This window comes from Pseudochaenichthys georgianus, chromosome 12 (genome assembly GCF_902827115.2).
Source record: "Pseudochaenichthys georgianus chromosome 12, fPseGeo1.2, whole genome shotgun sequence".
In the NCBI taxonomy this organism is placed as follows: Eukaryota; Metazoa; Chordata; class Actinopteri; order Perciformes; family Channichthyidae; genus Pseudochaenichthys; species Pseudochaenichthys georgianus.
Genome location: NC_047514.1, coordinates 3,238,559 through 3,365,394, shown reverse-complemented (window position 1 = coordinate 3,365,394; position 126,836 = coordinate 3,238,559). Strand labels below are relative to the sequence as shown.

General features: G+C 40.9%; 1 protein-coding gene across 1 annotated transcript; it reads left to right on the top strand.

Annotated features, from left to right (window-relative positions):
• Positions 1–76,230: 76,230 nt before the first annotated feature.
• Positions 76,231–122,978, top strand: LOC117456516 (scavenger receptor cysteine-rich type 1 protein M130-like). The gene is made up of 6 exons (XM_071205077.1): positions 76,231–76,244; positions 77,070–77,173; positions 77,818–78,138; positions 80,964–81,242; positions 81,356–81,652; positions 122,827–122,978. The coding sequence occupies exons 1-6, from the start codon at positions 76,231–76,233 to the stop codon at positions 122,976–122,978; spliced, it is 1,167 nt and encodes a 388-aa protein (XP_071061178.1).
• The last annotated feature ends 3,858 nt before the right edge of the window (positions 122,979–126,836 follow it).

The window sequence follows — 126,836 nt, the reverse complement described above, 5'->3', positions numbered from 1 at the left end:
ACATATAACGCTGGAAAAAACGGCACTTGCCTACAGAAGATTACGTTTGTTATTATAACTTACTCAATATGATTGTAGAGGATACAAAATACTAATAAATAGGAGAATAAATACTTGTGTTATCGCCTAGGGCGTGGCTTTACAGCCTTCACACAGATCGCCATTACGGCAGTATGTCTGAACATGTTAGCAAATGCCTGATAATTCAAATGACAAAGCAAAGACTGCAGAGCGTACAAAATAAAATGCTACAAAAATATATAAACACCTAACCGATTACTATTTGGGTTTGAGGCGACATTGATACGGCAAAGCTACATGCTACAAGCTAGAGATAGCTTTATCAGGAAAAACACCGCTAAATAAAAACGTACAGCTTCAAAATTGGATGTGTCCTCACTGGCCTGGTCCCGGATGGTTGGTATTGATCCCGGGTTTAGCATTAGTTTGGAGGCATATCCGTGTTGGACTTGAGAGAAGTTAATAAACATGTCCGTGGTAAAATGTTTGGAACACACAAACAGAAATCTTCCGTGGTCTTCTTGCACATGTCCCTTGTAAATGAAGTCTAGCCACAGATTCATTTCTTTTTCCACTGATGGCATTGCATGCAGTCCCCTGTCCCGAGTCTTGCAGCAACAGCACAACGTTTAACTGGCTTAGACATCCTGGCAAGAGCAGGCAAAAACACAGATGTGACTGGGGTGTTGATTATTTAGCCTGCCGATAGCCTATATGCGAATGAGAGGTTTGGCAATGCACGTGGCCGTGGCTCATTCCCCTGATAGGTGGAGAGTTGACCAATAAGCGGAGCACTTCTTTGTGACGTAGAAAAGTATTGGAATCTGGATCCGTTTTTTTCAGATCCGTTGCAGCCCCTTTTTTTAGAGATTTGGCGAAGGAGGAAAATAGAGAGGGTTGTGTTTTCTGACACTTGGTGAGTTCCCTGGAACACCGGGGACACATATTCATGTATAAAAGACGTACAAAGGTGCATTTTGCATGATAGGTCCCCTTTAAGCATGTTTTAAAATGTAAAAATACTTACATATTTACAACCATACATCCTTGCCAACACTTTTCTTAATTTCTTTCATTTTTTGTAAAGCACTTTGAATTGCCTTGTGTTGAAAAGTGCTATATAGATAAACTTGCCTTGACTTGCCTTGCCTTCAGATGAGGAGTGTGTTGTCTACCAAAATTGGTGACTAGAAGACGTTTCAGATGTGCAGCTGGCATCTTTATATTTCTCTATGTTGCTTGTTAGCTTGTAGTGGCTGACAGCATTAGTAGTTGTAAAACATGTGGTGTGGAGTGGCGCAGTGGGCTGTGCGTTTGATCATCAGATCAAGGGGGCGTTGGGGAACTCCAGTTCGAAACCCGCTCCTGCCGCCGCTGCGTCTGTAAAGCCGTTGTGAGGGATGTGCACAGACATTTGGAGGGGCTATTGCTCTAAACTGGACAAACTTGTTTTTAATGTAAAAGGTTCAAAAACACAACACTGTCATTGCACTTTTATGTCCAACTGCTAAATTCGTCATTCAGGCACATTTTTGGTTTTGCGGTCCATATCTCATTAAAATATCTAATGTTAGTAACTATTAAAGAAAAAATGGGGACAATCAAGTTTTAATGTAGTTTGACCATTGTAACATGCTGTGCAGACATTCTGATAAAAATAGGGCTTCTAACTAATTAGCCTACCTTAAATAAACTCTCTAATTAATGAAAGTTCAATACGCATTATTCTTATTCTTATCATTCTTTATGAGCGCAGAAATGGTAAGGAATCGAATTACTTATTTATTTAGTATTCCATAACTTAATAACAGATGGTCAAACTAAAGCGGTAGAGACATGGCAGAAATCCTACAATAAAGCGGGACAGTGAAGTGTTCTCCGTGAGAGGGCGATCAAGAAAAGAGAGAGAGCGGCCCTGTGGAAGGAGTTTACGGAGCAGATGAAAAGACACAGAAGCACAATAACAAGTATATTTGTTGCGAGACGCTACAATACTAATTGTGGGCTTATCATGTTGATTCGGCCACAATAGAACAAAAAAAAAAACTCGCTCTCTCCAGAGGGGCAGGTCAGACAAAAATGGCAAACAGACTGTTGCCGGGGCAACAATAGCCCGTATACCTGTGCACGTCCCTGGTCCTTGGGCAAGACACTTCACCCGAATTTTCTCCTGTGGATATTGCCCACAGTATATGACCATTACATGTATGTGCTTTGAGAGTCATTGGAAAAGCGCTATAATAAATATAAGGATTATTATTATTATGTATCTGATACGATGTAACCGTTTTAAGCAACATACATCTGCAATCGTTTAAAATAAAAGGGAAACTTAGGTTGCAAAATTCAGACACATGGCATGTTTTTGGAAGTTGTAATTGGCTTGTTACAAAATGAAGGCCAAAGTTTGCCTAATATTACTTTTTGTTGAACAACATAATGTTTCTTTTGACCACATCTTACGACAAAAGTGTTTATGCTATTTCTAAATGCCAAGACTCAAAGGCAAAGTGGAAATCTTTTGGTCCATCTAGTTTCAATGCAATGATCGTATAAATAGAGATAACGGGGTGCAATAAAGTATCCTAAAAGGACTTAATTGTGTTCCATAACCTTGTCGAGTATTGATGGATGCGATTGTGTGATGTTAAAGTGAGTTTGAATTGCCTAAAGTGGGTGTGATCTTTGGATTCCCCTTTGCTGAAAGTAATAAAAAAGGTCAGATATTTGACACAATCTAAGAAATTCTGATAAGCATTTTATTAAAGGCCTGCAACAAGTGTCATGGTTCAGAAGCATATTGAATAGAGAAATATCAGTTGGTGTACCCTTTGATGATTTTCTCCCGACAGGTGAAATGTATAGAATAGATGATACATACAAGAACAATTGTACTCTGGAGAGATTAAGTTGATTCACAAGGACTAGAAAAACATGATGAAGAAGCTGTTTGTGTCTGTCAGTCTGACTGTGGACCTGCTTTAGAGGTGAAAGAGAGTCACTAGAGGGTCTTGTTTTCTTTCTTTTTCCAGCTCAGAATGTCAGGTACTCCATTAATGAGAAAAACGTGGATGTCAGAGCCTGAACTCATGGGCACTCTCTGCTGTCCGTCTCCAAGGAAACAATTAAGACTCTCTCTTCATGGACAACCAAAGCCTTCGCTTTCAGCATGCAGGAAATATCCACTCTCTGTAGAAAATCATCTATTAGAGGTGTTTCCGAGAATCAGAGTTTGACATTTGGCAAAGCACAATTAACAAGTTCACTACAAGTTCATGCTTTCCAAATGGGTTTTTCGAATCCCATGAGGAAAATGTTGCACTAAAAATTACTGTGATTTTGCATTTAGCTAAAATGTTAATCTGGCAAATGTTCTGGAAGTCTTGTTCATTTTCTTTGACAATTTTAGGGGACTGACAGTTTAAGCACCTAAAGGCTTCAGTGGACATGAAAGGATCAACGACTATTTTAGAAAATGTCAGTTTCTTTAATTGGAGTCAAATTGTTCATTGAAAATAAAAAAGTCCCTGAGAGAAGTTAACTACCATCCCAGGGCCATGTCAGCATAACATGTCGGTGATGATAAAAAAGTACGATTTTTGTTTCTACCTGAATTCCCCGCAAAAAGGGCAGCCAAGGATTGTGGTTATTGTTGTATTAAGATCCATCTTCGGACCAAAAATGATAAAGCGTTTGTTGAGTCAAGTCAACGTTTTTTTTGCTCATTGATTGACACTTTAGTTATGTTTAGAAGCTGCAAGCCGCAACTGTTTTCTACGTTGTACATTTGTGTATTGTAGTGCCAGGAAAAGGGAGTCGGAGGCGGTGTATTAAGAACAGAGTTCCAATCTTTATTAGCCATTAATAACAGAGAGGTTATCACATCAACTGCTCTGCTTGACGAGCTAGCAGGAATGGAAGCAAATGCTACAGGTGTTCCCACTAAAGGGTCCGTGTGGCAACACAATACGAGAGGTGAATTATGTCCAATAACGTGTCACCACACAAGCCCCCCCAGAATTCACGTGTAAACAAAATCCATATTGCGGGAAGGAATAATCCGCCGGTCCCCACGAGACCTGCGCACCGGAGTCGGTACCAGACCCGGCGGCAGACATACGGCTCTGGGCGGGCATTTGATTTACCAGGGCGGGCCCACCCCGAAACTTACATTTCCCGGGAAATCTGAATTGTCAACGGGGGTCTTACACACACACACAGCCTTATTTTTCTCAGCTGCAGCTCCGCGGATTTCTCAGCCTGAGACAGTGGGACAGGGTAGATAGATATAGGCTACATCTATTGGTTGGTTTTGTGGCACATTTGTAATGCTGTGCCAACTTGGGCAAGCACGCAGGCAAACTTGAGGAGCGCACACAGGGTGGAGAGGTGGGGTGAGGTTGAGCGATGGAGAGAAAGGAAGAGAGAGAGATTGAGCGAGGCAGAGAGCATGTGCAGCGGTTTAGAGCAGGAGTTTGTGAGAAAGCCGTCTTGAGAGTCAATTTCTCTTCAAAATATAATTGATTGCCAGCCTCCCTTGTCCCTGGCTGGCTTGCTAGCTCGTTGGTAACGTAACTGATATCTTCTAATGTGCCTGCATCTGGCGCTGAGTTGCCATATTCCTTTCATGAACCACTTCCTGATATCCATTGTTGCAGATAAATATAAATGATAATAGCCAAACTAACCTAACAAGAGTAAACTGACAGGCTGCTGTGCCGCATCTCACTCAAAAACCCACACGACTCAACCCAGCGAAAAACCAGTCTCGCGCACAGCCTTTCATTCAGAATTTCATAGCAAAATAAAAAAAGATATTAAACTAATCTTTCAACATAATTTAAAACAAAAATAAATATTAGGACAAAGCCCTACAAATAACAACAATAAACATAATAATAAAACAATTAAAATGTTGTATTCAGCTCTGATTAAAATAGCGGGCCCAAATCCTGGATGGGCGGGCCCAATTCCTGGATGGGCGGGCCCGGCCCCCCGCCTATGACGCCGGGTCTGGTCGGTACAGCGACCTCCGCCCGTGCGGCGCCTGCCAGAGGAGGGACTGGAACAACAGGTCCACACTCCCTGACAGGAATCAAAGCCGGGGGTCGGCCCCGTCTCAGCGGCCGAGCCAGCACCACCGGCCGGTCCACGTCCAAGTGAGCAGCCTTCACCCGTCAACCGAGACGTGCTCAGCCTTACCGCCCATGTCGACCACCAGGTGTTTTTCACCGTGTTCCAAAACCCGGAAAGGTCCATCGTAAGGGGGCTGCAGGGGGCCTCTGTGTGCGTCGTGACGAATGAAGACGTGCCCAGCCGAGCGTAGCTCCGCGGGAACTTGAGACCCTGGCGCACCGTGCTGAGTAGTCGGGACTGGAGCGAAAGCCTCCGCCATGTCACGCAGTTAAAAACTCGCTGGGCCGTGGCAGACCAGGGAGCTGATGCATTTGGGAGGAAATCCCTCGGAACTATCAGCGGCTGAGCGTAGACCATCTCTGCTGTAGAACACTGCAGATCTTCCTTAGGTGCGGTCAGGCCCAGCATCACCCAGGGCAGCTTGTCGACCCAGTTACCGTCCGTAAGGCCGGCCTTGAGGGCCGGCCTTGAGGGCCGCCTTCATGGAGCGATGAAAGCGCTCGCAGAGGCCGTTAGCCTGAGGGTGGTAAGCGGTAGTCCTGTGCAGCTTAACCCCCAAACCGCCTGCCACAGCGTTCCAGAGCTCGGACGTGAACTGAGAGCCCCTGTCTGAGGAAATGTCTGACGGGGTGCCAAAACGACACACCCATGTTGCAATGAAGGCCCGGTTAACGTCTGCGGCTGATGTCGAAACGAGCGGAACCGCCTCCGGCCAATGGGTCGTTCTGTCCACCATGGTGAGGAGGTAGGAAAACCCCTGAGAGGAAGGCAACGGACCAACCAGGTCAATGTTGACGTGATCAAACCTCCTCTCAGGCACCAGGAAACGCTCCAACGGGGCCTTCGTGTGGCGGTGCACCTTAGCGAGTTGACAAGCCACGCACTCCCTGGCCCAAGTCCTTACGTCCCTTTTCAGTCCTTGCCAAACGAACTTCGCTGCTACCAAACGTACCGAAGGTTTAACGCCGGGGTGTGACAGGCCGTGCACAGCCTCGAATACAGGACGCCTCCAGCTGGCAGGGACGACAGGCCGCGCCAGGCCCGTAGAGACGTCACACAGGAGAGTAATGCCCGTGTCGCCGAACAACACGTCCTCCAAGCGCAGCCCGCGCCCTCCACCTTCAGAGCCTGGACGCCGGGATCTGTGACCTGGCCCGCCGCCATGCGAGTATAGTCCAGGCCCAACTGGACGGCACCGATGACGACCCTGGAGAGGCAATCAGCAACCAGGTTCGACATGCCAGCCACGTGCTTAATGTCCGTAGTGAACTCCGATATGTAGGACAGCTGCCGCTGCTGACGTGCCGACCAAGGCTCCGCCACTTTTGACATGGCGAAGGTGAGCAGCTTGTGGTCGAGAAACGCTGTAAATTCACGGCCTTCCAGCATGAAACGGAAGTGCCCTCCCCCCACTGCTCGTGCACTGCGCCGATCGCGTAGTCCAACGCGTCCGTGGTGATGGAGATGGGAGCCGTAGATGATGGGTGTGCCAGCAAAGCCGCCTGAGCCAACGTGGTCTTGACCTCAGCAAAAGCGCCGTCCGCCTCTGCTGTCCAGTCGATCTCCTGGACGGGGGTCTTGCCTTTCAACGCTTCATACAGCGGCCACATGATGTGTGCGGCCCGGGCGATGAAACGGTGGTAGAAAGTCACCATCCCCAGATACTCACGGAGCGACCGGGCTGTGAGCGGGCGAGGAAAAGCCGCAACAGCCTCCACCTTCGCTGGCAGAGGTGTCGCACCGCCCTTGGTGACGCGGTGCCCCAGGAAATCGATGTCCGACACCCCGAACTGGCACTTTGCAGGATTGATGATTAATCCGTGTTCGTTGAGCCGTGTGAAAAGGGCTCGGAGGTGGGACAGGTGCTCCTGCACTGAAGCGCTGGCGACGAATATGTCGTCGAGGTAGACCAACACAAACGGCAGGTCCCGCAGCACCAAATCCATCAGGCGCTGGAACGTCTGAGCGGCATTCTTGAGTCCAAAAGGCATCCGCAGGAATTCAAAAAGTCCAAAAGGCGTTATCACTGCTGTCTTGGGAATGTCCAGGGGGTGCATGGGCACCTGGTGGTATCCACGCACCAGGTCCACCTTGGAAAACACCCCCGTACCGGCCAGATGCGCCGAAAAGTCCTGAATATGCGGCACCGGATAGCGGTCAGGCGTAGTGGCGTCGTTGAGTCGGCGGAACCCGCCGTTCGGTTTGGGAACGACGTGCAGGGGGGAAGCCCAAGGACTGTCGGAGTGGCGGACAATGCCCAGGCGCTCCATGGTTGCGAACTCCGCCCTCGCTACAGCCAGCGTAGAAGGGTTCAACCGCCGGGCCCTGGCGTAGACAGAAGGCCCCCCCGGTAGTGACGTGGTGTTCCACGCCATGCTTAGTGGTAAGCGCAACAGTCTGAGAAACGTGTCTGCCCCTGACAGCGAGCCTGACAGCCCGTCGTACGCTGCGCTGCCAAGTGTGCACACGAGGGAAGAAAACGTTAAGGCATCAACCAAACGCCTATTCTTAACGTCCACTAAGAGTCCATGAGCACACAAAAAATCCGCTCAGAGGAATGGAAAATAAATGTCCGTTGTCACGAAATCCCAGCTGAAACGCTGTCCTCCGATGCACAGACACATATGCCTCACGCCGTATGTGCGAATGGGACCGCCGTTAGCCGTCGTCAATCGCGGTCCGTGCCCCCCACGGGCGACGTCTTCACTCGACGCTGGAACTACGCTCCGTTGAGCGCCCGTGTCACACAGAAACAGGCTCCCCGAAACGCTGTCGCTGACGAAGAGGAGCCTGCACGTGCCACCGACACTCAGAGCCACTACTGAGCGCCGGCCCCTCCGTTTCCCGGGGGTTTGTAGCTGCACAGAGCGATGCATCTCTTCGCCCTTGTCCCGAAACGTGCATGGTAAACACACTCTCCGGCATCTCCACGCCGGCTCGCCACAGCTGTGTCCGGCCTCCGGCACTCTTTCTTGACTGCAGGTGGGCCGCTAAGCGTCACGGCTAACGTCTCTGCACCGGGCTGTTGTGTAGCCAGGAAAAAACGATCCGCTTCCTCAGCCAAAGCACGGGGCTCCGTGACAGGCGTGTTGGCCAGCGCCGTCTGTACCCGGGGAGGCAAGTGACGTAGGAAAATCTCCGTGAATAAAAACCGGGGATTTTGCCCCCCTAGCAGATTTAGCATTTTCTCCATTAGCTGGGATGGCTTGCTGTCTCCTCGGCCTTGAATGTCAAGTATCTGGCGGGCCCTCTCCTTAGCAGATAAGCTAAATGTCTTAAGGAGAAGGGCCTTAATTGCCTCATATTTGCCATGATGTGGGGGGGCTGCGATGAATCCCACCAACCTGGACGACGCAGAGCTGCCCAGCGCTGCTACCACATGGTAGTATTTCAGGTCCACGTCACGTGTTCCACGAACACATCGCGTTCACCCATGCTCGTTAATTTCCCGGAAACTTTCTCGGAAAAGTCAAGTGTAGTGCCAGGAAAAGGGAGTCAGAGGCGGTGTATTAAGAACAGAGTTCCAATCTTTATTAGCCATTAATAACAGAGAGGTTATCACATCAACTGCTCTGCTTGACGAGCTAGCAGGAATGGAAGCTAACGCTACAGGTGTTCCCACTAAAGGGTCCGTCTGGCAACACAATACGAGAGGTGAATTATGTCCAATAACGTGTCACCACAATATCCTATTTTCGCAAATTCTACACAGTATTTACCACTCTGCTTATGTGAATGCTCTGGTTAACACATGTATTCTTCTCAATTGTAACAGTACCATTATGTTGTTTTTCTTAAGCCCTTCTGAGGCTGCTTCAATCCACATTTTCTTTGTGCTATATAGTCTACTTTGGGGTTCAATTTCGCACACTTTTAAAAGCAAGTCAACTGTTTTTGTTGAAAGGCTGATATTTGAACCAAAATAGGATATTTACAATGATTTATTGGGAGAAATCAAGCAACTCAATGTCAAATCAGACATTCACGGACCCCATGTAGTCAAATGGAAAGACGATTTGTTTAATAATCACATTTAACTGCAACTGGGAGGATTCAACTGTAAGAATTGCAAATTAAATTGTAAGTGTGCTAGCATGCAAAAGATAGCATTTTGCCAGGTGCACGGTTGTGCCAAATACAATATGTCAGAGCAGCATGGCTGAAGACTCTTAGTCTAGTTCCCTGCTCTCTACCCTAGAGTCATATCCTCCTCACTGCTTCATTATAATCTGCAGGACTCTCCATGGTCACAATCGACCAGCTGTTCTTTAAAGAACTCTGTAGCCTGGAGAACGCTCTCTACCTCCCTTATATCGTTCCCAAACTCTCTCTCACAGACACACTTGTTTTATTTTCCTCACACATATGTTCATTTTGCACCATTGTGGGACCTGTCTCAAGGTTATCCTTTAACGACAGTTGTGTGTGAGGCTCAAAGTAGCTGTTGTATTGATTTAGACTGTGGGGCGAAGCTGTCAGTAGCCTTGAGTCCTGGTGAACAGCTCAGGGGCGCAAAGCTAAAAAGAGATAGAGAATTGTATTGTATACCGAGTTCAGTATTTATCCAGGTTTCTTCTGCATGCTCACACTTTATGGTCACAATACAGCTCTTAAATCAAGGTGTAAGGCTTTTATTAGTCACATAGCTACAGTGTAGTTACGATGATGAAAATCTTAGGTCTTTTTGATTAACTTTTACATAACTTAGACACATTTAAAATATATTAGGTGATATCTTTAGGAAATCAGGAATCACTAACTGGAAATTGCAAATGATTCATTATTTAAAGGGGACAATTGACTCATCTGTACACACACACGTTTTTTTTCCTCCACAGCACCTGTCTGGCTACTTAGTACTCCTTGTCTTACATCCCATTTAGATTAGAATATAAAATAAAGCAAAGAATGCTTTTTCTAGATATTAATATTTATTTAAGCACCTTTTTTGCTAGCCAAGCTAGCTAGTCGCACCTGGCCCTGGGTCCAAATAGTTTCCAGAAGTCAGTTTTGATTAAAGTGTGGTTTTCGCTAGCCAGAATTAGCATCATATCCCAATGAATAACACAGTCGATGGTAATTAAAGATGAACTATGCTAGCCAGGCTATCTGTGCTGTTTAATAGTAAATTAGTATGGTTTTTGATACCAAAAATAAGCATCCTAATGAAAATCACGGCTAAAGTTAATTCAAGTTGTAAAGTGTTGGGTTTTTTACAGTCAAATGTGCTGTTATGCACTTCGATGAATAGTGTCCTGTTATCATGGTCTGCTTAGTACCTATAGTCATTTTTCCTTTAAGCAATGTGATGAACAAGGGGTCGTTACTAAAAAAAAATGAAATATATTACATATTACTTTTTAAAAAAGCAATATATTACACTACTTTGTTATTCTCTACATAAAGTAACTCGTTACTTTTCTCGTTACTTTACTCGTTACTTTACTCGCAGGGCCGGCCCGCCCCTCCCTACAGGCAGATCACGCAGACTGCGGCGCACCTACAGTAAGCGCGCCACAGTTTTGCCTCTGCGAGACTCCACTTGCACCCCCAATTATTAAGGAAGACATAACACAAGTCTTTCTTTGTATATGCTCTAAAATAGCCTACCACAACAAGCTAACAGTCTGTGAAACGTCAAGACACTAATTAATGAAACCAGTCCAAGACGCATTATTCTTATCATTCTTTATGAGCGCAGTAACGGTAAGGTATCTAATTACTTATTTATTTAGTATTCCATAACAGAGATGGTCAAACTAAAGTGGTAGAGACATGGCAGAATTCCTACAATGAAGCGGGACATTGAACTGTTCACCCGTGAGAGGGTGATCAACAAAAGAGAGCGAGCGGCCCCGTTGAGGGAGTTTACAGATGAAAAGACTCATGTTTATGCAGCACTGCACGTGGAGATGTGGTCTCGCAGGTCGCGCAGATGACATAGGCCTACATGTATATAAACCTGCGGCGGAAACCCCTCTTGTCTGACAGTGAGTATGATTATTTTATAAAAGTAACGAAGTAACGCGTATCGGGGCAATGTTAGTAACTGTAGTGTGATTACTGAATTATAAAAGTAAAGCGTTACACTACTCCGTTACCGACAAAAGTAATATTATTACCACTCCCAACTCTGGTGATGAATGCTTTACCTTTATAGATCTGCCAACATCTGAATCACAGCAGCAGCTCAACACACCTCGCTCAGGACACAGATTGCTGTCTAACTGAATTTATTTGATGTAATCTCTGCTGATTCATGGGGAGAACCGTTTGCCAAGATGAAGCGCTGGACCAGAGCTTTTCAAATGTCCCCTAATAAATAAAGAGAGAAGACTGGAAAATGGCTCGGCTATATATCTTAACCTTTCAATTCATCCTTCACCACTGACTTTATCCGCATAATAATTTTACAAGTTTACATTTCCTTTAATCCTTCTTATGCAACACACTTTGCATCAATGTCAATGATGTTGACTACATAACTATAAAAATAATAATAATAACTATTGCCAGGGATCACAATGATTGGTGACTGTCACTTTAATGAGTAATAAAATAATGATACATGAGGTTGTGGGGAATGAAGTATTTTACTGCTTGAATTATATTACAACCAATACAACTGTTAGCAACATAAAGCAGCATGAACTAATTAGCAGTTTAATCAATTTTGTACATTGCTACACATCAATTATGTTTTTGCATGAAAGAGCACTGTAAGATAGAACAGTAAATGAAAAGGCAAGTTATAGCTTACATCCATGACTAACATTTATGCCTTAAACCTTGATCATTATATATATTTTTGTCCATACAAGTCATTGTTGCAGGTCATACTGTATGTCATTTTCGAATTTTCGAATTTCGAATTCTAATATCATATTTATGAATTAACATGTAATGACAGTATATTTTACCTTAAGGCAGTTGCATTTAAGTATTGTGTGAAGTACCTTCTCCACCTTCAACCCAGGAAAATAGGGCTCCTCCGAATAAATTGGGAAATCCTGGAATATCACTTTAGTATTAATGTTGTATGACAATGTTTACGTGTCTTAGCGGCCTCTGTTGTCCTATGCCCATCCATTTTAAAAATGTAAACCTATATGTGTATGTATTTTAACTTTCTGCTATCATCATCAACTACAGCGGTCACCAAATTCATCATGACTGAAACTTAAAGGATTAAAAACTTGAAGGCTGTCAATATTCTACTTAACCCTAACCCTGAAAATAAACAATGACCTGATGCCATTAGAAAGTATTGTGTGTGCATTCAAAGCCAAATATACAGTATCTTCTTCCTCTAGCTCCACTATTTTACCAAAACTCTTAAAAACATCTCAGTGGAAAACACACACTGTCCTGCTGGAGTGGACCGAATTTGTTTTAATCCACATTTGGAAATACTCCTAAACTAAATGCATAGTTAATTAAAATCAATATATGAATCGATCATGAAACAATCCATATTGCAGTTCTGCAAAGCCAGCAGTTGTACATATACATCTTTTAAAGAATAAGGTCCTGACTACTGGACTCTCACTATCCAGATGATCTTAGGAAAAAGTTATCTGCATCAAAATTAAAAAGTAAATGAGACGTGTCGCGTGATGTAATAAAAAGAGAAGAGATTCATCCCTACATTATGGATATTGTTTTTAGTATTTTCCCAGGGACCAGCATGTGGTGAGTGGATTCATGAGGATGTTTGCTCTCTCCGTCTCTCTGACTGTTGGGATGGCTTTTGTTAATCCCTACATCACAGTGGGATGTGAATGCGGCTGCGAGCGTCGGGAGAGGCAAAGCAAGTCTCCTGCTGTCTCTGAAATGAGAGATGCAAAAGTGATGTCGTCTCAAAATTAAAAGACAGAGTCGGTGCCTTAGCGGGAGCTGGATACTGTCAGCCCGTTAAACAAAGACAGCGGCGGATCAGTACATTTGTTATGATAAGCTTTGTGGATAACTACAGAGGGAGCAGGATGTACAGGGACGGATAACGGGACTATGGGCCCCTGGGCACAGACACGTGATGGGCCCCCAACACCCTTCCTACAAATCATGAGACACAGGGCCCTTCTCACTTCTTTTATTTTTTATTTCCTCGCTCCTCGGTCTCGGTCTCACCGGAAGTTGATTTGTCTGCGCCATCTTGAGTAGCGTCCCAATGGCCTTATTTCTGCCGGAGGAGGGAGGAGGGAGGAGGGAGGAGCGAGGAGCGAGGAGCTATAACCGAGGAACCACCAGACCATCCTTCGATGAAATCCTCAGACACTCGCCCCGCCCCCTTACTGTGTATCGCTCACTGATTGGACGATGCAGTGCATGCACTGATCTGATGCTTCTTGACTGGAGAGCAGTTTCCCAGCGGTGTGAAGAAAATACATGAACCTCACGGGAGTCACTCCTCAGTTTATACTATGTTTTGTTTCAATTCATGTATCATTTAGTTACAAATATGTGATATATATATCTGAACAACAAAGTGGTCAAAAATCATTTTATTCATTTATTGGAAACATTTTCATGATCGCTTTTTTCGTTTTACATTTTCATTTATTGTCATTTCCATTCAGTCAGTCATTAAGTGCTATTAAAATGTTAATGTGCTACATATCCACACAAACAAACAAAGTGTGCAATCCAATGAATGTTAATCTAACTGGGTTTTGATAGATAATATATCTCTTTTTCTTCTCTCAATTATTTTATTTCTATTGTGCACTCTAATCAATATTAATCTAACTATTGTTCGTTTATACATTTTAAGAATGGCGTTTATCTTTTTTGAGAATGAGTTCTTATTTTATTTTATTTATTTGGGTCTACAACAGATGATACAAATGTTTGTGTCAGTAAATGTGTACTAATAGAGGCGGGTGTGTGTGTAAATAACGGGGAAAGAGCTGGCTGCTGTCAGACGATCAGCTGTGCAGCGTCATCACAAACGGACGTCGCTTCACGTGAGGCTCCGGAGGAAAGGACGTCCCATTGCTCTTAAAACTCATTTCCCTGCTTCTCGTGGTTTCCCTGCGTCTCTCCATGCTTCCCTGGTGGGAGGGACTAGTCGCAGGGAAAAGACGCAAGTGAGGGACGCAAGGAATCCATTTAACCGAAGTGAGAAGGGCCCACAGACTCAAGGAGACATTGTTTCAGTCTCTTCGTGTCCATTTTTTTAATGTTTTTCGTCTCCTTGTGGTCCTATCATGTCTTTCTTTTTTTGTTTTGTGGACTTAATGTCTCTTTTTGCTGTTTTTTTGTCTCTTTATGGTTGTTCTGTGTCTCTTTCTTTTTTTTCTTTTTTCTTGCTTTGAAGACATTTGTATCGATTTTTGGTCAAATTCTGTCCCTTTTGTTGTTGTTTTGTTTCTCTTTTTGGTCTATTTTTGTATTTCTGCACATCTTTAGCCTCTTTATGGTCATATTCTATGTATGTCTTTGCGGTCTTTCCGTCCTTTTTTGTTCCTTTTGTCTCTCGCTTTTCTTGTTGTTGTTCATATTCTCTCTCATTTTGGTTGTTTCTTGTCTGCAACAAACAGAGGCTCTGGCCTAGGGGCCGGTTCCCAGTTGGCCCGTTCATTAATCCGTCCATCATGATGTCTCTGATGGAGGATGGAATCATTACTGGAGCGCTTTCAGAGATCTGGCCAAAGCACGTTATTTGGATATTCTGTGTATGTGCTGATGAATCTCTGCATGTGTGTGGGGAGGACTCACAGAGAGAAAACAGGCCTCGGTTAATTTCTGGTAATTTATTTTAATTAGCGAGCAGACAGGCGTACCTCCGATAGCAGATGGAGGAGTCTGAAGGCCCGACGTGGCGCGATTCACTCCAGTGACTCACCCGACTCCTCCGTCAACACCTCCCCGTCCTTCCTCTCTCCCATCAACCCGCGGGGTCATGAGGTCGCGTTCGGAGGAGCGACAGCGCGAAACATAAGACCCCGCCGTTATACTCGGACGAGGACTCCTCTATGATGTGACGATGTAATCAACCCCTGACAGATGCTCCGAAAAAGACAAACAGTAGGTTCTTAAATCTTCATTAGTCAACAGCAAATGAGGTTTGTTTTACACTGCAAAACACACACACACACACACACACACAAAACTGGCCGAGCGCATATCTATTACACCTCGACTGAGAAGCATGGTAATGGTGTCTATTGATTTCCTTTCTCTCCTCGACTAGTCAAGCATGCAGAGTTTGGATGCCGGGTAATGAAATTACCCCGACTCTGGAGGATGTCAGGAAAATGTTCCAGCTGGAGAGGGGGCCCCTCAGTGAGCGTGTGCAGTAAACACAGCACCTGTTTGCATCGCGTTGATTCACAGAGCTTCCTGCCTTAATCAACTCTTTTTTCCCCCCCTTTCCTTTCTCACAGTAATTCATTTATTATTCATCTCATCAGTGGCACTAAATGATGTAAATGACCTTCTGTGAACTGTATGGGAGTCCATTTGGACACTGTCAAACACCATTAGACATTCAGCGCCCGGCCACTCCAGAGGGTCAACTCTCTCGGCTCCACGCTGACAGATAAAGCGTGACGGGGCGTTGTGCTCATGGATGGATCCGGAAGCCCGTAGATACACAGGTGAGTGTGTGCGGCATGTGCTTTTAAACATTATTAAAGCTCCTCTAATGGGAAGATGAGGGCAGAAATGACGGAATAGCGTGAATCAGGATTAAACCCATGACACAACATGGTTTGGTGTCACATTGGAGTCAACAGGAAGTGTGTGTGTGTGTGTACTCTGTTCCCCCCTGAGCTCGCCGCTCAGTAACACAACGCCGCCTTTAATTAGCTCTGCGGTTATAATTGATTCAAATTCCCTGCAGTGCAATTATACGATTTCATAGACAGGCTCTCCCTTTTCTTTCTCTCCGTCTTCTGACTTTCTGCCTCGCTGCCTTTTCTTCCCCCCCCGCCCCCCCGCCATTTCTCTCTGTTTGATTTCAGCATTATTTCTTTATACCCAGACGGATTAGATGGTCAGGGGGAAACAGTGTAACGCTTCTGCTGGTCATGGTCTTAGTTCTTCCGCAGCATAACAAAGGTGAAAGGTCTTCTGTCTGTCTGTGTGTGTGTGTGTGTGTGTGTGTGTGTGTGTGTGTGTGTGTGTGTGTGTGTGTGTGTGTGTGTGTGTGTGTGTGTGTGTGTGTGTGTCGATCTGAGGCTTCATTACAGTAGGTCTTTCCCACATGCAATCACACCAAGTAAAGAAATATAAACTGCAAAACGGTTCGAGATAAATAAACAAAACAATTCCTTCCTTTAACAAATGCAAACTTTTCAAACAAACGTGGGCTTCATTCATCACATCATCATCCCTTAACAACAGCATATTTTGTTCACCAATGACTCTCATTTGAGAATCACAGGGCTCCAGAGAAAGATCACATTGTGAAAAATATATAATTCTAAACAAGTGGTTGGGAATTAAACAAAACTGTGTGATGTGGTTTAGGCAGCAAGACACCTTGGTTTAGGTGTAGTAAAATATGATCGAAAATGTAGGATGCTATTTCGCCGAGCTGTGTTTGACCTTCCACATTTATTTAACCTCTGTGTCACATATAAACTCCTTCACAACAGACACAACCTTGGCAGAGTCTCCTATTTGAATAAAAGCAAAGGAAAGAGCTTCTCTTCCATCTTCAATAAAAGACTATTGAGCACATTTATATACAATTCTGATAACAAAATTCCCAGTGGAGCAAACGGCACAGTAGGAAAAAAAGTGAAATAACCCAGCACGAGAAAGTTGCTTCATCGCCAGGTTTCTAGAATTACATACATTGTTTATATTATATATAAAGACACAGAGATGAATTACAGTTGGCACTTTTTATTCTGTCTTTCGGATATATATTTGTTTGCACAATTTGAGTAGTGAATAGGACAAATCTGAGCCTCTTTCACAATCCACTTGTGGTTTATACATGTTGTCATTCAAATGTGTATGAATGTATGGGTAGAATATGAAACAAAGAGGCCCTGGGCACAGACATGCAAAAGGTCCCACTCGCTCTCTAAGGAAGGAGCAACAGATATATACCTTATAGTGGTAGAAACCTCTTTCTGTAGTCATTTGTTTGTCTCTCTGTTTCTTTTTGTAGTGATTTGTGATAATTGTGTCTCATTGTAGTCATTTTATTTCATTTTATTGTCATTTTATGTCAGTTTATTATTTATTTATTTGATGTCTCCTTATTGTCATTTTACAGTCTCCTTATGCTCATTTGATGTCTCCTTATGGTCATTGTATGTCTACTTATTGGCCTTTTATGTTAGTTTATGCTCATTGTATGTCTCCTTATGGTCATTTTATGTCTCCTTATGGTCATTTTATGTCTCCTTATGGTACTTTGATGTCTCCTTATGGTCATTGTATGTCTACTTATTGGCCTTTTATGTTAGTTTATGCTCATTGTATGTCTCCTTATGGTCATTTTATGTCTCCTTATGGTCATTTTATGTCTCCTTATGGTACTTTGATGTCTCCTTATGGTCATTTTATGTCTCCTTATGGCCATTGTATGTCTCCTTATGGTACTTTGATGTCTCCTTATGGTCATTTTATGTCTACAGTACTTATTGTCATTTATGTCCCCTTATGGTCATTTCACATCACCTTATGGTACTTTGATGTCTCCTTATGGTCATTTTATGTCTCCTTATGGTCATTGTATGTCTACAGTACTTATGGTCATTGTATGTCTACTTATGGTCATTTCACGTCACCTTATGGTACTTTGATGTCTCCTTATGGTCATTGTATGTCTACTTATTGTCATTTTATGTTAGTTTATGCATTTGATGTCTCCTTATGGTCATTTTATGTCTACAGTACTTATTGTCATTTTATGTCTCCTTATGGTCATTGTATGTCTACAGTACTTATGGTCATTGTATGTCTACTTATGGTCATTTCACATCACCTTATGGTACTTTTATGTCTCCTTATTGTCATTTTATGTCTCCTTATGGTCATTTTATGTCTCCTTGTGGTCATTGTATGTCTACAGTACTTATGGTCATTGTATGTCTACTTATGGTCATTTCACATCTCCTTATGGTACTTTTATGTCTCCTTGTGGCCATTATATGTCTACAGTACTTATTGTCATTATATGTCTACAGTACTTATTGTCATTGTATGTCACCTTATTATCATTTATGTCCCCTTATGGTCATTTCACATCACCTTATTGTCATTTTATGTCTACTTATGGTAATTTTATGTTTCCTTATTGTCATTTTATTCCACTTTACGGTAATTTTATGTCCACAGTACTTATTATCATGTTATGTCACTTTATGGTCATTTTATGTCTCCTTATTGTCTCTTTGTTTTATGTTTTATGTGGTCATTTTCAGTCTCTTTCGTGTTGATACATGTCTCTTTAAGTGACTGTTTTAAGATCCACCGATGTATGAATGGAGTGTCACGGGAGTAGAAATACTGCGGTGTACATTAACTACAAACTGTCATCACAAATATAATACAAATCAACATGGCACTCTGGCTTCATCTATGCTGGTGCTAGCCTGTAAAGACCTTTTGTGTGTGTGTGTGTGTGTGTGTGTGTGTGTGTGTGTGTGTGTGTGTGTGTGTGTGTGTGTGTGTGTGTGTGTGTGTGTGTGTGTGTGTGTGTGTGTGTGTGTGTGTGTATGTGTGTGTGTTATCACGTGTGTCCGACAGCCACCTCAGCACGATCCTCCGAGGCGTGTGCACGTGCCCGCCTGGCATTATTGCGAGGGAAAAGGCCCGTGATGAGAAGCCATACCCTCCATTGAAATAACACTCGGGCAAATTACTCTTTGAACTTGACTACAGGCTTAAGAGCCTCATCACAGAGTCATTGCAGCCAGAATGGCAGAGTAGCAATAAAGCATCCTCACACGCCGAGACAGCTCATGAATAACAATGAGGGGAAGGACACTGTCAGGGTGACAGTCTTAAACAATGGGGAAGGGAAGGAAGTCTTTATGTGACTCCTTCATGTGTCTTCCCTGTTCCTGCACATGTACACAGATAATTAACAGAGGAGACACACTATTGGTTGAATATGCAAAGGTCAAAAGGTCAGGGTGAGTGTTACACTTGATCTTGAGGGCTTAAAGATCTTGGATTCTATGAGACATTTCAAAAACCAAGAGAATAAATTGTATTGAGAATCAATGATAACTTCTTTAATATTTTATGATATAGATTTGTTTTGCGGCCCAAGGTGACAGTGTCCTTTCCCCCCCGCATCTTTGATTTAAATTTCAATAAATTCAAATATTATTTTCTTTTTGATCAGCCCGGTGGAGTGTACTTATTTTAATCACATTCTGTGGACGTAAATCAGGCGCCACAAGGTGAACAGAGTCAAGACTTAAGGTTAGTGGATTGATTGAGGTGAGGCGTGTAGTGGTTGCGGTCAAGGCTATGGTCTGTCTCCGGGGATTTAATGTAACTCAATGCAAATTAAGTAAGAAAGTACTTTAAATTGCTATAATAGCAACACTTGGTTCATAAGCGTGACGAGACCTGTGTCGAAATAAGTGAACGAGAATCCAATCTTCCAAAAACTGGCCACAGAAAAATATGGTGCAAGATATTTTTTTACATTTTATTTTATATTTGTCCCCTACCTAAGAGTAGGCCATACTCAATTGTACTTTCAGAATTTGCTGAGGGCCGATTCAAAATGGGCCGCAGTTTGGACACCCCTGGTCCAAATCAACATTAAATACCATATACAGTATATGTGTCATATTTAATCTTTTCTATTTTGAAATACCAAGGAACGAAAGTCCAAACCCCATTAAAGAAACTCTCAGCATCACATCATCTGCTTGAGGATATAAATGGCAGAGATCACTGAGGCATGACCACGAAAACAGCTGAAATCCTTTGCAAACATCTTTGATAATTAATCATGACTTCAAGGAAATTAAAGTGGTCTCTTACAACTGACCGCTTCCCTTGAAAGTGCTTTTAACAGCCGTTTGGATCTGCTTCTCTACAACGCTCTCCTTTCATTCTCAGCCAGCATGCTTTGAGGCACTTGTTCAAAACAATCTTTTGATTTTCTACTCTAAATATTGTTTTTGTCCGCCCTCATTCATGAGGCCTGTAATTCTAAATACTTAGCTACTATTGAGCAAGAAGTCATGTGTTTTTTTTGAGGGGTGTTACAGTGTCTGAGAATGCATGCAGATGATAATGATAGATATGTATGTACAGTATGTGCCCCGGATGACCTTGATTTGGGTCAGACGTAGGGGGCGAATAATCTCTTTATCAATCTGCCTGCAGAAACACAGCTGGGCCAGCCGTTTCCCAGCATGCCTCAGTTCACATCTTTCTGGCCAAAACCAACTGATTCTGCACGTAGTCAGGAATAACTCAGGCACAGCTTGACATTTGGCATAGGGAGAAAATATATTGGATTTATAATTGAATTAGTGTGAGGAGAAAAAAAAAGTTTAGGGAACTATTTAGCTGAAACCTAATGAAAGCCTCCCTCCTCCCTGCTTTTCATTTGAAAAAATCATTACTTTATTAAACCTCGCTTCTGGACATCTTTGTGGTTTCACATGACTGAAATGTGGTGTAATCAAAATATAGGGTCAGATTATATTCATTCATCCTTCCTCCTTGACTTTTTAGGCCATTGCATCTGGGCTATTTTAATTTATTAGACTCCATTAAAGAAAGTGTATTTATATATATTTATCATTATACATATTTATTTAGATTCTTAACCCATGTGTTGTGTTCGAAAGCTGTTTCCGTTCATGGTGTCATCTCAGTCAAAAACACTAACTATCATCCAATAATGTTTTAACTACATCATCACTAACTTATTATGCATTCAGAACCTCACAATCCTGTTGTCATCTTATTATTTATGTCCCCAAAACACATCTTTTTAAGTAGAACATTGGATTAAATTCACTGATTATATTCCCTGTAGAGAAGACAGTGGATAATTATGTTATCTGACTGTAATAGACTAATATTAGATTACAATCCCCCCCCCCAAAAGGGTTAGTGCGTGTGTGCGTGCGTGCATCTATAGTTACGATACAAAAAACTAGAGGGTAGTTATTATTATAATTTTAACTTGAAACACAACATAAGGGTTGAGTTTGAATATTTCCTATTATTCCTGTAATTCAATATTTTCAAGGTTTACGGTATGGAATGTATGTTTCCCGGCGTTTTAAAGGTACATTTTCAGGGCAAAGGTATATAGTGCAAACAGCCCAACTTCTCTTAAAAGGTATTAAAATACTTTTTGTTTTGGTATTTCATGTGTCAGCAGATGTGTGGCCCTCTGGATGACCTGTAGCATTTCCTAACAGCTTCATTTAGTTCCAGGCATGGTGTCTGGCTGGGAGCCTTAACCTGGCTGGGCCCTTTGGAGCTGCCAAGCACCACAGCACCATCCTTATTATTCCCTTTTTGCTCTGACTGTGTAATTTGATCATGTTATTCATAACATTTCAGCTGATGCCTCTCCCTAGAGTTAGCGTGACATTGCTATCTGCAGAGGATAAATGCATTATAAGATGGCCATTGCTAGGAAATTGAGCATTAATATTTGCTCTTGATGTGATGTATATAAACAGACAGATTTGCAGGCTCTTGGCTCCACTATTGACAACCCAGGAGGGAAGCTGGCTGAATAGTTGGGGTTGATTTGAGAGACGGCAGATAGGATAATAATAATAACAATTCATGTTTGTGTTTTTATCTGCTGGGAAAGAAGCTCGCTGTTTCCCGTCTCGGTAGTTTGCTTCTAGGTGAGCCGGTTGGCAGATATCAGCGGGGTCCCAGCGGCACATCAGTCATCACATGGGGCTAATTTCACTCAGAAAACATGCAGATGCAGCCGGAGAGGGGAAATGCAGATGAAAGCGGCTGCAGAAGGACGGACCACTGGGACCCTGGAATACAGTCGCTCCTGGTTAAACTGATGCAGCCGTTTCCCTCAGAACAGCAAAACCTGCGAGGCGCTGAAAGCATTTTATTTTCTAAGGGGAGAATTCCTCTTTCAAGGCTTCCAATCTCTCTGTGAATCCATTCTAATGCAACAATAAAAGCCAAAATACATCCCACATACATAACAGACCTCCCTCGGGCTTCTGAGGAATAGAAATAGTTCAGTCCTTGGGGCCCACACACTACCGTTTATCGCTGTGATCTACATTTTCTATCCTGCACTGCCTCCTGCAATGAAGTCCCTTAAAAAGTGTTGAGTTGGCCTTGCAGAGAGAATAAAGCTGTTTGACGCTGAGGTCTTTGCTGGAGGGAAGTCAGTTTAAAGTGTGTTGGACTGCACAATAGCCCTGTGCTAACCTTTCATCTCTAAACATGAGTGAAAAGAAACATTGTGCTGTCAACAGGGATCCAACTTTGGATTTCTGGATGTATTTAGAGAGTTGAGAGCTTGCTTTGACTTGGAGCTGCAACAATGAGTTCCTAACTGTAATAGCCAATCAACAGAAAATGTACTGTCCTTCACTGCAAACATCGCTGCTACAAGCCGCTGCTGCAGATACACGCTTTACAACATCAGGAGGATGCGTCCCCAGCTGACCCAGAAAGGGACGCAGGTTCTGGTCCAGGCTCTCGTCACCTCACGCCTAGACTACTGCAACTCCCTCCTGGCTGGTCTACCTGCATGTCATCCGACCTCTGCAGCCCATCCAGAATGCAGCGGCTCGCCTGGTCTTCAACCTTCCTAAATTCTCCCACACCACGCCGCTCCACCGCTCCCTCCACTGGCTTCCGGTAACTTCTAGAATCCACTTCAAGACACTGGTACTTGCGTACCATGCTGCGAATGGATCTGGCCCTTCCTACATCCAGGACATGGTTAAACTGTACACCCCAGCATGTGCACTCCGCTCTGAATCAACCAAACGGCTCGCTGCACCCTCGCTGCGAGGGGGACCCAAGTTCCCATCAGCAAAAACACGTGGGTTTGCTATCCTGGCTCCAAAATGGTGGAATGAGCTCCTCATTGAAATCAGGACAGCAGAAAGCTTACACACCTTCCGGCGCAGACTGAAAACTCATCTCTTTCGACTCCACCTCGAGCGATAGAACTATTAACAAAGCACTTATATACTAATAAAGGACTGGCTTATCTAAAGCCAGTTGAGTAGCACTTGAAATGTTTTAGCTCGATGAAACCTTCTTCAAGTTTGTATCTTGTTGGTCGAACACACTTATTGTAAGTCGCTTTGGATAAAAGCGTCAGCTAAATGCAATGTAATGTAATGTAATGTACTTGCAACACTTTTGATGTTCGATTAATGGTTTCAGTATTAGAAATGTGCAGAATATGACAGTTTAATAGTGGAGGTATACACACATATTGATAGATGTCTTGTAATGCACTGTGGAGGAACCTGCGACCCAAGTTTTTCATTCATTGCATAACTACACCGTAGTTGTGTATATGATACGTCAATAAACCTTAGCAAATCTTGAAAGGGATGTTCAAAATAGTCATTATATACAGTCTTTAATTAACTATTAGTAGAGAATAACGAGAAATGAATATACTTTATAGGGATCCTATTAATATCTAATAATAAAAATAATAAAATTCAATAATGTGCTTTAACCACTAGGTGTCCCTTTCTATCAGCTGTGCACCGTTATGGTTTAAATACAGCCTATCTACCAATTGGATCAAATATAAAAGTCAGCCGAATTAATGTTGATGCTGCAAGGAGACGTATTGTGTGAAAAGAAATGTAAGATGTTAATTGCTGATATATTTAAGATCCACGTCACGCTTTCAGTTTTGGCGGCAGTTTTTCCTGTTTGTCTAGAAGTCTTCTCAGCAGGGCTCTATAAATAGAGAACTACGGCAGTTATGTCATAATGCAGCCGAACCGTGTATTACAATGCCGTTATGTGATGACTTTCAAAGAGAAAAGCAAGCAGACTCGGAATAAAGTATTATTTTATTTTTTTCCCAGCGTGCATTGCGGTTCCAATCAGCGAGCTGAGGATCTTGCCTATGTCTGTTTCCGGTATTGCTTATGACGGGTGTATTTTGTTGTACACACATTCCTTCACATTTACATTTTAATTTATATTAAAGTATTTCGTGAGGCCTTCTAAAATGTTTTTAAATATAACTACGGTTCTAGTTGAAGAGTTTGTAAATTAACATGAACCGAAGCTGTTGCCTGGCAACGCAATCACACAACGTCACGTCCGTTAATTCCACAAACACACACATGGATTAGCATCGATTTAATACATTAATGTAGCCTTTGTTTCTGCTAAAAGATGTGTCGACCAGCTGGGGCAACAAGAAAATCGGCGAAATCGAGTGTGACTATTAAAAAATAAATCATTATTATATTAACATTGACAATAACAACCGACCGTCGGGGTAGCATTTCCTTGGCATTTCCCAGTATTTCTCCACTGGTTGGGCCATGTTAACAATACCGTGTAACTGTCACGTTTGAAGGGACGAAATTGTGACATCTTCACGTCTCCCAGCATGGTAAATCGTCACATGTTCACGTCTTGCCGTGATACTGGGTTGGGTTTAAGCCTCTTGCAAACTAAGATTTGTTTCCCGCTGTGTTATGTTAAATGGAATATTGTTAAATTCACAATTAACTTGGTAGAATAAAACAATACATTTGAAAACATACTCTTAAGTTGTGGTTAAGCAGTTTTTATGGACAAAATAATCAATACAATCTTTAAATGAGGTTCAGATAAATTAACAATGAATTCCCATTTGGTTGTAGCCTTATTTTTGAACACCTCCGGCCTGTTCTGAATATTGCCGGTCCGACTGTTTCTCAGATATCAAAAGCCAAAGATCTCCCGTCTGACATAGATATAGGTAGCACTGGTAGATATAGGTAGCACTGGTAGGTTCATATCCTGTACAGAACATCACCTGCTGTGCAGACATTCATACTTTCTCATATTTTCCTTTGCTGGCCTTGGTTTAACCCTGTCTTTATTTCTCGAAAGTACCTCAAGAGGTAATTATATGTCCATAGATACATGCCGTGTAAAATATTAATTCTGCACTCCCACCATGTTGTCCAAAATCTTAAGAGAAAGAAAAACCCCAATAAAACTGCAGAGAGCCTTGCTTGTTTTTACAAAATGTAACAAAGTTCAGACCCCCATACAAGCCTAATAATATTTGTACAGTACTTGACTCCTTATCCTAACATAGTCTCATTAAATGTTATGATATTTTATCATACTGGTGGAGATGTCTGTGTTTGAATGTTATTTTACGGGTTGAGTTGCGAGATATTAGTTCAGCTAAGGTAAAAAGCTGTCACACTTTGTCCCTCTATCAACCCATGACAGCATTTTTGATTTGTGTGCAATAGCGTACCTGTGAATGTCAAAGATGATTGTTCTACCTGCTAGGAACCTAGTTGCCTGGAACACAATAACAATATATTTATTTTAATGAAAAATACATTTTCTAGTGTCCTCTGAAAACATCCCTTTTATATTTTCTTTCTGGCCCTGCAGTATTTCCATGAAACTTGATGGATGACAACACAACTTCCATGTTTTCTACACATTAAAAGTAAAAGCTAACCAATACAATGTTTGAACAATGCTTCTGGAAGTGTGGGTGTTGACATTTAAAATTAACGTTTGGCGTTGATAGAGGTATGGGCTCTGCGACTCTAAATCTAGTACTTGTACAAAATCTACCTTTGACTCGTAAACAAGTATCTTAAAATAAACAATTTGATAGAAAGTAGACCCATCACAGCCTCTGGGGCAAAAGGAATCAAATCATAAGGCAACGAGGGGCAAGCCGTTGAAAATACTGCTACTTTTGTTGTTGTTGATGTCGCAAATGTTTTATTATTATGGGTGTTAAAAAGTCTTCTTCCTAGGTCAATTCTGTCTGGGGACTTTTGATGGATATCACCTCTCTTGTTCCTGTCATTCTCTACTGCTTTGGTGATAAAGACAAAACTTTCAGAAAAACAGTGGGATGTTTTTTAGGGTTATGCTTGATTGACAGGTGTTACAATCATAAACAGTCAGCCATTGCATTTGCCACAGCTCCATCCATCAAACTTTCCTTCAATCTATTTTCTGCTGCTTATCGGTCTTGGTCATAATGTTAGAATGCTAAACAAAACAGCCCAGTCATCCTTCAGCTCGTCCTCCGGGACCTCAAGGTGTTCCCCGGACGTGTATAATAGCATCAGCGTTTTATTGGCTCTCGTCCCAGTTGGCCTGAAATGCCTCCAGAGAGAAAAATCCTTATTAGATGCCTGAACCTCTTCAGACTCGATGTAGCATGCAGGACTTCTTTCTGAGCTCCTGACCCTGTCCCTAAGGGTGAGACTGGAGGCCCTGTAAAGGAAGCTAATTTCAGTTGTTTGTAGTATCCTCATACGTTCTCTTACCTTTGGGTAATGAACTAAAGAATATCTACTGGTAAGGGGAGACCTTTGAGCTTCACCATGACGGTACTACTCATACACAAGACCCATAGATACTTAAACTGAATCTCTTGGTGTAGCCGCAGCTCAATTGTGTTGCAGAAATGCATATTCTCAGACTCAACTGACAGGCAATAAGGATCAATCAATCTTAATATTGTGTAAGCCAAATGCTACTGTATTTGTTAACTGTTCAGGATTGATCTGTATCACACACTTTGCAATGATCTATGCAAATCATCTTTCAGCAACATGTAAACAGGTCAGCCAACTAGTACAATGATGTTCTTTGATCACGCTCAGTAAATAGGATGTTTGTGAGCCAAGAAATACCCTTTGTTAACGATGTTGTGCAAGATGCCTCCTTTTTTTCTCTATCTAGTTGTTTGCCATTGTTTATAATTAGGTAAAATTGTCCTCTAATGTAACTAATAGTCTTTGTGAGATTTCATGATATCAGAGTCTTACTGATGAATGACCAAATGGTAACCAATTGGTCTGAAAAGTTAAGCCAATGTGGGACCTCATTGGTTTCAAAAGAAGTTGGATTGTATACAAGTGTATCAAGTCTCCTTACTTGATGTATGACCTCAGTAAAAACAATTCTACTGAGTTTATTTATCGTTAGTTGGTTTTCTCCAATACAGCACAATATTCATTTAGTAAATAATGGTCCTATTAAAGTAGTAAAATAACACAATAAACAGGGTATACTTGAGGGGTGGTTACCTTGTGATTGACAAGTCCCTACAACAGCATCACCACTATTGTTGTCCAGCGTTTTCAGTAAAGAGAGCTAGGCTCAAAAAACAAGATAATAATCGCAAGGGTTCAAAACCATGTTCCAAAAAATAAGCATTGATGTCACGGCAACTTTATCAAATGTTTTAATACATGCTGTATGACCTGCTGACAGTCACCTGATTTCGATATCCCAATTTAGGTCCTAATGACATGTTGATGACACAGGATGACAGTTGCCAAAACTGTCCAGTCAATGAGTCAGTAAGACATCTAAACAAGTCTCTATTTGTTTGTCAAAAGTGATGTGAACCAGACCAGAGCTAAAAGGCAACCTCATGTTTTTCTCATGATGGGTACAAAGATACAAAAGGAAGATCATGAGAGCCTGAAATACACCCCTTCTAACAGCCCCGAGCCTCTTTTTCAGGTCTCAGGCTCGAATATGACATTCCCAGAACAAATTACCAGTGTTGGGTGTAACGCGTTACAAAAGTAACGGAGTTACAGTAATATATTACTTTTTGCTGTAACGAAGTAATGTAAAGCATTACTAATGAAATGTGGGTAATATATTACCCGTTACAATGCTCAGTAACGCAGTTACAACACATTTTAACCCGAAATTAAATGGTGTGCGGGTAGATTAGTAAACCTGGTGTTTACTCTTCAGGCTTCGCGCCGGGATCTTCGGGGCAGTTGAATGTTATTCACCCTCTATTCAAAAAAGAGAACGGAGCGAAAAAGACTAACAACAAATTGTGTCAGGTGCGCGTGACCTGCTCTGCTGCGCGTGCATCATTTCCAAAGTGCTTCCACAGCAGTGACACACATCTGTGTATACGAAAATGGTTAAAGCAACCATCACTAAACGCCAGCAACACTGCATCTACTGCAGACCGTAGCAACAGGTCAGATGGGGACATCACGTTACCCTCCGCTGTGGACACTAGCTTACTCCCGCCTGACTCGCCGCCCTCAACCCCGGAGCAGCACTCTTCGTTGCCCGAAACTACGCCGCCCCTCTGCGGCCCGCAGGTGCCAGGATACCACGGCAAACCAGAGCCTGCCCAGGTATATCTAAACAAGTACCCGCCTGTACAGTGGGGTTAGGCGGTCATTTTGCAGCTCGTGGTATACAAATAGACAAGGGCTAGAATATGTGAAAATAGTGCCATATTCTGCCATGCCTGTAGAAATGTTGGGTCAAAAATAATGCATACAATAGCACAGATGCCTTCACCACGAATGGCTACCAAAATATCTCATATCCCAAGCTTCTCAACAAGCTAATGTTGCAGCTGAAATGATCTCCAGGTCACAAATTCAACCTCACATGATGATGAGATACCAGTTTTCAAGGACAGTAAATGTTCTCTTCCCAGAGTATATGATGGGACCAAAGTGATGATTTAGTAGGCTACATGGTTTTAATAATACTTTTGCTTTTCAATGTTTGCCATTTCAAACCATGAGCTAGTTCAAATAATATTTGCCTTGATTTACAATATGTTCTCATTTGTTTTATCAGCACAGTTTTGAAGCTTTGGTGCTTTTCTTTGCCACAGTCCACTTTGGACTATATGAGATATTTCAAGATTGCACTTTTAACTCACTTGAAATGTTCTCACTTGCTTGGTTTCAAAACATAACAAATGCCATAATCTGTTCATTGGGACCATCAATGCTATTTTTCATTGCTGTTGCCGGCCACTATTGCTCATGTAAACCTACTACTGCTGCGCCCCCTGTAACCTCAGAGGCACCCTGAGTCATTTTGTTCTGGAACCGGGCCTGTATATGCTAAACACACTACAGAGCCCATTCCGTGTCCTGTTAGTGTTTACTTCCTGTCTGCCTTCTTCTGGTGATTTATCTGATGTCCAGCGCACCGTCTTTTAACCTCTTTTCCTTTCTCTTTCTTGATCCTCCTTAGCAACCTTCATTATAGTCCTTGACAGTGGTCTGTACTGTGTTAACAACATGTCACATGTTAAGAGTTTACAATCAGAATCGAGTATTCAACTAACCCGTGTAATACAAGTTGTTAGTAGCCTAAGGGCCTACACAGTTGTTATGCTATACCACATTGCCCTTCATTGGATGTATAATGAGCTGCACTAAACTACATTTTAGCATTTAAAATACCTAGCCATTCTTTTGCGGTTATTTTGGTGAAAGTAACTAGAAAAGTAACTAAAGTAGTGTAACTCATTACATTTCAGAGACAGTAATTTTGTAATGTAACTTATTACTTTCAAAAGAGAGTAATAAGTTATATGTAATATATTACATTTTGGAAGCAACTTGCCCAACACTGCAAATTACCATATCTTCCCTTCTAAAAGGGATAAGTTAATCTTTTTTCTCAAAGCAAGGTTACACCTGTGAGTTGGATGTAGAAGTGTCAGAATCAATATAGATGTTTTTATTTTAAAGTAAATTCAGATTGAACACAGTAAAAAAATGTAAATGATTGTGTCCATCCAAAAGAAAAAAAAATACTTATAGTGAAAACCACCCTTGAATGATGGGATGGTAGACTACAAGCTTTAGGAATCCAAAGTACAACATATAATAAGTACCCTGTATCAAGATTGATGCAACACAAGTAAATGTGACCTTTTTAGAGAGATTTAGAAAAAAAAAACCCACTTCTGGGGCCATTTGGGTGGATTTGACCTATCTCTGGCCCCCCTTGCTCGATTTTGCTGATTGACATCTCTTTCTAACCGTCAGAGCCAATGGAATCGAGGGGAACTCCCACATACTCCTTACTTGGTCATGTGTGTGTGTGTGTGAGACTGCCGCATAGCCAAGACCGGAAGCTGCGATAACTCTGGTGGCTACCATTAGCAGCTAACTTTTACTCTCCGATTTTTACATAAAAATGGAATTATGGATTATAAATTAAAAAAATTATCACCCAGAAACATTAAAAACCTATGGATTAACCGATTCAGCCGCGTTTTTTCTCGTTGTAATGCTATTGAACAAGTCTTTTGATCAGATTGACAGCTACGGTGAGACGATCTCCCGTAAAAGCTCCGTAAAGGTACGTGTTGTGATGTCTGTGTTTGCTTCCCCTGTCGCGAGTTCGGATGACTCAGTGATGTTATATATACCTAAATAATCCGTGGAACCTAAGCTTTAATCGGATATCTTGTATGTGCAGCTACGATAAGTAATAAGGGTATCTTTTATATTGAGTTCTGTGCCAAAGTGCGTTAGCATTTTTCGCTAAGGGGTCATTTAGATGCTTCTTATGAGACTTGTGTTTTGTTTTGGTAAAAATGGTTTGTATCGTCAGTTAGCTGAGATTATTCCCGTTAATCTGGTATAACACATTAATAGGTTCTTAAATATTAAAATCCCCTGAGACACAGTGTCGTGAAAAAAAGGACCCGCCAAGGGGGGCCTTGGGGCTTAACAGTTTAAAATCAATGTGCTCTCTCGATCACTTGCTCGACCCTTGGTGTGGCTCAAGAGACACACTCTGTAATTATCGTCTCCCAGCAGGAGGTGATATATCCGCCGTTGGAAATGAAAAGGAATTAGGTGATCAGAAGCAAGAAGAAAGTAGCGAGGAGGAGCAGATATTGAATGTTTGAAAGAGCAAGACAGCGGGACAAAAAAGGGGACAGTCGGGGGGATGAGAGGTTGCCATGGTGAAGGAGGGAAAATAAAGAGGCAGGATGGAAGGACAAATAGAGGCATGGGCACTGGGCAGAGGAAACAAAAGGAGTGAAGAAAACACATTAAGGGAGAAATTACAGAGATGGAGAGGAGGAAGCCAGAGGAGGAAGAGACAAGCAGAGCGCGTCATTTGCAAAGCAGGACTGGACCGGGGACCCTTGTGGAGCCTAAATCCCCGCTTTACGTCACTCTGAGCTCTCATTGGACTAACACATGTCCAATTTGGTTTAAGTGGAACAAAACATGTGGAGCCTGTCCAAAAAAGGAAACTCAAAGTAAGTGATTTACATGACATGTTTCTTGTCAAATTGTGTGGATGGAGACAGTAATCTAAACATGTCCAATGGCAGTTTGCACTTCCTGACTGTCCCCATAGGCTGCAAAATGACCCTAAATTACAGCGAGCTGACCATCAGGCCTTGGAGTAATTGGCACATGGTAATGCTTTCACCAGCTCTTCTTTATTAAATAGAACGCTAATGTAACATCACATTGGCTTTTGCCATTAGGCCAGTGAAGCGGCGCTGCCTTTCGCTATAAATGCTAATGGCTCTGTTGCTCATTGGTTTGACAGATCTGCCCATAAATACAGTGTGAGGTCTCGAGCGCAATGTTGCCCTCATTACGTTGCCTGGGTCTTCACAGTTGTGTTGGATCTAATGGGTCGAAGTGAAGTGTTGTTTAAGTGTTGTTACCTCGGATTAGGCACCAACTGCCTCTCTATCAATCCCTTTAATACGCCCCACTTGCCTTCTCGCCTTGTTGTTCACTTGAGGTTACGTAAACAAGCAGAAGTGAAGTCATTGAGGGTAGAGTCTGCTGTCGGGGATGTTACCCGGCAGGGGAGACATTGAGAGGTTCGGCCTTTGCTTGTGAATTCTCCAGATTGTAGAAGTCTCAACAACAGAATTCTTGAGTTGTGTTCACGTTCTTCTGCTGAGCTTTAGGGGCATCCGGGTGACCTGTTATTTATAATAATAATAATAATAATACATTTATTTTGGGGGGCGCCTTTCAAAACACCCAAGGACACCTTACAGGGTTACAGATTTACAATTTACATTTACAATTTTACCTTACAAATTAAAACAGTCGATTTAGTGAAGTATCAGCCGGGGTAAGACAAGACAAACAACAGGAAATTGACTACAAAAGGACACAGGGTACAGATTATAGAGGGCATCCTCATCAAACAAAAGACACAGAACGGACGGTGCCATCCCACAACAATCACTAAACTGAATGACAATGACAATAAATTATCCTTGAACTTCTTTGTGTTATCTTTGACATCACTGTGTTTCTTACAGCGATACAGAATGAAAGCCATGTTTGGGTCGCAACAGTCTAAACAAAAAAAACAAATTTATATTAAAGGTCACTTATTATACTGTTTTTCATCAATATATTATAGCTCTCAGATATATACAAAACATGTCTCTGAACTGTTTGGCTCGAAACACCAAACAGATCATTGCAGCATTACCCATAATCCCCTCTGTTTCAGCCCTGTTTGAAAAGTGCTGATTCTCTGTCTGTTACTTTAGATGAAAATAAGGAGCCACTCCCCACGAGTGAATCTTTTTTCCTGAAACTTTCAGAATCTCTTTACACAGGGGGGACACATGTTTATGTATAAAATACATGAAAAAGTGGATTTTGCACAATAGGTGGCCTTTAAAGATTGAATTAATCAATTGCATGTTATAATGGAAGGGTGTCCTTTATATACTGTATATAGTACTGTGATAATCAGGAAAACACTGGCATCAGTCATCACTCAAGACCCTTTCACACTGCTGTTGGTGTTTTGTTTGTTGTTACTTAATTTGATTAATTAAGCTGAACTGTGGAAAAGGATGTATGTGCAGATTTTGACACTATACTGGTCTGTCTTCACACTCGTAAGCTGAAGGGGGGAAGCTTTGAGATGTACATAAAGGCAGGATTGACATTTTTTTTTACAAAACTAGTTCATTACCCAAATGTGGTCCAACATGCAAGTTTGATGAGGAAACGTTATGCATTGAGTGCTCACACAATGAACGCTGAGAACACCGCAGAGTTTATGGTGAGTTGACTTTATCAATATTTTCATTTCAGAGATTTTGGATTTCTCAATCAGCGGAACGGAGTAGATATCATTTTTGAATGTGTTTTATGAGGGATCTTTAAATACAAGGATAAGAGTTAGGCTTGGGTCATGCATATTTTATAATTTTTTGTCTTGTATTTGTTGTTGGTATTTTCTTGAGGTTTTTGAAGTTGAATGTATTTAATGTCTAGTCGGGCATTGCAAATTAGCTAGGCTATAAATGTAGTGGAATCATTGGATAGTTATATTCTCAGCTCTACACAAATAAACATAACGCTGTTTATTGGGATTAATACTGAGTGTAAGTGTTACATATTATTATTGGTGATGAAAATGTTCCCAACTTCATTTAGATTTGTTTAAAGCCACCATCTACTCCACAGTTTCACCCTGATTAGTGGCAGGAAATTATGTTTTGCATTTTTACTCTCTCAGCTTCGCCATGGGCAACATTAAAGTTGCATCACATGTAATAAGTAGTGATTTCAAAGGGTTAACGTAATGTGTAGTTAAAGAAGGGAAAAAGGCATTGTGCCCACACTCCTTATCCTTTGAATCCTTGGATGGCACAGAGGAACACTATTGATCAGCAGCTTAAAGTTAAAGACGTCCATGCCTCATGCGTCATGCCAGGCCGTCTGTAACTGACAGCAACTGATCTGGGATTAGAAAGCTAAACTTCAGTAGCTGTGTGAGCCTGGTTCAGGATCGAGGTATGACAGGCAATTCAAGGGCAAGGGCTCTGATTGATAGGATCCCATCTCCCCTTTGACACATTATCAATCTTATATCAAACCAAATTGCCCTCTTCTCAATCTCCATTGAACCGTGTGTGTCTTTCACCGATTCTATCTGGAACACATGCCGACTGTTAAGTTGATCTTTGGGGGCATCACACAAAATATTCCTGGGACTTTTTTCTGTATCTGTACAAAGGGGACATTGTGAGCAAAGGGTCGGAAAAGCGCCAACGAGCAAGCTAACCTATTAGCAAACTTATAATCAAAAATACATCCGCAACATTTATTTTAAACAAGTGAATCTGAAGGATATTAGCTCTAATCAAGGACCGTCATGAGCATGGACCCAGATAACCTTATTGCAGAATTTGTTACAAGGTAGATTTAAAAAATATAATCTCTCAGGTGAAAGGCAATGTTACTTTAAAGTATAACCGAGATGAAAAGTTTAATGGTGGTTCTTTGAGGTTGTACCATGGATGTATTTATTATGGAAATGGGCTTCCCCAGTACCCGATTCCCAATGTAAGTCAATCGTAAAAACTCTCTCTGGGCCCTATGGTATCGGCCTGCTGCACTTCTTGGGGGTTTGGGCTGTACTTGTGACCAATCGTGGTTTGAGGCTAGAGCTAACATAACACTCTAGCAAGGTACATATGAAATGGAATTGGTTTTGTAGTTTTTTGTTCCATAAACTAAAAGTGACTACAACGTTATTGGTATAAGTCATCTGGGGACCATGCATGTCTCTTCAAAACAATTCACCTCAATTCAGGTGTTTACAAAGTCCATGTGTACACATCCCAAAATGTAAGGACATAATATATACAAAGTGTTCTGCAATAATAGCATCATGCATTGATGTTTGTCAAATCTCTTATAAGACCCTAACCCTGGGTTAGTAGTTTAATTTAGCAGCCAAGGTGTCAGAGGATCCATTTCTGTTATAGTATTTTCAGTAAATAGGTGTAAAAGCACCTCTGAGAAAATCAATGGGACAAATTTGACATATCCAAATAATATTTTCAAGGATAAAGCAGTACACCAGAAGAATTAGACCTTATTTATTATTGCTCTTATCACTTACAACTTTGCACGACCCTTAGCAAGGATGCCAGATGTTGAATAAATGCAGTGGAAGAGCACACGTCATCCTGCTGTGTGGTCTGTGCACACGAGAGATAGAATGGGCTGTACACAAACTTTTGTTGATTCCTAGAAACGTCCCAAACACAACTAAATAAAAGGAACATCCTTGCAGATACACACAGAGCCACACACTTCTGGTGGGCCACAAGTGATGATTGAAAGGGATTATTTCGGACTCTGTACATTTGTCTTTGGGAAAATGCTTCAAATTTTATCCTAATAAAATCAAGTTTGTTTGTTTTTGAATCCACTATCTTCAAACAATGTGTTTTCCTCCTTTATTTTAAACAATGCTACTGCTTTGTACTACTACTAGGTTTGGTCTTTGGATTCAGGCCATGATGTAAACAATTCAAAAAATTATCATTAACGAAGCGTTTTGACTGATCAACACATCCAATGTAAAGACACACCAGAGCAACACAACCTGTGCTGAGGTGATGTGAATCAGTAATTATCTGGAAGGAGTCGCATTGATCAGGTGTTGATTGGTGTTGATTGGTTCAGGGTTGCCAGAAAAAAAATACCTGTGAACCTGAGGTGTGAACACACATCTGTTGTATTTTTTTGCATGTTTTTGAAAAGATGCATTGTGAACAAGTTCTAATATGATTATGATTACTTAAGGGAAATCCAGAGCAGGTTTCAAGGACTTACAAGTCGTAGCCAGGGGGATGGATTTTGGGTGTGAACCCCTCCCTTAAAATTTCACACATCAAAATCTTCTGCATAAAGGAACACAGCAGTGTTGTTTTGCGTAGTACGTGTGATAAATGATTGTATTTGATCAAAATGGGATGTTTTAACCGTTGCCGTTTTTTAAATAGACATTATACTTTCTTTGCTCAGACTAATATCACTTTGCTAATAGGACTAGCACATTTCACTATGTATTGGATTCCGATGCTACGTTCTGTTTTGTCACAAATGTAAATAATACAGTTTATTGGATGCTGGAAGTTGGAAAAGGTAAATGGTTGGTGGAGCAAATGGGATATTCCTCTTGCATTTGGCAATCTCGAAAATATATTGCAATGTATTCATTCTGGGGCAAATTGATCTAAAATAAGACCTACATTTACAAGACTTTTATAGAATGACGGCAAGTGTAAAAAGACTGGTTGCACCATAGTATTTTAAAAGACATTTGCTTTACTGAGAGGCCATCCTTACCATAACACTACTTTAGAATCAATTAATTCAGGGAGAGGCTACCGTTACAAGAATGTTATAAGTCAGAGAACCGCAAAAATGCAAACCCTATCTTAAAACTTGATTTGGTTTGTCCTCTTTTGGCTACTGTAGAAACATGGCGGACATGCTTATAGAAGCAGCTCCCTATAGACATGAAGGGCTTATTCTAATTTAACATATACCCAACTGTTTTGATTAAGGTTATTATGCACTAATGAAAACATATTGACACATATTACATTCCATTTAATTTGATATATCCCTCCAAACACACTGGCTACTTGAAGCAATTAACTATTGTCTGCAAACTTAGATAATTAAATTAGAACAGCACTATAAATAAACCCACACGCCTTTGCATTAGAATTATTATTTGACCAATCTTTCTCATGTTTTACTATATATTTACAGGCTCTTTGGAGGATATTAAGATTACATTATTTTTTTCCAAGCACTCCCATTTCAATACTGCCTTTTGTCCAGCAAAAAACAAGAAATCCCTTTAAATCCCCATTGAGCGTTGTGTTTTAAATGTCATTCATCACATGTCAAAAGTAGTTTAGACATCTAAAAAGGTCATGACACACGCTTGTATTTCCCCCCCTTTTATTTCTTCTATTTACATGTTTTTACCCTCATGGGGAGAAGGTAAAGACAGCAGCACTGCGGTGTTCGAACAGCGGTGATTTCATGTGCTTTCACACCCACAGGAAATGACTTGACACATGCGTCCCGCTGCTTGATTGAATCAACTCCGTTTTTCTATTTTTTGTATTGATTCATGTAGCTGACCCATAAAGGTTAATAAAAGAGCTCTGATTCAAACATCTGATACTGACGTTGTGGAAAAAAAGCTCAGGTCTGCACTTTAACAGATTATTACAGAGCAGTGCACCGACCTACTGGGAATTGAGTTATCGTACACTGGAATTACATTTTACTGGTTTATCTCAAATAAAAATAATGACTACAGAAAACACCTTTACAACCACATGCTAAGATATTATTAAGGGAATACCAGTTTCGTACTTTTAGTAGTTTGTGGGGCAATCACACAGAGACTTCAAACAATTGATGAGAAAGCCAGATACTCCGGTTTAATTTCTGCCTGTTTCTTTTTTCTTTCAATGGAGAAATCCCATGGCTTTTTGTAGAAGGAGTCCTTGCAATGTTAGCTTCTAAAACACACCATCCCTGCACCACTCTATTGACTCAAACATAAAACAGTAAGAAAGATCTCTCCAATTGATTGACAGTGAACAGAAAACTTAACAAGCGTCTTTGGCTTCTTTTGTGTTGTGAAAAGGTACAATAAAATATGTATAATTCTAGGTGTTTTCTTGTTGTTTTCCACTGAAGACAGAATCATGTTACAGTTCTTTGGACTGTCATTCTTCATCTTCTGTGTGTCAGCTAGGACTTTAACAAAGGACCGGATATCTGCAGCACAGCATTATTCACTTACACCAGTGGTTCTCAAAGTGGGGGGCGCGAGAGACCAGGGGGGGAAATGGTTATTAAAAAAAAAAAATTCATATTTTGAAAAATTATTGATTGAAAATAATAAGATACAGTACTATTACGTCTGGGTCTCTGTGTTTCATTAAAGCTCGGCGTGTGTGTGTGTGTGTGTGTGTGTGTGTGTGTGTGTGTGTGTGTGTGTGTGTGTGTGTGGAACGATCCATTTTGTGTGTGTGCGCGAGCGAGAGAGAGAGAGCGCACCGGTACCGGAGATCGTTGTTGTTAGCTTCTGGTGCTAGCGAGCTACGATAATGGATATAAGGAGTTTTTTCAACAACAAAGTGGAGGAGAGTCCTCTCCTGTCAGACTGAGAGACTCAGTGAGCTAAAGGACTCTCTCAGTGTTATCTCAGTGGGTCTCAAATGTTTTGGTCACCATTAATGTAAACAATTATTTCCGAGGCACACGTTTATATGATCATTATAGTTATAAAAAAATAAGAGAATCAATTAAAAACAGGTATGAAATAATATGACATTAAAAAAAGAATAAAGTTTAAAAGGGGAGTGATTTGTAAAATATCCATAAAGAAATAGTAATTCTGTTCACAATTCTGTTTCAAATGGGTGTTGAGAGATGTATCCATAGATCTCTTAATTTTGCTCTCAAAGTGCACCAGATTGATGCTTTTAACTTCAATATTTAAAAATCGTCCCGGGGGAGCATGCCCCCAGACCCCCCTATGTGAGGTCCACACACCACCTATAAAAATAGCACTTTACCCCTGCTTACACCTATATGCTGTGAGGTGATATCGAGCCTTCATTGTAACAGTCGCGGGTACACTGTGTATATGTGTGGGGAGTGTTGCAGTAGAAAATTCCACTGTAGCGCCCGGTACATTAATGGGAAATCCTAAATGTTTGAGCACCCTCTATGAAACGTCAAGCTACCCCACAGCACCCCCAAAATAAATCTCTGGCGCCGCCACTGAGCCTGACTATTTGTGTTGGGTGGGCCCGACTTTTTTTTTCTCCAAAGGGGGGGCCTGACAGAAAAAGTTTGAGAACCACTGACTTACACAGTGTCTATGTGCAAGGTTTGATGTGTTGTATTGAAATAAAGTCTACATCTACGAAGAAGAGAGTTGCCCTCTGATACATTTAATAGAGTATTCACCTTTTGCAACAGCTATTTCATTAAACTGCACCTCCATAACAAGCTTTTGTCACAAAAGAAATGGCAACTTGTAGAAAAATACTGGTTGCGTGCAACTAGTGGAAAATCACAGGTTTAGAAGCAATTAAATTCTGTCATAGGTGCTAGTGCTGTTTGGCTTAATTGGGACTCAGTCATTAAAACGTTGAGAACTTCTACATTGTAAACTTACACAGGAATGGTGTTTTGTAAAATGAATGCAACACTAAGGGCACCAATGTGAATAATAATAATTTAAAAAAAAAGGTCTTCCCTTTGCTTTTTCTGACAGGACAAGTGAATTAGAGAGAATACATTTAAGCTGTTGCAGCTGACATACACATTGACTTCTGCTGGACTGACAAAATTGAACCCAGAGGACAACATTCAAATAGTGAAGCATGTCTTGTGAAGAATATACAACAAATTGCATTTGGAAATTGTGATGTTCAGCACCCGGAAGATGTGAAACCGTGTTAAGATCAAAACGCAACAAGGGATAATAGCTTTAATACCTTAAGTAAAACAATTATGGTTAGTACAGGAACAGTACAAAAGTTTCACCCGTGCATAATCTGAAAAAAAAAATCAAGGATAAATTAGGATCTGACAGAGTAAAAGCTCCAATTAATTTAATTGGCTGTTTGTTTCACACCTTTTCTCACATTTGCACAAAACTGAAGGTGGCTGAGTGTCAGAGTGTTACCTCTAAACGTGCTCAGCTTCACATTTGTCTAATTGGACACTCCCGGGGACCCTTGAATCCACGGCAGACGTGTTATTCTTCTTTGTCTTGTATAACTGTCTTTCACAGTAGCTATTATCATAAAGAATATGCCCTGGCTCTTCATGTTTCCTGCTCTTCGATCTCTCCGCTGTTTTATCGGCTGATAACTAATTAAGGAAATAGTTTGTGATGCACATGCTGAGGGATTTGATTGTTGCCTTTGTGGCGTTTTTTCACATTTCACCACAATGACATCTGACAAAACATATTACGAAATAAATTATAATTTCCTCTGATTTCCTATTCAGTGAACGCTGCCATTGTTTTTCTCACCCTTATGTTTTATTCAGCATCTGAGTATTAACTTTTGTGAAGATGAGGATTCTCCTTTTGTCTCCTGAGTGATAACATGAAGCAACGTAAAACAAAAGCGTATTTGTTTGCAGCATTTATGCGGTTAAAACATTTCACACAGAAGCATCAGTGTTTGAGTCAGCGCTCAGAGAGGAGTGACAATCCTCTTTGTGCTAAAATGTCACTGTAGATCAGGAGAAGAATGTCAGAGAAATTATGAGGGATGAAACATGTGTGCATATTATGTCTTAACACAGTGCTGTGGCATATGAGAAACCTGACAGAAGACTTGCCTCTGTCTGCATAAGCTAAAGTATTGTGGCCAGGAAAATGATTAAAATAGGACTTTTATAAGAGGACCATTAAGCAATTTGTAGGGAAAAATGTCTAAGCATAATTTCAATGCTTTGTGCTTTTGGTTGTCAAGGTGCTTTCAGAATGAACAAGAGGTACACTTATTCCTTGGTTTGACATGGGTCTTCAGATTTGAAAAGTAGTCTTCGTCACCAGTGTTAACTTCCCTATTGCGGTTGAAATTCTGAACCAACCAACCTAGGTAGTCTTTTTGCTATTTGAGTTTACCTGTAATTGGTGTTCTCCATAGTGTGCTTATCGTGTCATAAAGTTGATATAAAATATGCAATTACAAAGTCCAACTATTTAAAGTGAACATATGATTGGTCAATTTTAATTGGACTATAGCCGCGTTCACACCGCAGTACTTTTCCCACTTTAGTTCCGATATAGTTCCAAAATGTTGCATTCACACCAAAAAGAGCCGGAATTAAAATTAGTTCATCAGAACCTTTTTTACCCCCTTTTCAGTCCCTGCTAGTGAGGTACTTTCGTGGAAGAAAAAGTTTCCTATGTCTGATTGGCTGGGCGGATTGCAAACCACACCCCGTAAAACTCCCAAAAAGTTTTGTGAAGCCGCCATTTTATTATTATCCTCGCATTAGCATTATTAGCATTAGCATTAGCCCAGCGCAGAAACGCAGAGAGACTAACTTATGGCAACACAAAAGAAAACATGGGAGCGGTGGAGATGAGGAGGTGTCGGCGTTCTGGTGATTTACTCGGAAGGCTTCAGTAGAAGCTGCTGGGAGTCCCAGCAGCTTGGTGATTGGTGTCCCATTTTAACCAGTTTTTGGGTTGGCAGCTGCAACCTGTAGCTCCGCCTCTGAAAGATGGTGGTTTTAAAGGCTGCTGAAGAACCGTTCTGAAAATAACTTAGTGACCCTTCATGGGAAAATGATCCCACATGAACCTCAAGGGAGCATTTCAGCTCAATCACCAGCAAGGTGGAAAAGTCATGTATGCACCCGTTTCCAGAAACCAGGACCAGTTGAAACCACAAACCACTCGCCAAGTCTTCTGTGGTGATGAAGAGGAGGGGTAGGAGAGCTGTGGTGACCTCATGAACAGAAAAACCTGTTGTCCCTGTCCAGCAACACCTCATGAACTCGGGTCCACATCCTGCTGGTGTTGGCCCGCTCTCCTCCTCCACTGGGTCGTCTCCCAACCCAAAGAGTCTGCTCCATTTCCGTCAGCCATGGCGGGCAGTTTACATGACTAATGACGAGGAGCTGCTGTATCCCTCATAACAATGTGTTAGAGGCTCGGAAATTACTTAAATCTCTTATTACTCACATAAAAGCAGGAAATGGAGTTGCAATTACCTACATGCGCCTCAGGATATGCGGAAGAAGAAAGCCGTGGGGCTGTGATCTCTCTGCACTTAGTGCTGTGGGGGAAGAAAAATATTTGGATGAAATGTGGTGCATGTGAAGGAAACAAGAGCTTTTTACCTTTTAAAAGTGACATTCTCTTTTCTCATTTCAGTGCAACAACTCAAACGGACTCTGTTGGTGCATGAGTGGACATAATGTGAATTTCCCCCTCAGTGTTTACCTCGTCCGCAGCCACTTGGACTGGAAACGGCGGCACGGCTATTTATGCAATTCATCAACATGTCAAACCGTGTGCACGCAGTTTTCTTTATGGAAATGGATGTTTGCCCGCTTTTGGTATTCTGTGAGTGCGTGAACACATGTCCGGAGTCCTCTTCGGCTTTGACAGTCTAATGAAAATAAAACAGCGCTGTCACACAAACATGCCGTTGCCCTCTGTGGCCCTGAGATAGTTCCGCAACGCGATCGTAAATCACCATCGGAGTAGAAGATGCAACGTGTTATTATCTCCCTCGATGTAGCCATGCACGGCCACGGATGTTACTTTATAATTCCGCCCAGCACAGCCACAGTGAATTTATTCCATTATGTTGCCACGAGCGTGCATGTTTTAGCTGTGTGCACGTGCATGCTTTTAAGGTCTGGGTTTATCAGCTCTTCTGCCTGAGTCTCTCTCAGACCGGAGATAAAGCTCGGGGCCCTCCGGGCTCAAAGCCTCGTCTTCCACAGCACGCAGGCTGGTTGTCATTCAGGCACAGCGGCCGCAGAGACGGATGAGGCATGCAGGGTAAGATTAATAGCAAGAAACATGGCTAAGTGACAGGAAATTGCACATGTATGAGTGTTGTGTTCATGCATTTTCAAGTGCGAATGTCTACGTGCGCTTTGCGATTCAGTTTCTCCAAAAGATTGTTGTTTGAGGAGATTAGAGAGGAGAGAAAAAGGAGGGTTTTCAGGTATTCTTAGGGATTTGCGCCCGGCTCTGTCGCCCAGCATTTCTCTAATTCTTCATTCACGGTTGCTCTCCAGGCCGATGAATGTCACTCTATCCTTAAAGCCCGCTCCACACTCATATAATCAAGGATATTTCCACCTTTGAAAAGTCCTTGTGAAGTTCTTATTACTTGGACCGCTGCTTTTTCAGTTATTATTTTTAGGCTGATGTTTTTATCCAGGACACTCTTGTCCATGCTGTCTGATGTGTAAGAGATTAATATCGTTTTTGAGTTTCAATCAGCAGCTACATTAAAATGTGGACCTTTAATCCAGTTTCAGAGGTGAGAGTAGCTTTTAAAAAAAAAAACATGTCCTCCAGTAAGAATAGCTATTCATTAAACTGACTACTTGAGTACGAGGATATCTGCTGCGCTTTCTGTGCTGAGCCACATCAACACCAACATACTTAACTCTATAACAGTAGGCCTACATGACGACAATACTTATTATACCCCAAACCAAGAGATTGAACTAAACCTAACCACTTAGTTGTGTTGCCTTAACCATAGTTACGCCAACAGGTACCGTGATAACCATGATAAAGAAATAAAATGCATCGATGAATACGCCTTTAAATCAGGGAATTTTTTGGGCCTGCTGTGCTTCTCATTTTGAATCCTTCCTCTAACTTTCAGTGTCTGAGTAGCTTCAATAGAGGTGCGTGTATTCCAGTACCTTTCCCAAGGGCAGCTCAACTATTCACTTTGCCCACCCACATTCTTTTCCTAGAGATTCATGTGTGTGTGCTTGTGTGCATGTGTGTGTTACCTCACATAAGTGACCAGCTCCTGAGCTCTTGCTGGTAGAGATCCGGTCCCCTAGGGTCAGGTTATAATAAGGTAACACTCCTTTTCTCTGTCTTTTCCCCTTCAGTAATTCCTTCTGATGTCACCCAGCCTTTCCCCTCACTGCCACTATCCCTCCATCTTGCCTGGAGAACCTGCGGCACCGGGCATTCGCGGGGAATGTCAAAGAGGGACCCATGTGTCACCCTCAGCTGCAGGGGGGGGCCTACGATGGGGAGGAGAGTGCAGGAGAGTGCTTTCCTAATGACAATGCGCCTCAAATCTGGCCGTCGAACAAAGACGGCAGGACGCTTCTCCTTTCTCCGCTGCCAGAAAATACAGAACGCAGTTCTTACAGTATTTGAATAACTCCCCATGCTTTTAAACTTTAAAGATTGTGCAGAAAGCCAGATGTTTGCCAAAGGCTTTTCGTCTAACCTGGAAATCTGTGAATGTTGCATGTGAAATAAGCTCACCATGATTTCATTTTTTATTTTCTTATTTAAAAATGACCTTAAGGCAGTGAAACATAGTGACATGCAAGGGAGCACAAAATGCAAATCAGTAAAGCAGATCATTTCCCAGGCATGAACACTTCTTCTTTTAAAAATAGCGTTTTTGCCAACATGTACTCTAACTATTGAGTGCTGTACAGTTAAAGCATAGTTTAATTTGGGCTGTACATGTATGGCAGGGATAGCAGCAGTGGACACATTGATTTTTGGACAGAACAACATCCCAATCCATTTACTAGAAAACTGTTCAAAAGGCACCGTGTGGCTTTGAGAGCTGCACAAGCACCTGTGTCAGGATAAAGTAAGAAGAGCAAAGGCCACAAGAGGAGTCAGAAATTGGCTCCATACCGTGACAATTCTTGGCCACACCTGGTCCCACTTTTCACACCCACAACTAAAAAAAAGGCAACATGATGAATAGACAGCATGCAGGCATAGCAGCTGCAAATAAGGCTCGAGTCCCCACTGTGAGGATCGAGCCCTGTGTCACATTCAGGATATGTTCTTTTGTTACATTATGTTTTTCACTTAAGCCCCTTTCAGACAAGCATCCTTTTATATAATAGTGACTCTGTGATCCAAAAATGAGGCCAACATGTTCCATCGCAGTCAGAATTAGGTAAAAGTGACAGCTGACATCTTGCTCAGACCAGTGACTGAAGTGGACATGTGACGCCAACAATTGATAAGTGATCCACCATTATAAATCCTCAAGTTTGGAAGTTTGTCCATCGCCATCTTGTTTTTTTGGCGATAGAATTGACTGTATTCGGACGAAAGACATACATTTTGTAAGCAACCAACGATTAACCTTCAGGAATGGAAAAACAACTGTAAAAGAGTAAAAGTTATTAGACTAAAACACAAGCAACAACTAGTTATCTACCTGTCAATCACAAAGTAGCCAAGTTTTACAAACATACCCTGCCTATTTGACTCCTAGTCTGATTATAATATACTAAATTAACATCATTCTGTTATAAAGAAGACTCGAAACTAGTTTGTTAGACTTTCAGTTCATGTTTACAATGTTCACTTGGGTAACAAATCAAGTGAGACATTTTTTCATAGACTTCTATACAATCCACTCTCCTTTTTTTAGATTCACCGCCTCCTGGCTATTAGAAGAAATTCAGGTTTGAGGCACTTCCTCATTGGATATACTTTTTTCAGGCCTTCAAGTTGGTGCTCAGGCCTGTAGCATTTCTGTATCACTTGCATTTTTTGGGCACTCTCCTTAATGACATTTGATAGAAAGCTTGTGCTGGGACCACAGAGAGCTGTTTTTGGATGAAATATTCTTTAAGATAAAAAAAAAAACCCCACTGGAAGTAAAGAAAGCACATTAGCCACTTCTAACTTGTGGCTGTTGGCTAGTAGCTCGATTTGTGTAACATTGTGCTAGTCACTTCCAAAAATGTACATGACTTTGTGCCAAACACCTTTCATATGTGTCTTGTATCTGTTATATTAAAGGTAAGGGATACACAAAAGAGATATCCCAGAAACCACAACAATGATCTCCAAATATCATACAATGAGGTTTTGTCACTTCTTCAAGGAATTTTATTTTAAAATCATAATAAGTACTGCTTTTCTGCAGCTGTGACTTTTATACTTCCACTCATGTTACCAGCAGCAATAGTGGCTACTGCCTGAGATCGAATGCTGTGGTTTTATTAAATGTGCCAACTGCTAGGACTGTCTTAGGGAAGACAGCTTTTAGATGCGCAGCTCCTCTGTCTTGGAATAGTCTGCAAATTAAATGGAAACTGAACAATCCGGTGCCACTAAATGTTTTTAAAGCTCGGTTGGATGCTACTCAATCGGAAGCTATTGGTACCTGTTCATGTGGATGATTATGTAAATGATGCTGGATGATGTCCTTTTGTTGTTCTATTTATGTGTTTATGTTTTACGTGGAACTACTTGAGCAGGTCTCCCTTGGAAAATATATCAATGATCTCAATGGGATTTATCTGTATAAATAAAGGTTTGAAATGAAATGAAATGAAGCAGTGTAAAGATTAGCCGTAATGACATTTGCTAAATGTGAACAATAATGTGATAAGCAAGCAAAGTCACACCGCAAACAAACTACGATTGTCAGCATGTCACTTTTTGTTTTATCCCCAGGCTTGAATTTGAACTGTATTTACAATTTTCTTGTCATACATACCACGTCTCTCAATTTCTCTCATGTACTGTAGAGGCAGCAACAGACACTTGTGGGGTTATTTCAGTCCAACAGATGACTTTTATTAGCAACCCATTGACTGCCAAAATCCCCACACACTATGATGACCACCAGCTTTTCAAACAAACAGATTTCTGTCCCTGTTAGATACAACATGTGAGTCCTATCATGGATTGAAGAGGACACAGATTTTGCTCCGTCATAGGGACCTGCCATGAACTAACCCTTATCTCAATACGAGTCATTACTCAACAATGCACAATCAAAATGATTAATGATTCCATCAATCCCTGTCCAGGCCTGAAAATAGAGAATCCAATCGAACAGTGTATGGTGTGTTACGTCTCCAAGTGTTGTCTTTGAAGTGAGAAAAAAACTTTCAGAAAGGGTAGAATTTATTTATAAAGCTCTCTCATCCTCTCTTTGCACATACCAGAAAATGATACACACATAATGGCCAAAGAATGAGCTGTAATACACATTAGCATTCAAGCTTATGTGTCCTTTCTTATCTTTAGGCATGGGAACATCTGGTCTTGCCCATTGGCCCAATCTAGCTAACAAACATTCAGTGGGCAAATATGCACTTGCTTGATGGCTAATGAGCTTGTCAGCTGTAACATATCGAACAGCTTACAATCTTTTCAAAATGTGTCAGATCAAATTATGACTGCAGTTTTTCGCTTTAGCCTGGTTAGTCTCAGTTGTGCTGTATTCTGACAAATGTTGGTAAGCATGCTAATAAGCTAAATAGTGAACATACTAAACATGGTAAACACTAGCATTGTAATTGTGAGGATGGTGTACACTACTATTCATTTAGCCATAACTTTTAAGCATTCAAAACATGTTCCAAACTTTTATCCATCTTCCAAAAAATATGACCGAAGTTTGACTGCAAGAGTACAGATAGCTGTTGAAAATGAAGACTGTCCTGGAATAAATGACTGAATAACCTTTTAATCAACCAACTTGTATCCTTTCTTTGTTTTCATCCCAACTCCAAAGTAAAAGACATTAAATGTAATTGCCACTATTAGTTTTTAGGAACTGCCTGGTCATTTGTTGAGCTCACACGTAGAACAGTCCACAGCTGGGCAACAGACGCTAAAATACAGAACCATAGCATTCTGTGTTGACTACTTCTCTGTGGAAAATATATCAGAGCAACTACAGAGGTTCAAAGGCTGGCTAAACATTAGCATATTAAGCTTGATTTGTGTGGTTTTAAAGAGTTTTGAAAGTGCCCCCCTGTCCTTAATTGAAATGATGCCTTAAATCTGATACCCCCCAAGAGGTCCCTTTAACTCTTTGGAGGTACACAAGCACAGGCCCCTTACCTCGCCTCATGTGCAGTCTGTCTTCGAGGGCAGTCTACCTTTGAAGAGAAATAAAGCAGTACAAAAAAAATCTCACTGACCCCCTCCCTTGTCTGCCGTTTTCTGCCCTCCACAAGGTGGATGGGTAATATGAAATACAAAAAGAAGCAAGTCTTTCAAAAATACTAAAGTTCAAGGTGAGGGGGTTCACAGTTGTATGGTTGCCAAAAAACATTTCTTTGCATATTAATATACATTTTCGATTTGCATTATGCATTGTAGCTGACAGCAACAGAATGTGGACATCTGAGGACATAGAAAAGCACACACTAGCTCTTGTATTACAAGGTGAGTCTGTTTCCTTAAGAGAATGCCGTATTACAGCCTTTTGAAGCCTTTATGTTGCTAGCTCAGATCAAGTTTCTCCTTCAGTGTGAAAGTTCACCTTTGACCTTGGAAACGAGTTTGACTGACAATAAATGAATGCATTGCCATCAGAATAACTTCATCACTAAAAATAAATCGCAGAACTGTTTCAACGAGGACCAGGAATGATCTAAATGTAGTCATATTTCTGCTAATGCAAGCTAACTCATGCTAAGTTGATTCTGCAAACCCTCTTTGTGAAAATTGGCCCAGAAAATATACAAAAGCAAGGCGGAAATTAGTATCAAAAGACCATCGCACGTCACAAACATTTTCCATTCTTTTTTGCGATTTGTTGACATTTACGTCAATAATTTGTTGCCTGGTTGTAACTGTACGATGGGTGAAGTCAAGTTAAGCATGGGTGTTCTGCAGGGGATAGCACAGGGGTAGGGTGGCCAACCGTCCCGTATTAGCCGGGACGCCCCGTATTTCAGCCAAAAGGGGCGTGTCCCGTACGGGACTTTGTTTGTCCCGGACTCCCGTGTAAAGGGACAAATAAAAAATATGTTTCTGTTTGCGCGCAATGCAGTGTGTCTGGCTGCATGCTTGTGTGTTTGTGTGCTGTATTTGAAGGGCGCTAGGACCGCTCAGTTGACAGGGCAGGCACAATGCTCGCACGAGTGTGTGTGGTGTGTGTGTGTGTGTGTGTGTGTGTGTGTGTGTGTGTGTGTGTGTGTGTGTGTGTGTGTGTGTGTGTGTGTGTGTGTGTGTGTGTGTGTGTGTGTGTGTGAGTGAGTGAGTGAGTGTGTGTGTGTGTGCGTGCGTGTGTGTGTGCGTGTGAGATTTTCTCCGGTGGGCGCGGCATCATTGTTTGTGTGGCATGTCAGCCTGTTGAGGGGATACATGAGCATCTGCCAATAGAGGTTCAGTGGTTGGACCCCCAGTCAATGCAGTCAACATGTTGAAGTGTCCAAAATTGCAGGCAGGTAGTCTACGGTTTTGAAGAGTATGTAGGTTGCTTTGGATACAATTTTCAGCTAAATAATGTAATGGGTGTACACCAGGGGTGCCCAACCTTTTTTGAACCGAGAGCTACTTTTAAAGTTGCCAATCTGCCGAGATCTACCAGTCCAAGTAGAGAGGCGTAGCCATTACTGACAGCCTACTACCAGGTAAATACACACTTCTACTTGTATACAACTGACCTTGTACGATTAATACTTCATAAAATACTGCAGATCCTTTATCTTACCTCTTTCTAATCTACACACATACAAGTATTTAACTGAATTGACACTACAGTGTTGTTGATACAGAGTTGGAGTTTATTCACACGTCACTACAGTGGGTAATGTTTTCAAGAAACATTGAACAGTGCTGCCACATATGACATAAGAGAAAAAGAAAAGACTCTGAACCCTTTCTTTGCCATTATATAAAAATAGTGTTGCTCCAAAAGTATAAATTAGGCTTACTAATAAGACAACTCAGATCTGAAGCTACTCAGGAATCTGCTGCCAAAGTGCAATACAAAAGACAACATTAATAGAATCAAACCCTTTTTTTGTTGCATTTTAGTAGATTATAAAAAGAAATGCCTTTAAAATAGGATGCAAGCAACACTAGTTTCTTAACCTGAATTGATAATAGACTAGAATCAATTTAAGTTTGCATTCTTATACCATTTTGTACAATAATTATAATGAATAAGTTCAAACAAACTAAAACTTACAGCTGATTAATAACGGTATCTAACTTGAGTTTTTATTATATCAAAAACCTGTTGAAATGCTACTGTTATTTTTACTCTCCCCAAAAAGCGCGTCGGCAGCCTCCAGGAATGCTTCTTTCACAACTTCGCCATCTTTGAAAGACTTCATGTGTTTCGCAAGAACGTGACTGACACGATAAGATGCTATGGTAGCAGCCTTGCTCTTGTTGTTGGGCCTGGTGAAAATGGACTGCTGTGCATTTAGCTGTCCTCTCAGGCTCCTCCCCTTTTGGAGCGTAGGGCAGAATTAGGAGGGAATTTGTGCACTGTTTTGAAATTCTGCTCCTAAATTACCCTTTTCGATAAAGCCACGCTCGCCTTGCAGATGAGACAGATGGACTTTGAATTGGAATAGATACAAAAATGATCATCCTCCCACTCGGAGTGAAAATTATATATTTTGGGCTTTTTTGCTTCTGCCATAATTGTGGTCTTGTGTGTGTGCGGACTGTCACTCCTGTTGACACGGACAACGTCAGCGCACTGCCCACCAGCCACGCCCCAATCACAAAGCTTTGATGAGTTCAAGTGCATTATTCTGGCACAGGAAGATTATGTTATAGGACATTAACGATAAAACTGAATATTGTTGTTCTATTTTTAGACACATCTCGCGATCGACTGGTTGGGCACCCCTGGTGTACACTAAAGGAAATGGAGATTACATTTTTCCATTGTTGTGTTCTGCTTCCTCTGGGAGATACGACCAGTGGCGGTTCTAGACCAATTTGACTGGGGGGGGGGCCACTGGGGGGCCAGTTATTTTCTGAGGGGAGCACACTAAATGCAGGACGAAAAAAGAGAACTAGACAGTATGAAGTAATTGCGCATAAGAAAACAATGCAATACAGTTATTGGTATTTGTTTCAGTACACTTATTTATTTCAGATAGATCTTATAGTTATTACTGTTAGCTTCAGCTTAAGTTATTGTGCAATGTTTGCACTCACACCATATTTATATAAAGATAAAGGCAATGAACAGTTACATCTCTACTTTACATAAGGGTGTCTGCACAATCTCACATTACAGCAACAAAATCCTGCGTTTTTTGGCAAACCGAGTACCAGAAAAGATACATTTAAAAAAATAAAAAAAAGAGAAGACTTTTCATTGTTAGGGGGGCCACAGGGGGGTCAGAAGTCAGTGTTAGGGGGGCACTGCCCCCCCCCCCTGCCCCCCATAGAACCGCTCCTGGATACGACTCATTGATTTCAATAGCCGCGCCAGGCTTAATGTTTGAGATAAGGTTGTATTGATTCAAATCGTCTGAACGTGGCTTGAGCTGTGAGGAATTATAGGTAAGGTATCGATGCAGGGTTTTTTATGGATCATAAATGCTTCATTTTAGCAGACAATAGGATTACAACGTGCATTTTTCAAACCCTGACAGCACGACCAGACCTATGGAGGTCATATGTCCCTTCAGTACTTCATATCAGCAAATTAACTTCTATGTAGCCTGTTAACTAGCCCCACATAAATGAACTAAACTAGTCTTGACCTGCTGGGGTGTTTCATGAAATATAATACTTCAATTAACTGGTTAAGTGCTTCAAATGCTGGAAATAAAAATGTCTCTGCAAATGCTCAGTCTTTCACTAATCTACCAGAAAGGACTGGAATTGATGACTAAAGCCATTTCATTTATTAACATAGCCCAAGGCTTCATCAACGATCATAGCCTGTTTGAAAGGAACACTTAATGTAAACTGATTTGAGTTTTTTTTATTGTAAATATAGGCAATTAGCAAATTATCTGAAAATAACCATATCATCACGATGAAACTTGAGGAGACCGTTTTAATGCATATATTTCCGACTGACTCCTCTAGGGGTTTGCGCGGTTCAATTGCACACGCATGTGGTTTTGCTTTTGATGTAGATATTGATTCACTGGTATTGAGTGGTCGGTTAAGATGCATCTTAAGTGCATCAAATTGAATTCCTGGTTGAGATCAAATCAGTGTCAGGAGGAGATAGATACACCTCCCAGCAGCAGCGTTTAGGCTCCCTCAGGACCGTGGTATATATCCACCTGTACATCAAGATAAACTCCCTCACCTCCACATATCTATGTGTAATTGCTCCGGCTAAGGAAGATGACAACTGACGTGTACAACATTAATGTCAGCAGGTACAGCACGATGACCTTTCCGAGGAAGAGGGAGTATTATTCACGTACACATCATGGAATCGTAAAAGGCAAGGTACTTTAACAAAGGACCACTGAGTATGTCTGAGAATTCCCAGATGTTAGTATAAAAGGTTATTGGATACAGAGCAAAGCGAATATAGCAAGAACATTACGAACACAATTCTGAGCTATATTGCTCGGTTCTCATTGTTTGATTTAGGTATTATAGGGTTGTATGTGGGACAATAGTGCAGTATTGAGCCTCTTCTCAAGGTTCTGCTTGCATATTGCATTTCCATTTAATTGAATTGGTTATTTCTAAATTAATGAGCTACCCTGTCCAAAGTGATACAGTCCTAACTTCACCTGTTGTTCATGATCTGTTGAGTGTAAGTGGTCAACATTGCTACATTAGCATCCATGTAAAGCTGCATTCACATGCTAAAGGTTTAAGTTAGCATGCCAACATGTGCACATTAAAAACATGCTGTTCAGTTCCCAGGGATCTTAGAAGCAGACGGAGAGAAAAGACCTCCGCCAACATATTTCCCTAAGTGAAATACAATGATTGAATCTGCCCCATGATTTAAACCGGTTCCAAGATTGAAAAAGATCAAGTACGCCCCACGCTACACCCTTGTGCCAAGTTTCCGTTTTTTCATAATCCTGCTGACAAACAAACAAACTGAACCAAAAACATTACCTCCTAAGCGGATTTAATAAGGCTCTAACTGTATAAAATGTGAAGACCATAAATAAAGCAGATGTTTTTTTCTTTCTGCAAAGCTACTTTTCCATTTGCAATTCCAAGACTCCATCTGTCTCATCTGTAATGAGCCTCCGCAGGACAATAAAATCAAAGTACAATGAGCACAACCTTTCTCTCGTAATTAATTTTACTGTCTATGAGGCTTGAAGAAGGGGAAAAAAGTGGAAACGAGCATCTTGTGCGCATTTATATTGTCAAGGACCACCGCAGGATTACGACTTCTTTTCCCAGAGAGCCACTCTAGCTGCATGAAGCACTGCAACAAAGAACACTCTTCAAACCGTATGTTGTCGTGCTTTGTGGCGTCGCTGAATCTCTCAGTGGGGACAGCCTTGCTCATGGATTACCTGGCAGATAATGGGCTTTACCCGAGTGTAATTAGATTGACATTTCATGCTAATAGCCCCTGTAATCGCTTGCTGAAGTGAATTCTAATATTCAGGGTGGGATCATTTACAAGTGTGCTGCCGGCCTACATATGTTATATTTATACGCCTTGAGAAGATTATGTACCGATGTCTTTTTAATATATCGTTGACGGCGTATATCTGCTATGTTCTGCTCAAGTGAATTAGCTGGTCTAAGAGCCTGGCATGAAAGGAAGAGGACATTAGACAGCAGTCGGAGGAACATCTATGTGGCCATTAAAAAATTCATCATCTTCTTCTTTCTTCTAATGAATTTGGAGGCTGTTTTTTAGCATCTCTAGCTTCGCTGGATGCACCCTCTCCATAGTTTATTAGCCAATTCTTCTCCATCTCATGCCTTCACATCCTCCTGTGTCTTCCCTCCACCTGTTACAAGCATCCTCTTCATATTAAGTTAAACCACGTTGCAATAAAACACGAATGAAGGAAAACAAGATGTGTCAAGAACTTCCTGAGTGTTTATAAGGTCAGTGTTTGAGGAACAAAACGGGTGCCAGCTGCTCCTCTCAACAAGCAGCTAAGCCTTTTATATAAGATGGTGTGACAGTACATCAGACGGGAAATGTATTACTGTTACACATACGTCTAATTCTAGGATAACTCAAGTAGAGTGGGAAATGGATATACATTACAAGGAAAGAGGAAACCTCAGTACCTAGTCAAGGGTAAGCATGCTTCAGCTTAAACAGAAGTGATGTCAAAGCACGTCAAGTATTGGTCTGCTATGATAACATTGAGAAATACTGACCTTAAAGAGCATGTGTAGCCTTGGGGTTACTTGCACTGCATCAAGCAAGTGACGTTTGCAACTGGTGAAATTGCAGGCGACCTTCCAAGTTCTCAATATATCTCAAGATCATGCAAACATTGATCTTTAAGGCTTCAAGCAATGCTATGGTTTATGTGTTGCGACGACACTGAAATGTGAGTGATTGCTTGAACCAACAGGGCAGATAGTATCGATGCTGCAATAATATCAGTTATATTATAACTGGAGAGTATGTCTACATTGAACAAAGCACAGAGAATGTTCATTGACAAATGGTTCATCCAAACACCTAACCAGTATTTTTTGAGATGCGGTTTCCAACAATGGCTTATCAGATGCATTTTTGTGAACAAACTATCCAAGGTGTCAGGTTAGGTTACAGTACGTTTCGGCACCAGCATAAACAAACAAGGATGATTGCAATAACAGGCTGTTCTCCAAGAGTTTACATGAGGAATGTAACATATTATAAGAATGATGTTATTCCAGTACATTTCTCTGAATAACTTATGTGATGTTTTAACATGTTGGTATAGGGTGCTAAAAGGCTGACAATAGCATGTTCAGTTGAGGATGTTGGTCGTGGTTTAAGATTACAGGTAATCTAACCCCTTACACAAAAGTCAAAGGATCAGCTGAGAGGAGCATGCATGTCTGAACCAAATCCAGCCATCCATTCAACAGTTCAATAAATATCAAAAACCAAAAATGTAAACCCCATGGCGGCGCAACAGGAAGTCCCCGATGTCAGTACGATTCGTCCTCTGGGGAACATGAATGTCCGCACAAAATGTAATTGCAATCCAAAACGGTTTTTGGAGTTTCAGTGGCGAACCGCTAGACCAATGTTACAGCCAATGAAACTCAACACTTCCTGCAAATGTTTGAAAATAAAAACCTACCAGATACAGGGGGGGTCATGTCTCATGACTTGAACTGTTCGAGGGCTTTCAACGTGAAACATCTGTGAAGGAAGCTTTAACTTTTCAAATCGAGAAAAACTGTATTTTTTCGTCAGAGGAGAGAAACTGCTGAAGGGCCAGTGTGTTTTTGTGTACTGATGGAAATGAGTGCTGTGGCACGGTACATTAGGCTGAATTTGAAGGTTTTAGTTAGCATTAAAAGCATTAAGCAGATAAGAAAACTAAACAGGCCTTTTTACTGGAACATAATAAAACAAGGGATACTGGAAGTTATTGGTATATCTTCTTGGCACTCTTGATTTCCCTAGAAATCCTTTAAGATGCTGATAAGCTGCTTGTGTTTCCTGTTTGAGTTTATGCATCAAAGCTCATTTCTGTTAATGAAGCCACATTGACTAAGTCCGTAGCTTTGGACCAGATGATCACATCTTTACTACATGTTGTAAAATGTACATCTGGATTTTATGTGCTACTCAACTGCAGTGAGAGCAACCGGTAAAGCTTTTTATTTTACCATTAGGGAAGGAAATGCACCTTATCTCTCTTAAAGCAACATTTAATTGTATTATTGGAAATTGCATTCATATAAAGACATGAGTGACATGAAGATAAAAAGCCATGTTTCTATAGAGTTGTTTTGGGAGAGGTAAGGGGGCTGGAAATAAAAAAGGGGTACAAAGAAGAGGAGGTGTGAACCACCAGTGTCAGCAGAGGAAGTCGTTTATTCATACGATCTTGTGCTGCTTGCCCAAGTGTGGAATAATGGGTAATTCCCACAGTAAAGGCATTCAGAGGTGGGCTCGCAGATCATCACTTCCACATGGCTGGACACAATGAATGAGACAGGGTGTGATAAAGTTGGCGGGACAGTGGAAGTATGGTGGGAGAGGAAGAAAGAAAAGGGTTGGTTAAAACATTCTACATACACACAATCACCTGCCACAGGAACACCTAATCTCTATACACTGATGACATGCACATGAATGCAGAATCCTTAAGCAATGGGACAAGAAATCAGTAGATGAAGGGTTCAGGTTTCCATTAACAGTCCGACAAAATGTTCTTTGTGCAGCTAAAACAGGCGGCATTTGCAATATCAGAACCAATTGGCTATTTAAAAATGTTTAAAATCTTTTCCACAGTTCACTTCAAGATGTCATAGATCACTTTTCAAGGACCAATTTCCCTTCTCACCAAGTGCGTCTGGGTTTGGTTTAACCGGACTAAACAAGGCTGGTCTGAACCCATGCCTATACTGTACGGACCAAATATATCGAAAGAAAAAAGGGGGAATAAACAGGCAAGCCATGAACAAACTAGTAAACATATCTGTACAGTGCCTGCGACCTGTTTTCGTGATGAAACAATTTGAGTGACAGATTTCCCTGAAAAGCCCATTAGTTGCAACAAAAACAATCCAATACCAAATTTAACAATGTTGGTAAGGTTCGTAAAATGCAGTGACATTCAGGTATTAAACTGCTTTCTGAGATTTGCCGCAGCACAAATCCCTCCTTGAAGCAATAGCTTGGTAATGTAGAGAGCCGAGGACAAAAACAGGAGAGTCAATTGTTCATGCTGAGAATGACCAGGCCATTTCTCTCCATCCATGGATACGCATCAATCGTGTACTTCACAAGCATAATGCCCCGCAGGTCTGGAAACACACACTCTCTCCAGGCGATGATGCTACACTTCTTCGCTGAGTCACGCACACGACATCCTGAATGGACCACACACACACATACACACATCACGTGGCCTCTCACATTTCACCCTGTATGCTGTGTCCTGCTGAGGCCTCTGTCAGCCGTGACTGACAGGGTGACAGGGGGACGCTGTTATGAGTCATGCCTGGGCTGGTGGCCTCACAGCTGGGTACCTCCCGCACCACACCTGGGTACCCCGGCTGCCAGATACACCAGCCAATCCTGGTCAAAAGAGACAGAGGGACGAGCATCAGTCACACAGAGAGGTTTAGATTCAAATAGATTATTCAAGATGGAAGAAGGACGCTGAATATGGATGTGTGACAGACAGTCAGGCTTAAGCAGTTCGTAGGGTGAGACCTGCGTAATAAGGGCCGATCAGCAGGCAGCGGTTGTGCAGAAACAAACCAAAGACAGAAAAAGGACACCATTTAAAAGTTTGTTTGAAGAGGGAGTTTAGTTCTAAGCCGCAGAGCTTTTTGGTGAAGATTGTAGGATTAAAGGAATGTTCTGTAAATCTAGTCCGTGAGTTTAAGAATCAAAGCATTACTGCTACAGCCCTCAGTAGATGAAAAGTGACCAGTAAGAGTTCTTTATATGATGTTCAGAGATTCATGTGTCACCTGACTCTTTCTCAAGGTGCAGGAACTTTTTCTGGGACCTTTCTCTGATCTTAGGAACTTTCTAAATGTTTGCCTGCAGGAACCTCGAGCAGGATTTTGTCATGAACACTATGCAGCTGCTGGCCAGACATTATGTATACCAATGGGTGAAAAGTATCCAAATACAATCGTGTCTCCTTTATTCTAAATGTCGACTTGGGGATGAAACATGAACCATCAGGGTGGAGTCTGCAATAATAGATGTAGTAGCTGTAGATACAGTGGGGCAAAAAGGTATTTAGTCAGCCACCAATTGTGCAAGTTCTCCCACTTAAAAAGATGAGAGACGCCTGTAATTTTCATCCTAGGTACACTTCAACTATGAGAGACAGAATGTGGGGAAAGAAGGGAGCAATTATTAGAAAATGGAAGACATACAAGACCACTGATAATCTCCCTCGATCTGGGGCTCCACGCAAGATCTCACCCCGTGGGGTCAAAATGATCACAAGAACGGTGAGCAGAAATCCCAGAACCACACGGGGGGACCTAGTCAATGACCTGCAGAGAGCTGGGACCAAAGTAACAAAGGCTACCATCAGTAACACACTACGCCGCCAGCCAGGGACTCAAATCCTGCAGTGCCAGACGTGTCCCCCTGCTTAAGCCAGTACATGTCCAGGCCCGTCTGAAGTTTGCTAGAGAGCATTTAGATGATCCAGAAGAGGATTGGGAGAATGTCATATGGTCAGATGAAACCAAAATAGAACTTTTTGGTAAAAACTCAACTAGATGTGTTTGGAGGAGAAAGAATGCTGAGTTGCATCCAAAGAACACCATACCTACTGTGAAACATGGGGGTGGAAACATCATGCTGTGGGGCTGTTTTTCTGCAAAGGGACCAGGACGACTGGTCCGTGTAAAGGAAAGAATGAATGGGGCCATGTATCGTGAGATTTTGAGTGACAACCTCCTTCCATCAGCAAGGGCATTGAAGATGAAACGTGGCTGGGTCTTTCAGCATGACAATGATCCCAAACACACCGCCCTGGCAACAAAGGAGTGGCTTCGTAAGAAGCATTTCAAGGTCCTGGAGTGGCCTAGCCAGTCTCCAGATCTCAACCCCATAGAAAATATTTGGAGGGAGTTGAAAGTCCGTGTTGCCCAGCGACAGCCCCAAAACATCACTGCTCTAGAGGAGATCTGCATGGAGGCATGGGCCAAAATACCAGCAACAGTGTGTGAAAACCTTGTGAAGACTTACAGAAAACGTTTGACCTCTGTCATTGCCAACAAAGGGTATATAACAAAGTATTGAGATGAACTTTTGTTATTGACCAAATACTTATTTCCCACCATCGTTTGCAAATAAATTCTTTAAAAATCAGACAATGTGATTTTCTGGATTTTTTTTCTCATTTTGTTTCTCATAGTTGAGGTATACCTAGGATGAAAATTACAGGCCTCTCTCATCTTTTTAAGTGGGAGAACTTGCACAATTGGTGGCTGACTAAATACTTTTTTGCCCCACTTTATATAACCAAATTGTGGCAAACAAACCTTTCCTATTCAGCAAAGTACCAAGTACAGCTGAGGCCGAAGGGTCAGTACAGGTATTACACCAAGTAGAAGCTTGACCTGAGGATGGTAGTGTATGGACATTTCAAACCCCTATTTCAATTCATTCTCAGGGGGGAAAAGAATGTTTGCACCAAATGTTCAGAAAATCCATCCAACAAAAGACACTAATGCTCACAAAACATGTTACATAGTGACATGTTTTGAGTGATCACCAAATGCAAAAAAAGCCTTCTCTGAATGTAGATGTTGAAACATTTTAGTCTTGACCAAACTGGTGGGCCAGCTGATGACAGAGCCACTCCTAATGCCACTCTTATAGCTTGGCTAAATACAACCAAAACCAAAGCAAAGGCCAAACCGAACTGTCAGCCTGAAAACAAGCTTCCAACAACGCAAACTACAGATCAATGAGTGGTATATGACCCCTCCTCCCTAACTGGAACGTACCACCTGTTCAGGTAACATGGGGGGAAATAGAGAGATACACATCATCCAAACGCACATTAACACACAATAATATATTTAAAAATATGCCTAGATTTTCCTGAAAAAAAGGATTACCGTTAAGGCAAAACACACACCCTAAACAATGTGTGATTTATTGTTTCTTACTTATCAGAACAGTTTTATCCCCCTTTCCACAACTTGACAGAGCCCTGTTCATTAACACTCACTCTTAATGATGATTGCGCTGACCTGCACCAACACCTCAAAAAGTGCAAAAAAAACAAAACATTTTATGACGCCATCAACAAAAGACAAAACAAATCCACAAACAAAATCTAATAGGAAGAAATTAATAAATAATTGTTTGGGTATGTTTTGTTGCATTTATTAAAATGTTTTGAAGTTAAGTTAAGTTTTGCATCAATTTACAACATAAGCTTAGTAATGAAAACTGCTAACAGTGTTCTTTAGGTCATTCAGGATTTAATTTAGTTATATTGAAACTTATTTAGAAGGAAACAGGGCTGGTTTGAACAAACCACAAAAACAGCCTGTTGCCTGCACATCATCATCTAACAGCTCGTTGTGGTTATTTCTTCTTTCATGTGTCCTCCCGGCTATAATGAAAACTCATCTGCTGACAGACCAGCACCAAAATGTCCATTTCTTACCAATTCTTATGAAAGAATAGCACCACTAACAACATTCCGCTAAGTGACAATTACATTGCATTTCCTCCCTTAAACCCTCAACAGTGGAAAGCTTTTAATTGGAAGCAGCTTGGGAGGTTCCTTCCTCAAACAGAGCCATAGCTTTCTCTTCTTTTGTAGGTCCATTTTGCCTAATGATCCTTTTCACAAGTTGTCAAGTTCAGTTAAAATAGAAGAATAATTGGACGTTAAGCTCTTAATAAAGATCTTGCACCTTGGTATTTGGCCCAAAATTCTCACAATATATGTCCATTTGACCAGTTATTCAGTAAGATAAGATGAGAAAATATATACTTTACTGATCCTAAATTGGGAATTGTGTTCTTCACAGAAACATGTTAAAACAAGACATTGCACGAAATGTGAAAGATTTAAAATATACAAACACAAAATATAAATCTCAAAATTTGAAAGAGAACCAAAAAAGTTAAATACAAGTTAAATATATACATGTTGACAGTGAAAGATACAATTCTGTACTCTATCCGTCAAATGAACACAGTGACAGGCCACATTACCAACAGCACTTAAAAGTAGGATATTATTTACAGGAAGTTCACAAGGATACGTACACACAACCACATATTACCAGCAGCCAAGAAACCCGGCTGTAAGCTCACTAATTTCCGACGGGCAGAGACATGTTTGCAAATGCAGAACACGGTCACCTTGTTTACCGAGGAGAAAAGTTGGCTCGGCTGTAAGTTGTGTGGGTGACTTCGCCCATCAGCGGCTAATCAGAGAGCAGCTGAAAGTACGGAGAGAGACGAGCCCTGACCCTCCGACAGACCCCCGGCCCGGAGCCCAGGACTCAGATGCTGCTAATCTAATCACCTCGTCCACATGGCAGCTCACCTCCTTCAACCTCACACACACATACACACGCACATCAGAATTTGTTGGGCCCCAGCTGGGAGTGGAGCCACCCAGACACAGCTCACTGGAGCAGGAACCAAACCAGCACCTGCTTCCTGGCTTGGGTGAAACACACACACACACGCACGCACGCACGCACGCACACACACAGTTCTGTAACTGCTCTGTCTCCTAGGCTTTGTTTTAAAGTGTATTTTCTGCCGTCCCTTAAGAAATGACCTTCATTCGTTTATTGTGCTCTTAGTTTCTCCTTACCCATCATCCCTTCTGTCCTTCATTGTCCTTCATTCTTCCTCTGTGACATGCCCTCTTATTCTTTGTGTGAGTTTCTTGGGTATTAGGGTATTAAAATGATAGCAAAAGTAGTAGATTTCGAATTTAAAGCGTGCAAAAGTACAATAAATTGAAACAAGATTATGCACAATTTAAAGGAGCAGTTTGAAAATGTAAAACAATCTAAAGCCTCAAATCAGAGCAAATACTCCCACATTTGGACAATTAAATTACATTTAAACTCAATTAAATGACATTCCATAAAATTGTAACTGCTGAATTACAACCATCGTTATTATAATTCCTTCATTTGAGAACGTCTCTATTATACAGAGAGATGTAATATGGTCACATGCCACTACTGCTGGAGGAGCATGTGACCATATTTAATTAACCTTGAACAAATGGGAATTATTTTTTGGCTGAGAGCGACTGTGGGTATTCAGTCAGTGCACCACACATGATCCATATGATTTTATAACTGTGTGTTTTGTTCATATTGTTCTTAATACTTGTTTGCTCAAGAACAGTAGTTAGTCCTTCACTAAGATACTTGATAAGGCCTCGTCTTCAACTGAGAATGTCAATTGTAGGTGAGTTTGCTCCTGACTTTCTATAGGAAATAAAATATGGCTTTGGTCTTAAATCCAGGGTTTATACAAAATAAACGAAATTCAAGGGCCTTTTTTTACCTGAGCTTTTAGCTAAATCTCAGTCTTCAATGGAACTGGCTATAGATATACTTATCACTAACCCTAACCGCATCCCACCCATTGTTTAAACCCATTCTTGGATAGCAAGATGTTGGTTTAAATTTCAAAAGTGGTCTTATCCATCTCTATAAGCCTTCTACCTCATAACAACATCAGTGAGGGTGGTGTTGATGGATCCAAACAGTCATCCAGGCCCTATTTTACAAGTTAAAAAAATATTTATTTTGCCCTGCGATCCAATCCAAATTTAAAGGGATTCTTCCTTTGGCCACGCTACACACTTCAACCAACTTTCATTAAAATCCGACCAGTCAGAACAAACAAACCAACAAACAAGCCAATATACCAAAACTAAAAACATTATTTTTTGGGGAGGCACAATTAAATAAGTTAACTACATTTGACCGGAAAAAAGGGTAAACTTTGTTGTCTGACATGATAATCGAGAACTCATGATTTGATGTTGTGTGCCACATTAAGTTGGGTATCTGTCTGCTTACCTACCTTCCAATAAGATGATGAGATGGTATGCGATATACGGTGGCAAGCCGGTCTCTGCCATTAACAATACAACCTATATTAAAAATGTAATAACAAAAAGATGGACTGAATGATTATCACTACAAACAAAAATTTCGGCCATGCAGTACATAGTTAAAGGAATGGTCCACTCATTAGATAATTAATCAAAACTTCAGTATTTAGTGAAACGTTATGTTTAAACCATACCCTGAAGAAATCAGCGATATTCCCCGGTAAATAATGATTTTATAGCTCTTTTTTATCAAGACCTGTATATTCCGTCTGGCCGCCGCCATGTTTGCCATTTTCAGTAGTCACGTGATGGTCGTGACGTCATCCATGCGTTCACTTTGTCAACACACGGAAACATGGTGGGGTATTTCAGTTCGGACTCGTCAGCAGAGGAACAAGTTTTGACCAATGTGAAGAGATTGGATGGGGGAATTCAGCCATACATATCAGTATGACAATACGACACCCTCTGTCCTAAGACCCTCTGTCCTTAGACCCTCTGTCCTCAGACCCTCTGTCCTCAGACCCTCACATCGTACAAGGAAAAACTTCAGAAGAAAACCCACAGTTTAAAGGGAACATGGGAGAAACCTCAGGGAGAGCAACAGAGGAGGGATCCCTCTCCCAGGACGGACAGACGTGCAACAGATGCCGTGTATAAATTGAAAAGATAATACATTTGCAACATAGGTAGTCCAAATGTTTGGAAATGCATGTGTGTATAATGGGAAGATGATATAAGATACTATATGTATGCATGTAGTACCACCCTTGCTAGCGATTCCCTCTCTAGTTTAGCATACTCAGCTTCGTTGTCCCTGGCCATAGAATCACGATTTTATGGGGCCGGAAAAACTGGGGGGAAATACACACTAGCCGGTACTACGCTATATGGAAAGGCCACCAAAAACTGGCCTGGCCTGGACGTTAAAACGGGGCTAGCCGCTGCAATGGAAATGCGCTATAACATACCTTATTCTTACTCCGAGCACTACTTCTGCTCCTCCGTCGCTTCACACTTGCAGAGGGCGATTTCTCTACTGGCCGAACTGGTGTCCTGGTCGGCAGTGTTGGGAAAGTTCACTTTCTACATGAACTAGTTCAGTTCACAGTTCACACATTTTAAAATGAACTAGTTCAGTTCATAGTTCATAATTCAAAATGTTGAACTAAAGTTCATGGTTTCAAAAATGAACTAATTTATAGTTCATAGTTATTTTTTCAATACATTGCTGCAAGCTATTATTTGTCTCCTGTACGATGTTAATGGGCCATTTCAATTTTTACAATATCCTCAGAGGGCCGTACAAGTTATTGACCTCTGCTTAAAAAAACTAAAATCACAGCCCATTCATTTCATTCTGTGCAAAGAAAAAGCAACCTCTTAATCCAGATATCTCACCATGACTCGCGTATGCATGCACGTGCAGGGTGTGGCGTGACCACCAAAACAGAAAGATATGGACACAAGATGTGTGCAAATGTATTTAGTTTCCTATCCATGTGAACATGATTTAAGTGGGGGGGGGACCTAACCTCCTCTAGGGGGGTCTGGGGGGCATGCTCCCCTGGCAAGATTGTTTGCACTATGAGAGCAACATTAGGAGATCTATGGACACATCTCTCAACACCCAAACACAACTGTAAGCAGATTTTCTTTTAATTTATGGATATTTGACAAATCACTCACCTTTGAAACTGTATTCTTCTTTATTAATAACTGTCATATAGTATTTTATACCTGTTTACTTTATTCTCTTGTTTTTTTTATAACTATAATGATCATATAAAGATGTGCCTTTACCTCACTGGCTGTAGAAAAAGCTTCTTATACTCGTTAGCATAGCTAGCTAACCAGATGCTAATGATAACAACAAAGTTATTGACTGTATGACAGATGAGCAGATCGCCACTGGGCTTTCAACTAAAGACACAGACACGCAGAAACTGCGGCATGTGTATGGACTTATCGGTACTGCAATTTCTGAAGTGCTGGAGTGGCGTTCTGGTGCTCTCCGTCAGAACTGCACCCCTGTCAGTCGAGACATATACCACGTGATGACACGTTAGGCTCGTGTTGTGTTCAAGGACCCTGACCTTGGCCAGGAAAAACAGACACTAGCTTGTTTAATTTTTTTGCGGTCTAGATTTCTTTCATTTTTTTATTTTTTGCGTGTGTTTATAAATTACCTCGAGGGCCGTACCAAATTGTCTCGCGGGCCGTATACGGACGGAGGCCGGAGGTTCCCCACCACTGCCGTAGAGTCTCACTCTGAGCGAGTGCTGCTGCAGCTGCTCTCGGCTTAGTCCATTCTAATTAATTCATTAATTCATTCAATGCTCGCCGGTTCCGCGGTTCCACATTGTTTGTTGTGAGGAGTCTGATATATTTAGTATATTTATATTTTAGTGCGACAGCCAGGGGTGACAGGCAGCTTGCTGTTGCCAGATTGGGTGGTTTTCCGCATTATTTTGAAGCCTGTTTACGGTGTGTTTTAACTGGGTTTTCGGCTGAAAGGCATATGAAATCTGGCACACTTTTGAACGCCGTTATAATACAGTGCTGAGAATGAACGCACTTTTGAACGCCGTTATACAGCGCTGAGAATGAACGCGTTCTCAATTACGTTCATCTAGCGGAAATACAGTACGTTCAGTTCACGTTCGCCCAAAATATGAACGCGTTCATGAACGATCGTTCATTGAACGCGTTCAGGTACATCACTGCTGGTCGGTGATGACACCAGAAAGACCGATGGTACTGCATCTCCATTGAGTAATGGTTGTTCTTTAAATCCCATGTTATGTTTGATCATACTCTCAGAGTAGTCGTCCGGAAATGTGAAATGTTCGCTGCATACATGAGCCTGTAAATCTCTCGGTTCGGGCCGGCCACATTTCGCTAGCCACTGCCTCCGAATGTACTTCGTATGCTTACCTTTTGGCAACAGATGGAACCGAGCATTCCGTGGATTGTTCCTATCCGAATTATGGCAATATTTCGCGATACAGTGAGGCATATTTGAATAGAGAAACTACAGTAAATAACATGGAGATCAACGTGTCTTCGAAAACCAAACGCATGGATTACGTCACGTCCGGGAAATGGCGGCGCCCACAGTGTTGATGTTATTTCGGTATATAATCAGTTTAAAATCACTGATAATGTCATCGGATTAAAAAAAAAAAAAGAGAGACTGGCAGAGACTGGTCTGTTTTATCGGATGATAATTTTTAAAAAATGAGTGTCATGAGCATACCATTCCTTTAAAGAACGGGCTGTCATTGTATTTAGCCCATTTCGGAGAAAAATGTCTGCCATCAATGTAATGAAGATGACACACAGACATGATGAGATGCGTTCTGCACTTGTGTTACCTTGGATTGATGCTTTGTGTCTGAATCCATGTGCAGCTGGGACACCTGAGCCCCAAAATCTGTTCCATTATTTTCCATCTGAAGAGAGAGCTACTCAAAGAAAATAAGGTAACTGAATGGATAAATGGGTCAAGTACTACGGTGTAGGCCACTTGCACAAAAGCAGTTTTTGAGTAATCTTTAATGAGTTTTCTTTGGTTGTTATCATGGCCGTATCTACCATTGAGGTCACCGAGGTCCGGACCTTGGTAATTTTTTTCGAGCTGTTTATATAACAAAACTTGTGAAATAATTGCACTAAACGGGGTTCTTTGTAGTACTTCCATTTACTGACGATGGGGGCGCTGCATAACTACGTAGCCTCGATTAAAGCAAACAGAAGAAGACGACATGTATCAACAAACCACCGCAGACCGGACTTGTACCGGAGCAGCGGAGGAGTGATGAGGTATCTAGAGGTCTGAGTCCAGCGGGCTGCTTGTGTTTCTGTTCATCAGGACATATGACCAGCAGATCTTGTGTGAACGCTCTACGTTAGTCAGTGTCACAACATGCACACTAACTTATATTGCAGCTATAGGCTATACTTTGGTTTAAATAGCGTGAATAAACTAGCTAGAGAGCTAAAGTTAATTACATTCATCCAATGTCAGAAGGATTACCTTTTAACAAACGTTGTAATGCTTTTCTTTCATTTCAATTTGAGTAAAACATTGAAGATATAACATTGTATTGTTTTCTTTTTACACTGACTCAGATATAATGAAAAGACTACGTCAGTCGAAGCTCAGCTTTGTTACGGAAGAGACAGGACAGGCAGAGAGAAAGAGAGAGAGAGAAAGTGATGGAAGTCAGGGAGGAACTGCAGGTACAGTCGGACAGAAGAATGTAGGCTTAATAACTATCTATCTATCTATAACAATAGTCTTTGGATAAAAGCGTCAGCTAAATGCAATGTAATGTCTTCATTTACAATAGGTATCATTTTTAAACAACATACATCTATTGCAGTTATGATGTCATAACATACAATTGTATAAAACACAATTTGCTTACATCTTTGTTCTCTTTTGAGAATCAAAATCAAAAATTTTAAAAATGCAATCAAACAAGTGAAATTAACTAAACTACTGAATTGCTTTTAATTCACTGGCAGGAGCGACAAGTGAGGAGGAGCAAAAAGTAAACAACGAGGGAGAGATTGAACAAAGAGAAAGAGTAGAGGACAGAGAGAGTAATGAACAGGAAGAAGACAGAGAGACTCAAGAATATGGAAGAGAGGGGCAGGTTATGGAAAGGAGAGAGACATGGAAAATGAATGTTGACAATGTTTTGTGATCACTTTAGCCTCTTCTGCATGTCCAGATCATTAATAGCAACAATCAACTGATTCTTATGATGTATTACACTTTCAAAAATAATTGATGCTGACATTGTCAGCCCACTGACATGGTTTGAAATCAATATATTATCCAATGTGTGACCCCCGACAGGACTTAAAACGCACCTAACTAGATCAGGAAAATCCCGAAAATCTCGGGGGGTATCCCCCGAACCCCCCTAGCATGTTTGGACCTCGGTATTTAGGAAATCCTGGATACGGCCCTAGTTGTTATGGATGGTTTTTTTCATACAATGCTGGTCTGTCTTGGCTCTCAAAAACCTGCTTAGTAACCAAACATGCCATGTCTGAAACTGAGGGATTTGAATTGGAGATTGAGTTGGAACCGCGGCACATTTTGACACCACATCTGCTGTCCCTTTCTCTTTTCAATTTGAGCTCATTGCAGGCCGTAAGAATAACCGGCGGTCCAACAATAAAGCTGAAGAGATCCTGCTGAGCATACTCGTGGTACACAGCTCCTCTGACCATCATGCACTGACACACTGCTGCTGTAAAAAGCATTACAATCAGTAACACAACAGATAACATATTTATCCCGGGAGGAAATTAAGTTTTGTGTTTTTACATTCAGTAATATACAAGAAAAACATCAGCACAGGTTGACAGTCGAACAATGTATAAAAGCATGTCAAACGAGAATTCGGTTGATTAAAATAATTAGTGTATTATAGGAACAGGTTGAATCCAATTTCTTACAAAACCTGTGACATAACAGAACATTAAGATGCTGACACTTCTTCTAGAGCCAGAGCTCACTGATCACACTGAGACATTGAATTAGGAACCTGCTGTAAATCACAGCAGCTACAGTGTGAGGATATCACTGTCGCTAGAGAATATCCTGCTGATCATTTAAAAATAGAATTAATGAAAGAAAGTGTCCAGTAAAGAAAGGACCACCATTGAGATAAAAAGGGTAAGAGGTGGGAACATTTGATGCATTGTTGTCCTAAATGGATGTTTGAATGAGCACTTTTACATTGTGCTAATATGTCAGGGCTGTTTGTTCTGTTACCCACTTTAAACAACTGACATAGACCATCTATCGTCTATTACAGCTAACATGCAATAGACTGTAAGAGCTATGTCATCATGCCTCTGTGTTGGAAGAAGGCAAATGTATGTTGAATAGAGTTAATGGGGAGTATACCATTAGATGAGTCATTACAGCCAGTTAAATGCATTGCACAAGAACAAGTCATTATCGAACAGTAGGGCTAATGGAACCTTAAGGGCCGCTATTGAGCTGCCACTCTTTTAGATTAACGTAATCAATCATTCAGCCGTAACCTGAAAGAAAATTCATATAGGGCCATTGGTGTGGCACTTGCTCTTTTGACTCCTATAGTGAGAATGTGATGCAAACCTTCTAACATTTCCATTTGTGAGACTGCAGTAGAAGTTGGATGCTAGGTACTTGCTATTAATACTACATATTCATGGAAGAGAGAGCACTTTTTTATGAAAGGCGGACTCAGAAAGCAGCAGGCAGCTTCTGAATGGCAAAATGGTTTTGATAATGGGAAATGCAACTGGACTATGGAGAGGGAGTGGAGAAGGTAAAAGGGGTATAAAACAGACTGGAGAGCAAGGCAAAGAGCCTGGATGTGAATCACTCAGACAGAAAATAAAGCTGCTAAAAGTAGTTTCAGTTGGGGATAAAGGGGCGAGAAAGTACAAGGACTGGGAAGCGGAATACATTGTCACTTGACAATGAAATGTATATAATTACCATTGAAAAAATTGATTATTTAGCATCTGTAATTGACTGTAATATGAAATGGTTGTTAGCCCTTTAGCGTCTTCGGTGTTATTTATTTATAAGTTGCTTCCTTTTTGTAAATTGGATAGGGAGGACCACTTAAGTTACTTCAGCTCTTGCTGTTATCATCCAACAGTTACTGCTTTATAACAAAACAGGAACATTAATATAGCTTTTTATAACCCTATTTCAAGAATCTAATCATAAAACTTATTGAAAAAAACATTGATTTATAGATGAGGGATCAGAAAATGCCAAATCATTTCTGGGACATAAACCAATTTGGGATAGAATTAGCATGGTGCAGCTAGATTTGGACTGAAGTCAGCCAATTGGATCAGGCCAAGAATTCCCAAGCCTAATATGGTTGGTCAAACGCTTATCACACATCATCAACACCATTCTTCTGTTTCTATTATGTTTATAGGCATTCACCACTGTCCTTCTGCCACTGCCACTCTAGCAAGGTGTTCTCCAGGGCCACGTGTTTGGTCTCCTTCTGTTTATATTGTAAAGGCTTTCTATTTGCTTCAAAATCATTGCCAACCTGTTCCCCAACCAGTTCACCACCTGCTACCACCAGCCAGCTTATGCCATTCTCCCTCATTTTCAGCCACAAAGCTCCAGCTGATGCAGCCAGATCTCAACGCCCTTGTGCCCTCTGCCTTAGCCAGCCATCTCCCGGCTCATTCCACTTTCATTCCTTAATTCCCTTCATTCATCTCACTCTTGAGTCTGTGTCTGCATTCAGGTCCACACATCAAAATTCTGACAACATGTAAGCTACAGAAGAGAATTGTGAAAAGAGGATGTCTATTGAATAAAGTATGTAAAATATGAAAATCCAAATCAATTAAAAAAAATACTCTCTTTAAATGTTTGGTCACTTTTAGACGCAGGGGGATGATTGCCCCTTGCTTGGTGCGTCCAGGTTTAAAAGAAACGCAGCAACCTGCCTGCTTGGATGCCCCTTTGCTACGAAAACATGCTAATGTGCTATAAAACCTGATGAAATGCTCTCCTTTATTCGTTCAAGGATGTATTATAAGAACTGGATACAGCGTCGCAGGCGGGGCCTCGTTCATTCCTATGACAGCTGATCATTGGCACATGAATACACTGATGCTCTCGACAGCAAAACTTTACAAATTACCCATAATGCCGTGCTGTCGAAAGCAGAAGTTTTCCCTATAGCCAAAAAACAACCAAACCCTCCAATAAACTGCCTACCAAATAATTCCTTGGTTGAGGTAATAAAAACAGAGCTATGATGCTGATATGCATTCAAGTTGAAATAAAAATGACCATGTTTCTGGCGCTGTTTAGGAGGATTTATTAAAGGTGTGGGCAACGATGTATTACGTCACATGTCTCAACTTGTTCTCTTACCTCTGGCTATCAGGAGATTAGATTAGGATCATATCCTGTCACGGTTAAAAATAATTCATCCTGCCCTGTTTTTTCCTCTAATGGTGACATGACTGAGGGATAAGAGTAAGTCATCAACAATCAGGCTGCCTGTCCATCTCTTTTTTTTTCGGACAGATTTTTCTGCGAGTTTCTTACTCCACTCTCACAAGAGATAGCTCTTGCTCTGTGTTTCTCCCTGTTAGTTCGAGAGCAAATATGGGAAGAATTGGATGACTAAATACATTCATAATAAGCAGGGCTGGATGAAGTGGCTGTCTGTTTGTCCTTTTGACTGTCCAGCTGGTCCATGAGAGTCAACTAGGTCCACTGCCACCCCCGCCACCCGGTGGCACAGATCCTCACCCCATCATTATCTGGGCAGATAATGCCCGAGGCTGAGGATGACTCTTCTGTCTTCCTCCACTTTTCCTTTTCCTGCTCTGTTGTTTATCTCATCTCTTTTTCTTCTTTGTATAGAATTGATACTGTATTTGAAAAGTAATAGACATAGACATAAAACCTTTACAAAATAGTAAATAAGAAAGCATCATAGGCGGTATTTTGAATTTTTGTTGGTGACAAACATTTAATTTGAATTTAAGGTGCACCTAAACTTAGTTGTTTATACAAGAAACAGCTGTATGTTTGAGACCTGAAACTTGATTCATACTTTTATTTAAGTGTTGGCAATGTAAAAGAGGTCACTAGTATAACCCTGCAAATAATTATCACCTAGATATCAATGTTCTGGCAGACACACAGTTAGCTGGTAACAAAGTAAAACATTTAGCATTTAAAAAGCTAACTATTTCCTTGAGGGGTAGGTAGAGACCAAAAACAGGAGATTTAATATGATGTGTGGTTTATAGACCACATAATGGTTATTGTGTAAATGCAAACTTGTGCTTTTTGGACCTCTGTGAATACAGTCCTTGTTTACCTGTTTTTACGCTGGACTCTGGTTTACCCTATCCTTTACTTAGCCTGCCTATATTTGTGTATCCTTGTTATACTTTAGTAAGTAAATACTTAGTTTTTTGCACCTGTCTTTGTTGAGTTATTTTCTTTGTTCTGGAGTTGCTTGCTTAAAAATATTCGGCAGCAAAATCCAATTTGAGTCATTCTGAAGGCATGTGAAAGAGAATGTTATTTGAAATTGCACATTTAGGCAAGGCAAGGCAAGGCAAGTTTATTTATAGAGCACTTTTCAACGCAAGGCAATTCAAAGTGCTTTACAAAAATAAATAAAAATGAAAGACATTAAGCATTAAAAAAGAAAAGCTAATCAAATAAACATTAAGGAAAAATACATGGATAAAAGTTACAGTGCAGTCTAAAATATAAATAGTTCAATTAAACATTACAAGAAAAAGTACATGGATAAAAGTTACAGTGCAGTTTAAGATATGAATAGTTCAATTAAAAGCAGCGACAAAAAGAAAAGTCTTCAGCCTGGATTTAAAAGTAATAAGAGTTGCAGCGGACCTGCAGGTTTCTGGGAGTTTGTTCCAGATATTTGGAGCATAATAACTGAACGCTGCTTTACCATGTTTAGTTCTGACTCTGGGGACAGAAAGCTGACCAGTCCCTGAAGACCTGAGAGATCTGGATGGTTCATAGTTTAGCAGGAGGTCAGTAATGTATTTTGGGCCTAAACCATTCAGTGCTTTATAAACCAGCAGCAGTATTTTGAAATCTATTCTTTGACACACAGGAAGCCAGTGTAAAGACTTCAGAACAGGAGTGATGTGATCCACTTTCTTAGTGTTAGTGAGGACTCGAGCAGCGGCGTTCTGAATCAGCTGCAGCTTTCTAATAGATTTTTTAGTGAGACCTGTGAAGACACCATTGCAGTAGTCGAGTCTACTGAAGATAAAGGCATGGACAAGTTTTTCCAAATCCTGCTGTGACATTAGTCATTTAATCCTAGATATGTTCTTTAGGTGATAGTAGGCTGATTTAGTAACTGTTTTAATGTGACTGTTGAAACTCAGGTCAGGGTCCATGACTACACCTAGATTTCTGGCTTTATCTGTTGGTTTGAACATTGCAGACTGAAGCTCAGCGCTAACTTTTAAACATTCTGCCTTGGCTCCAAAAACCATTACCTCAGTTTTATCTTTGTTTAATTGGAGAAAGTTCTGACACATCCAGTCATTGATTTGTTCAATGCACTTACTCAGTGTTTGAATTGGAGCATAGTCTCCTGGTGAAATTGTTACGTACATTTGTGTGTCATCTGCATAGCTATGGTAACTTATTTTGTTGTTCTTCATTATCTGAGCCAGTGGTAGCATGTAGATGTTAAAGAGAAGAGGCCCCAAGATGGAGCCTTGAGGAACCCCACATGTCATATTTGTCAACTCAGATGTGTATTTACCTATAGAAACAAAGTTATTTCTATCCTTTAGGTAGGATTTAAACCAATTTAGAACTGTTTCCGAAAGTCCCACCCAGTTTTCCAGTCGGTCCAGTAATATGCTGTGGTCAACAGTGTCAAACGCAGCACTGAGATCTAATAATACTAACACTGAAGTTCTGCCACTGTCTGTGTTTAAGTGGATGTCGTTAAAGACCTTTACAAGAGCAGTCTCAGTGCTGTGGTTTGGACGAAAGCCTGACTGGAACAGTCGCCGTAAAAATGTTGAAATATGGCTGAAAACCTCCATCTATTTACGAAGATGAACTGTCCCAGTGATAGGTTAATGTCCAGGAGCCGCTGCTCGAAGTTTTCAGAGAATAAGAATAGGAAAATCAGCATAAAAAGTAAGCAGAGGCAGGAGCAAGCAGAAAAGCGTCTGCACTGCAAGAAAGATAAGCAAAGCTGTCTTAAAGCTTACTTGTTTTACTGCTAATGACTAGCGTTTAATAATTCCCCTCAATGTGGCAACACTGTGTGGGAGAAGAGAGGCGTGGTGTTACGATCAGATATAAATACGATATAAGATCAGATATCAATCAGATATATATATACGATCGGATATGAAAACGACTTATACACGATTAGATATTTTCCAATGAAGCTTCACCTCTCCCTGTACGCTGATATAAAGCGAAGACAGAACATGAGATGCTCAGAATAGAGGGACAGACAGACAGGCAAACAGACCGACTGACATTGATCAGCTGCTGCTGCTGCTGCTGCTGCTGCTGCTGCTGCTGCTGCTGCTGCTGCTGTGGGGCTCAGGTAGAAATCCACTTCTATTCTATTTTTCTTCAGGTAAATATATTTTTTATTGAACTTCACATGGGTGTGTTTATATTCATATTGAGGAATTACGTTAACGCCTCCACAGTGAGTGTGTCTGTGTCTTTAAATAGTGTGTCTCAGAGTTGTGCTCTACCACTGCCCCAGTTGTGTTTCCACCGCCTAGAGCACGACTGGTGCTGCATCATGACATTACCGTGTATGCCGCTGATTTTCTCAGCAACGCCTGTCACAACAACAGCAACCATGGGGCACTGCGTCGGGTCGATGTTCATGTTGCTATTAATTGTACGAAGCTCTGGTTCATTGTTTGTTAATATGGTTCAGCTGCATTTACCGACCGCTGCAGTTCTGCTCGTCCACTGGAGTTTAGTCTACCGTTAACTCACGGCAGCATCCACTGGAGAGCAGTAATTCAGTCTGTCGCACAATCAACTAATGCATATCCCCCAACTCCATAGGTGAATGTGTTTCGGACTGAATTTACGCGGTTTGGCATCACAACATCGTTATTAAAGTTTCTCTGGTATTAGACAGGTGATTATGTCATAGCAACCGAAGCTAATCTGATTATCTTGAAAGTGTATTATCATATTGTGGCATTAGCCGTTTTCTACAGGCAAATTTAACCAGCGTATTTTGTCTTTATGATTTTACTTGTGTAGCCCATGTACTGATTCCACCTGATAGCTGCTATAATAAAAAACAACAGGAAAACTTATGAGGCAGTGTGCTGGTATTTGAAATAACAGCGAATGGATAAGGTAAAAACAAACAGCATCACACTAAGCCTGGTTAGTGTTGCCTCCCTTTATGTAAGTATGTTTTATAAGTGTGTGGTCGCGTTCTAGTCACTTTGTTTAGCACTACTGCTGTACTCGCCATGAACTGTTATTTCTCAGGTTAATCTTGCGCCAGTCTCCGACATAAGCATGACACATTTGGTTGTTGACGGGCAATCAAGTGGGGCAAGTTAAGAACCGGTTTTCGGGGCCAAGAGCCGGCCTCTCTGCGGTGGAAACAGGAAGAACCGGTGCTTAATCGGGCACTAGCTCCGAACTGGCCCTGGAACTGCTTTGCTGAAGAAGGGGCAACAGTGTGATGCGAGTTGTTGTTCAATATGTTGCATGTCCTTATCACTCGTGATGTGTGTGTGGTTGGGATTTCCATGTTAACATGTTTTTTATAATTCTCTCTATAATTCTGTGTACAACATTTACAAAGTTACACACACACACACACACACACACACACACACACACACACACACACACACACACACACACACACACACACACACACACACACACACACACACACACACACACACACACACACACACACACACACACACACACACACACACACACACACACACACACACACACACACACACACACACACACACACACACACACACACACACACTCTGAGGCAATGAGGTACTTTACAGACTATCTTACATACACACATTTTCACACACACACACACACACACACACACACACACACACACACACACACACGCACACACACACGCACACACACACACACACACACACACACACACACACACACACACACACACACACACACACACACACACACACACACACACACACACACACACACACACACACACATGGTAAGAAACACACTCAAACACTTCAACAAGCAGTCACAAAAATGTTCACACAGTAACACACTTAGGCAGGATTCTGGAGTAAACACAGAGATCATCAACATCGGACAGAGCATAGGTCACTGAGCAACTCGAAGCAGCTTACTGGAGACTTACAGCTACTGACCTATAGGGGGCGGATACATGCACACACCATCTGGTTTTTGGATATACATGAGGTCCATATATTTACACTGTCTGGTTTTTAGGCAAAAGTGGCGTCACTTTACTCCCTGTCTTACACAAACCCACAAAGTCCTTTTGAAATTTGTAAATTTCCCCTCTTTGGGACGAATAAAGATATTGTGATTCTGAATCACAAAATCACACACTTCCACACAAGGACACACCCTCACACACATACAAACTCTCACATACACACACACATACGTACTAACAAACACACGCATGCACTCACAAAAACAAATTTTAACAACACACAGACACGCACAAACACATGCAAATATAAAACACACACTCACAAATGTGCAAACACACACACACAGACTATTGAAGACACAAATACACACAGCATCAGTGGGAGCCTATGCGCTGCAAACAGAACTCTTTTCTTATAAGATATCAAAGATAGAGGAAGAGAGGAGCAGGAGACATCGGGTCAGAAGGTGCTGATTCTTAAAACTGAAACTATTTACCTTAGTTCCTCTTTCTCTCACAGTCTAAACTCAACAAAGTTTGGATTATTTATTTTTTGTCATTTTGAAAGGATCCAAGCAGATTTCGGAATGTGTTTTTGGTTGATATCCTGAAATAAGGGGAGAGATTTGAATGTTTTGTGCTATGAATAAAATACGTCAGTTTAAAAATGGTGGTTGCTACAAGTGTCTAAATGAGACGACTACATTTCATAACACCCAACATTTGCAGCCTTTAGTTTAGCGGTGGTTACGAGAAGTTTTGTGACCGTGCTGTAGTCCTTGTATATTTTCTCCTGTGTGGTTCCTCCTAATTCCACGATAAACTATTAACAGATTTTTTCTGACAACAATTTACGATCGCTATTTTATTGTTGCTGTAAAACATGTTAAGTGTGATGATGTTGCACCGTTAATCGTTTAAATTGAAGAAGCATATTTCCTGAAATTAACTGTTGCTTTAACTCTAAATAAACTGATTTATGTTTTCTGTATTAACATGTTATTCTCAGCGTTAGTCCTGTTGAAAGGACTCCAAAGTGAGTTCACAGACATAGATAATAGAAAACTCTGTACAAAATGACCGTATCTTCTGATTTTCTCCTCAGGACTCCAAGAAGGATGCAGCTCAACAGGTAAACTGCTCAGTTTAATATACCAATAACTAATAAAGTAGTTTAATTCTGAAAACAACCCTTTAACATATATCATGATGTTTTCAGTGCTTCTCAAAGTGTGGTCCGCGGACCACTGGTGGTCCGTGAGCGCCCCCTAGTGGTCCGTGAGTATATTGGTAAAATTTCACATTTGAAATAAATACATTAATTTAAGTTTTCCGCACTCTCGCGGGAATATCTCCGCAATGGAGCGAGCTTAAGTTTCACTTTCAATTGCATGATATAGCCCAGCACAACATTTTCATCACACATGTGGCCACTTGTTTGTACCATTTTCAGGCGATTTGTAATCTGTTCTAGAAAAACGATGTGTTTTTTTATATTTGTGGAGTTAGGTGGTGGTTTATTGGTTAAGTGGTCCTTGGTATGAAAAAGTTTGAGAAACACTGGTTTAATATACCAATAACTAATAAAGTAGTTTAATTCTGAAAACAACCCTTTAACATATATCATGATGTAGACTTCCCCACTAAGTGCTGTTCCTAGTTTTATCCTTTATAATTTCACCGTGTTAGTGAACAAAAGTGAAAACAACAAGCCATCAGCAGCTTTTCATCAGTACCACTATTACTGATTATACAGTGGTGGTGTTTGTGTGATGAGTCCATGTCAGGTCCTTTTGTATCAATCAATGTGTTTCAGTATGATACATCATTAAGAGCAATTAATATTTAATTTATGTTTTTGTATTAATAATTTAATCATTCCCTCGGACTCCGAAGCGCTAATTATTAAAATCTGCTAAAAGCAATTACATGACATCTGTGCAGACCCTGGTGTCAGGTTGGTGGGAGCAGACAGTCGCTGTGCAGGAACACTGGAGGTGAAACATCAGGGAGAATGGAGACCAGTATGGGGCTTTGACTCTTTCAGGACCCTGAAAGAAGCAAACGTTGCCTGCAGGGATCTGAACTGTGGCTCTGCTGTTTCTGTAGGAGAGAGCACAGACTTCTCAGAGACACTTGTGTGGAGGATCAATCTTGACTCTGTTCAGTCTGGATCTTCTCTGAGGGAGTGTGCAGAAGCATATTCCTCTATCTACACCCTGAATCTAACCTGCTCAGGTAAACCCATCTGTGACAACATCAATTACATTTTATATATATTCTTTTTTTTCACAATACAATAAATAATGCTACAATTCACAATCTTATGGAACACACAACATCAATTTACAAACAACAGCTTGAATTCAACGATGGCGCCACACTTGCCAAGAACAACTTATACTAAACACATGAATTAAAGAGTCTCTGTGTGAAAGCAGAGATGTTGGAATACCTGAAGAGAAGGAGCATAAAGGAGACATCTGCAGATGATGATGTGTTATTGTTTGAATACATAGTGAAAGTGATCACAAATAGATACACTTGTTAAAGTGCAATACGTCGATGTGATGGTAAAATAGCAGTCTGTTTTGTTATAAAATATGTTTTCTGTTGTTAATGAGGAACTCGTGTTGCAACTGGGTCCAGTTTGAATCATTGAAATATTGTTTCATGACCCTTCTTTTATTCTTATCTTCTGTCCTCTCAAGACTCTGTCAGGCTGCTGGATGGGACTAGTCTGTGCTCAGGCAGACTGGAGGTGAAGTCTGACGAGTCTAACCCATCGTGGTCCTCAGTGTGTGAGGCTGACTTTGACCAGCAGGATGCAGAGGTCGTATGCAGGGATCTTGACTGTGGGGCTCCTTCAGTCCTCCAGGGGGCGCCCTATGAAGAAAAGGAGGCTCCAATGTCGACCAAAGAGTTCCAGTGTGGAGGCCATGAGTCTGCTCTCCTGGACTGTCGAAGCTCAGGCTCAGATAGAAACACCTGCTCACCTGGCAGAGCTGTTAGCCTCACCTGCTCAGGTAGAAGAGGGGCTGCAGCTGTGATTGGGTTGATTTCTGTTTTCATGAAACTTGTTAGATTCTTTCTCTGATGACTCTCTTGTCTCTGTTCAGAGTCCGTCGGGTTGGTCAACACATCCTCACTCCCAGGTCGGCCTATGTTGACGTTATGTCAAGTCCCCTGCCGGCTTTTTCCAACGCAAGGGGGGGGGCCTTAGCGTCCATTTTCAACGCAAGGGGGGGGGCCTTAGCGTCCATTTTCAACGCAAGGGGGGGGGCCTTAGCGTCCATTTTCAGCTTTCCGGGATGTCCATGTGCTTCTATGGACGCTCATGGAAGCACGGCATTCGTTTGTGTCGACTGCCCTTAAAGGCAATGTGAGCGTCCATTCTCATTGGATAGCGGAGAATTGTACACCCGGAAGTAAATATTCCCCTTACTGACGATTGATTTTACAGTGATATCTGCACTACTCATCGACTAAAAAACACCAGATTATCCTTGTTAATTACACAACATTGATTGGTTTAAATTGTGTGCAATGCTTTTGTATTTTTCCCCTTCGATTCGGAGAAACAAATCTTTTTTCGGAGTAAAGGATGGCAGAAGACACTACACTACCCAGAATCCCCAGCTATCATTTCTCCCTGCAGAAAAAGAAAACATGGCCGAACTTCGTTTTATTCTGGGTGTAAATGCCTATTTTAAAGTTAGTTTGGCCATTAAAATGCGTTTTGATGTCATTTGATGCGAGAAATATGAGTTGTTATTTCAGATTATGTGTGCAGTGGATGTACATGATCTTTAGTTTGCTAGTTATTACGAAGATTACTTCAGGAAATTGCATCCAACGTTTTCATTGTTACCAAGGTGGTTGCTAGGGACGCTGCTATCGATATTATTTCTGTTATGTTGTGTAACTGTTTAATGGTGTTATCTTTATTGCTACCCCCTTCCCCGTCAATGTATAGTGTTGGTCCACAGCGCAAACATATTAGTTTAACAAAATCCGCATCTAAAGATACGTTATTTCCCCCTGTGCAATTCCAGTCTCACATCTCACAGCACATCGTCATTAACAAATACCGGAAACAGACCGAAAACATTTCAAAAAAATAAAATAATACCTTATTCCGAGTGTGCTTGCTTTTCTCTTTGAAAGTCATCACATAACGGCATTGTAATACACGGTTCGGCTGCATTAAATATTACATATCTGCCGTAGTTCTGTATTTATAGCCCTGATGAGAAGACAAACATGAGGAACTGAAAACGTGACGTGGATCATAAATATATCAGCCATTAAACAACATCTTACATTTCTTTTCACACAATACGTCTCTTTGCCGTATCAACACTAATTCGGCTCACTTTTATATTTGATCCAATTGGTAGATAGGCTGTATTTACACCATAAAGGTGCACAGATGATATAAAGAGACACCTGGTGGTTAAAGCATGTTATTGAATTTCATTATTTTTATTATTAGATATTAATAGGATCCCTATAAAGTATATTCATTACTCGTTATTCTCTACTAATAGTTAATTAAAGACTGTATATAATGACTATTTTGCACATCCCGTTCAAGATTTCAAGATGTTCTAAGGTTTATTGACATATCATATAGGCCTACACAACTATGGTGTAGTTCTGCACTGAATGAAAAACTTGGGTCGCAGGTTCCTCAATAGTGCATTACAAGACATCTATCAATATGTGTGCATACCTCCAGCAATGTTAACTATGTTGAAGCACTTATTTTAACTGATATTATACATAATGTATTATACTCTTATGATGTATGCAAATATTTCATCTCCGGCCTTGTCAGGTATTGAACAATCAATAAATAAAGAACACAGAATTGTTAAATATAAAACACAGAATTTGTGTGATTATACTAAATGATTTTCAAATAAACACCACTGCATATTTAACTGTTACACATGCTGATGTAACGCAAATGTTCCAACTTGGGATCAATAAAGTATATCTTATCTTAAGCTGATCGATGGCTACTGCCATATTTGCAAAATGTGCCTCTGAACCTTGACAAGTGCATGTTTCAGGCTTATCAATTAATGTAATGTAATGTAATGTTATCAATTAACTCCAGGGGTCACAAACATAAGTCCAGCTGTTAAATAAAGCTCTTCTGACCTTAGCTAGCGTGTGGGTATATATATATTAATACTGCCCATTATGGGCACCAGCAATTTTCACCCATTTATTAATTATATGTTTTAAATGTGAGTGTTTCCTGTCCCCTAAACCTCCAGGGATGTACACAGTTTAATACTGGCAACTTCTTATTATGGGAAATACGAAAACGTCTTTTAAAACTACAACTCCCAGTAGAGACGTGCCATAGAGAACATGTTGCGAAACAGAATAGCCAGCATGTGTAGTTCTGGGTACGGGGGTGGGGGAGGGGGGGGACGCGGTGGACCCGTTCAAATCCAGTTTTGAACAGTCTGCCGTGGTTCCATCCCATTTCAAGTGCTGTTCGAGGCTCGGTAACCCTCGGAGCACACTCTCCAATCACAGAGCTTGAGGACTATCACGGGGTTTGTCAAACAGAGCACATGGTGTAGTCCAAACGATAGCTGGGGATTCTGGGTAGTGTAGTGTCTTCATTGCCTTTAAGGGCAGTTGACACAAACGAATGCCGTGCTTCCATGAGCGTCCATAGAAGCACATGGACATCCCGGAAAGCTGAAAATGGACGCTAAGGCCCCCCCCCCCTTGCATTGAAAATGGACGCTAAGGCCCCCCCCCTTGCGTTGGAAAAAGCCGGCAGGGGACTTGACATAACGTCAACATAGGCCGACCTGGGAGTGAGGATGTGTTGGGTTGGTGGGAGCAGACAGTCGCTGTGCAGGGACACTGGAGGTGAAACATCAGTCAGACTGGAGACCAGTGGTTCCCTTGACCCAGAAGACAGCAGATGCTGCCTGCAGAGAGCTCGACTGTGGCTCTGCTGTTTCTGTAGGACGGAGAGAGGAGTCCTCAGACAGATCTGTGTGGAAAATCAGATCTGACTGTGTTCAGTCTGGATCTTCTCTGAGAGAGTGTTCAACACCAAGTAATTCTAACTACTTCATGAATCTCACCTGCTCAGGTAAGCCCACCTGTGACATCATCTATGAAATCATGTCCTCAGTCTTTTTGGCAGCATCCTGACATCATATCATTTTTGTTGAAGGTGAATGTGTCCTCTCTATTTGTTGATAGATCTGCTGTTTCAGCCCAACATCTCTCTGTCCTCCTCCATGGACAGGGTCTCCGAGGCCCAGCAGCAGGGGTTCCAGATGATCAGAGGCTCCACCTTCACTATCAGTTGCTCCATCCAGCCTCAGTACCCAGGAGGCTCCTTCCAGCTCAACTTCACCTCCTCCAGCTTAGCCCACAACCACAACTCAAAGCCAGCTGTCAATCACTCTGCCCACTTCCTGTTTCCTTCTGTAGAGCCCGCCCACCAAGGAAGCTACAGCTGTGTTTACAAGCCCCCAGGAAGTGCGCCGGACTCAGGTGAAAATATTCGTGGTGGCCAAACGGCGGTACTACACTTCCGTTTGGTTGCCAGGCCCGGAAACATTGACCCCATTGACTTACATGGGGAAAGAGTGGTCTGTAAATCGTTGGATAATTTTTTTTAAACTAAATAAACAACCCAGTATGAACACTTATTAGCCCTTATTAAAAACGTTCGTTCCTCAAGTTGTAAAAATGTGCTAATAACGTTATTCTGAGTTATTTCCCTCTGCATTATGAACACGCATCTAAACCACGGGACCGCGCCCGCGACCGGCATGTTCATGTTACATTTCAGTACTATGCGTTTATCTTTACCCATGGATGCACAATAAGAACGGACCCATATCGCCTTACTGACAGCCCACGGAGCTGTAATAATGGATATATTGCACATGTTTGCTGTAATTCATCATTTGTAAAATATTATACTACATGGGCTGCATGATTAAATCTTGTACCGTAAATGTTGTATTAAATAAAGTTAATATTACCGACGTTAGATTAACGTCCCTGTAGTTTATTATTGCACTAAGAAGCTTATTGCACTGTATATATATATATATATATATATATATATATGCAGTGCAATAATTCTTTCATGCTAAATGAAGCTCTGTTGGATATCACTAGATCCTGTTAGTAGCTGCCGCCTCGTTAATATCAAATCCATCATAATAACAATCCATTACCATGCTGTCATGAACGTGCGGTGCTGTTACGTTTACGCAAATTGACGTGCTTGATGTGAACGAGCATGTTGGTTAAAGTTGCGCATGCTCTATGAGCGCACATACGGGTACTTCTCAGGCATGCCGGGTAATCTGTGACGTTTCGCTCTCTCAAAAGTTGGGTCATTTTATCATCATGCGCTAATGAGCAACTCTCATAGGAATGAATGAGGCCCCGCCTCCCACGCTGTATCCAGTTCTTATTATGCATCCATGGTCAGAGCCCTAAAGGGCTTTGATCTGGGTGTTCCCGCAGTTGAAGAGAAAGGAGTTCAGGAAGCAATAGCAGCTCCAAGGAACTCATCTTTCACACATGGATTTATCAGCTCTTATACCAGTTTTTTAACCAATAATATAAAATATAGCTTGTTATCTTTCCTCCGAACGTCATCAACAATGTGTAAGTGCCTCATATTTCCTGACTTCCTGTCAGCTCCAAGCCCATTGGTCCCTACTGTAGATCTTTAAAAACAAATTTGTTTTATTTAGAAAAGTCCAATCAGTCGGTACAGTTTGAAACCAAAGACACATCAACCCATGGAATATGAAGACAATTAAGGTAACATATTTAATTCCCAAAGTGTGAATCTTATTTGGTGACATTTGGGCTAATGAATCAGCGCACCTAGCGTTGGATTTGTAGATCTCGCGCACATTGAGGGTTAGTGTTTGTGATTTCATTTTTAATACGATGAACAAATTAAACAAAGTAAAGTTTATAAAATCTCAGGTTTTTCACAACAATGCATCTCGTTAGTGATAGTGATTTTGTGTAAATCAAGATTTATAGATTTTTAAGAGTTTGTATTTTGTAATAATTTAACTTTTTTAAAGGATTCTGCTTTATTGTGTATTTTAGAAATGTGTTAAAATCCATACTTTTACCTACTTTTAATTAAGAAGGTGTTGTTATTTCTTATTAACTGTGCTCAGTTTTTTTAATGAATTTGAATTAAATAACGCACACGTGTAGCAGAAGCCTTCAGAAGTGATAAAGATGAGCAAGATCACTGTAATAAATATATCTGTCATTTGCTATGTCCAACACAAATAATAAAACTACTTTAATAATCTATGAAACTCTGAGAATGAGCTGATTTTAAAAGTGTTTCTCGTAGTTCAAACGTCAGGGCGTCCGTTATGACTGGATTGTATAATGTCAGAAAATAATCTCTGTGGAAACAAGCATTTATGATACTTATACATTTTGTTCAGGAGGATAACTTTCACATATCAACATGCATTTGAATTATTTCTAATTTTATATTGGAGAAACATATTTCATTATTTTTTAGACCTGTTCAACGTCTCCCTCAAGAACAACATTTTAATTAAATATTAGATATTTTACTCAAACAGACTTCATGCATGAAGCTCACTCCAGGTGAGTGCTGGTCTGACACACACACACACACACACACACACACACACACACACACACACACACACACACACACACACACACACACACACACACACACACACACACACACACACACACACACACACACACACACACACACACACACACACACACACACACACACACACACACTTCAGCCCCCTTTGGTTTTCTCTTTTTGTCTTTAATGTGCAGTTCATGGAAGGGGTGATAGGTATAGATTAGCATATTGTGTGTGTACAAGGTTTCAATATTGTCAGCGTAGTATCTTTCAGTTCCTCTCTGTCTGCCCCCCTCTCTTTCCCTCTCCTGATCTCCTCCCTGCTTCACTAACAAAATTACACAGATAAAAATACTCAAGAGGGTGCTTGTTCGCACACAGATGAACAGGCAGGCAAACTAGCAGCATGTTCAATACCTCCTGTGCCTACTTGAGCACAAACAACAACAGCAAAAGTTGAGCCTCTCAGTGTCTCAGTACAGGTTTGATCAAGGCTGCTTTTGACATTATCAGCCCTGTGGGTGCTGTTACTGTTCTGAGCCCCATATACTTCCTCTTCAGACTGCACGCTCCTGAAAGAATTAGCAACCTGCAATAACAGAGTGCCAGACTAAAATCTACGGTCTGCTACACAGCGTTAGCGCCAGACATTCAGCTCAGCTGCTTATAAATCTTCCAATAAACATCTGGGCTTTCTATAAAAAGACAGGAGGGCTGACCATGTGTAGCATACCTGAAATGAGATACTCCCTGTGATACCGGGCCTTAAGGACACCTAGAAACAGCGTTGTGCTTTTTCATTGGCTGAGACGGCACAAATGCCCCGGTGTTAACCCAGCTGAGGGTTTGTACAGAAATCATGCACCGTGTTTCCGCACACCTTTACCCCTGCTTTTAAGCGAAATTATGATATGTATGAACAAAACTAAAAACACATAAATCATGCACCCTTTATTAATTACACGGTGTAACACTATATTTGTATGCTTCTGGGGGTTCTGCGATGTGCTGGCCTCTCAGTGAACTGGTGCACTGGCTGTTTCTGACTTTCTCAAGGATATGTCAGAACTGAATGGCGTGAGTGTTTTCCCTCCTGGTAAATGTGGGATTAAAAAAACCCACAACTGACATATTAGCTGGTGACAGGATCCATGTTGGGGCGCCGGTTTATACTTCCAAGGCTGCTGATCCGTACGCCCAGCTGAGACCGGGTTTATTGGACCCAGGGAACTGCAATAGTTCCGACATGACACGGTAATGGCTTTATGTATTTAAACAGTGTGCACTGTGCCATTTCATTGCACAAGCTCTATCTGCGTGATCTGACAAGTTGATTCCTCAGAGGAGAGATAAGAGGCAATTTGTTAGCCCAGTAGGATTAACTAAACCACTGCTCTGGATTTTGGCCTTTGCTGTGGAAGCGACGGATAAAATCCAGCTGTCAGTCTCAGCCTGGGAGTCGGGTGACGATGCATCACAGATAACTATTGATCATTCATTAATGAAGCTTTATTCTAAATAATCTCTATTAACAACTTTTGCATATGAAGTAAGCAACAGAGCAACATTTTCATATCGGAAGCATTCTGGTTTACCTGTTCGGGTAGTTTTGACCAATCACATTCGAGCTTGCTTTGGTTGAATGTGGGTAAACAGACGGTGAAGAGATAAATGTGTGTCATATAATCTTGAAACTAATTGGCTCTCTGACAATGATTTAGCTTTTTGTTACCGAAATGAGCGTGTTATAGGGATTCTTGTGGAACAATCAGTTAGTAGACATCTCTGGACTCTAACTCCAGTCTCTCATCTTGTTTGAGGTTCTCCCTCTGGATATCCGCTGGCTACATCCAAACTCTTGAAATACTTGTGTTACCCGTTGAGGTCGATCAATAGCTGATCGGTTCCAAGACTGTATTGTACCGCAACTGTTTTTTGCTTTTGCTCTGTGTAGCTTTGATACCCGGAAAACAAGACGTTTAATTCCAACAAAAGCTTAAGTTTCTGTGAACTAAAAGCTAAATCCCGAGCCTGCTTTGGGAATGTTGCTCATGGCTGCCTTTTCAGTCTGGCCCGTCTGTTGAAATGTGATTATGTATACTATGTAAGGCTCACAAAAGGGAGTTATACACAAACACATTAGTTATGCTGTGTGTCATATGACAACTGGAATGGTATAAAATCCCCTAAATAAATTAATATATAGAATTATTTCCAAGCAGAACTATTTTTTCTCCAGCAAATACTGACAGATGTTGAATAGTGACAAACGGTGCATTCATAGTCTGCATTTCTACAACGTCATGAAGGAAAACTGGTGTCATTTATTATCCTTAAAGAAAATGTGATTCTGATTAGTCTCAATCAAGAACAGAACATCTTTCTTTTCATTTCCCCTGCACAGTCTCCATCTCTCCTCACTTTGTATGTTGGCACTGCTGATCCCTTAGCCTTTGCCAATCTGCTGAAATATTTACCTTTCCTTCCTGTCAAAGGACGTTTGTGGTTTTTGTAACTGGGTAAGGTCTACTATTGCCCCTCTGCACCCATGATTTATATGGTACAAGGGGTTTGGTAGATAAATATTAAAACATGGCTACTCCAATGGCTGCCAGCAACAACAGGCGGGCTGGTTTCCTGTACAGGGTTGGATTGCCTTCCTTGCAGGGGCTTCTGGGAGGAGAGGCCAGTGGGAGCAACATGCAGGAGAGTGTCACTGAAGAGAGAATAAAAAGGCACACAAATATAAGTTAACGCAGAATGGGATGGACGGCCAAAGAGAATGGTGGTCTGAAGGTAATTTTATGTGTGAATGCAGTTGTTTACCCTCTTAACAAGATAAAAACCACGGGAAACACGCAAAACACTGAATATCAATGAGGACATGTCGATAGGGTCAAGAACACAGTGGAGAATTTGGCCAAAAATGTGTAGAAGAGACATGTCCTGGTGGTTTAAGAGAGCGTCCCATCGCTTCTAAATCACAGTGTTGGCTCCGTCTTCGTGTACAGTATCTCTTCAGAATAACCAATAATGGTGGCTAACCCCAACAGAGAACAAGTTAGAGTTTGTATTTGAATGAGGTCTGAAAGGTAGGGACTTCCTCATTTCTAGCAGCAGAATAGACCTTTTGCTAAATGTTTCCATTGTGTCTGAAATGTTTTAGCATTTAGCTAGCTGAGTACCTTTTTGCCTGTTGAAAGTAGAGAGACGCTTTCAAAGATTCAGTGCAAGCTTCAAAATAAGAGCCCTTTTGGGGTTGACATTAGCACTGTGTGAAATAATACAGACCCCTCATTCATTTCAATGTAAAAACTGTGGAGGCCAAGTGGGCGACCAAACTAAGAGAGCTCCAGCTAAATAAAAATGTACGTATGTAAATGTGGTATGCATACTTTTAATGTAAATTGTATAATTCTACTGTTTAATTGCCAAAACATCAATTAAATTAAATGCAAGTGCAACCGCAATAACTTTCAGGAGTGGTATCTTTCATAGTAAACTGAATGTGTTTGTGAGAATTCCAAGGCAGGTTGTTGGGCCGGTCGGACAATTCACTAGCACCCCCCCCCCCCCCCCCCCCCCCGTTGACAATTGACTAGCGGTACCGAGTTGGGCCGGTCGGCCGGTCGAGTTTCCCGGGCTGATTTTAAGTCCCAGTCCGCCCCTGTCTGTAGGACAAATGTTATATTCCCTAACATACCATACCTATCTGTTTCAGAACACTATGTGTGTTTTTACAGTCAGTGCCTTTAAAAATGAATAGAGCCCCTGATAATAACAAAAAGGCCATAAATGAAAGATCAAGTTCTCCTTGTGTTTCCTCAGGGACCATGATATTATGATATTATGAAGATCAGAATGGCTGCAGCCATCAATAACTACTTAAGAGTTTGTACAGGTATTGGCAGAGACCTGAATGATAATAGGGTTCACAGAACATAATAAAGACACGTCGTGCAGGACATATTTATGATCTAGAGACTGTGGATATTAGATACTCTACAAATGTGTATATTTAGACCATGTGTTTGCGTTGGGCGGTGAGAAACGCATTTGCAGCAGGATTATTTTATTTAGATATTGTTTCAGCCGAAATATATCAAAATATCTCTACAAATCACTCTTTTGGCAAAAAACCTTGCATGTTATTAGCATTGATAGGTTATTGTTTGGTCCACTCATGCCCCCTAAAACAAATTTAGAATGGTACAATACTCATGCAATCATATTTTCTGAAGGTTTAATGTTCAGTTGTTGCTGAACATTTTAAGAAAGATAGGAATAATAGAAAGAAGACCCTTTCTTGAATTGTCCATATCCCACTATGTTACTATGCTGAATAAGTCATTCAAAAGTCAGTCTTTTGATCCATTTTGTATAATAGTATAATGTTGTTAAATGGATAAAAATAAGTAATAAGCAGTTAAACTTACAGTTCTGTTGAAGGTTGTAGTGTGTGCACTAGGGTGGCTGCACAGTGGGGATTAAGGAGTGTAAATACAAACCAGCCTGGTTTACATGCTAGCTGGCCTGAGGATACTCCCAGGCACGAAGCATGCAACCAAAAGTGTAACTGACTTAACAAAGCCTGCACGGGGGCCTGTGGAGAAACAGCAGGATTATAAATAATAAAAATATGCTGACAGCCGTGAGGTAGAGGTCATTCATTACACATGTGCAAACACACAGACCTGCACAGAAGCACACACAGGTACATGTCTGCATACTGAATCTCTGTGTAGCCAGAGGGGAGTGATATACTCCCATTAGTCTTACATGTATTACGTGCATACATGTACGTGACACGCGCATGTGAAATACCTCATTTAGAGAGAGGTTTGCAAATCATATCTCTTTAAATAATTCATTATAAGCCATTTTCACTTTGCATTGTTATAAAACATTTACTTTTGTAGAGTATGCATAACTAACTTTTCTTTATTTGTCCTTGTAACCTTTTACAACAATTTACTACACCACAACTTTTTCCAAATATATATGTGTGTATTCTATTGTGTAAAACATTGATGTTGTCACTCAGGAAAAAGTCAAATCTAAGTAGGATGAAATATCCGTGTAATCTTGTCGTCAACTATGCAATTTTTGTTTGCCCCAGTGTCAATTAGAAAGGAGGTTAAATCAAGGCGATATGCTTTTTTATTACACATCCCTGACAAATTAATTGCGGAGGAAACCCATCTCGGCCGCTTGTATCCGCAATCTCGTTCTTTCGGTCATGACCCATCCTTCATGACCATAGGTGAGGGTAGGAACGAAAATGGCCCGGTAGACAGAGAGCTTTGCCTTCTGGCTCAGCTCCCTTTTCGTCAAACGGTGCGGTAAAGCGACTGCAGTACCGCTCCCGCTGCTCCGATTCTCCGGCCCATCTCACGCTCCATTGTTCCCTCACTCGAGAACAAGAACCCGAGATACTTGAACTCCTTCACTTGGGGTAAGGACTCATTCTCTACTTGGAGTGGACAGTCCATCGGTTTCCTGCTGAGAACCATGGCCTCAGATTTGGAGGTGCTGATCCTCATCCCAGCCGCTTCACACTCGGTTGCGAACCGATCCAGTGAGTGCTGAAGGTCGCAGACCGATGAAGCCATCAGAACCACATCATCTGCAAAAAGCAGTGGTGCAATTTTTAGTCCACCGAACTGCAGACCCCCCCCCCCCCACGACTACACCTCGAAATCCGATCCATGTATATTACAAACAGGATTGGTGACAAAGCGCAGCCCTGGCGGAGGCCAACCCTCACCGGAAATGGGTCCGACTTACTGCCGAGGACCCGGACACAGCTCTCGCTTTGGGAGTACAGAGATTGGATGGCCCTGAGTAGAGACCCCCTCACCCCATACTCCCGCAGCACCTCCCACAGTAACTCCCAGGGAACTCGGTCATACGCCTTCTCCAAGTCTACAAAACACATGTAGACCGGATAAGCGTACTCCCAGGCCCCCTCCAGGATCCTTGCGAGAGTAAAAAGCTGTTCCGTCGTTCCACGACCAGGACGGAATCCGCATTGTTCGACAATCGGCTACATACCAAGAAAGATAAAAATATTGTTTTCAAAATACATAAATACATTTTCTTTTATAAATCATGATCAAATATGCTCATTAAATAATTTAACAAGGATTTGGAAGCACGGCTGGGTCAGCAGACGCGTTGATTCCATCTCCAATTAAGATGTTGCTGTTTTGCTGCACCATATGAAGGCAAAGGGTAACTAACTTACTTAAATTGTACTTGCCAAAAGAAAAATGTAAAATACAAAACAAGGTAATCCTTTGGAGAGACAGAAATGTCAGATTTAATTTGAAAACAAAACGTCCTTGACTAAGATAAAGCTAAAATGTTAAAAGAAACGGGAAAAGGTTGAGTCAATATAATAAATCTGACACTACTCAAACAGGAATAAGACTAAATCAACAAAAAACATTAAAAACATGAACTCTATCCGACACATAGACCTTTAGTGTTTTAGTATTTCACGTTCCCAATTTGTATTGTGTTTTACTATATGAAACCGTACTGTATAACATGTCAAATGGTTGTGTGTGTATGTCTGGTCTGTCGGCTTCTCCAAGCGTCACATCGTTAAACATCAGCTGTTTTCTAGTAAAGGCAAATGAAATGATCTGAGGCCATTACCATTGTTCTGCTTCACTTGTAAAAAGTTATGTTGGGTACGTCGTAAAGAAGCGTATATTCCCAGAGGTGTTTTCTACCCACAGAAAGTCCCCAAAGCTTTTGTTCTTCTCTTCAAGAATTCCTGAGCTCATGTGCTTTACTGCTTTCCTTTCCCACAAGTCATATGATGTTATTACTTCCTTTAAGGACCACACTCACATTGCTTTACATAATGGTTGGAAATACTGACAAAGATGAGAAGATATTTGTTACCAGTACATGAAGGGGTCAATTAAAACACAATGCTGGGTCAATGGTCTCATTGGTCTTGGATGGAAATATTTGACTTGTGTGGTTATTTTGTTTCATGTGTTCATTATTAATATTATTATTTTATTGTTCCCTGTTGCACAAGTATCATTACGTTGAGTTCAGTTACATTTAGACAAGGTAAGGCAAGTTTATTTACATAGCACCTTTCAACACAAGGCAATTGAAAGTGCTTTACAAAAATGAAAGACATTAAGAGCATTAAGAAACATATGATAAAATGGCATTTAAAAACACTCATTTATAAGCAAAGATATTAAATGGCATTTAAAAACACTCATTAATGTCATTTTTTACGGTGGCAAACACGTAACAACGGCCCAAAACAAACGCGCTGCAGTTTCCAAAATCGATGCCAATAAAAAAACACCCATGCACCAAAACACATGCGAATCAAGCACGTTTACATTTTTTTAAATATTTGACGTGCATCAAAAACATGACTGTAATAGAAAAAAGGAGTGAATGATACACAAGATGTATGCTATAAAATAAAAAGACCTTGGTTATGGTTATTTAAATATCTGAGTATTGACTAACATTGACATTCAGACTTGTTCAAAACAAGTTAAAAAATCCTTGTAATAACTTTAAATTAAAGTTGGAGAAATTATTCTTACTTTTATTTATCTGCAAATATCAATCATTACATTTGAATAACACTCAATAACAGCGAAGAACACACAAAATACACTTTTTAAAGAGATGCTTTTACTCGTGTTGATCACTACGTACTGTATACTATCAAGACACAAAACATAACTGAGGAAACAATTTGTTAGAAATATGAAACATTAGTTAAATCTAAGACCTTAAATCCAGCAATTATCCTCGCAGCCATTTTGTACCCTTCCCCATAAATGTATTACTGTACATGTTAAAAATGAATCATTCTGAACATCCTAACATCACAAATCCCATGTATTTAACTGCTATTGCAATCTCATTAATTACAAATCAACTGATCCTATTATTTTTCTCATCCCGAAAAACAATTTGAGACAATTTCTAAGGAAAATAACAATATCTCATGCATGCGCATTAAATAGAACAACACACTTTGTCTGTCACAATATTTAATGATTTTGTCTCTCGCATTTGCAAAAATCATTAGTGGTTTTATTTGCCCGCTGTGCCGAGGTGTTAGCAGGCGCGCTAATATCCGCAGTGAGTATGCAAAAGCATGCTCTCTATCAGTCTTTGAACAGTGTGTTGTCTCTGCTCACACCACCAGCTGAGAAGCACATCCTCTGTCAGCTTCAATTCCCAGTCTGATGAACTTAATGTGTGTGTGTGTGTGTGTGTGTGTGTGTGTGTGTGTGTGTGTGTGTGTGTGTGTGTGTGTGTGTGTGTGTGTGTGTGTGTGTGTGTGTGTGTGTGTGTGTGTGTGTGTGTGTGTGTGTGTGTGTGTGTGTGTGTGTGTGTGTGTGTGTGTGTGTGTGTGTGTGTGTGTGTGTGTGTGTGTGTGTGTGTGTGTGTGTGTGTGTGTGTGTGTGTGTGTGTGTGTGTGTGTGTGTGTGCCTTTGTTTGTCATTAAGCCTTGGTAGACAACTCAATATATTTTCTCCGGTTGACATCTCTGTTGATGGGCCCCGAGGTGATCATGTGATGTTGTTTCAGTATGTGTGTGTGCTTTTGTAGTAAGACATCATTCACCCACCCCCCTTAGTCTGCTTTGTTGTTACTTTTTTCAGGGTTACAATTATTAGAGAGAGACATTTCAACTGGAACTTCTTTTACTAGAAGTATTACGGGATGCTACTTCAGTCACTTTATATTTTCACGTTACCATATAGTGCTGGTGAATTAGTTACAAGGCCTAAATTAACTCAACAAGTGCTTAAGTTTAAAATTAATGTAGCACTAACAGATTGCACACAGTTAAACAACTGTAAAACAATTCTTAAAGCAGAATATACTTTGCAAATGCCGATGTAGTCAAGATGTCTGACTTCTTCAAGGTACAACATGCACACATAAATGATAATTCTTACTATGTATGTGTACTTCTCTGATTTTAATATTGTATTTTCCTTTTTATCTGCACTGTCCCTTTTGGTCTTTTTTTTGCAGTTGGACAATTTAAGGATTGCTGATTCTGAAGAAAAGCTCTTTCAAAATCACATTTACATCTGTAATAGATAAAGGTCCAACCCGTTAAACAGTTGTATTTGTTTCTTTGCGCTTTAAAAAATAAAGAAAATCTTATTAAAAATAGCATATACAGTACCTAAACAAATCTTTTTTGTTTTAATACTAAGTAATAGGGTTGTCTGTGAAAACATACAGTATTAAGGGGGGAGGTATTCACTTCTCAGGCTTATATGCAATTAGATTAAAACATCCCATTTAAGTTTGTGAAATAAAATCACTTAATTTGCATTGCAGCAATTAACCCGCACCCTCTGTAGTTACAAGCAAGAAAGTCCCTGTCTTATTGTTTTGTTTTTTATTTGTTTTTTACTGCCATTTCTCCTGTAAGTGATCTTTTTTATTGGATGGATGAGTCTGTTTTAATGTGCTGGAGACAAATTTCCCAAGTGGGACAATAAAGACAGGAATGAAGTAGATTTTACAAGCTGGTATGTTGTTTATGTACAATCTTAATTGCAAAACAGCCATAGTTGTAAAATAAATGTAGTGGAGCAAAAAGTTTAATACCGGAGGTGACTGTACTTTTTGGTTTACTTTGTGAGAGGTTTTAACTATTTAATTTGTAGTGCATGGTTATAGTATATTTTAGTTTTAAAACAAACCTATTTGAGAACTATTCTGTCTTTGAGTCCTTCAAACTGAATAAATGACTAATCCCCTTCAACAGCTTAGACATCTTTGACCTACACACAATTCAGGGAGGTAAACAAGTGACCAATGGCATGCCAGGAGGGGAGGATTGCTCTCTGGCCACAACATATTTCTACCTTGGATTTATCAAAACAACTGGACATAGCATTGGAGACGGGGTGCTGTTCGTCCGTTTGAGAGTAGCTCAGGGGCGCATGAAGCCAAAAATGGCCAGACTCTCAAAAACAAATTACCCAGATCGTCCTTTACTTAAAACATTAAGCTGAATTACAGACCTGGCTTTCCCAATGTAAGTCAATGGGGGAAAGTATGTTTAGGCGGATGGCATTGCGTGACTCAAACAGAAATTGTAAAAGCACTGTTTGGCCACTACAGAAATGTGCTTCAAAGCCATGCACTCTGTGTTTCTAGATAAGAGCTAAAATGAGAGCAAAAACTACAAAAGCACAACCGGGAATCAAGGGACGGGAGAAAGTCCAGTGAAAAGACAATGAAACTCAGAGACACTTACAAGTACGTTTGGTTTGTTCACTGGCATCACCAGGTGTCGGAGATGACCCGGGCAAAATGTAAAGACATGGAGGCAATGAGGGCTGCAACACATGCCGGTGTTTGGACAGTCATTCCCCCTCCTTCTTGGACTCCTAGATCTCTTCCTTTTACTTTCCTCTAACCCTACTGTACAGGACCTTGGTGTTCGCCTCGGTTCCATCTGTTGGATACATTTGGTTCCACTTTGAAAAAATCTTGAAAAACTCCCCAAACAGGCGAAAACCTACCAGTTTCACCCACTGTCTCTGCCACCTCCCTCCATGCCTGGTTCCTCCCGGTAAATAGTCTGGTCGTAAAGAACCGGGTGATTTGCTACCGTAATTTCTCGTTTGGAATATGAGGAAATGAACTCTGGCTCTCCCAGCTTGCACGCGGTTTGATTGGCTAGCGCTTCTACTGTCAGATTTGCATAAACGTGTTTGATTGGCTGGCGCTTCCAGCTCAGCTTCAAAAGTTGAACATTGCTCAACTTTTGAATCCTGGAGATCCTGGAAATCCTGGAAATCTTCGCTTCGCTCCCCCACAATGCAGTTCGGCGAAAAGCGAGGCAAAGTGACGTCATCCCCATTCAAAGTCAATGGGCAGAGAAGCGTTGGAAGATTTGTTTAAAGCTGCTGTGTGGACGTACAGTCTGGACTTTGGTTTTAACTTACCATTTTTGTTGTATGGTATTTTAAGTTTAAAGCATGCATATGTACTCCTTTATATAACTGTTGTGTTTTGTCTTGGATATGCATACTGCTCTTCCCACCATTTTAAAAGAATCTAAAAATAACTAGACTCCTTGACTCCGATCACGTCCTGGACAATCATATCTGAAGTTTAGAGAAGAAGTATAGAGTAGCATAAATATTATTTTTGTCTCTTGTCCTGTCTTGCTTCATAAAGACAAACTCACTTTGTTTAAAGGAGCGTAATAATCAAGTTTGACTCAGCTTGACTCTCATCACTGTCTTCCACTCTCAGCTCCATTTATTTGATCAAATCAAAGCAGAAACATTAATAAATTCCAAGGGAAGGTTTATTTTACAAACTCCTGTTCCCTGTTGCTTGCTTATTTTTCAGTAACTCAATCTTTGCGTTTACATTCTTTGTATTATTTGGATGTGAACAGCACTGTTCGGCCTGATCTCCACCTTTGCAGATTCTGCAGTTACACCCCTGAGCCTTGTGGTGACATCATTTAGAAAAATCCCAACTTGCTTTCCAAATAAGCGTAAAAGTCCACAACACACAAGCAGGGCCTCAGATGTCATACTGTACCTCAACGGACCTGAAGAGTCATACGTCTTGGTGAGGAAACATTCTCCAAAAGGTCAACAAAGTTCTTATTTGACTGTGTTTCATTTTGAGTGGGTTACAAAGAGCAAACCATCCGCCAAGCTGGTGTGTTTTCATTATTCTATCTTGAAATGTGATCAGAGCATCTTTCACACTAGTTTTCTGCCCCGTAACTTTATTGTTTTTGTTCAACCTCACCTCATAGTGTTGCTTCAGTTGTAGCTGTATATACAAATGTGTACACATATTTTTACATTTTTATATACATTTGTTTTTATATTCGAGATTGTGGGACACAGTATTTCGATCTCTCTGTCTGTACACACAAACTGGAAGATTGATAATAAAGTTGACTTTTGACTTTGAGCTTGAGAAAAATCTTTAAAAACGAAAACAGTACACAATGTGACCAAGAACGAACAGCAGGAAGACATGATTAGCATCTAGCTGCTAACTTAAGCTAACATTTTGAATCGGAAGAGACAGACATTTCCTGCAGGACTCACGAGAAACCAAAACATAAATAAAAGCACTCTGAATTATGTCAAAAGCAAGGGAAAACCTCCGGGTCTGAAAAGTGAAGCCAATGTGTGCCAAAAGTGCATTATATCTGCAAGGGGCAACTCCAATGTTTTTCAAACAAAGTTTGTACAGAAGTTTATAAGACTTACTTACTTACCCTTACTTTCACATGACCTCAGCAAAAGGACGAGTACAGGATGGAACTGAGGAGCCACGCTATGCAAGCCAGCAGTTTAAGGTATAGGTGGTCAGACACTGTTGCAAGTACGTTTGTTTTGTGCCAAGATAAATAGGACCTGGGGAGAATTTGAGGAGGCAACGAGGGCTTTAACATGTGACAATGGCTGGTGTTTGGACTATCACACCCTCCTCCTCCATTCCTTTTTCTTACCTCTAATCCTAACCCTAACCCGAGTGAATGCAAAAGTGCATTAAACCAGGAAGGCTTTGATTTTCAAACGATGTCCGATTCTATTGAAGTGCCTGGGAGAAATACCTTTACTTTGACTTGACCCATTACTTCAGAGGAAACTGTACGCTTTCCCAATTGCTAGTTTCAAGGCTTCTTTATAACAGCATGATTCATTTAGTCAATTATCCTCCAATTTACAGTTAAATAGACAATAAAGAAGAGTATGCTTTAGGTTTAGGGCAATTCCTGATTGACTCGTCACTACCTCGTCAATGCCACAATGTTATTACTACCATGTCATGGATATATGTACAATTCAGAATAAAATATGTTGTCATGAAATGTTAGTCTTTACCAAACACTGCCATCCCTGCATTCTCCACGGGGGTTGAGTGTTAAAGGGTTAATAGAGGGAATAAATGAATTAGTCAAAGAAGAAAAGCAGTGCGTCATCTTCTCTAAAGCGTCCGGCTCAGGCGTGGGGTCGTGCCCTCCTCTCCGAAAGCTCTTTGGCTCTAAACAGAGCTGAGTGTTAAGGTCGCGTAAACTCTCAGGCAGAAAAGACTCTTTTGAAATGGGGACGAGCCACAGCGTGGGGTTCAATCACCAGGATATAAAATGTAACCAGTGTCCTCTCACGGAGCTAACGAGAGCCAGGCTGGGACCTCTGACCCTCGTGTGCTTAAGTTCACCGCACTCATGTGAAATTAAGAGCTATTAACAGGCAGGTCATTGCTAATGAGGACCCCTGTCTGGACGTCCCAGGAAAGCTTGGTTTGTGGAATGTGGACTCCTCATGTGCTCGGGGAGAAGTTAGCTCCACACACACTCGTGACGTTGGATAAGGTGACATTACGTTTGACAAAACTCTGCTTTTTAGGAATTCAGCTTACCCTGTTCGACTAGTAGTGTATTAAGCAGCCGATTTAAGGATTGTTAGGAAATTCAGACCGGAAATCTACTAGCCAAATCTCCATGGCATTTTGTAGAGTTTCCCGGCAGATGATTCAAAAGGCTTGTGGAGACCTCCTGAGCTTTCTAGTGACATCATCAGGTCAACATGTATCTTTGACCAGCCTTTGACGAGGTATTTTTCAAACGAATGCCCAGATTTTCTGCACACCACAACTTTAAGGCGACGCCGCAAATCAATCAACACCTTCCTTAAATGTCAATAAAATAACTTTAAATGGCACTAAGCCAGTAATGTTCCTCATAAATTGTAAAGCCGTTGTACCTTTATCACTTGACATAACCTAACTATCTGTTCCCCTTCATTTCTTGTCATCTACCCATTGAAAACTCTTTATTATCAGCCATAAAATGTAAAAAAAACTCTTACATTTCAAAATCCAATGAGCATGTTCCCCAGAGGATGAACCAATTCAGTACACGTACTTTTATAACAACTTACATTAACGTTACTGTAGCTTCAACTGTAACCTCAACTATATGCTGAAGATACGAAATAATAAGGAAAACATATTGACATAAAATGCACTGCTTACTTTCATGTATTTTCCTTTGTTACCACCCTGTGAAAATGGCAAAGATAATGGGGGTGAAAGAATACAAAGTGTCTATGAACTAATGGTAAGCCTCAAAGGAAAACAACAAATTCTAAGCAGGAAGGGAGCTTGATTAAAGTTGTAAAACAAATTATAATTTGCAAAGCAGGTGAACCGTAACCCATAATGCTATTGCTCAAGTGCATCTTCTTCATACATGTGTCTCTGAGTACATTAACGTCAGGGTGAAAATGCGTGGCAAACACCCCACATGTACTGCCCCTGACCTTGTGTGGTTATGATTGAATTTTCTGCGTCTGAATGTGGCTACTGTCTCTGCTAATATGAGATAAACTGGATTCCAAGTATCTCATCGTGATCATTTGATTACGGTTCATTATCCTGTGAACTCACCCCATCCTGAGCTGCTGACATTCGGGCATTAGAAGTCCCTACAGGTGATACAAGGTCCATTTCTTCTTAAGAGGTATATAATAGGACAAAGATGATGTAATTCCTCCTTAAACCAATGGATGTATGCTGTAATTTGAGAGCTCACACAGCAAAGAGGATTATGGATACACAAGTGAGAACAATACCCTGACTGTGTGTTATAATGATGAAAAAAAACAGACTGCTGTTATTATATCATTGACGTGCCACACATTTTTTCATGACAGGAAACAGTTACTAAGAGCTCTCACAAATTAGTATTTGCTTCTCCTTCTAAAACCAGAAATACCAGAGACACAATCTCAAAGGACAACATCATCAATGGCTTCTGCAAGAGAAAACCTGGATGTGAAAATGTTTAGACTAACCTCTTGACAAACTGGATATGTAGCTGAAATGAGCCGAAAGATGACACTAGGTTGTCCACAAGGTAAAATGTGTCACCTATCATGCTATTTTTTTTGTTTTTATTTCCTGCTTCTTTACACATGCTCTCTCCAGTACAGGTTAGCTCTGAGTGTTAGCGATGCTTGCTAATGTAAACAAAGACCATATTACGTCCAAAAAAGTTATTTCTGATAGCAACGTTTCTGATAGGGTCGTGGGTGTAAAGCCAGCCCACATTGCCGATATTACGTCATATCAGCAGCAAATCTGGATCGGCTCCGTTGTACCCCCGTTTTTAGAGATTTGGGCACGGAGGAAAAGAGAGAGGGTTTTATTTTCCGATGCTGCGTGAGTTCCCCGACACACCAGGGACAAATATTTATGTATGAAAGACGTTTAAAAAGTGCATTTTGCATGATAGGTCCCCTTAAAGGCAAAATGCACTTTTTCTGACACAAAATACCCTCTCTCTCTTCCTCCGTACCCAAATCTCTAAAAACGGGGCAACAACGGAGCAGATCCAGATTTGCGTCTGATATGACGTAATATCTGAAATGTGGACCCACAGCCCTAAAGTTGCTATCGCCCGACTGTTTTGGACGTAATATGGTCGGTGTTTACATTAGCATCGCTAACACTCAGAGCTAACCTGTACTGGAGAGCATGTGTGTGAAGAAGCAGGAAGTAAAAAGGAACTCACCTTGTGGTATAACCGGCAAGAGAGAAAGCCTTTGAGCTCCAAACTGTTTCAGAGAGAATCCTTGATAATCGATGATATGGCGTTTCATCACGGCAGCATTTAGTTTAGACGGTAGCTGCCGGGTCCTGCATGAGCTCAGCCCCCTCCTTTCTTATTTTTTAACAATTTTGTAAAGCTTCATACCCAAAATCAGCACTTTTGAAAAAGGAAGTGAAATAGAGGGATATGACGCATGGCTAGAATGGGTGATCTGTTTGGTATTTTAAGCAAAATACTTCATAGACATATTTTTTCATACATTTTTATATATCCGAGACCTATCCTATTGTCTAAAATAGCATGATAGGTCCACTTCAACTGATGACAGCAGGGCCACAGGCATATAATCTGACCCTCTTCAGTCGTGAGATAACTCAAAGTTTACATTCTCCAGTTTCCGATAATGAAGGTTAATTCGGTTAAGTGTGTGAGGTTAGCTTATCTAAACTAAGACACTGATACCCCAGCAGAGACAGCAAGAGGAATCCAATGGCAGTTTATTATCTCTTATTGTTTCACTTGGGCTGACTTAATGAGATACATTGACAAACACAAAAAAGGAACTAGCTGCAGAAAAGTCGGTACAACTTATAGCACTATACTGTACATCGAGATTGGCTGTGTGGCTGTATGGCAAGGATGAGGGTAGAAAATGAACGTTACATTGAAGAATGGATCAGGAGGCCAGTATTTACTTAGAAAGGGCACTGATTATATTAACAGAAAGTCCAAATAAAACAAAGGTCATGGTCAATCTCAGCAGAATAAAAGAAAGAGCAAATAGGCTTAGAAATAACTAAAATAGCCTCACAGCAAGTTACTGCCAACAAAACCCCTCACACAGTCGATGCCTAGTGGCTTCATATACCCCCCTCGGCCCCTAATTGGGCCAAACCAATTCATGGATGTTAGGTAAACCTGTGAGGGAAATTCCCACTGAAACCTGACCCTAACAAGAACAGAGCAAACAACTGGATGCCAACAATGTTTAAGTGGGAGAAAAATATATAAGGTCAGCCTTGTACTAATACAACTCTTCTTCCCAGGATGAATTTTATTTTGTTCATTGCATTCCTCACAAGAAGAGGAAGAGCGAACCGGCCCCTCCCCCTCCTCTCTATCACATATTACCATAATAAGAATCAGAGTTATCGGAAATCACCAAGGTTAAAACACATTGCACAGATATGCATTAAAGGAAACATACATGTCATTCCGTATCATATTGATAACTTTAGAAATAAATCAACTTGTTAAAAGCTTTACCCTGTGGCAAATAATTACACTTTAGATTTTTGTTCTGTCTTAAAATGTTCTTCTTCATGATTAATCTTACTGAACTCCCAGAGACATGTTGGGCCTTGGATATTGATCTTGCATCTCTTCATCCTATCCATCAGAGGACATTCAGATGGCCTATGCCCCCACCCAATATGATGTCATACTTATTAATATAAAAAAGAGGATATTCAGGATTATTCTTAACTGCAACAGAAAATACATCGTTGCCTAAGATGCCCTATTAAAAAGCTAAAACCTCCATTTGAGCTTGGTTTCTGGAAAATAATTAATACTATAATGACACACACACAACTTTAACTACACATTGTTTTATGACTTCCGTTTTATTTCATTGTCAAAAAATCAAGGGTTTTCGCGTAAAAGCTTTCCGTCAACTTGTCAAAAACATTCAGGATGTACATTTTAAAGACGGGAGGTTCACATCCCCTTACCCTTCCTGAGTAACCAGTCATTAGACCTCCATTACATTGTATATCAACGTCCCAAAGCAGTTGTCTCAAACAGTGATCATCCAGCAGTCCATCTTTTCCGAGTGTATCATCAGGGTATCTGCTGACAGTCGCCACATAATGGATCTGTGGGGCGGCAGAATAAACAGTTTGGGGCGTGACTGTGTGCAGGGGAGGTCAGACATGCTGATTTATGGCCTGTGTGATAAATCACCTCCTCTTTCAGGACGGAGGTCACCGTCAGATCGTCTGACTGAGGAGCGTCTGTGGATTCAGCTGTGGCCTGATGACCTGAGGCTGAGCTGCCGAGGGTCCAAACAGTCCTCCTACCCTTCGTCACTCGTCTCCTCCTCATCCTTCTTTTTCTCCTCCTCTTTCGCAAACACTTTCCTTTTGCCATTTCTCTTAATTCTCATGTTTCTCCAGAGGTGGGAGAGGTACTCAGAGCTTGTACTTCAGTAAAAGTAGAAGTACCAGTGTAGGAAACAAGTACAAATCCTGCAATCAAAATGTAAAGTAAGTAAAAGTACAAAAGTATCAGCATCAAAATATAATCAAAGTACCAAAAGTAGTCATTGTGCAGATTGGTCCATTTCAGAATAATATATATGATATGTTTTATAATGATTGATCATTAAAGTGTTAGCAAAGCTGGTAAAGGTGCAGCTAGTTTTACTTTGTATACTGCCAACCCAGTCTCACAGCATTTCGTGTTATAGTCACGAAAATAATTTAATCTATTGATTCGTGTTCACCAACATGATTTTCGCATTTTTTTCGTGTGCCGCAGAACGATTTTAAAAGCAATGTATTTCTATTGGTAGTATGTTTCGTGCCTGCACCACGTCTTTTAATCCAGTCAGGTCTTGGACGACCGGAAGCTGTAAGTTTCATAAAAACATTTTCCTACTCAATATCTTACCCTAAGCCTAACCCTTTTATTTTAAATAGTTTAATGTCGGAGTTTTTTTGCCGTCCGGGAGAAAAATAAATGGGGCTCAGAGCTGGAGAATACTGAAATCTGTATTTTTTAAAGTATTTTTTCCTTCAAATTTGTTATTATTTACATTGCTTTTAAAATCGTTCTGTGACACGAAAATGGGGAAATCGTGCTGGTGAACACGAATCAATAGATTTATTCGTGACTATAACACGAAAAGCCGTGAGACTGTGTTGATACTGCAGGGTAGCTTGTGAATTTACTCCAGGTGGAACTCAAATCTGATTTAAGGCTTGATTATATCATTATCATTAATCCAAATCTGTAAAGTAACTAAAGGTATGAAATAAATGTAGTGAAGTCAAAGTACAACATCTACCTTAGAATTGTAGTGGGGATGGTACCTCAAAATTGTACTAATGTACACTATTTGAGTACTTAGTTACTTTACACCACTGTGTTTCTCTATCTTCTCCTCCTCGAGTTTCACAAACCTCTTTCTTTCCTCCCCCCCCCACCATTTACCTCTTCTCCCTCTCTCACCTTTCGCTGCTCCTTCTCCTGCCATTCCTCTCCCTCTCTCACCAGTCACTCTCCTTTGTCTCCTGCCTCTCCGCTTCCTCCTTCTTTCTCCCACTTAATTAGATAGCACGCATTAAGGCTCACTCCATCATCATTGAAGTGCCTGTAGCGAATGCGCACTTAAAAACAGACGAGGATGAGAACATTCAATAAGGGGGGTATTTACTTAGCCCGTCACACATTACCATCAGGGGTGCAAAATGTTACTTCAGGGACATTTTCAATTCAGCTGTACGTGTATGGCAACTAATGGAGCATAGTAATGGGGTAGTCTCTATTTATGCAGGGAGGTAAATCAATACAATATATTTTCTACTGCTCCCCAGGATTTCCATCGCCCCATATATTGTGCTTAGGTCATCAATGCTCTCTTTCCCGGTCAGAACACATTTCACACTACATGATTTAGACACCAAAAACGAAAGCTAAAATCTTCAACCTGTCTCAGGCTGCGGCCCCACGAGGACGAATTCGGTCGTTTGCGTTACTGTTTAGTGCAGGGGTCTCCAACCTTTCTCCACCTGAGAGCTACTTTGAAAAAATGAAAGTGGCCAAGAGCTACTTGCATTGCATCGCTTACATTTATTCACATAGCACTCATCAGTTGAATTAAGCTACTGTTGTGTGAAATCAAAACCTAAAGCTTATCTAAAATCTTAACTTCACATCAAGGTCCAAGAAAACCACAATTTCTAACATATTAATATGGATAACAAAGTAAGTACTTCACTGAAGATTCACATACATGTCCAAGAGAAAAATACAATGTTTTCACTTGTTAGTATGGCCCACATAGTAAATACATCGCCTCAATCACCACCTTGCAAGCATCTTATGGCACGTGTGTAAAATAAGTGCATTCACTCTTTTTTACAGTTAGTGAGATGACTGGCGCTGCATGGAGTCACCATCGAGGGGTCTGCTGGACCCACTCAGGTTCACTCTAAGAGTCATTTACATGTTCATCAGTCGGTCTTGTTCTGTATTTAGATTTCATTCATGCCAGAAAAAGCTGCTTCACAAAGGTCTGCAGAGCAGAGCCACATAAAGCAGACGGGTTCAGCGCTGCTTGGTGAATGTTCTTATAGTTTTCTGGGTTTTGCTGAGACTTCAGCTGAACATGATTTTGGAGATGTATAACCTCCATCTCCACAGGATGGACACTGAACAGTTCAGCCATCTTTTCTTCTTCTTCGTGTTGACATGAAATTATAAACCATAATTAATGAATTGTAGGTCTAGCCTCCCTATATCTGTGTGTGACATTTTTCCATCCTCAAAAACAAAAAACTAATACACCTGCAGTCTAGCTGCAGCTTCTAGCAACGGCCTTCTGTTAAAAAAAGGACACTGAATGAGGCATCACACACATGACTTGAGTCTGAACACAGCAGACAACAGGAGTATTTACAACAGCATTATAAAAACAAAAATAGTGCATGTGGGTGCACACTCACATTCTCTGTTTTACTGTTGCATGAATCCCATGCATGTATGAGATTAAGTTAGCTTCATTATATCTCAGTGATTAAGTGAATAATAAAGTTTCTATCGGGTCACTGTCAGCCTGTCACTCATTATTTTCAGGAGGGGGCGGGGCTTGGAGGAACGGAGAGGAGACGGTGATCGCGGAAGCTTTCCTCCTGCCTTCACAAACTGTACACGCGTATTTATCAACTGAAAATAGCAAGAGGACATTCATACTCTGCAATCCAAGACTTGATTAAATCCACCAAAAACCTGACATTATAATAACGAGTGTTTTTCAAAAACTCAAATCCCTCCCTGTGTGTCTCTGAGCCGCAGCGACGCGGCCTGATTCAGAGCGGGTCATTCTGCTGTTGGTTCTGACTGGTGCTGCTGGAGAAACAGACTGCCGCTGTCACGTCTGCTCCTTGATCTCTGCGTCACCGAGCAATTTTATATTCGTGTGACAGAAACAATTCTAAAATAAAAAAACGTTATTGTCCGGCCGTGGCCGAAAAATCAAGAAGCAACGTTACTACGCTATAATCGATAATCGAGCGCGAGCTACTGAAAAGCTGCCCGCGAGCTACCGGTAGCTCGCGATCGACGTGTTGGAGACCCCTGGTTTAGTGTCATATAGACCCTTCGGCCACACGAGGACGACCGAATATGGCACTAAACGACTGAGGAAACGACAACGGGTCCCAAGGTGGATAGAAATGCATACGCCACTCTCTGGGGGGTCAAACAGCTCCGTGTGTGCGCCCTATACGGACATTTTCAGATCACTGATAGTGATTGCGCAATAGCCCCGCCTCTCCCCACCTCTTCTGCTCACCTCCGTTTACCCCGCGCCAGTGCTGAAGTGTTTCGCCACCAACAACAACAACAATGGCGGATCGCAGAGTTGCTATCGTGCTCCGGACGCTGTTGACCATGCTACAGTTGTTTGTGCAACATCTACAGCAATAATGATGAGGCAATAGCCCCGCCTCTCCCCACCTCTGCTGCTCACCCCCACGTCAAAGTAAACTGCATCCTGAATTCAGATTATTTATCTTTCTCTCGCGAGTGAAGTCTAATCTGACAGGACGGAGACACGCAGCTCTGCCCACCTGCAGCTCCTCCCGCTGCAGCAAAACACACACTTCAAGTCAGATCATCACCCTTAGCTATTTTAATTACCTCTCAAACTCCCTAAACTAGTTATAAATATGTTTATTTTTTACTGTCGGCCGGGTCACTCATTACTGGATCAGCTGCTGCATGAGACAGACACTGACGCTGTCCGAAGAGAAGGAGGAAAAAGAGAGGCTCCGTGTATTTTATCATTATATTATATAGAGTCGTTATTCATTTGTTTTAAAGCTCAATAAATAACAAAGAAGACCTTTGACCGGCACTTTTATAATTTTGTCCGGAAGATTTCAACTTTAATACACGCTGACTGGCGAAAAACTCTGCCCGGTTCCCTCGGCCCCCACCGCGGAGAATAAACAGAAGGGCAACCATGACAACCATGCTTCTTCGCTGCTTTTGTGGAGGAAGTTACAGCGCCACGTAGAGGCTCCTGCATATGTACTGCAGCTTCTCCAGCGGTTGGAGCTAAACGGAGCGGTCTCGTGTGGGCAGACACTATCCGGATAATTATTGCATGTGGACGGAAGCCGTTTGCGATTGCGTTTGCGTTAATCCTATGCGTTTAGCCGTTTTCGTCCTCGTGGGGCCGCAGCCTCAGTCACTCATCTACAATGTTTCTGTATCAGAGCTTCCTTTTGTATAGTGTTACAGTGTTTACACATGCTGTTGAAGATAATATTCACTTATTTTCTTTCGTGGGAGCCACCTGGCATCAAAATCAAGAATAAGGAAAAAGGACTTGCTCTTCCTAGTCCCAGCCACTGAGATTGTATTAAAATTAAATACCTTTATTGTGCAGAAGAAAAGTGTGTTAACAAGCCACAGAGTGAGAATGAAATATTGATATAATCATAACAAGTAAATATATTTTCAATAAAGGATTAATAGACTTCGTAGCGATTTTGTGCGTTTAACTGCGTGCATATGCCGCAGGTGTCTCTGGATAGTACACTGAAATAATGGCTTTATAGTGGCAGTGTAATCAATAAACAGTATAAAATATCACCAATCTAGTAACAGAAATACAAGCAGCAGGTATCTTTGGTTTAAGGAGCAGGAGCCACATCGTCTAGACACGTCTCCATCTAGCTCAATAAATAATTGCAAGTAGCGTTCAGCGATCGATCGTCCCTCATCAGTATGGAGCAGGTGATCGCTGCATGCCTCTCCGTCCCACTCCCCACTTTTCTCATCATCTCCCATTCAAACACACATGGACACAGTGTTGAGAAGTATCCAATGCCAGGCGGTGGATTTATCCCACATATCAGTGTTGGTATACCCATGTGATGTGATATGGAGCGTGTTTATTTGTGTGTCACCGGGCAAACCTTGTCATTCCATTACAGGTCACACTAATCTAATCATCCAGCTGTGAGACTCGTTTATGAAAGGCACCGTAGAGCACAGAGCTGGGTCTGTCACCACGTTACCTTTCCCTCAATGTGTCCGTGTCTGTATCTGTGCCGACTCTGATAGCCCTGCAGCCGTTTCCCAGACTGATTACTGTGGGAGTGAGCGGCCTTTTGCTTCAATTTGGACACCAGCAAGGAGCGTAAACAAGGGGTCACATCGGGTCTTCTCTGAAAAACCTGGAGGAAGTCCAGGTGTGATGGAGGATGGCGATAAAGCTGTTATCAGTGTGACTTACAGGACTGGACGGGACATTCTCTCCTCTCTGAAATCATATTGACAGGAAGTGCGTCTCCCTCAGATGAACTCTTGAGGCGTTTGGTTTATCATCCTCACGCCTGCTTGTGAGGGTTGGCAGCTGATACAGATTTTCTCAGGCTCAATCAGCTGAGCGGCTTGAGGTAAAAGAGATCAATACTTTTCATTTTTAACACAGAGGAAATATCGACCGCGTAGAGGCCGCTCCTCCACTGGGCCAAAAGAGGCTTTCTGTGCCATGATAAGAGGCATATTATTTTAATCATCATCATCTTTCATCCGCTCTTATCTGTCGCCCCTTACACAGGAAGATGGTTGTGGAGAGGGTGGCAGGGTGGAGGGCTGCGGAGTCACTGAGACAAACAGATTGGTTGACTCATCTCCAAGCGTCTTATTTTGTTACACTCTTTGTTGAATCAAAGCTAATAGAATGACACGCTCATGCCAGGTTGTGAGAACATGCGGCCGTTCATTAATGAACACGAGGCAGTGCATGAGACACCAATGTGAAGTCAGTAATACAAAGCAAGGTGTCCTGCTTCCATATTAAAAGGACTCAAAACTAATCAAAAATGAAAAACAGACAAAGAAAAAGGGGAAAAACAACCACAAAGAGACTCCAGGAACTAAAAGAAGTGACAAAAAAACTGAAACGAGGTTCAAAAAATTACCATAAAGAGACACAAAATGACGACATGCCAAATAGCTGCAAAGAGACAAGACTATGAAAGACAAAACAACCACAAAGAGACTCAAAATAAACTACAAAGAGACAGGGGCGGATCTAGACAAATATTCATGGGGTGGCAAGAGGGTGGCAGGAGATTTTCAGGGGTGGCATCCCCTGACAGAAGTATATGCTGATTTAAATCGCAATCATATCAATCAATTAGGGGTGTAACGGTACACGTACCCGTACTGAAATTATTCGGTACGGGCCCTTCAGTTCGGTACACGAGTGTACCGAACGAATATAGCGTTAGACGTAAAAAATTGAGAACATGAACAACTTTCTGGACGTAATCTATATCATTTAATTTTCTTGGACGAGAGGCATACTATGAGAGCTGGTCACAGGGATGCGTTCAAATGTAGTCAGTAATTTGAGGAACTGTCGAAATGGCGAACGCAGATAAAGTTGAGCTTGAAAATCCTCCAGCATCATTGAAGTCTCCGGTTTGGGAACATTTTGGTTTCGCAGTTACGTACAAGGATGACGGACAAAGACAAGTGGACCGAACCAAAGCTGTTTGTCGGCATTGTTCAACTAACATTGGTTACGCGGCTAACAATACATCAAACTTGCACACTCATTTGAAAAGGCATCACCCGAACGTGAATATCACCGGTACCAAAAGACTGCAGTGCAAACCCAACTCCCGCTAGCATTTAAGCCTCGACCAATAGCAGAAAGTTCAGACCGAGCCAAAGCTATTACAAACGCCAAGTATCCTTATGTTGCCATGGTAGCAAAGCGCTACCTGGCTGTATCTGCTACCTCTGTCCCTAGCGAGAGAGGGTGTTCTCCACAGCAGGAGACATTGTTAGTGCCAACAGATCTGCCCTTTCGGCAAGCAATGTGGACAAGTTCATCTTTCTTTAGAACAACATGAAAATACAATGACAAGCAAGTCATTATGTCAAGCTGGCTGCTCAGTACTAGTACAGTTCAAATACAGATTATTTCAGTTCATCGAAATGCTGCACCTTAATGTTTATTTTACTATATTTTGTATTTATTTGAATACATTAGTCACAGTTTAATAATAATTAAAAAAAAATATTTAATGTTTTGTGATAATTTTTCCTGCTGTACCGAAAACGTACCGAACCGACCCGTGACCTAAAAACGAGGTACGTACCGAACCGAAATGTTTGTGAACCGTTACACCCCTACAATCAATTTTAACTTGGAAAGCCACAATATTAATATTTTAAATCAATCACATAGGTGATATTATTGTGGCACATCAGTAAAGCCTTACATATAAGGTGGCAGACGTAATTTAATGAATTTTAACTGAACAATGACTGAATGAGTTTGTCTCACTCTTAGACCAGCAGGGGTACCAGATCTATGCAGACTGCTGCAATAAGTACATTAATTAACTGTCTCATCGATGTTTGTCTGAATTAATATGATACTATTAACAATGATATTATTCCTATCAGCTGTCAATCACTGTTAATAAATAATAATAATAATAATAATAATAATAATAATAGATTTAATTTGTTAGCATTTTTACAGGTGCTCAAAGACGCTTTACAGATATAGTGAAGAACTGTTATGATTAACATATTCATTTATTATTGAATACACTATATTTTTTGGAGGAGTTAATGATGAATGTTCATCAAGATGCTTGCTCACCCTCCTTCGAATTTGAAAAACAAGTAATTATATAATTATTGATATACAGTTACAACCTTGACTTTACATCAGAAAGAACAAACATTAAAGAAGTGACTAACTGCATCAGTTAGGGTTAAAAAAAACGTGTATTCAGCTAAAACATCGCTGCAGTTATTATCCAGTGGAAGGTCCTTACCTACTGGCCTAGTTACATCAAAGTGGTTACTTTGTTTGGCTGGGCAGTGAAGTTTTACACACCGTCTTATTTTACTTTCTCAGGACTTAAAACTGTTTTTTGGGGGCAGACCCCCTCAAAGAAAAAAATATATACACGCATACAAGGTCATCATCTTAATAGTTTGTTATTCTCATCGAGTCATCCGTAAGCAGAGCATCAAGTTGACGTGTCTATTACAGCTGAATGCAGCGATTACTATTTTGTTCAGCAAAACGCCTCACAAACGTATTAAGATCAACAGCTTTAGTGCGTTTTGATTCAATGCTGAGTACAGCCAAACTGACAGTCTCTTCTCTGTCAGTGTAGACCGCAACTACCTCATTCCTTCAGTGCTTGGGTCCGAACGAAAGGCTTCTCGTTTTGCGCCGTTCCCCCTGTTCAAGTGAATTCGCCACCAATCATATTTCCACTCTCGCGCCAGGACCGGGGGAGGGGTTACATGACGTGCATCTTGTGGTGCATTCACTTGCACTCGGACATTAGAGACTTTCTCTCATAAATGTCCGATGAGCCACAACTTTTCTTTCAAAACAAAGATGCCAACTGGGGTGGCAGCCGGGGTGGCAAGGCTATTGTTTAGGGTGGCAGTTGCCACCCCATGCCACCCCGGTAGATCCGCCCCTGCAAAGAGACCCAAAAAAACTATTTTGCAAGAAAGGGGGAAACAACAACCAAGAAACACAAATAACAACAAAAAGAGACACCAAACTGCTCCAAAAATAGCTTGACAAAATGTAAAACAAACAAAAATCACACAAAATGACAACAAGGAGACACAATACAAAATAGATGTCAATCACCTGCAAAGAGAATGAAAAGCAACTCACAGTGATAATGGAAAGGGAAAAAACAACCACAAATAGACTCAAAAAGGAACAAAATAAAAGGGACAAAAAACTGCAACGAGGTTCTTCAATTGGGGTAAAAGTTAACAAAAAGTAACAGAAAAAGACCACAAAGTGACTCCAAATCAACTACAAAGACCAAAGAGAACTCTTAGGTAAGAAGGGCGGAAACGACAAACAAGTAACACAAATTACAACCACAAAAAGAGACACTAAACAGCTAGAAAAAAGGGTGAACCACCAGAGACGAAAGATAACGTGACAAAATGTAAAAAAAACAGATATCACAGAATATGATCACAAAGAGATGTCAATCAGTTGCAAAGACACTGCAAAGCAGCTATCAATGATAATGGAAACACCCACAAAGAGACTGAAAATGACTACAGGGTGGCCCTTGGGGGGGGGGGCATGTCTCTGCCCGGGGCCCCATTGTCTCATTATCCGCCCATGTGAATAAGTGAAGCTGCTGCTGACACAGAGCTGTGACCTGCCTGCAGATGGGGGGCAAGTGAAGAATAATTTCGCCATCAGCTGTAATAACAGAGAGATATGTACACTCTCAGAGAAGCCACAATATAATGGTCTCATTATCATAAGAAAAACATAAATGTATGTATTAATGACCGCATACACATTGGGTCGTGAAGTCATAATGTTGGAGAATAAATCACGTGATCATGTAACCTGATGGAGATCAGAACAGTCGAGTTCAATCACAGAGAAACAAACAAACTGGATATTGTAATTTTATTCATTGACCAAATTGGAATGAAATGCAAACCATATTCATAAAGTGGCAATAAGAGTCAGAGGCAATACAAAAGTAATGTCTGTGCTAGTGCGGCAGGGTTTATTGTTTCACTGCAGTAATAGACTCTCAAGGACAAACCAGTGTTCAGAACTGGGCCTAATGTCTGCTGAAAATCACATAATTATTCTTAGGGATGAAAAGTTGTCTGGGTATTTTTGCATTTTGGCAACATTTCAAGTTTCTTTCAAGTACTGGATGAGCAACACAAACCATAAAACCGCGTCCAAACCATTAGTTGTCCTTCTATGTGAGATTAGATGAAAACAAAGAAGAAGAATGGTTGAGAAGTTGCCAATGCATAGACTTAACGATTGATGTACAATACTAAAATGTTACGTTAACTAAAACTAGTTTGTTATGGTAAGTGAAAAATCATTGTCATGTTAGAAACCAATATTGGCTGCGTTCGTTTTTATTTTCAGTGGTTGTTTTTTTGTGATTTATTATAAATGTCGGGTAAAGTTGCCAAAAACAGACATCAATCCACAGACAATCATCTTCTTCTGAAGCATCTACATAAAAGATAAATGGGAATATTAAACCAAAAATGTTATTTGGTGAAATGACTGTGACTCTCAATGGTCGCAAAACCCCGTTGCAGTTTGTAGACGGTCCCTAAGCACTCCTCTCCTTCCTCCAGCTGCAGATTGTGACCAATTCTTGATGTTTAGCTCGGATGATGACGCGTATCGAACTGTTCTGATCAAAACGACTCTGTAGCTCGTTGCATACCTTGCTATGATTGTAAAGTCATGTTGTTTGTATTTTTACAACGTTATGTTCATGAATTATTGATTCGCGAAATTCGAATCTGTCAATAACTCAGCTCAGAGGGACGTGCATGTCCCCTCGCTCTGAGTGTTTTCTTTTATATATACAGTCTATGTGTGAAACCCGTGCCTATTGCCAAGTACTGATGTTATATCTTTATATTTAAGGCCAAGCTCAAAGTAAAATCGATGCACCACTCCATTGTTGTGGTTTCTGTGTTGCCGTAGCAGCCGAACTGACCAGGAAGTAGGCCTACTAAATGAAAAGTATTGCGAGATCTCGCAAAGGGGTTTTGCGATATTTTTTAATTATTATTATTGTTCTTCTCCATGTCCCCTAGGGGTCTCCGTACAATGGAAGATGTCTAGCTGGGGCACTTAGACAATGTTTAGCTAGAAGATGCTTAGCAGGTGTATCACTCCTGTTCAGTCGTCCAATCATTTAGGCTCTTCCAGCTGCTATAAATGTATGTCCCAGGTAGCCACTCACTACCATTTATTCTGCACATGTCCTTATAATCACTTTTTGGCACAAGATTCATTCAGAAATCAATCATTGTACTGGAGTCTAAAATCCACTTTTATTGGGAATATTTTATTTTTTTGGGCTTTTACATTCAATAGCCACCAACTTGAAACTAAACACGTATTTGGAATTCTGACTGTAGCTGCAAAAACGCAATAACCTGGTAAAATACAATACATTAAATATTTTTTATGGAAATAATCACCTTTTCCATGAGGCTTCAGAAAAATCAATTAGAGGAAACGTGAAAAAAGTGGCAGCAATATATTCCAGAGATGACCATGTGGGATAATGTGCAACGAGTGAGTCATTAATGAAACAAGAACAGCCGACAGCAAGGGATCTTGATACTTGAACATTATCCCTTACATATTGTGAAATGAGGCCAGATATTGTCAAAGATTATTGTTCTCGTAATATATGGCCTTAATGTTGTCTTTTTCTGGTTACCAGGCTGATTGTTTCTCACAAATCTTGTTTTTTTAATGGTTTGTGGAAGCAGTAATGGTCAACTCAACAAGTGTGGCAATATCGATGTGTTTCCCCTCCAGTTCTCTGCGCCAGTCCAAAAACTAAATAGGGACTAATTGTATTGGTTTAATAATCACCTACACTAGTGGAACGTTATTTGAATTTGTCCTCATCGCCCCTTAGGAAGAAACTTTTACCATGAAAGAACGAAGCTTAGAAAATGACTCTTGGAGGATCTAACACCACCAACCCTCTCTTTGTAGACGGGATAGATTGAGTTTTGTTCTGTATGACCCAGTGCAGCAGTCCATTATGGAGTTCCTTTGTTTTTCCATGACAAGGTTAAAATAACCGAGTGCCTCCATGCTGTGCTGCACTGATTACCTTGAGCTATTACTGCCAGCTCCCATTCATCCCTTCTATGTATCACTGCATCCATTGTGTGACACAAACCAGGGACAGAGAGGAATTTACTCACTTTCTCGCTGTCAGGTAAATGTCAATGTCGACGTGTCAGTTTCTGCGTGAACAGGAAAAATGTGATATTTTCAGATCGATGGCTCTCGAGCCCCGAGGCGGTGAAGATTTCTTTAAATGTAATCATTCAGTTCAAATATGAACGATAGCACTGCAAATATATTTGAGAGGAGACCTCTCCTGACCCCTGCTTCTTCTGCAGGCAGCTCATGGCAGATGTACCCTATAAACCTTGCTGACAATTCACCAGCGAGGGCTTTCAGGATTGTAAAGGAGTTTAACTAAACAAATACATCACCTCTAGAGGCCACATCTTTCTTCAAGGAGATTTGTGAGAGGGATGAGCCTCTGTGGAAGGAAGTAAAGGCAATGAATGAGACCGAGGTGTCTGGTTGTGACTGCACGGTGATCTGATAGCTACTGAGGGCGTCCTGTGACTTCACACGAAATCACACATTTCATCTTTTACAGCGATCAATGGGTCACTCGCTGTTGAAGTGTCCTTGAGCAATAGTTGGAAAAAACTAAGCCTTGCTGCCAGGCGCCTTTGCCCCTCCAGTATGCATGACCCTTTATTGAGTACTGCATACAAATAAAGTCTTTATTATGCTTTGCAAAGTGCTATGAAACCTCTGGATATAAATACATTATAATTAATCACTTTGCCAGAGACTAACTCTAATACATTCAAATTAAAGAGCCACAATGCTTGCATGATATCAGCCACCTGGTGCCTGAAAACAGTAGTTATTTGAAAAGCATAAAAGAACAGTAGTGTAATCTGTTCTCACATAAACAGCATACATATTCAAATGTATTTCCTGTTGAAGACTTTGAGCAAAAGTTTAAAAGTTTGCAAAAGCGCTCCTGAGCAGCAAGTTAGCTTAGCACAAAGACTGGAGACGGGGAAGGAGACTGCCTTCCAGTGCCACCAAAACCCAGCCTGGTCTCCCAGAAATGACAATACCATTTAACGAAACTGTTCGAGGGAACGAGGTTGGGATCCTGGTCAAACAAATATAGGACTTTCACTCAGGGGACTGCTGTCCAATGGTTGTGTGAAACCGAAAAAGTACGGATACAACTTTAAAAACGTAACAAACATACAGTCTGTTTTTTGCCTTTTTTGGGGGGGTGGTTCCCTTTCCTGTATGTTTTATATACGTTTTGTGGATCTAAAGGGTCTGAAAATGCTGTTGCAGCACATGCAGTAGGAGAAATAGAAAGACCCTTTTGAACACAAAAGCAGGTAAATACGTCACAGTGGATGCACAAAATACAAATATAAACCTGAAAATAACCATAATGTAATCTATAAAAAAAAAAGACGTTATTTTATGAGCTTTATGTCGCAGACTAGAACTTGGTAATAAAAAGTTCTGATGCAATCTCCAGAGATGTCAGGTTGCCAAGAATTGCTAATAATATTTAATGGACAAAGGCCGACATGAGTGGAATCAGTATACTTACATTTGGAAAAGAGGGAGAATATGTATAATTTAGTCATCGTATGTAGTCTTCAGCATAATCCAACACAAGTGACAGCACGGTAATATGTTACACTAAATCTCCATGTGTCGGCCCCTTTAATGGGGTATTAATATGAAGTAACAGAGCCAAGAATAAAGCCAATCTGAGCTGATCATTTGGAAGCAGATGAAAACACCTTGACATTATTTCTTTCCACAATAACACCTCTATGTCATCTTTTATGTTATTTATGACTATACAGGCACAAAAGATGTTTCCTTTGGGAATTTGCTTTGTGATTTTCTCCTCCTTGTATCTTTTCTATGCCTCTTCCAGATAAATGTGTTTCATTTTGGTTGCAAAAGCCGTTATAGGAAGCTCTACATCGATCTTCCTCGAATGGTTCTTCTCAGGTAAACAAAACTGCCTGCTTTTGTCTTAACGTGGGCATTTTGTAGAAGAAATATCTCGTAACTTTAATTTCCAACCCTCTGTGTTCACATAATTATTTCTACATCTTCACTTTTTTTTCGGTGGGGTTAGTCAAGTCTGTATCTGCTTTTACCATTTGTTCTTCAAAAGCCGACGTTGGTCGGGCAGCTGAATTGTAGAGCTATAATTGCAGGTATTATAGACAAGAATAAAAGTGTCATAATGCTTGGGTTTTGATTGATCCAGTTGTTGGAGGTGGTTCAAAATGATTGCTTAGGCACTTCAGTCTTGCTTATACAACGTAGCATTGCATATATGAAAAGATGTACCAGATCGAGATGAGCCGACACACTCAATGTACTTGTTCAAAAGATTCTAGTTGTATAAGAAGAACATTTGTAATAGTTGAAGGCCTTGATCGTAACACTTCCAATGTGGCAGATTAACTTCACTTTCAGCTCATCATTAATTGACTTCAGACTTCGCTCTGAGGACTCCTGAATAAAGACTTATCAGGCTCTAACATTACTGTTCATCTGATAAGTGATAAAACACAGTATCCATCTTCAATCACACCTTGCTTCCACTCTTATCGATTTCTGCTTGGGAACGGGAATTGGATCTTCCCAAACCAATCACTAGAAACCAACACATCCAACTGAATGTAGACACTGATGTGGGGTCATGACAACATACTGGTTTTGCACTGGTTTTAAGCAATGATGTTGGCAGGTATAGAAAAAACATGCTATCTATATAAAGTATGATTAACAGGAGCTTGGGAACTGCTTAGCCCCGTCTGTTGATGTTGGTTAGCTCTGGGTATACAAAGGTCTAGACCCAGACAACGTTTGTGTTGGAAGGAAGCCTTAAAGGTCCCATGTCATGGCCATTTCTACTGATCATAATTCCATTGTTGAGGTCTACTAGAATAGATGTAGATTGTTCAATTTTCCAAACTCACAAACTTTCTCATACAGCATCTCTGTAAAGTCCTAAACGGCTTGTTGGAGCTCCTGCCCCCCCCCCCTCCCTATGAGCCCACTGTGCTCTGATGTGTGTTTATGTGTTACAATGGCGTTTGTTAGCAACCAGAAAATGAGCTGCAGCTGAGAAAAGATTGAGTGTGTGTGAGGAAGTCCGCGGATTGGTCCAAACGTAACGGGTCCGCGCACGTAACGGCTACGTCACTATACCCAATACGTCACTGTACCCAGGAAGAAAAAGAGAAATCCTCAACGAGGCGTTCTGGGGCAGCATAGACAGGTCTTTTCTGTGTTAGAGTTTTTCTCGCTACAGGGTGTACTTTGAGGGTTTGTGCATGAAAAGCTACATAACACACAAAGGGGCGGTTAATAACCGGAAAAGCATGACATGGGACCTTTAACAAAACACACACAACATGTTGGTTGCATTCTTTTTTTCAAGGCCATTACCAAACCTTATGTTGTGCATTTGGATACAGGGACAGGGACAAAATAACAACATGTAAATGTGTGAAACATTTATTCAGCACTTGTAAATGAACCGGGGGGTTAGTTTTGCAGATAGCTTATACTGTAGGTTGAATATTGTGAATGTAAGCCATGAGTAAGCATTACGTAAGAGATAATGTCATTGGTGTTTTGTAATGTTGAATCAACTCATCCAATGTAATTCTTACGGTAAAAGTGTTTACGTTGCGCAAACTACGGCATATTTTCAAACTACGGCATATTTTCAAACTCGACTTTTATATTCAAATATACAATATGCAGTTTGACACTAAATTACATGTTTATTTTTTGCCTTAACATTGCAGGGTTGTGATGTTATCATGATGACAAAAAATATGACAGACACAAATACGAACACCTGGCAAAGTACCCAAACCTTTTTCTGTGGTATTCCCGCTACAGTCGGCGTCTCACCCTGCATCACAAGGTGGAAACAACACCAGCTTTGATTGTGTGGCTGGTAATGAACCAATTCTGCATTGTTGAATCTTACATTGTTGTACTGTTTCTTAGCGGGTTGTTTTAAAGCACCCTTTCAGCAGATGATGAGAGATACCTCATACAAGCTGGTGTAGCATGCAGATATCTTGCCGCTCTGTTTCCACTGAGTCCAGGCTGTGCCGCTCTGCTGGGCTGGCACACACTCCTGTGATCCATCATTACCAGCCACAGGCGATGCAGAGTCACCTCAGCCCAGCGCTTCTCTGCAGGCCGTCTGCTAATTAGGAGGAGCGGAGAGCTGTGAAGTGGCTGCGGTGTAATAACATACAAGCTATGCATGCCCAACATGGAGCAGTAATATTTTAGATTTATCTCAGAGAGGGGATGTTTAAGTATGCTGTTATATCAAAAGTTGTGTCCTAGAATGAGGCAACTTCCAATAAAAAACAACAAAATTAAAATGTCATCTTAAAGACATGATGCACATTTTTGAGTCAAACTTTGAATGCCACAGATATACAAACGAAGAACAGTAGAGCTGACAACTTTTACTCTTGGATTTGATTCAATCATGTTTACCTCCATATTTGTCAAGTCTCAATGTTGTAAATCAATAGAATCCTGGGAGAAAAGTACTTGCTGCCAGCACTTCTTCTCTTAATTTACCAGTCTTCAGAACTTTGGTATGGTGGCAGACAGAGTAAAAGCAAAAGTACCACAACGTTCCAAAACACTTACATAAGGCGAAACAAGATGCACATTAAAAACGATGTAAATATCAAAACACAAACACATGCCGATGAAGAAACATCTTCACCAACATGAGGAAACATGCGCATGGTTTACTAAAAGCGTTTGAAACGTGCAAAAACTGAGTTTTGTCCGTTTATTTGGAAGGACTAAGTACCCCTTGTGGGTTACAGCATTATGTGAAATAATATCTGAAGGAATCATGCAATCACATGAATTTGAATTAAAATAAACCGATAAAACTTTAGGTACGTTTCCAGTTACCATTGACCATCATTATAAACCATGAACGTCAACGAGCGCTCCTCCGGTCCCAGCTGTGTGCATCACTTTGTAGTGTTCCAGTTTCCTTTTTAAAAAATGTTGCAGCATTTTTTCATTTGCAGTGTTTGCAGCGTTTTGTTTATGCAGAGGTTTTAGTTGCACATGTTTCGTGAAGTTGGCGAAGATGTTTCTTCATTTGTGTTTTGGCACATTTGGGTTTTTATATTTGGGTTATTTTTGAAAGCGTGTTTGCACCTGTCGGCCACATTACTTTAGAAACTGAGTAATGAGGCGTGTGGCGTAGTGGGTTGTCCGTAGGTGTTCAGATCAGGGGGGCACAGGTTCAAACCCCACTGCAGTCAGCATGTCATTGTGTCGAGACACTTCACTCCAAATTGCTCCTGTGGGGATTGTCCACAGTATTGAGTATGTACGTCGCTTTGGATAAAAGTGTCTAACAAGTGACATGTAATGTAATTAAGCAAGATTTACATGACAAAAACAATACTATCTCAACATTCTCAAATGTATTTATCTATGAATGATCTACTGCTATAGTATGAGCTACATCAACAAAATAAGTTTCTCTAAGGCAGTGGTTCTCAAACTTTTTCTGTCAGGCCCCCCCTTTGGAGAAAAAAAAAAGTCGGGCCCCCCCAAATACAAATAGTCAGGCTCAGTGGCGGCGCCAGAGATTTATTTTGGGGGTGCTTGACGTTTCATAGAGAGTGCTCAAACATTTAGGGTTTCCCATTAATGTACCGGGCGCTACAGAGGAATGTTCTACTGCAACACTCCCCACGCATATACACAGTGTACCCGCGACTGTTACAATGAAGGCTCAATATCAGCTCACGGCATATCGGTGTAAGCAGGGGTAAAGTGCTATATTTACAGGTGGTGTGCGGACCTCACATAGGGGGGTCCGGGGGCAAGCTCCCCCGGGAAGATTTATTTTTAAATATTGAAGTTAAAAGCATCAATCTGGTGCACTTTGAGAGCAACATGAAGAGATCTGTGGATACATCTCTCAACACAGAACTGTAAACAGATTTACTATTTCTTTATGGATATTTTACAAATCACTGCCCTTTTAAACTTTATAAATGTTTTAATGTCATATAGTATTTCATACCTGTTTTTAATTTATTCTCTTATTTTTTTATAACTATAATGATCATATAAACGTGTGCCTCGGAAATAATTGTTTACATTAATGGTGACCAAAACGTTTGAGACCCACTGAGATAACACTGAGAGAGTCCTTTAGCTCACTGAGTCTCTCAGTCTGACAGGAGAGGACTCTCCTCCACTTTGTTGTTAGCGTAGCTCGCTAGCACCAGAACATCAACGATCTCCGGTACCGGTGCGCTCTCTCTCTCTCTCGCTTGCGCACACACACACACAAAATGGCTCGTTCCACACACACAGAGCCGAGCTTTAATGAAACACAGAGACCCAGACGTAATAGTACTGTACTGTATCATATTATTTTCGATTCAATAATTTTTCGAAATATGATTTTTTTTTTTTTTTTTTTAATAACCATTTTTCCTCCTGGTTTCTCGCGCCCTGCCCCCCCTGTCATGCCACTGCGCCCCCCTGGGAGGGGGCGCGCCCCCCACTTTGAGAACCACTGCTCTAAGGTAACATGCATTTGTGTACACAATGCTGCTGCTGAAGTTCAGGATGAAGTGGATCCTAATTGGTCGTCTTCTGTTTGATGTGAGCTCTAGTGACATAACACTGGGCTCCTGACAACATCAAGAAGATTGTGTTGCAGTTCCAGTATGAGCTTGTGTAGGAACATCACCGCTTGGGGGCTGCACTTCACAAAAAACATGGCCAAATGAATGTGGACGTGTGAACTTTACATCCATATGTGATTGCTGAACATGTACGGCTGCAGGGATTTTCCTCTATTGCTCCCATTGTGGGTGATAAGGCTCTCACGCAATGTTCCAGTTCATCTCTTAAGGTGTTGGAGGGGGTTGAGGACTCTGTGCAGACCAGTCCAACACCAACCTGGGAAAGTGTTTGTATGATATAAAGGAATGGTTTTACGGACCTTTGTGCTTTAATGCATGTACAACAGGAAAGTGTTCCCGGTGCCTCAAATGAGACGCACGATATTGTCCAAAATATAATTGTATACAATAGTATTAGTTCATCTTCACTGGAACGAAGAGGGTCATACCATGGAAAACAGAGACAAAAGAGCATGATGTGTGTTTTAATAGAATGATTTTTGAACATGAAAGAAATAAGAAAACATATAAAACAAATGAAACTTGCTTTAAATTCTTACAGAAGAAATCCTTTTAAAAATAAACATTTCAGAATTGTAGCTATTTCAGCACACAATCAGTAATGTTTATATAAAAATAAGCTGAATTCATAATTAACTCTCAGTTATGAATCTTGAAGGGAAAATCATTTTGTTTCTCAACTGATGCGCTTGTTATATTTGGGTCAAACTTACATCAACACTCCGCATCTCAATAGTTTATTTGTGTTACTGTCTTTGCGTCCTGAAATCGCTCGTAACATTATTAGATGTTTCAATTTAGATTTGGTCAGTCTTCCTCACGCTGCATTACATGACAGTTATTTTCAAAAGGCCACCAGCTTTATTGAAAAGTATCTGTTTCTCTTTCACACAGATCTACCCAGAGGGCGATCAGATATCTGTCGGAAGTCAGGCCAGACGTTGTGTGTGTGCCCCCCCCCTCCCTTCAATGACCCTATTAGGCCGGGATCATAACCCACCAGCGCAGGACCCCCCCCCCCATTTACCCAGCAAAGACACATGAGCTGATGAGGCCTTCATCAGATCAATTTGCCCATGCATGAAGTGATTTTATTTTACCAGTCTGTTCCAGTTTCTTAAATCCCTACTTCAGCTTGAAATGCCTAAAATCAAGAGGCTAATATTTAAAAGCTGGATTATTTAAAGATCTTTTCATTCAAAGGACTAAAAGGTTTAATTGCTGTGTGGATAATTAATCACTTTGCCGGAGACTAACTCTAATAGCTACTTTAGAAATGTCAATTCTTGCTGAGATGATTTCTGCTTTTGTTCACAGGTCCCATATACTGTACAGCGCTCTATCAAACGGGGGATAAAACCTAGGCGCTGGCCACAAAGAACTCAATACATTTGACTTTCTTTAGCAATTTTCCTTTCTGTCTTTATTCCTCTCCTCAAATCTAATCTCGCCTCCTACAGTTTTAGAAATAAGCTAATTTCAGGCTGGCAAAATTGAGTTATGAGAATGGGAGTGAGTGGATTGATTGAAAGGGCAATACGGGCCGATCAATGAGCAGATGATTGTGGACCTTCAGCCCCACAGTGAGAGACTCCCTGAGGCGGGTTTGGCTTCCATATGGATGCCATCCTTTCGTCTAGTCTTTGGGGCGGTCACATCCTATGTGGTGTGACAAAAGAGTGGTGCAGGAATGAGTCCTAAACCCAGAGAGTAGTTAGCATTTTTGCACTTCCGGGCTCCCTCGTCTGGAAGTCAATCATTTTTTGAACGTGTTAGATGCATGAGGCAAGGTCTGTGGTAAAACACAAGCCGACAGATTTTCACAGTTCGTTTTCTGACATTAAATTCGACAAAAAATACCCCACTTGTGAATTTGTTAAGCTTTTTAAGTGTCTTTAAATATGCTAACGACCTCACGGCAAACGTTAGCCACCTATAGCTTAGCGGAGTTGACGTGAAATGAGATATAGTTTGTTTGTTTGTAACGTTATCTATTCAATCCTTGCAATAGCATTCACGCAGGGTTGGAGGGGTACCTTTCAGAAAGTATTATATTACAATTAAAAAAAAATCCATTACATGAACAAATAATTTATTAGTGAAAAAAAGAAAAATCAGGCAGTACGTCTAATTAAAATAAATAAATTGATCTTGATTTAAAATGTATTTGAACATTGTAATCCTGCTAGTGATACCCATTTTTTTAAAAATGCATCACTAACCTGATTACAACTTTGTTTATGTAACTGTTTTGTATCTTGATAACCTAACCGCTTTACATATCATTCGCAAACCTGCATTCACGCACAATTACAACATCACTGCACCATTTCGAGGGCAAAACTAAGGTATGAAACATTCCCTTCATGACTTAGATATACACTTTGTATATAAAGACTACACAAAGGGTCACATGACCCCCCCACCACCACTCTCTATGAACGCCACTGGTATAAATGTACAAATATGGAGGGCACCAACCCCCTCCTACATAGCTAGCATTCCAGTGTCAGCAGCCCTCTGTTCCAGTGACTTTAAGCAGGGCAGGCTCCACGGGTCACAGACATTACTTACCTACACGCAGGGAGACATCGCTATGAAAACACTGATGGAGATGGAGAGAAGTCTATCCTCTGTGAAACACATGAGGTGTGTGTGTGGCTGTCTTCGTGTGAGCATACCCACACTCTCAGGCTTTTGTGTGCAAGTGTGAGTTTGTGTATTTGTGTTCTCAAGGTTATGTATACAAAAAGAGTTCAACCAGGTGCCACACAAGTGCGGATTGGACAGGAATAAGTCGGACCTCCCAGGACTTTCTGGCTGTTGGTCGGCCTGTCATCGTGCATCTTCCTCACACCGCTCCTCCCTCAACCCCTGTTTCACCTTAATTTGTATATTTTTCACCACCGCCAAATCTTTTATAAGACGCTGTTCTTTCTTCTGACCTCGACATCCTGAACAGAGCGGCCAGCCGGGACGGTTCACGCTGGAGTTTTAGACAGAGTGATGAAGAAGGAGAGACAGAGGAATAAACCGCTCCCTTGGGGGAAGAGATAAACATTTACTTTTCCATGAGGGTAGGGCGGTAACATTACATGCAGGAGGGAAAGAAAACATAGGGGAAAGTAAAACGAACTCAGTGGGATAGTGGGGGGCGAAGAAGAGATGGATAGAATAGGAAGTACATGACTCATCTAAAGCACCATGTATTCCAATAACAATGGCTGACCTGTGTCGTTTTTCCCTTTAAGAACCCTGAAAACTACAGGAGATGGGATTGCACAATGTTAAGTGACCATAACCCCGACAGGCATTGATCTGCAGCGGTTACCAGAACCCACTGTGGGCTTCGAGGAAAGAAGGAGAAGCCTTGCAAGCTGTAATTAGTTTTAAATTGAAATAGCGGCCCAGTCTGATCTCTGAGAAATTGCATTTGTAGGAAAAAGGTTGCAATGTTTGCATCAACAACTCTAGAATCTAAACCTTGAGCAGGTGCAGCCTTACTTTTCCCCTGACCAACCTCCTAAAAAATTGCATTCCAAACCATTTAAAACCTACATTTCATTTTGTGAGAAACTTCCTGTTGACATACGGTCAGTTTCAAATAAACGGGAAGCGAATTGAAAAAATGAAAAACGAAGCTAAAATGCAACAAATTATTAAAATAGGTTTAAATAATAAAGATACATTATTGATACCAAGATAATCATTATGGCTGCATACTCAAATCTCACAATGTAAAACTACAATCTATTTAGGTTGTAGGTAGGAAGGAAGTGATAATGAGTGTGAAGATTGTTTTGCTCATTAGGTGTTTGCGAGTTTAAGATCTATAAAAAATAACTGATGACAGCCATAGAAATTGCCATCTTGTTTTTCTGGAAACAAAAGTTGTAGGTGGTAAAAATGTAGTTATCTTTCACCAACTTAAACACACTAACAGCCGCAAGAAAAACTAAACCCTTTGTGGCTCAGTTTGTGACCCGCAACATGTAATCGAGACTCCAAACTAGTGATGTAAATGTGAATTGTAAATCTGTAACCCTGTAAGGTGTCCTTGGGTGTTATGAAAGGCGCCGCCCAAAATAAATGTATTATTATTATTATTATTATTATTATTATTATGTGTCGGCTCCCTTCAAAGAGCCATAATTCCCATCACTACTCCAAACCCAAGAGACTGTTAACACATGAAAACATAAATATATTTAAAATAATTAACATTAAAAAGAAGCTGCAAAGTCTGGAGGACGGGCCAAAAAGAACAAAAAGATGGAGGAAGCCTTGGCCAGACACACAATGGGCCATCGGACCCAGAACTTCACCCATAAACTAAAATGCTAATTAATAAAATGAACTAAGAAACAAAGCCACGAAAACTGGAAATCCCATTCCTCCATAAGAACCAAACAAAGAGCCAAACATCTGAAACAAAAGTGTACAGCAAAGCAGTAGTGATGTTACGTTCACCAACGATCCGATTCTTTTGAACGGCTCTTTGGTACGAACGAAGGGAACCGAGTCGTACTTGGTGAGAGCCGTTCAGTGGTACGGGTAGACGACGTGTTCTTCGGGTAAAGAAATGAGCCAAACACGAAAACGCAGCAGCATTTGGATGCACTTTAACAAAAACTTAGGCAATGATAAAGCGGAGTGCAACATTTGTAAAGCCAAAATATCATTTAAAGCAGGGTCAACAAATAATCTCCACCGCCACTTGAAAAAAAACGGCTCTTTTGAACGGCTCTTTTGAACGGCTCTCGGAAAGGAACGGAGCCATAAGATCCGGCTCCCTTTAATGAGCCGTAATTCCCATCACTACAAAGCAGAGCCTGGGTGTTTCTCAATCTCGAGTGAAGCTGCTCCAGAGCCACTATTTCAAGCATACTACGTCATCGAGTGCCACCGAAGGACTGTTCCAATGTCCAGCATACTTGGAATTCTACCGAGCCCGGCGTACTTCGAGGCTGCACATGTGTAGACTCCGCGGTCTTAAAATCCCCACAATGCTTTGCGCACTGACCAATTTCTCCAAATCTGTGGTGGAAAATGTAAGGCGGGGCCTCTCATATGACGTACACCTGCACACTTGCTCGCCTGTTCTACTCTTCGTTTTCCGAGGCTAGGAAGTATTCTTGCCTCGCTTCTGAAGCAAGACGCTCGGAAGACATGTGCTACCAAGCAAGCGTACTCGACATTGAGAAACACCCCCTCTTTCTGCAGTCTTCCTTATATACGGCTGATTAGAACAAATCAGAAGCACCTGAGCAAAGGCGGAGCTTAGAGCTGATCAGGAACACCTGAGCGAAAGGAGCCAATAGGAGAGGAGAGAGAGAACACGATAATGGGAAGGGGGGGAAAGTTGTAGGTTTAACATGAAATCATTAGAAACATTTTCACTGAGGTAGTTAATCAAGACAGAAGTTGAGTCATTTTCTCAATACAAAATGTTTTGCTGCTTGTTGTATTGGATTTCATCAGAATTTGAACTAAATTACGCTTATTGATAATAACTTTTGGGGAACAATTTGACAAAACGCCGTCATACTAAAAAAACAACAACAAGCAAATGAAAAACCATTGATGAATAAATCATTAAAACACATTATTTCTTAAAAGAAAATTCTAAAAAAGATCCTTCTTTTAATTTATTTATTTTGTTTGCCACATGGCTCCAATCATCCTCCGTACTTGCTTGATGTTTTTCTTTGTGGGGAAATAAAAAAATTCAAATTAATCAACAATATATAAATAGCTCAACAGTCAGTATTAAACTTCTCTAAGAAAAAGAAATATTGAAATGGATTTTTCTTTGCAGAGCCGTACGTGATCACACTTTGTTTAGCGGCTGCTAATGGAAGAGGACTGATGGGCTGTAATGCCGTGTCACGGCATAAACACTCAGTGGCACTTTAGTGGCACTGGTTAAGTATAGATTGCATTCATAAACAACAGGAGAAAAGAACGCTCAGTCTTTTGCCAGGGTGCTGATTGTGATCCAGTGGGTGATATACAGAGATGGCAAAAGTACACACATCCTTTACTCAAGTAGAAGTACAGATACTCGTGTTTAAAAATACACGACCTGACCTCCCTTTACATTAATAGAACAATAATGTCATTGTTAGCTAATGAATGTTTCCATGCTGAACAACGGCAACATGACAACGTTTCCATTGGTCCATCTTCTTTAGAGAAGACCAGGAAGTGATGGATACACGGATCGTGTTCAAATCAATAGGCACGCAATGACTCTAAAGAATAATGATCACGCCACCAAACACACATTCAGACTAAAGGAACCAGCTGTTTGGGAAATGAGAGAAGTAGAAAGTACAGGTATTTGAGTTCAACATGTAAGAAGTAGAAAGTACAGGTATTTGTGTTAGAAATGTAAGAAGTCAAAGTAAAAAGATGTCAGAAAAATAAGTAGTGGAGTAAAGTACTGATACCAGAAAAATGTACTTCCATCTGTCACATGTAAATATAATACCTTGCTTTATATCTTGTTATTGTTCATTTGTAAATTCAACATGTATATTTTCTACTTTCTTGTTTATTTCTTGTCTTTTAATTTGTATTGTACAATGCCATGTATTGTTATGCTGCTGCAACACAAACAATTCCCAAATTGGGATCAATAAAGTTCTATCTTATCTTATCTTATCTTATCTAAGTAAAGTAACGAAGTATTTGTACTCCACTACTTCCCACCTCCGGTGATACACTCCATGCAGAGACTCCTC

What these genes read in the sequence shown, in the direction of transcription:
- LOC117456516 (XM_071205077.1), top strand. An exon ending in TTTCAGGACCCTGAAAGAAG is followed by an intron (nt 77,174 to 77,817) that starts CAAACGTTGCCT and finishes ATCTTCTGTCCT; the next exon opens with CTCAAGACTCTGTCAGGCTG. An exon ending in CATGAATCTCACCTGCTCAG is followed by an intron (nt 81,243 to 81,355) that starts GTAAGCCCACCT and finishes ATTTGTTGATAG; the next exon opens with ATCTGCTGTTTCAGCCCAAC.